This window comes from Anopheles funestus, chromosome 3RL, assembly GCF_943734845.2.
Source record: "Anopheles funestus chromosome 3RL, idAnoFuneDA-416_04, whole genome shotgun sequence".
Classification (NCBI taxonomy): domain Eukaryota; kingdom Metazoa; phylum Arthropoda; class Insecta; order Diptera; family Culicidae; genus Anopheles; species Anopheles funestus.
The window spans coordinates 16,401,577-16,537,984 of NC_064599.1; the positions used below are offsets into that span (position 1 = coordinate 16,401,577).

The 136,408-nt window shown below is 40.4% G+C and overlaps 20 protein-coding genes and 1 long non-coding RNA gene across 33 annotated transcripts in view; 11 read left to right on the forward strand and 10 right to left on the reverse strand.

Annotated features, from left to right (window-relative positions):
• LOC125769331 (peptidyl-alpha-hydroxyglycine alpha-amidating lyase 2) overlaps nucleotides 1-16,125 on the reverse strand; it is a 21,140-nt gene extending 5,015 nt beyond the window's left edge. The window contains exons 1-2 of one of the 3 annotated variants that reach the window (XM_049438006.1): nucleotides 16,047-16,125; nucleotides 12,998-13,357 (exon numbers count right to left, since the gene is read on the reverse strand). In XM_049438006.1, coding sequence (XP_049293963.1) covers nucleotides 12,998-13,231 — 234 coding nt within the window. In that variant the 5' untranslated portion in view covers nucleotides 13,232-13,357; nucleotides 16,047-16,125. Of the gene's footprint in view, nucleotides 1-12,997; nucleotides 13,358-13,679; nucleotides 14,216-15,785; nucleotides 16,011-16,046 lie in introns of those variants that run through there. The other 2 variants (XM_049438005.1, XM_049438004.1) reach the window with 2 other exon arrangements.
• A 175-nt stretch (nucleotides 16,126-16,300) lies between these two features.
• LOC125769349 (uncharacterized) lies at nucleotides 16,301-29,385 on the reverse strand. 4 transcript variants are annotated; one of them, XM_049438026.1, is made up of 5 exons: nucleotides 29,107-29,385; nucleotides 27,651-28,682; nucleotides 25,589-25,699; nucleotides 18,488-18,570; nucleotides 16,301-18,280 (listed from the first exon to the last, which is right to left on the reverse strand). In XM_049438026.1, exons 2-5 carry the CDS (start codon nucleotides 27,696-27,698, stop codon nucleotides 18,190-18,192), a joined length of 333 nt encoding a protein of 110 aa, XP_049293983.1. In that variant the 5' UTR covers nucleotides 27,699-28,682; nucleotides 29,107-29,385; the 3' UTR covers nucleotides 16,301-18,189. The 4 variants fall into 4 exon arrangements, with proteins under 4 accessions (XP_049293983.1, XP_049293982.1, XP_049293984.1 ...); XM_049438025.1 differs by having other exon boundaries at nucleotides 28,875-29,385; XM_049438027.1 differs by having other exon boundaries at nucleotides 27,651-28,385; nucleotides 28,824-29,385.
• A 2,472-nt stretch (nucleotides 29,386-31,857) lies between these two features.
• On the reverse strand, nucleotides 31,858-34,872 carry LOC125772414 (nematocyst expressed protein 3-like). Its single transcript, XM_049444117.1, has 2 exons — nucleotides 34,858-34,872; nucleotides 31,858-32,987 (listed from the first exon to the last, which is right to left on the reverse strand). Exons 1-2 carry the CDS (start codon nucleotides 34,870-34,872, stop codon nucleotides 31,971-31,973), a joined length of 1,032 nt encoding a protein of 343 aa, XP_049300074.1. The 3' UTR covers nucleotides 31,858-31,970.
• Nucleotides 34,873-58,660: 23,788 nt separating this feature from the next.
• LOC125769353 (uncharacterized) lies at nucleotides 58,661-68,442 on the forward strand. Of its 4 annotated transcripts, none has more exons than XR_007419051.1 (4): nucleotides 58,661-59,255; nucleotides 61,397-62,816; nucleotides 63,342-63,790; nucleotides 65,970-68,442. It is a non-coding gene; the product is annotated as an uncharacterized LOC125769353 (long non-coding RNA). The 4 variants fall into 4 exon arrangements; XR_007419049.1 differs by lacking the exon at nucleotides 58,661-59,255 and having other exon boundaries at nucleotides 60,662-62,816; nucleotides 65,970-66,045; nucleotides 66,951-68,442; XR_007419050.1 differs by lacking the exon at nucleotides 58,661-59,255 and adding an exon at nucleotides 60,662-60,872.
• Nucleotides 68,443-68,832: 390 nt separating this feature from the next.
• Nucleotides 68,833-70,970, reverse strand: LOC125769339 (uncharacterized). Its single transcript, XM_049438014.1, has one exon. It carries the CDS (start codon nucleotides 70,584-70,586, stop codon nucleotides 69,732-69,734), a length of 855 nt encoding a protein of 284 aa, XP_049293971.1. The 5' UTR covers nucleotides 70,587-70,970; the 3' UTR covers nucleotides 68,833-69,731.
• Nucleotides 70,971-78,604: 7,634 nt separating this feature from the next.
• On the forward strand, nucleotides 78,605-79,928 carry LOC125769337 (uncharacterized). The gene is made up of 2 exons (XM_049438012.1): nucleotides 78,605-78,950; nucleotides 79,014-79,928. Exons 1-2 carry the CDS (start codon nucleotides 78,917-78,919, stop codon nucleotides 79,814-79,816), a joined length of 837 nt encoding a protein of 278 aa, XP_049293969.1. The 5' UTR covers nucleotides 78,605-78,916; the 3' UTR covers nucleotides 79,817-79,928.
• A 7-nt stretch (nucleotides 79,929-79,935) lies between these two features.
• LOC125769346 (translocon-associated protein subunit beta) lies at nucleotides 79,936-81,268 on the reverse strand. Its single transcript, XM_049438021.1, has 3 exons — nucleotides 81,114-81,268; nucleotides 80,825-81,022; nucleotides 79,936-80,754 (listed from the first exon to the last, which is right to left on the reverse strand). The coding sequence occupies exons 2-3, from the start codon at nucleotides 81,015-81,017 to the stop codon at nucleotides 80,369-80,371; spliced, it is 579 nt and encodes a 192-aa protein (XP_049293978.1). The 5' UTR covers nucleotides 81,018-81,022; nucleotides 81,114-81,268; the 3' UTR covers nucleotides 79,936-80,368.
• Nucleotides 81,269-81,711: 443 nt separating this feature from the next.
• On the forward strand, nucleotides 81,712-83,914 carry LOC125769324 (phosphoglucomutase). The gene is made up of 2 exons (XM_049437996.1): nucleotides 81,712-82,039; nucleotides 82,112-83,914. Exons 1-2 carry the CDS (start codon nucleotides 81,962-81,964, stop codon nucleotides 83,717-83,719), a joined length of 1,686 nt encoding a protein of 561 aa, XP_049293953.1. The 5' UTR covers nucleotides 81,712-81,961; the 3' UTR covers nucleotides 83,720-83,914.
• A 979-nt stretch (nucleotides 83,915-84,893) lies between these two features.
• On the forward strand, nucleotides 84,894-86,078 carry LOC125769344 (optineurin-like). 2 transcript variants are annotated; one of them, XM_049438018.1, is made up of 3 exons: nucleotides 84,894-85,135; nucleotides 85,224-85,555; nucleotides 85,631-86,078. In XM_049438018.1, exons 1-3 carry the CDS (start codon nucleotides 85,031-85,033, stop codon nucleotides 85,815-85,817), a joined length of 624 nt encoding a protein of 207 aa, XP_049293975.1. In that variant the 5' UTR covers nucleotides 84,894-85,030; the 3' UTR covers nucleotides 85,818-86,078. The 2 variants fall into 2 exon arrangements, with proteins under 2 accessions (XP_049293975.1, XP_049293976.1); XM_049438019.1 differs by having other exon boundaries at nucleotides 85,634-86,078.
• Nucleotides 86,079-86,424: 346 nt separating this feature from the next.
• On the forward strand, nucleotides 86,425-88,077 carry LOC125769345 (protein lin-7 homolog C). The gene is made up of 2 exons (XM_049438020.1): nucleotides 86,425-86,751; nucleotides 86,841-88,077. The coding sequence occupies exons 1-2, from the start codon at nucleotides 86,715-86,717 to the stop codon at nucleotides 87,395-87,397; spliced, it is 594 nt and encodes a 197-aa protein (XP_049293977.1). The 5' UTR covers nucleotides 86,425-86,714; the 3' UTR covers nucleotides 87,398-88,077.
• A 34-nt stretch (nucleotides 88,078-88,111) lies between these two features.
• On the reverse strand, nucleotides 88,112-89,570 carry LOC125769329 (actin-related protein 6). Its single transcript, XM_049438002.1, has 3 exons — nucleotides 89,376-89,570; nucleotides 88,304-89,308; nucleotides 88,112-88,241 (listed from the first exon to the last, which is right to left on the reverse strand). Exons 1-3 carry the CDS (start codon nucleotides 89,453-89,455, stop codon nucleotides 88,112-88,114), a joined length of 1,215 nt encoding a protein of 404 aa, XP_049293959.1. The 5' UTR covers nucleotides 89,456-89,570.
• A 225-nt stretch (nucleotides 89,571-89,795) lies between these two features.
• LOC125769320 (nodal modulator 1) lies at nucleotides 89,796-93,883 on the forward strand. Its single transcript, XM_049437992.1, has 3 exons — nucleotides 89,796-90,052; nucleotides 90,162-90,717; nucleotides 90,779-93,883. Exons 1-3 carry the CDS (start codon nucleotides 89,916-89,918, stop codon nucleotides 93,701-93,703), a joined length of 3,618 nt encoding a protein of 1,205 aa, XP_049293949.1. The 5' UTR covers nucleotides 89,796-89,915; the 3' UTR covers nucleotides 93,704-93,883.
• Nucleotides 93,884-93,983: 100 nt separating this feature from the next.
• On the reverse strand, nucleotides 93,984-95,514 carry LOC125769336 (uncharacterized). The gene is made up of 4 exons (XM_049438011.1): nucleotides 95,104-95,514; nucleotides 94,595-95,036; nucleotides 94,388-94,531; nucleotides 93,984-94,316 (listed from the first exon to the last, which is right to left on the reverse strand). The coding sequence occupies exons 1-4, from the start codon at nucleotides 95,243-95,245 to the stop codon at nucleotides 94,004-94,006; spliced, it is 1,041 nt and encodes a 346-aa protein (XP_049293968.1). The 5' UTR covers nucleotides 95,246-95,514; the 3' UTR covers nucleotides 93,984-94,003.
• A 194-nt stretch (nucleotides 95,515-95,708) lies between these two features.
• Nucleotides 95,709-97,726, forward strand: LOC125769343 (uncharacterized). Its single transcript, XM_049438017.1, has 2 exons — nucleotides 95,709-96,878; nucleotides 96,942-97,726. The coding sequence occupies exons 1-2, from the start codon at nucleotides 96,731-96,733 to the stop codon at nucleotides 97,460-97,462; spliced, it is 669 nt and encodes a 222-aa protein (XP_049293974.1). The 5' UTR covers nucleotides 95,709-96,730; the 3' UTR covers nucleotides 97,463-97,726.
• A 362-nt stretch (nucleotides 97,727-98,088) lies between these two features.
• On the reverse strand, nucleotides 98,089-106,536 carry LOC125769323 (conserved oligomeric Golgi complex subunit 5). Of its 4 annotated transcripts, XR_007419045.1 has the most exons (7): nucleotides 106,391-106,536; nucleotides 104,982-106,325; nucleotides 104,720-104,908; nucleotides 103,961-104,652; nucleotides 103,813-103,887; nucleotides 98,462-98,519; nucleotides 98,089-98,389 (listed from the first exon to the last, which is right to left on the reverse strand). XR_007419045.1 is itself a non-coding variant. In XM_049437995.1 (5 exons), the coding sequence occupies exons 1-4, from the start codon at nucleotides 106,425-106,427 to the stop codon at nucleotides 103,961-103,963; spliced, it is 2,262 nt and encodes a 753-aa protein (XP_049293952.1). In that variant the 5' UTR covers nucleotides 106,428-106,536; the 3' UTR covers nucleotides 103,513-103,887. The 4 variants fall into 4 exon arrangements, 2 of the variants coding, with proteins under 2 accessions (XP_049293952.1, XP_049293951.1); XR_007419046.1 differs by lacking the exons at nucleotides 98,089-98,389; nucleotides 98,462-98,519 and adding an exon at nucleotides 101,113-101,258; XM_049437995.1 differs by lacking the exons at nucleotides 98,089-98,389; nucleotides 98,462-98,519 and having other exon boundaries at nucleotides 103,513-103,887.
• LOC125769348 (uncharacterized) lies at nucleotides 99,374-100,201 on the forward strand. The gene is made up of 3 exons (XM_049438023.1): nucleotides 99,374-99,738; nucleotides 99,802-99,949; nucleotides 100,027-100,201. The coding sequence occupies exons 1-3, from the start codon at nucleotides 99,510-99,512 to the stop codon at nucleotides 100,142-100,144; spliced, it is 495 nt and encodes a 164-aa protein (XP_049293980.1). The 5' UTR covers nucleotides 99,374-99,509; the 3' UTR covers nucleotides 100,145-100,201.
• On the reverse strand, nucleotides 101,562-102,454 carry LOC125769340 (uncharacterized). Its single transcript, XM_049438015.1, has 2 exons — nucleotides 102,310-102,454; nucleotides 101,562-102,242 (listed from the first exon to the last, which is right to left on the reverse strand). Exons 1-2 carry the CDS (start codon nucleotides 102,452-102,454, stop codon nucleotides 101,653-101,655), a joined length of 735 nt encoding a protein of 244 aa, XP_049293972.1. The 3' UTR covers nucleotides 101,562-101,652.
• On the forward strand, nucleotides 102,737-103,498 carry LOC125769351 (uncharacterized). Its single transcript, XM_049438028.1, has 3 exons — nucleotides 102,737-102,866; nucleotides 102,933-103,098; nucleotides 103,154-103,498. Exons 1-3 carry the CDS (start codon nucleotides 102,743-102,745, stop codon nucleotides 103,179-103,181), a joined length of 318 nt encoding a protein of 105 aa, XP_049293985.1. The 5' UTR covers nucleotides 102,737-102,742; the 3' UTR covers nucleotides 103,182-103,498.
• Nucleotides 106,537-106,570: 34 nt separating the features above from the next.
• LOC125769347 (39S ribosomal protein L42, mitochondrial) lies at nucleotides 106,571-107,103 on the forward strand. The gene has a single exon (XM_049438022.1). It carries the CDS (start codon nucleotides 106,623-106,625, stop codon nucleotides 107,010-107,012), a length of 390 nt encoding a protein of 129 aa, XP_049293979.1. The 5' UTR covers nucleotides 106,571-106,622; the 3' UTR covers nucleotides 107,013-107,103.
• LOC125769330 (cyclin-dependent kinase 10) lies at nucleotides 107,074-108,694 on the reverse strand. The gene is made up of 5 exons (XM_049438003.1): nucleotides 108,566-108,694; nucleotides 108,394-108,494; nucleotides 108,254-108,326; nucleotides 107,356-108,186; nucleotides 107,074-107,285 (listed from the first exon to the last, which is right to left on the reverse strand). The coding sequence occupies exons 1-5, from the start codon at nucleotides 108,573-108,575 to the stop codon at nucleotides 107,095-107,097; spliced, it is 1,206 nt and encodes a 401-aa protein (XP_049293960.1). The 5' UTR covers nucleotides 108,576-108,694; the 3' UTR covers nucleotides 107,074-107,094.
• Nucleotides 108,695-121,234: 12,540 nt separating this feature from the next.
• Nucleotides 121,235-123,865, forward strand: LOC125769326 (dynein regulatory complex subunit 4). Its single transcript, XM_049437999.1, has 4 exons — nucleotides 121,235-121,817; nucleotides 121,947-122,149; nucleotides 122,262-122,286; nucleotides 122,356-123,865. Exons 2-4 carry the CDS (start codon nucleotides 122,147-122,149, stop codon nucleotides 123,684-123,686), a joined length of 1,359 nt encoding a protein of 452 aa, XP_049293956.1. The 5' UTR covers nucleotides 121,235-121,817; nucleotides 121,947-122,146; the 3' UTR covers nucleotides 123,687-123,865.
• Nucleotides 123,866-136,408: the final 12,543 nt, after the last annotated feature.

Consider the following 136,408-nt stretch of genomic DNA (forward strand, 5'->3'; position numbering starts at 1 on the left):
TGCGTATCGACTAACAAAAGCTCATAAAACGTAGCCCCAAAAACACACACGAGCTCATTAAGATGAGGTGCAAGGGATGGTAACAGACGGATGGCTTGTTGTGTCCCGAAGTACTCGGTTCGAGCTTAAAGATGCTTTTCCGGGCTTGTTGAACACATCGGAAAAGCCTTCCTGGTACGTCGGTACATAAATGGGGCCCCAAAAGTCATGATTAATTCAAACACCACTCCCCCGACCCCATGGTTTCTTCTATCGGGTGACTTACCGAGGTCAAATAGTGGGTATCAAGATAGGGCACAATTTACATGATGAATGCCCTCCGAAGATTGCTCTTCATGTACCACAATGAGGCATATGGAACTTCTTTGACGCCTCCCTCCCCCGGACAGAACCCAGACCTGTAAAACAAACCAACCGAAGGTAGAGGTACACATCGTACCCATCAAGCACACATACCCTCATTATTGTCTTCCTTCCAATCCGGTCTTTGTCTTCCACCGTATTGGGGCATTGGGAGATGGAAATACAATTTCCAATTCGTCCTTTCTCGACCGGGTCGGGTAGGACCGAAAAGGAGGTGTACGGGACAAAAGCATGCCGGTACCATTACTTGAAGTAAGCTTACAACGGCGGGGACCATTAACTCGAAAGCTGCCTCTTCGGGGAGGTTGCAGAAAATCATAATCCGGCTGCTGCTCCGCAAACAGTCATACGACATCGTACACATATTTTTGTGGCCTCTTTTACGTACCACATTCATATCCGATTGAATGGCTTTTTCTGTGCGTCTGTATGGAAAGGAAACAGATCATCCAAAATGACGTCCGAGAGTGGCCCGGGGAATGGTGCTTTTTTTTGGCCCTTCTCCTCTCGTTGTTACTATACTTGAAAGCATTCTTTATATCGCTCGCGAATGTCAAAATTGTGGCCAGTAATTCAAGCACTTTTTTTTCTTCCCTCTTATTTGGTGTTTTGGATTCGAATCGGACCAACCCGGTTCCATACGCACACCGGTCACCGGATGCCGGTTGTGTATGGAGTTTAGAATCTCATTTTTACACCTGCCATTTTTTGGACATCCATTCACATATAAGAGCATAACTCGCGCGTCCGCATCTACTGCGGGGAAGACCGGCCGGCCACCGTTTGAAAAAGGGGTTTTGAAGGTGTTTCGGGCATCTAAAAAGCATGAACCTACCGAAATGAATCATGGAAACTTAATCTCCTCTAGATGGGTGCGCGGATGCGAAACGGCAGCGGAAACCGGACGGACGATGGACAATTTATGCGCTACCGGGACATTGCACCCGCGTTTGCCGGTGGAACGTGGTATCAACGTTTGTTTATTACCGATGGGGGCACATTTTTCGGCTGGCATTATGAAGCTATTAATCATGGCAATGTGTTGTGAGGTTTTGTTACCGTTCGTTGTTGCAGTGATAAAAAAGTGGATCCCCTTGGAGCGTTACTGATAACAAAGGTGGGTAGGTGGGAACGATGCTACGGTATTGTACGTTTCAATCGTAATCATTTGTAGGCTTTGTCACTGTGTGAGTTATAGTAGCAATATTTTTTCCTAATGCACAATTTGTTTTATAGTTTGTACAGACATTTTTTTTTGTGAACAATTAAAAATTATTTTTAACAACTTTTTACGCTCCGAGGGTTTGTTAGAGTTTTAGTTATATTTTTTTAGGTTTTACAGATATTTTGTCACAGATCCAGCTACTGCTCCTAACCGAAAAGATAAGTCTTTTATGTTAAAAAATGCCGAGTATGTCTGGGATATGGTAAAATAAGAAGGAGGAAAAGCCTTTTGACTATTGTAACTATCATCACAAGCGATGATGATAAAACGACAAATTGTAATGTACACTAAGGAGATAAATGTAAACATAAAAAAAACTTTTTGCGCATGTACCTACAATGAAATAATTTTTGCTGACTCGTGTAGAGATGAGAATAACAACTCTTTTTAGTGAGTCAACTCAGAATGAATGAATCGTTATTAGGAGTCAGCTCGTTTAACGACTCATTTCGGAATCATAAAAAACCCGGCATAAGGGAATAAGTTAAGGTTCGGTCATTTTACTCACTCAAGATTGATGCGACTTTGTTGAAATAAATGTCTTTTCACTTAAATAATGCTTTAAACAAAAAAAGAATACAAAATTATAAAAAATAAAACAATTGTAAAAATTTGAAATTGCATAGGGCCATATATTTTTTTTTGGGAAATTTTGCAAAAAAATTTAAATTGATTTATTGTAATGCCAATTGGTTGAAATAAGTTCCTTTTCACTCAAATAATGCTTTAAACAAAAAAAAAAGAATAAAAATAAAAAGAATAATAAAAAAATTAAAATAAACTAAAAATTTAAAAATTTTCCTCATTTTTGCATCAAGTTTTGCCTATAACTCGGTCGGTATCCAACGGATCGCCAATCTTTAACCTGTGGTCGATAGATGGCACCAATGGCTACATTTTCTTCTTAGACGGCCATGCTCTCAGGTGTCCGTGCCGGAAGTTATTAGAGGAACCAAGTTCCTTACCCTGTTTGAGAAAATGTTAAATTTTCCTCATTTTTGTACCAAATTTTGCCTATAACTCGGTCGGTATCCAACGGATCGCCAATCTTTAAACTGTGGCCGGTAGATGGCACCCATGGCTACATTTTCTTCTTAGACGGCCATGCTCTCAGGTGTCAGTGCCGGAAGTTATTAGAGGAACCAAGATCCTTACCCTGTTTGAGAAAAGGTAAAATTTTCCTCATTTTTGCACCAAGTTTTGCCTATAATTCGGTCGGTATCCAACGGATTGCCAATCTTTAAACTGTGGCCGATAGATGGCACCAATGGCTACATTTTCTTCTTGGACGGCCATGCTCTCAGGTGTCCGTGCCGGAAGTTATTCGAGGAACCAACTTCCTTACCCTGTTTGAGAAAACGTAAAATTTTCCTCATTTTTGACCAAATTAGCAAAATTTATAAATGTGATATATTTTCATGCAAATTTGTTACAATGTGTTTCTTTTCACTCAAATAATGCTTTAAATTAAAAAAATAATAAAAAATCAAAAAAAAAAATTTTTTAAATTTTCAACTCGAAAATTTCATAAGGCTTACCCCTTACGTTTTTTTTGGGAAATTTTGCAAAAAAAATTAAATTGATTTATTGTAATGCCAATTGGTTGCAATGTGTTTCTTTTCACTCAAGTAATGCTTTAAATAAAAAAAAGAGTGAAAAATAATAAAAAAATCAAAAAATTCAAAAAAATGAAAATTTACTAAGGCTCATTTTTGCACCAAGTTTTGCCTATAACTCGATCGGTATCCAACGGATCGCCAATCTTTAACCTGTGGTCGATAGATGGCACCAATGGCTACATTTTCTTCTTAGACGGCCATGCTCTCAGGTGTCCGTGCCGGAAGTTATTAGAGGAACCAAGTTCCTTACCCTGTTTGAGAAAATGTTAAATTTTCCTCATTTTTGTACCAAATTTTGCCTATAACTCGGTCGGTATCCAACGGATCGCCAATCTTTAAACTGTGGCCGGTAGATGGCACCCATGGCTACATTTTCTTCTTAGACGGCCATGCTCTCAGGTGTCAGTGCCGGAAGTTATTAGAGGAACCAAGATCCTTACCCTGTTTGAGAAAAGGTAAAATTTTCCTCATTTTTGCACCAAATTTTGCCTATAACTCGATCGGTATCCAACGGATCGCCAATCTTTAACCTGTGGTCGATAGATGGCACCAATGGCTACATTTTCTTCTTAGACGGCCATGCTCTCAGGTGTCCGTGCCGGAAGTTATTAGAGGAACCAAGTTCCTTACCCTGTTTGAGAAAATGTTAAATTTTCCTCATTTTTGACCAAATTAGCAAAATTTATAAATGTGATATATTTTCATGCAAATTTGTTACAATGTGTTTCTTTTCACTCAAATAATGCTTTAAATTAAAAAAATAATAAAAAATCAAAAAAAAAAATTTTTTAAATTTTCAACTCGAAAATTTCATAAGGCTTACCCCTTACGTTTTTTTTGGGAAATTTTGCAAAAAAAATTAAATTGATTTATTGTAATGCCAATTGGTTGCAATGTGTTTCTTTTCACTCAAGTAATGCTTTAAATAAAAAAAAGAGTGAAAAATAATAAAAAAATCAAAAAATTCAAAAAAATGAAAATTTACTAAGGCTCATTTTTGCACCAAGTTTTGCCTATAACTCGATCGGTATCCAACGGATCGCCAATCTTTAACCTGTGGTCGATAGATGGCACCAATGGCTACATTTTCTTCTTAGACGGCCATGCTCTCAGGTGTCCGTGCCGGAAGTTATTAGAGGAACCAAGATCCTTACCCTGTTTGAGAAAATGTTAAATTTTCCTCATTTTTGTACCAAATTTTGCCTATAACTCGGTCGGTATCCAACGGATCGCCAATCTTTAAACTGTGGCCGGTAGATGGCACCCATGGCTACATTTTCTTCTTAGACGGCCATGCTCTCAGGTGTCAGTGCCGGAAGTTATTAGAGGAACCAAGATCCTTACCCTGTTTGAGAAAAGGTAAAATTTTCCTCATTTTTGCACCAAATTTTGCCTATAACTCGATCGGTATCCAACGGATCGCCAATCTTTAACCTGTGGTCGATAGATGGCACCAATGGCTACATTTTCTTCTTAGACGGCCATGCTCTCAGGTGTCCGTGCCGGAAGTTATTAGAGGAACCAAGTTCCTTACCCTGTTTGAGAAAATGTTAAATTTTCCTCATTTTTGTACCAAATTTTGCCTATAACTCGGTCGGTATCCAACGGATCGCCAATCTTTAAACTGTGGCCGGTAGATGGCACCCATGGCTACATTTTCTTCTTAGACGGCCATGCCCTCAGATGTCAGTGCCGGAAGTTATTAGAGGAACCAAGTTCCTTACCCTGTTTGAGAAAAGGTAAAATTTTCCTCATTTTTGCACCAAGTTTTGCCTATAATTCAGTCGGTATCCAACGGATTGCCAATCTTTAAACTGTGGCCGATAGATGGCATCAATGGCTACATTTTCTTCTTAGACGGCCATGCTCTCAGGTGTCCGTGCCGGAAGTTATTCGAGGAACCAACTTCCTTACCCTGTTTGAGAAAACGTAAAATTTTCCTCATTTTTGACCAAATTAGCAAAATTTATAAATGTGATATATTTTCATGCAAATTTGTTACAATGTGTTTCTTTTCACTCAAATAATGCTTTAAATTAAAAAAATAATAAAAAATCAAAAAAAAAATTTTAAAAAATTTTCAACTCGAAAATTTCATAAGGTTTACCCCTTACGTTTTTTTTGGGAAATTTTGCAAAAAAAATTAAATTGATTTATTTTAATGCCAATTGGTTGCAATGAGTTTCTTTTCACTCAAGTAATGCTTTAAATAAAAAAAGAGTGAAAAATATTAAAAAAATACTATAAATTTGCGAATCTCCTAAGCAGAGGCGGATCCCGTTTCATGTCCATGCCGATCGGACTTGCCGGCTTGTTCGCTTATGTAGGTTTGATGGTTAGGCAGAGCGAGCAATTTATTCATTTGGCTAGTTTGGGTACCCATGTATTCCGTTTCAATTCATGTGTATGAAACGTTTCATTCCAACTCATTTTGGTTTCAACTCACTGGCACATTTTCGTTTCAACTCACGTATTTACTCTTTTTGCAACTCGACTCACCACGACTACATGCTTACACTCATGAGTAAGTAAGTTAAAAAAAAATGTCGCTAAAACTCCTCGTGGCGAGTGAACGAAACTCGTTCAATACAACGTTTCAACTCACTATCTCACTCTTACTCACTTTGCTCATCTCTAATCGACTCACCACGGCTACATGCTTACACTCATGAGTGAGTAAATGAGAAAAAGAAAAAAGAGTCTTATTAACTTTGCACATCTCTAAATTCGTGCCATTAAATCTTATTATTATTTGATCATATAAATGTAACTCAATATTAATCAGCGAATTTCACTTAGACTTCGGTGGGCTTGTCATGTCAAAGAAATAACACCATACAACACAATTCGTCGAGTCTTTTTGGCCCGTTCAATAGGTCATCAGATACGTGGTAGGAACAAATTGAAATCGAGTGAAAGAGCTTCCTGTCAGAAAGCAAGGAATAATGTATTAGAAAACGACACACCTAGACAATGACCGTGAATATACTTAGGACTCCTTCAGAAGCTCAAGCCCGGGTTGAGTGCCTGATAATTAAGTAACAATGTAGAAAATGTCTAGAAATACGTGGTCAAAGGATTCTTTTTGAGTCCTTTTAATTTACCAACACTATCGATCGTCCGATCGTATGTTTGAGAATAGCGTGATACTATTTGTTCATTGGCAGAAGATACCCCGAATATGATCAACGAATCTCTATGAAATACTAAAATATCGTGTAGTTGATCTGTTAGTATCAGCAATGCTGAAATTGATAGCTTTAGGGAAGAATTTTGCCAATTTTGTCGGGTATTGGAAGACGAGAAATGGAAATAGATCATATAATTACCCCATCTATACTAAGTCAACCAACCAAAAGTTTGAGTCGACGACAAAGAACTTTCAAATGAAGCACTACACTTATGTCGCACAGTAGAGTTCCTGAAACCAAAGCAAATGATAGAAAGGACAATTAAAGTTCCGAACAATCTTACTGAACGATCTACAATATCGCCGAAGATATGACAAAACTTGCGCTAGATTTTCAAACCAAATTGTATATTCTCCTCCAGGAAAAGGTCTAGATAATTGATTGACATCCGACGGCACTCAACCGTGAGCAGTTTTAGGCAGAACACAGAAAGTTGTACCGGCTGACATTTAAACAATGAAATATTAATGAAATACATGAACCTATGCCAGCTTCTGATGATTTCGCTATACATAGTTCCCATCACCGGTGAACTTTTGCACATCGTTCTATGGTTTTATGGTTCATCATGCTTCAAAGCTTTCAGTACGTCCGGCATCGTCTAAATTGTGTTAGTTTTAGTTTGGTGGCAATTAGTTTTTATTTGCCACCGTACCACCGTACCACTGCAACAACTCCGTGCAAGATAATGGTCTTTAATCATAACCAAAATAGCGAGACCGAAACCGGAACGCCACCATCACCAAAATGTGCAATCGTGTCAGCACACGCACGTGTTACCCTGAAGGACCCGAATGTGTGAAAAACTGGGCAACCGCACCACATGGCACCCATGGTGAAGATAACGTAATAACCACTTAGACACGTTTCGGTTTTCGATGAGAGAGTGAGAGGGAAGGGAGGCTTGCGTTTTTCGGGGGGTGATGGAGAAGAGTTATCGCCTGGAGACGTGCACGTACCGGAACGGGTACCATCCGTCCCAGGGTACCGATCTTTGAATCGTGCCAATGTTTTCATCCGTTGCCTTTTAACCTTAACGTTCGTACGCTGTGAGCTACAAAGCATGATGGCCCCGTTTGGTAAGGTTTTGGAGCATCGAAATATTGGTAAAGTTGTATGTTAAAGATTTATCTTTTGCGTTGTTTATTGTGTGAAGCTGTACTATATCATCGTTTAAACACATTTATTAATTTTGAAACAAATTGTGAATAATTGTTTCTCTCCTCCACTTAAAAAGGGGCCAACGTGATCTCCAGTGGGACATTAATAACATAACGAAATTGCAAAAGTATGTGACAAACGTTGTCGAACAATGTTCAAATTAATTTGTTTTTCCTTTTCGGGTGTTTGCTTTCCCCACTCGTACCATATATTCATACTCGAGGGTGATATATGATGCCTTGTCCCTTGACGGTTGACATTGAATTCATCCATCATGGTGTGAAGGAGTTACGATTTGCCGTTTTGGCCGAAACCCAACAAGGTAGACGAACTTTTACGGCAATCAAAATCAAAAACTCGTACCAAGGGCTTCATCAATCTCGGTGACATAAGGCAACCGTAGATGACGTACACCCGTCCCAAGACCGTCGAGACCTGTTTCTTGAAGTAAGGAGCAAACGAAAAAAAAAGATGGTGAAAATGGGCAACTCCAAACTAACAAAAAAAAAAAGGAGCGTGCCGTCGTTGTCATCTTGAGAACCTTCGTCCAACCGATCACGGGATCAGAGGGATGAAGCTGATGAGTTTACGAAAACCAACAACACATCATGGTGTGTACACACCATCACTTCCTACATTCGGTTTGTTGTCCCCATGCGCACCACCAGTCCACCAGTTGGGTAATGAGGAAAGTTTATCGCGGTCACGAAACTTCACGATTCGTCTTTTCCAATTTTGGAGCTTTCCAATTTTTTTTTTAGTTTCGTTTTCTGTTTTCCGCTAGTATTCTTCACCAAAGTTCGGAAGTTTGAGAAGGAAGAAGAGTGAGAAAAAGAGAACAAAACTTCAAGCTCTAAAATTTCTTCCTTCAGAATGAACACTGTAAACGGGTGCTGGTGTAGAAGGGAAGGGTCAAATGTGTCAAATTTCACTCGGTTTTATGACACTCGCTGGTAGTGACTCGCTGTGTCAGAGATTTGCTGGCAAATCTTTTCCCGATGCAGATATCCCGTAAGGTGAAGAAGTATCATCGTATTCTTGAGTGCCTTTTGAACCATCCACGCCCCCTTGGCTTGTTTGGAGGTCAGGACTTTGTTGTCACACTATGGAGTCTGTCTTTTTATTCCACTTTTTGTATCTCACTCGCATCTCTTGGGGGAATATGTGCCTTTAGAGGTTTGGTTCTGCCACCAAGGAGCCGGATGTGCTTCTTTAGGGATGAGGTTTGTGGTTAAGAAGTTTTCCCAGTTCACCGCTTAGATGGATGAGTGTGTGTGTGTGTATATACGCCGGTGGTTACTTGCTAAAAGTTGCATCGTCCCAACAGAGACATTATATGGGCGCTTTGTATTCAAGAGCAGTGGTAGAGAAAAGAATTTCTGTGCCTTTTTAAAGCTATACAAAATGGATCTAGGCGTAGTTTCTTTTTTATTGTGCTCTCCCGTAACTCTCGTTTTTCTTTTTGGTATACAACTAAAGCAAGCAGCAAAGTAAAGTAACCAAAAAAAAAGAAAGAGAGAAAACCCTCTATAATGAAACAGAAAACCTTCAACAGTACCTGTGTAGAGCCTGTGTTAGTTTACCATCGCTACCATGCAAAACCCTATTAAGTTGTACAGAAAATAAACCCACAAAAGGAATAGTAAAAAGGAATCAGACCAAAAAGCATTCACCAACTAGCTGCTTGGGAGCAAACAGGAAGAAAAATAAAACAAATCATGAATCACAAAAACTTGAATAAAAAGAGTAAGCTCGGTCGCACATAAAACAACTACTAAATCTTCTGAACCGAGTACCAAAGGAACTGAGAATGCTCTCCAAAAACTCACGACAACCCCCCAAAACACCTTTGCCGGGGGTTGGCGAACTCTTTCCTTACTCCTTTTTGGGGTCTTCACTGCTTGTACGGGCGCCACCGCGGTTAGCCTTCCGGCAAACCAATGTTGCCTCTTGAATTCAACCGATTGACGTTTGAATAAAGGCTTTGTTAAGAAAAGGAAAAAAATAACAAACTTTTCACACAACAGTACAAACAAAGCAACAAAAACATCGTTTGAAAATGCATGCTCAAACGCGGAGAAGGGAAAGAAGGTTTGAAGAGAACGCCCGACTTTACAAGATCGTAAGGATTTGCGCTTCAAAGAAGTTAGTTGGATGGTAAAGAGAAGAAAACAAAAATACCTTCCAATATGTAGCACAACAATAAATCGTTGTTCTCGATAGGTCGGATAGGATTAGATTGATATTTTTTTTTAGAAAAAAATAGTTGCAAAGTTCGACATTTTGCAAGCTTGCCAAAAAATTCTTTCGAACCCAAATTTTGTGTTTTCCGCTTTCACGAAGGAGACGCTTGAAAGAGAACAATGTTTTGCATCAGCAACAATTAGACTAACTTTTTGCTTCTACCATCTAAAGTCGAAAGTTTAGTCGGAACTTTACTTATTTAGTTACTTTACTTATAATTCATAACCAACCTCCAGTGCTTCCTTCTTCACCACAAACACACTGCTGGTGCTGCTGCTGCTGCTTCCACATTTGCTGTTTAAGATTAATTTGCTAATGATGATTATGCGGATGGTTGACTTTTCGTGTGTAGGTTGACGCTTCAGCGAAGCCATGTCAGACATGTGTCGCAATGACGCAGGAATAAACCGTTTTTCAATTGCGCAAAGTGATGTGAAGCCACAATGCTGAAGTTGCTCCGTCGCCACTACACGGTGTATTCAGATTGGAATTGCAAATCATCCAACGGTCACACAAAGCACAGCGGTCAAACTTTAGGCCACGTTATGGGATATTGTGAATGCACAATAGATGAGATGTCAGTTATGATTTAACGCTTTCTAGATGCTTCGATTTTTTACGTACCGATGTATCGATCGGATTCAGCTTCCATCTTTTTGCTTTTTTTTTGGTGGTTTACTCAGAAAGTAAACATTAATTAATGAGATTATTATTATAATTTATATTTGCAGCATTTTAGTGGCTTTTAATTGTTGGGTTGACTTAACAATGATAAAGCGTTGCGGTTAGTAATGCAAATTAACCTTCGAAATGAAATAATTTAAAATGCTAACGTTATGCAACCTACGTGACACTGGTGTCTAATAGGGATCATGTCTATCTTTTGTGGTTTCTTTTTTTTTAATTCTTTTCTAAAGTCCGTCAAAATACATCAAACTTATGCTTGTGTTTGTTACAAGCGGCGCTGTGTAAGCAACAAAATATTTCTTTACGACATCAGATAACCCCTTGTTTGTTACGAAGGACCCCCAATAAAAAAGGGCCAACAATTAGACATCATTTAGTATTATGTTACGCAAAAGTAACCATACGTTCACGCTACTACGCGATACTGGCCACTGGTTCTCCTTTTTTCTAACCTTACATTCTGGTGGCTAGACTGGTGGTGTACCAAAACATCACACCACACATAACTTCACCTAACATAATTAGTGGCATTAGCGAATCCATCGTGATGGTTTGCACCGAAAATAGTATCTCGAAAGAAAAAAATTCACTTCACCATAAGCCCCAAAAATGTTTTTTTTGCCTATTACAAACATAAACAAATTTCCTTCAGCCAAGGAATAGTAAAGCCTCGGTGCCTGTAGGCTAACGCTCGGTGGAATCTAATTTGTTGTTCCCCAGAGTTTGCTGTTGGAATATCTGAGCAATTGGAGTGACTTTACCAAAACACTGGCCACCATATGGTTGTTGGTTGTGTTTCAAGATGCGCCCAGGAAGATATGCCAAGAGGTAGTAGTAGTAGTAGCGGTGGGCTATATCTACAATGCAACATTAATTATGCCAAGATGCTGGCGATAGTGGTTTCCGGTTAGAGCCGTGAAATCATTCAACCAACGCTTAGCACCCCTGAACTATCGTCCGACCATGACCGGCCAAACCTTTGGACCGTGTGGTATGGAATGAAATTGACCTGAATTATGCAGGTCTTAAGATGGATGCCAAGAATGACTGGCTGGCTGGCTGAGTGTCGGGTTTTGCTTGAACGCACGCAAGTGCCGGCCCAAAGAAATAATGGCCTAAAACGGGTAAGTGAGGAAGTGAGCAGAATTCTAATGGTGCATAAGTTTCGTACGAAGTTCGTTGCTTTGAACTTACGGGGGTAACAAGGATTAGGAGCAAAATCAAACATACTAGCAGCAGGTTGGAATTTCTAATTTGTGAAACATGCAGTGCCAGAGTTCGAGGATGTTTTTGAGCGGGCATTCCATTCTACTGGCAGAACCCGGTACACTTTAATGTCTCATCTACGTAGCAAAAGGGGGTTTTGTCTTAAATGTATAAATGTATAATCAATTTACGATTCGTAAAGAAACGACGATCATTCTATCACCAAAAACAGTCCTCCCCCGGGGAGGGTTGGAAGAGCTTTCAACGGCTTAAAGGATTAAATAAAACGGTTTGTTGATATACACCGGAGTTACGGACGTTGTTTTGTGGACGAACCAAACACTCGTTGGGCAAATGGATTTTCCGAATCATTTCCAATTCCCTTCATCCCGAGTTCCCTCTTTGTATACGGATGGGGTGGACGAGCTGGTTGTTAAGCTTCCGTTTTTTTTTTGCACATCAAATCCTCTAAGCCCCTTCAATGTACATTAATCGGGTAGTAGCAGTAGGTGGGGCCAACATTTAAAGCCACTGGTCATGCCATGGACCTCGGTTTTGGGTTCCATGCATATGAACCAACTTCAACCATCATCATCTTTCTCATCGTCGTCATCATCTTCCTCCATTCACCAGGAAGTCAATATCGATAATGGTCCGGACGGAAGCTCGCTCGTACGTTGATGCTCTTTGCGCCAACCTCTGTTCGTTTTGCACGCCGTTTTCGGTAGCTCATTTCCCAAAACGTTCGAAACGATCACGACGCCCGTAAGGACCTTCCTGTATCATAAGGGCCCCGTTGAATACTTGAAGCACCAAACAAAAAAAATCCCGTACCAAAATGAGTCATTAGAAGGCGAAGCACCCGATGATGAAATGATAAAACTACCGCCGGGTACTACCATTTCTTTGCAGCAAGCAGGCAGAAAGTAGAAATTGAAGTACCGCACTCTGGTACTTGCTCGTTAACAAACCGTATCAAAGCCCTTGTTTAATGCGCTCTCGCTCGATTCTTTTGAGTCTTTTTTTTTTGTTTTTCAATTTGCCATATTGCGCTATATTCTGCTGTGTACATCGGTATTGCTTTGTTTCGATCCAGTTTTACCGAATGTTTCGAGAGTGGCTGATTTCCTTTGGCTAACGGGCAAACAGGCAACAAAATGAGGCAAAAGGTCTGCTTTTCGAAAAAGCTCCATTTCCGTTTAATAATAACGAATAATCGAACGACCGGTCGAGAGTTCGTTTTTCTTTCGGGATAATGGAGTTGTGTAGGAGAAGTGTATGGGGCAGGCCACCGTACTTACCGCTTCATCTGCCATCTCGGAACCGCCGGTACCGAGCGCATCTTCGTACGCTCGCTCAGCAAACAGGTCCCGCATACGCTTGAAGAATCCATCCGCCAGCAGGATGTCGGTATCGCGTGGTACGGTATAGGAGTCGGCACTACCGACCACCGTTAGTATCACAACCAGCAGTACCACCACCGGCAGCCGTTGGTCCATCACTTCATTCACCCGTTTGCCCTTCATTCCTACCATCGTTGGTGCAGGATCTTGACTGTGGAAGGGCGCTCGGTTTATAAGACACGGCCAAGTAAAGCCAACCCGGTGTTGGTTGGAAGCGAAACGGATGAAGGATGTTGCGTTGTCCGTCGGTTCGATTTGCTGTGACAGCCGTAAGCGCGTCGTGAAGAGAGGAAAGAAAACAATCGAACGAAATTAGAACAACAGATGACGGAAGCTTACGAACACTTCCGCTCAGTGCACAAGCTGGATAAAGTTGGACACTTTACACTAATGACACCGTTCCCTCAAATCGGTACCATATGTTTTTAAACACTGGCTGAAGTCTGGACTCATGACGCACTGTGCTTATTGGAGTGGGAAAATGTTTAACCATCTCCCATTGTTTCCGTCCCTACATGAAGTTCGTTCATTGTGCTGCGGTTGGGTTTGGACAGAAAGAACATCCTTGGAGTATACTTACGCCTTTACCGCAACCGACCAACCAAAACGGAAATGGATGGAACGGACCGAAATTGCAGCAAAATCAGTCCATTTCCGGCACCAGACCATGGCGTTGATCCATGGTGCTGTTGTTCACTGTAGTTCCACACACGTCTTTACAATTTTTTAATCACCACACACACACACACTTAAGCACCCGTGTACTTGTGAATTCTAGTGGAAAACAAAATTGCTGTTCGCAAAAGGAAAGGCGCACCTTTGGCGCGATCTACCGTAAACGTTTCCCACCGGACCAGACCAACCGATCGGACTGGTTCGTACGAGACACGGTTGATGTCTGACCGTGGCTCACTCGGCAAACGATACGACAGCCTTTTTGCCCGTTCAGACTGCTTTGTTTCTCCCTTCCCAATTCCGTGTACGTGCCCGTAGAGACACGGGCTCACTTGTTTGGACAAACAGCAAACTACGGAACACAGAGGACAGTTTGACTGATAGCACCAAGTGACAGTCTTTCGCCAGATGCAAAATTCAGTACTTACCAGTGTGTGTGATATTTTAGTCGAAAAATCACTCACACACATTAACAAAGAAAAGAGGAAGGTAAATATTGCTATACTTTGAACTTCCGCTGGAAAATAAGCAATTTTCCCGTTGCGCAAGAAAGAGAACTTTCAATGCGTGTGAAAGAGTACAACCGTGGACGGCACAGTTTTCATTGTGTTCAAGTTCAAATCCATGTTTGTGTTGGTGAAGTCTATCCTAAACGCGTGCTCGTATAGTAATGTAGTGAGCATGGAAATGGAAAACTCTCGGAAAATTCCATCACGAGCGAGAAAGAGAATACCGTGAGCTTTCGCTACGGAGCTTTCACAAAGCTTTTTACACCATTTGCTAGTTACACTTTGTGTTTTTTTTATTTTAACTCTATAATACACAATATTTGCTAGTATTTGTGTTTATTTTTCATTGCTAAGCATACGTTTTGATGCTGGATGCGCTTAAAAAATTTAATCATATTTTTATGCAAAAAAAATACTTTAAGGCTTTTTTTATAATTTTAAGAAATTTTCTTTTTTTTTGGTAATGAACTGCCTTGCCTAACAGTAAATTAAAGTAATTTCAAAATCATATTAGCTAATGGTGGTTGTCTTCGCTTACAGATTCCCTGAAAGCTCCGGAAGCTTTCAGGACGAAAACGGTTGAAAGCTTTGCATCCCCGGAAGTGAATTATTTTAATTCATAATAATTCGTTAACATTTTCAGTGAGGAGTATTTCTACACTTTGATCGCTTTATTAGTAGCAAGTTTAATTTCAATTCAAAGCTTGTTAAATAAATAAAAAAGTTCTTTAAATTCAAGTCTTTTTTTTAAAGGTTCACACGTCCTGCAGCTTAATGAATGCTGAACCTTACAATAAAACAGAATGCAATCAATCATTATGATTCCAAGAAATTACTTCTACCATTCAGTTTGGTAATAAAAATACAAATTAATGGTTGAATGAAGCGCAGGGGGAAAAAACACCATGTAATGCAAACATTATTCCGCCTAAAGGATACATTATGATTACCGGTTCGTTACATGGTGTGCACAATGCGAAAGAAAAGAGAAGGAAAAAACGGAAATAACAGATCAAATAACCAAATTTACATAATATCATGATGCTACGTGGCTCGCAACACACACGTGCGTCCATTACACAAAGGGTAATCTTTACCCCAAAAAACGCTTATCGCTCCGTTACAACCACCACCACGAACGTGTATTTGTCTGTATGTGGCAGCAATCGATCCATATGGATTTTGGGGGAAAGAGAACCGAGTGGATGAAAATGAGGAAGTTATGGATTGAATTTCACTTGAACCTTTTTGCACGAGCAAAAAGTAACAATATACGATGATACGTTCCGTTGATCTGATGTGCTTAAAGCTTGCAAGCTTCATTTATTCAACTAACGAACTGGAGTTTTTTTGTTTGGTCGTAAGTTTAATATGGTACCGGGTACTGATCTCGTTTCAATGCATCGACCAATCGAATCATATGGATCAGAGCACTCGGGAGGTTGAAAAAAATGAACTCTTTACACACGATTAATCATTACAATTCGATTGATTTCACTTACAGGTTAAGCGCAATTGATCAATTAGTGCATATTACGGTCACCGTTTAAATGCAGCCAGTGTGAAACACTTGGAAACCATATTTGCTTGCTTGAAACACGCGTGTTTGCTTATCGTAAACTTGATTACACTATCGCTTTGTGGTGAGATTCGTCAAAACTGAAACAAGCCATTTTATGTATGTAATTCACTTTTCATATCCAACGAACACGAACATTCACAATCACAGAAAACCACCTGATTATTGTTTCCCAATATCAAACCTGTTGCTGAGAATGGAGAACCGTACCGTACCGGAACACCGGAAACACTCACCCACTGAACCAACAATTCCGTGCACTGTGTGGCAAATGATTTGAATTTTTCCTTCATGCGCCTCCATCGTACCAAAGTGGAGCTGGGGTGTTTTTCTTTCGATGTGTTTTTTTTTTGCTACACCCTTCGTCATTCCTCGCCATTCGTCTTTTCCTCACCTAGCGCGTTGTTCGACAACGTACGTACGTACCCGTCATACGCACTTTAACAACCACATTACCCTGGACTACGATTTCAGCGTGTGGTGGTGCTGTTGCTGCTGCTGCCGCTGTACGTGGTTTGCGTCACTGTTGTTGACATGGATGACAAAAAAGGGGGAATGGAGGCCAATTTTTCTACACCGTACCAGTGCGGTGGTGTGTTTTTCCTTTTGGGGGAGGTATGTCTTTGGCATGTAACGAAGTTTTTTTTGCTGTTGCTGTTACCATACGGACTTGGACTACGAAAGGCATGGAATTTACCCTACGTTTACCTATTTTTATCGTGCATGGTGTACCCCCCTAAGTGTCACGCTGCCATGAAATGCTTGTATTATAAAGCTTACCGCTGTTGCTACCGGGGGTTTTAAATGTTTTGCTAGGATTAAGGTGTAGAGATTGAACAGAAAAAAACGGAGTGAAATGAAATGGAATGGAAAGTTTCAATCTTGTTATTGGCATCGGAGGAAAAAGAGCTTTACAGTTACATGAAAATAAAATGTGACATAATTGAATTGTTACTCTTTGATTTGTCTTTGTATGTTTCTTTTTAAAATCTCATTTTGTGGAATTATTTTAAAAGAAAACCCTATAAAAACTTTTTTGTTTTTTGTATTTTTCTCAAAAAATTTAAAACATTTTCCTTTCTTTCCAGTTGCATTTTTATTCAATGGCGTTCAACATTAAAACACACTATACAACTAATCACTTGAGCAACATGAACTTTTGTTTCATTTTGTTTTTCCACTTAAATTTTTTCATGCTTGTATTTCCCTCTAGTTTTAGATTTGTTTTCAAAAAAAAAATGCATCTAGTCAAACTAAAAAACCAAAAAAAAACTTTTGCAATCACTATGCTTCTATCACTATAGCTAAACCATAAAAGGAGGAAAAAACTTGGCCATTGGCCAACTGAACTATCATTCATACTAAAAGTTTGTTTTAAATGAAACACCTGCAACTATGTACTGATAGAATACAATGATTCTTTTCCTTCTAAAAATGGCTATCACTACACACAACCAACTACGGAGGCAATAAAATGCACTACATCTTTTTGTATACTATTATAATACATTTTGCACGCATGTTTTTGCTTTTTAATTAAGCGATCGAAATTCGCTTTAACGTTTGATTTGTTGTTCCTTTACAATCGTTTCATTTTTTGGTTTGCTTTGGTTGTTTTATGTGTATATAATGTAAGTCTATAAAACGTTTTGGTCTCCTATAGTGCATTTGATAATACTTTTGGTTCGACGTTGTATTTTGGATTTTTGTTACTTTTTTAAACGGGTTCGATGATCGTTTGATACGTTCGCGCTTGTATAAAACAAGATGTAAGAAATCAATCACATCTATTGCAAAAAAAAGAAAGTCGATAAGTTTCATATTTGTCATGTTTTAACGATGGAGGCGCCCAGCTTCCAATATATGATCAAAAATAGTGAAAATAAATCAAGATTGCATACTTATAGGCGTTTTGAACTCAAACCACACAAGCAATTATTAGCGACGAAGACGACAATAAACTTTTAAAGCATATTATTTAGATGCTAAAAAAAAGGAAACAATAAGAAACAAACAAAATGGTTGCTTAAAAATGGTGGTGAGATAATTAATAAACAGCCCTATTAAATAGAGCAACCACTAATTGCATTACCGCTAAGAAACAACTTACGCAACGTAACGTTGTTCGCAATGTTTTAATGAACGGATTAATTAGCGTAATTCGCAACCCTAATCCGGGATTAACAACAATATGCCTCTCTGCATTTTACTCTACTTTTTACTGTAAAACTTCATCGTTATGATGTAAGCCGGGCCGGTGTGCATAGTTCCACCATCGCGAAATGGACACTGCTTTCACACCGAGTGACACTCGTCCAGTTTGAAGGTTAGGCCGTCTCCCAATCCCACGTAGGTTGCGTCCAGATGTAGCCCGTGTTCGTCATTGAGCAGTATGCGTTGTAGTACCGTCCAGGTGATCTAGCGTAGAATGAAGTAAAACGAAACAAAAGGGAAGAACGCGGTGAATAGTTAGCAAAAAACAGGGGGTGGATTGCAAATTTTAACAAGCAAAAAACCTTCTCCACAAACAAGCAGCAGACGGGCCACGTGTTGTGCTGCATTGCGATAAAAGTTGGCCGGTTGAGCACTATGTGTGTGTATTTGTGTACCGTCAGTAACACTCACCTGCAGTACGACCATTGAGGACAACGGCATCGGAACAGCTGCTGAAATTCTTCTTTGCACACCTCATTCCACCAGCAGGTACGCTACAGAAAAAGAGGGGGAAAAATAAGGAATGAAAGGAATATGCAGCAAAAAAAAAATCAACGCGCAACATTAAAACACTTGGCTCCTGAAGGTATGCAAACATCCGTTAGATGTTCACTTTTAAGAAAAACTTCCCCCATCGGAAGCAACGAACCGTTGAATGGTGATGGTACATAATGTAGTGGTGAGAGGGGGAGGGAGATAGGGGGAGAAAAAGGTAATAAATTTTCCGGATAGTTAAGCTAACCGGATTGAAAGTTTCGCCAAACAGCGAACGGTACCGTAAATGGGAAGTGTGGTAGAAGTTTATTGACACGTCGTAACGGAAAGTTTTCCACTTGGCCAAAAAGGTTTCCTCGTGTACAAGTGCTCCAAAAACCGAAACGGCACCATTGGAAGAACAGAACCCATCAACTGTCGCGTGAATCATGTCGGGTTAATTAAGTCCAATAAATGATTCATTCGCGCTCATGGGCACCGACACTTGGGCGGGTTTTACCGTGTTGCTCTAGATTTTAAGTATGGAAGGAAAACGGGTTTCCTTTCGGGAACTGATCCTTCGTAACGGTTTGCGAAAACGGACCATTCCTTGGAGCTTGCAAAGGTTTTGGGAGTGTAAAAGTTTTCCCGTCGCTAGCCTTGGCGAAGAAGTGCCGGCAGAAGCTGTTGTTTCGTACACTTCACTGAACCGTTGTCATAACTTTGTGATGACATGATGTTCACCTTAGAATGTTGGGGTCAAAAGTTTTCGAGGGTGACATTTCTGTTCTGCTGTCTGCTGTTTTTGTTGGTAAGGAAGGGAGAACAGTTTTATAATGAGATGAAATTGTTGTATGTTCGTTTTCTTGGGTTGTGCAGCAAACATGGGAACAAATTGAATTTGTCACCGGGAGCGGTTAGTTGAAAAGTGTAGTAAATTTGTTGTCCATTAAAAAGTTGTGCAATTGAAAAACAAATCGAATTTTTCAGTACAGCTAGAAGCTGTGATTCGTTATTATGAAATCAATCATATTTAGTGCAAAAAAAAGAAAGCACGTTTCATATTTGTCATATTTTAACGATGGAGGCGCCCAGCTTCCCTTAGATGATCAAAAATAGTGAACATAAATCCAGATTGCATACTTTTAGGGGATTTGAACTCAAACTACACAAGCAATTAGTTCTGGTTTATGGACGATGGTACAACATCTTTTGTTTTATTCTTATTTTAGATACTTAAGACTCTTATCTGAAGCTGTGGAGCTGAACCATAGCAATTAGAAAAGTATTTGAAGATATTAAAAAAGTTAGAAGAACTCCAATTGAGATTTGAACCTCTGTATGACGGTGTTGTTACCTACTCCACTGTTTGATTGACCGAGAAAGTGAATTAACAGCTCTCTCTCTCTTCTTGTTTTTTTTACATGGAGAAAATCTGCAAGAAATGCCACAAGGACCGCACCTATGGTACTGCCAGGCTTCTACTGACTACACGCTTACTCCCGGTATATAGGGATATTACCTCAAAAATGCCAGGTATAGACGTTTTTCAGGCGAAAAAACGTCTCCACTTCATATTATGACTGCCTGCTTGAACTACCGCTAATGAGACGGTTCTCTTGGCTGCTAACAGATTGAGCACCTGCACCGGATCCAGTGCGAACTGAGACCTCGTCTATTTCTATGGGAATTCTTCTTTGTAGCAGGCGGGAAAGGATATTTCGAATCACCTTAGCTTGGTCCAGTTCCCGCGATTAGAACACATCAAAGCGGTGATGTTTTCCACGGTGACCTCCGTACCAACTTGGTTGCTCATCTGGCGATCCTTGCTACGGGCGGTCCGATTGGGATTTGATTCCCGGACCTGTCGTGTGGAACCGGCGACGTTTGTCACATATACCATCGGGCCATCCCGATCGCAGGAAGCCACACAAGTGATTTAAACAAAACAACCCTCACATTTTTTTTATATTATTGTTTTATTTTTATTTAAAATTAATCAACCTATTTAATTGCTCTCAGTCGCAAAAAAATATCTTCTCAATAAATTATTATAATCCATCGTATTAAGCTGCGGAACCGTCATTCAAATACAGTTAAAGCCACGTAACCACCATAAACGAGCAGCTTGCTCAACTGAACAATTTTCATAATGAGACAGCAGTCAACTGCTTTACAGAAGAGTACTCAAAACTATCCCAAAAACTAACGACCAGTCATCGCACAAGTACCACGTAAAATGTCTAACAAAAAGTATAACGTCCACTGCATAACCAGTGAAGTGTGGCTTAAGTGGATAACTTTGTTCACCGTTCATCCACAGCGCTATTGCCGCTGTTTAATGTTCCAAAGTTTTCGTACAAAGCCACGGTTATGTATACTGTTTGTAATCAGATTCCCACACACCCATCGGTGTGCGGCTGGTACCGATCCATAATCAACGCCTAATTTATCATCGTAATTAATGGTGCAATGTTTTTGCCTTTTTATTTATCTTCACTATCATTCACTGCTCGTGATATACAGTTGCAAGGAGAGTAGAACACAAGCTTCAGAGCAGTTTGGTAAAATTACTCTACCAACTTTCCCCACCCTTATCGCTTGTTCTCCTTCCCTTTGTATGTGTGTACGTGTGTTTGAAAAATATGTTGATGGATTGAGACAAAATTTTCCTCTTAACAGCCATTAATCTCCCGTTTTTCTTCCACGGAAGGGAGGGAAAAAGCGTCAACATCATGGTTTTTGAAATTTATTTATTTATTTTATCTTCGCCTAAGGACGATACAGCCAACCCATGGTGCCCTTACTACTCCGGTACCGGTCGACGATTGCTCCGGATATTGGTGGGTAAACGGTTTCTCGTCATTCCATTCCCCGATGGTGGTGGGACCTGTTTCGGATATTGGTGCTACGCGTACGAGCAAAAATCATGACCCCGCAACGATGTGGCGGCGTGATTCTAGCGAATCGTTTCAATTGCCTGGTAGAAGCGATTCGATCTAGACTGAGAGAAAATCGTGCGGAAAAAGGTTTTCCCCGTACGGAAAAGGCGAAGGAACGTCTTGGTACAAGCGAATAATTGGATATTTTATTGAGGTTTTCAAACCAGCGTTAGAGAAGATCGTTATCTTACGCTTTCGCTACATCACCATCGGTGGTAGAGACAAGCCACAAGTGTTTTTGCTACCACCGAATGCCGATGGTTTCTTCGTAAAGAAAGCAGCTTCAGGCAAGCGCCAACATTGATAAAATCATTGTTTCTTGTCTGTAGATTGTTGGATGTATGTGTGTGTATGTGTATGTGTACATATTAGAGTGTGTGTGTGAGAAAATGTGTGTTAAAATCCTTAAATCCGGTTGCGATCTTCCAACCAAAAACATTACCATTACTTCCAACAGCTTTACTTTCTTTCAACACACGCATACACACGTGGTAATGTTCTTTAAAAGAAGGAAATTGAACGTGTTTTCTTTGGTAAAGCATTTTAAAACACAGTTCCACCATTGGGTGCCATGGGACATTCGTTGCCGTTGATAAGCTTAGCGAGGTAGAGTGACGAATAAAAATGATTCTGCTGTCAAGTGCCATCAAAGGGATTGTTTAGGAGGGGGCGTGTGGCATTTTTGGCGTTATTGGATTTTTGGTTTGGCATTTGTGAGAAAATATCCATTTTTAACCGAAAGCTGAAGCTAAAAATTTCATTTCTGCTGCGTTGTTGTTTTTACTACCGCTATGGGTGTGTATATTATCTTTTCTTCTTATGGTTAAGGTAAGCTACAATCTGCTTTGAAAGGATTCCTGAAAATGGAACCGAATATAGAAGAAGGCGACACACACAATTTGGTTTGCCGTACGCCCCCCGGAAGAAAAAGAGCAAAAAATTCCATTTGGGGCACAATTAATGGAAAGGGGAAATTGATTTTCTTTTGCTCACACATTGGAATGCCGCATGGGTTGGCAAACCCTTTTCTTTGGTTTTGTTTGCGGGATGTTTTTTTTTGTTCGTTCTCATTAACTTAAAAGAAAAAATGCAAAGCTTTCAAAATAGAAAGTGAAAGTGTATTTGGAACGAAAGGCACACCACCATTCGGTAGATGGGAAAAGCATAAAAGGGATGAAAATACAATTATTTTCCATCCAAATTCTGCCGGTATCCTTTGCTAGGCTAGGGAAGGAGTATGGAGAAGGTTGGGCGAAGGAGGTCAACAGACGAGGAAATATTTTCGGCATCAAAGCAAAACGGAAACGTTCAACCATGGGGAAATGAATGGGTTGTCTGGTTGGTGCTAATTTAATAACACTCAAAAATCTCCCAAAAGTTAACTTCCTTCCATCCAGTTTGTCAATATTCGCAAGTTTCTCAGGCTTCAAATTGTGACGCTTCAGTTAAGGTGCAATTAGATTAAGCACCGCTTGAAACACCAAGGGACGGTGGAACGTTTCTGCTAGAAAGTGTAATGATAAATTGATTTGTTTGTTGATAGCTATATTGTTAAGATGAAGGTATTTGAACTTTAAATTTGAAAAAAGTTGAATTTCTTTCTTTCGTCTTTCGTCTAGATTTTGATGCAAATACAAATTTTGTATATGTGATGTTATACATCATATTGTCAGATTATCTGGTGGCATTTTCAATATGTGACCAAGCTCATCAGAGCCTAGTGAGTTTAATGTGTGGAAATCATGGGGTTTCACCATTGCCCTTCCGCTCGAAATGAACCAAAAATCCTTTTGAGCATTTTTTTATTAAATATTTTTTATAAAAAGAAAAGAGAGAGAAATAAATTTATATACTAGCTTACATAAGAAACAGATAAAACAAAAAGAAGAGGAAAAAAAGCTCGGCTTATAATGAACATTTAAGGACTTCTTCACTTATCACAGGATTGTTATTTCCAACAATGTGAAGGATACAAACGTAGAATTTGGATCCGCTTACTTTTACTAATACCCGTTAGTATAGGGAAGCGGAAGGACAGGAATGAAGAAGTAAGGGTGGGATCGATGTTGTGGATTGCTTGTAGCAGAATACTCCAGGCCGATGACACTCTGGAGCACAATGTAAATTTGTGTTCCAGTGTATCCACCTGGGAGCACTCTGTTCGAGGTGATGATCCTCGGTTCATTTTCACCATTAGCTCTCGATGAGCTTTCTTGTTGTGGACCAGCAGGTACAGAACGGATCTCTGTATGGATGAAAGCCGCCGAGAGCTAGTCGCCAGCTAATTTTTGGGAATTCCAGCTCTATCTTGGAGTCAGAAAGCCTCTCAAGTAATATCCGACGAACTGCTTGGGCGATAATATTGGGAATTGTGTGCGGGATGTATGCTGGTTGCATGACAACCTTTCTAAGACATGGAGATGTCGATACGGATGTTGTGTTGGGAGGGTTTCTAGCGCCCGACATATGTTAGGCTCCGACGGCCAGACACTCCTTTTCAGCGACATAACTGCTGGTTGGTAGTGCCTGCGTAGCGATAGCCGGAATATGCAAGTTTAGTCCTTCACGGTTTCGAAGCAATGTTAGGTGATTCAGCGGCACACGCATGCCTCCGAATCGTTGCCGCAGGAATGAACCAATAGTCAGCGACATCTTGGCTATGTCTATGACCCTGGTACCACATACAGAAGCCACATACCATAGCTTGGGCAGTTGGAAAACCATTCAGGAGGTTATCTTCTGCATGAGGTTTAGATCCCTCATGCGATGAAGCCAGACCTGACGTCGGAATTGGTTGATCACAATGTCCCAATTGTGCCCCACCGCTTCACGAGCATTGCTGGTAAAAAGATACCAAGCAATTGTAACCTTTCTACTGTCTTCAACCAAGAAATAGTGATGATGTTGTGTACCTTCACATGTCCAACGTCAAGTGCTTCTGTTTTTCCAACGTTAAGTGAAGCACCGGAGCATAAACCGAAAGCATCAATAGCCGCTCTGATCCGTTCGAATTTTTCGGGAGAAGTAGTCTCCACGAAGATGTCCTCAGCCAAGTCGTCTTGGTCACTACATATGCTTTCTAGTCTCGTGATTAGAGATTGCAGGTAAAGGATAAAAAGATCCATTGAAAGAGGATCACGCTGCCATACAGATCGCCGAATATGGATAGCATCATTATCTCGCATGTATAAAAATTATTCAAACATATTAAAGCACATTTTTATGTTGATATGTGATGGAAATATCACTGGATCACCAATTTGTTAAATAAAAAAAGATATCTTTTTATAAAATTACAGGCCGTTTGTTGTATTTTTTTTGTGTAGTTAAATTTACGTTCAAAGATTCCATAAAGTATTCAAGCTATTGCTGAAAGCTATGTAATGTTATTACAACACGTTTGTCACATGGTTTCTTTTTTAATGTGACTTGTTGTGTTTAATTTATTTAGTTAACTTTGTAACATAAACATTTCAAATCAATCATCGATTTTTTTGCTGTCTTATTCCCCATGTCCCTTTTTACCTTTTTGTTACTCCTTTTGCCCGGCTCAATAACACAGACAATGTATCGTTTTCTCGGAAACGCTATCATGACGTACGTAATCGCTGAAAGAAGCAATCATACCACACGGGTATAAGTCATGTTCCGTCCCTAAGAAGAAGAGAAAAAACACTCCCATACCAAGATAGGTATGAATAGCAAAAGGGGCTAAAGAAAGCGCCACAGATTGCTTTCATTGAATTGAGTTCAATTTTATCGGCTTGTAACATAAACCTTCTCACCCAACGTAGCATCGGCTTTTGCCGGCGAACCATGTTACCTTAATGCCCCGACCCGACCCCGATCCTACATTCCAACACGGACCAAAGAACCCAGAAGCCGGGTCACACACAAATACGCGCGAGCGCACAGGAATGCTTCCGTGGCTGGATGGGCACTGTTTAGCGCACACACAAAGCACAAACCGCGTCATCACGTACGAGGCGCGATAACGCAGCAACCGGAGCGGAATGAAAGCATATTAACTGCGCGCACATTCGCCACGAGAGGATGAGGTGGAAATAGAAAAAAACGGTAATGAAACTATGCTCACCTCTGTCAGATAGCCTCGCACACTTTGATCGGAGTAGCTGCGCTTAACGATGCGGCCCGACGCAGCCGGCAGGATGGATATTGCACCGAACACGGCGAAAGCAACCCACACCTGGAGGGAAAAGAAAATAACTACCATTAGCAGAAGAAGGTAAGAAAAAAAAGGTAAAGACAACGTGGGGGAAACTGTAGCCATCTCAATCGGGGGATTGCTACGAAACAGAACGACATTAAAGTAAAACGGATAATAAAGAAAAAGTGCTGAAGATGAACAGAAACATTTTGCAATAAAGCGTACGACAACGCGACTAACTGGGACTAGGTTCACCGTAAATCGGTGGTAAATCCGGGATACTGGCAGAAATACCATGGGGACATTGATTAAGGTTTTTTTTTGCCGAACAAAAGGGGGAAAATGAAAACAGCACTCCTTGGAACGTGCCGAACACAAGTCGAAAGAGAAATGGCCAAGGTATTTTTAAGTAAAAGCAACAACAACAACAACAACTCAAACAAACACCTAAAGAAACCAAGAAAGAGTGAAAAGTGATGGGAATATGTGAAAGAAAAACATAACAATGTAAGGAATCTACAACGGCTTGCTCTGGAGGCACAATTCACCGTTGCTACATCCTGTTTTGCTGCGTTGTATTTTTCTTACAAAAAACCACAGGATGTGTGCCAAGGGACTAGACCGGTTGGGTATTGAGATTGTGGTGAGAAAAAAGGGTTGAAAAGTTATTCTTTTATTCGCTCGCTAGTAAAAACCCTCAGCTGTGTGTGAGGGATATAAAAGAATGGTCCGCTTTACACACGGAACACGGTGATGTGCAAACGAATGGCAGCAGTGATTAAAGAGGAATATTTTCTTTATTTGCTTTGCCTGGTAAAATGATAACATGTACATAGTTTAATGTTCGAACTTTGGGACACTTGTAATGTAAGAATTACATTCTTTTCCCGAGTTACGCGAATTCGTGAAACGCAAATTTTAAAATTTGATAATTTTTGGGGTTTTAAACGTTTTTGTTTTAATTTTTATTCTGTGAATTTTTTAAAATATATTCTCGTTATATTTTATTTAAATTAGTTTAGGTCTAATTTGGAGTTATTTAATTCGTTAATTCGGAGTATAAATGAATCGTTAAACGATGCTCAAGTAACGCGGATTTTTCCGGAAATATTATTCGCGTAACTCGGAAAATTTTGTATTTTGGCTGTATTTATTTAATTTTTAATATTCGTACTAGTAAGTTAATCGGTCAAGTTATTCTGACACGGTAAAGTTAATAGTAAAATTGAAAAAGGGATGAACAGATACGTTGTACTTTTAATTACATTTTAATATATTTTAAATATTGATCGACAATTGATATTGGAACAAAACTAAAGAAAAAAATAAAACAAAATCTGTAAAATCAGATTACAATAACACATTAAGTACAAAAGCTAAAACCAAAGCTAATGGTTTGTTTATTTTAACAAAATTAAATAAAAATTTAAAGTGTAACCTAACGCTGCCTAAAATTTGCACCACACTGTAACCGTACAAGCAAGGGGCATCAATAATACGAAACCGTACCCCCATTGCGGCTCGTTTGCTGATCGATAGCGGCATAGTTTGAGCACACTCTACCACCGTACATAATCGGGCATCCTTATTCTACTGGACTCAACGGTCCTTATCGATCTGGGCTTGCATTGGGGTTTTTTTTTCATTGCGGGAACCACGCGCAACTTTCAGGGAAAATGCTTTTGCGTTTGCCTTATTATAACTTCAAGTATGCCGGTCGTTATGAACGGCAGTCCAAGTGCGTCATAATACGCTTACAGAAAATGTACAAAATGAGAAGAATTCAAAAAAAAAACAGTTGACGAGGAATTTAATGCAAAAAGCAGTAAGGTGATAGTATTGGCATCATTATGAGGAAGTTTTTATTTGAGAGTTAGAAATGTTTTAAATAGTTTAACGTTATAGTAGGAAGCGTTATAATAATTTAAAAAATGATTAAAAACATTAAATATAGCAAAATTAAATACAAAATCGACAGTTACAAACTTACCTTATTCATTTTACTCCTTCGATTTACTTTCTTTCCGATTGATACCATTCTGTTCACAAGCACCAATAGTCGATGGCACTCTCGGTCGTTTGCTTTTTCTTCACACAACTCAAATCTCGGCTTTTACTGTCTCAACCTGCCGTCAAAACAGAATTGCAATTGTCGTCCAATTGCTACCACTTTGCGGCTGATGCTGCCCGCTAGCTAGGGTGGCAAGAATGCTGGAAGTATACTCGATGCCGGGTTCGGTTGGGACGACCGAAAATTCACTCACCGAGAAACACTTTTGGCCGGCAATCAGTTGGTGGCAGCCACGCTTGTGAAGATGTTATCCAATCTCACGCTTCCACGTTTAATCCGAGCGTGGTAAAATCAATTCCAACACTTGTGAGATACGTTGAAGTGTGGCGATGTTCTCACGATGTTCACACAATTATCACCAACATACTTTTTTGTGGCCAGTAATCCAGTGTTGATGTTTATCATTCAAACTAATAGACACATCGAAAGCTGTGGCGAGAAGCCGACAATAACATACCGTAACCCCAGCACCAGGACGAAAGGAGTATCTAACGTAAACTGATGAACCACCCGCAAAAAAACACACACAACTTTCCAACTTGTTGATAACGATGACAGGCAGAACGGTCGTAGTAAACGAAGCGAACTGGGTTCGGTTGATAAATTGATGTTTCTACCGTGCGCCTGCTGCTCCGAGCACGTTCGTCGCGCTTGCTGAGGATTAAAGGTTATGTGAGGTTGGTTTTTGCTGTTTTGCTACACTCGTCTGCTGTTGCTCTCCCGGCTGTTTTGTCGGTTGTAGTAGAGCAGTAGGCTACGATTTATTCATGAGCTTCACTTTCTATTTCTTTGCCATATTCACTGACCTTCCACTATGGTTTTATTTTGTTTCGGTTTTGCGCCTCATCTACCGTTCTAATCTTGTTTGTAGTAGATATGTTGCATCCAATACGCAATTCTTCACCGCATTTGATGTTACATTCCCCCCTCAGAAACGATAAAACAAACTCCCTTTACAAGAGAGCTTACATCAATAAAACGAAATAAAACCACGCACACAGACACACACATAAAATAATGAATGAATTTGGTTTGCTGCCGCAAAAATGCAGCAAAACAAAAACGAATAAAAACTTAATGTTTTTGTTATACCACAAATACGCCACTCGTAGCTATGTAGTGGAACTCTCGTTGATGTCGTACCGGAGACAAAACAAATACACAAACACACAGAAACACAATTACACGTGAGCGCAATCGGAAACACAACAATCGTTGCTGCGTGGCAGTGATTGAATGGGCTAAGCGCTGAAGGAGAGACGGGTGAGAAACAATGGATGAGACAGGGAGGCTGGCTGTTCCTTCAGCCTGGCGTAGTGTGCGGTGTTAATACGGTGTAAATGGATAGATGTCAAAACACTCTCTAGTGCCGTACGGGTGAAAGGAAGATCATCAACTGAACTGCGACGACCGCGCCGTGGTTTGCCGTGTTGGACTGCCGCCGGTTTTGCGCTTTACCGGAGCGCAGAACATTCTATCGGTGCGTGTGCAGTGTGAGATGCGATGCTGATGCTGGTTGAGAGAGTGAAACAGCTAGTGGTTTCCCCCGTTGGTGGTGCTTTTTTATTTAAAAAGCGAAAGCTTTCGGAACGGATTAGCTTGAGTTCAATGGAGACGCCTGGTGGTGCGTAGAAAAGCTTTCCAGCAAAAGCTTGTCATGAAATGATTAGAAAGATTCGAATATTTGCTAAAAGTTTTGGTGCTGATATTATCCATGTTCCTAACAACTCTTGTTCGTTTGATGCAACAAAAGTATAAAAAAACAAGGAATCGTTCTTCTTTATTTATCTTTTTTATTCTTCATTTTCTTCTACTTAATATGAAAATTAGGTCACGTAAGAAAGCTTAATTTTGTCATTTAAAATGTGTTTTTGCGTCTTCATAAAAACGAAATAATTGGTTTCGGTTACTGTAAATTGATAACAATCGGTTTGGAACAGAATGCTTATTCTTTTCTCTAGCCAAAGGTTAGCATTTCCACGCTTGCTAGCCTTTTCCAGTCAAATTACTGCCCATCAATTGTTTTAAGACATTTAATTCATCTATTGCTGTATTGCCTTCTTTCGCTAATATTTATGTCTTAATTTGACAAACACATTTTGTAAAATGATACTAGAAATAATGTATAAAGTAAATAACCCACTATTACACAACAACAGACATACTTCAAGATTAATTTTGTCATACAAAAAATACTTTTTTTTAAATAAAAAAATAAATAAAAAGTTAGTTAGCAATGATTTTCACAAATTGTTTAAAATAACAAATAAACTTTCTATTTCCAGCCTATATTCGATTAATGTTAAATAATTTTTATAGTTTACCGAACTGTTGAGTAAGGTCACGGTCCTGGACACAAAACTGGACCAATATTCGATTTGTGCTGCTATACGAATAATATCCATCACGTCACGTCTCCAGACTGTACAAAATGCTGGAGGCACAGACAAACTCACATTTGTTGGTGGTGCCAGTCATGTGCCGAAATTGCGTTACCCACATTTGGTTATCTTCGTCACGCCCGGATTAGTTCGAGGATAGATGTGTGGTACAATTTCGAACGCATGTACAAAGCAAATGGAGTGTTTGTAATTCGTGCGGTTAATAGCGACAAAGGGGGTAAAACATTGGCCCGTTGTTCACCTTGCTCTGGATTACGGTGTCACGCATGGAATGCTAATTTGCAGCTCGTCTGCACGACGAACAACCGTTTGCAATGGGATTTAAACAAACGCTGGCTGATGTGTGTTCATGCATTTAGAATTCCATTTCACGTATCGTGTAGTAATGTTTTTTTTTTTAATTTCATACGTTTATCGTCGATTATAAACCAATTAATTATGGCATGTATAAGGCACTCAATATTGTTTGCTAGTAGCTTATGTTTTGGTTTTTTTTTCCTTGGTTTCATATCACTCTCCCGAGATATGGAATTCGATAAAGCTGGCGTAAGCTCTCCCGAGCTTATCGTATCGTACGGTGTGTGGTTGGTTTCTCGTGGTGCCCTAGATTTTGACGTATTGCGTCATACTTTGCTCACTCATCCCTCATGATCGGCTAGGGGCGGGAATGTTGACGCATACACAGTACATTTCCGTCAATCTCAATGCACATTTATGCATCACCGAGTGCACCCGATCGGCGAGATCGGAGGTCAATGCACCTTTGAAATGAGCCTATAAAGGTTTTTCTTCTCAATTTGCTTCAAAAGATAACAAAAGAAGTTGTAATCCAATTCTTGAGTAAATACAAAAAAAATGGAAAACCAATACTAATGTGTTCTAAATGTATTGCTTAAATTGTCCCACGAACCATTTAACTGGTTGTTCTCTCTTTCTCTTCTTGTTTTTCCAACAGCTTCACGTCGTTGAAAGATTAATATCTCAAATTAAACATCTCCAGTGACATGCTTGAAATGGCATGGTTAAACGAAGTTGGTATTTACTTTCTGGTAAGAATGTTTTGAGACGTATTTTTAGATTCATCACCTTCGTAAGAAATGTGTGTAAAATATTCAGTTCAGCTCACACCACCTGAACCACGTACGCTCGTAGGCGGTAACCTAAACCGGGGACAAAAGAGAACGAAAAGACGACAAATGTTCGGAGTTCTTTGAAATAAAACACACCACACTCACTGGTTCTGCATTAGGGCGGCCAAAAGCACACACTCGCACGATTTTCCGCTGAATGCGATGGAAGCTCAACCGCTCAACACTTGGTGCTAAAGTGTGGAAAATTAATAAAGTGGCTTAACACAGCTCATGATAGCAATTGACGTTCTTTCGGGTTTTCGGGTTCTTTGGTTTCATTAGGCGTATATTGTGGTGCTATTTTTGGCAAGCATGAGATGTAGAAAAATATCTTACCGATCGAAAGCTTGCTTGGGTGTTAATGATGGCGTGGGAGAAGATTTATCCATTTTTGTTTTTTGTATTAAAAAAGGATTTTTAAGGAAAAGGGTTTAAACTTAAGAAATTTAGCGTCGATTAAAAGAAAAAGAGTTCAGCACAACATAAATTATACATAAATGCTTAAAATTCGATAACAATAATGTTCGTAAAACGATACTAAAAAAAGCATAAGAAAAGTATACAAAATTGCCATCAATTGTTTCATCTAGTGGAAAACTAAATACAAAACAAAACGGCACAATATTTGAAAATAAATGCATTGAATTTATTCTAGCTATTTCAGGTATTAATGTATCCAATTCTGAACTAAATGGTTAGGAAGTGTTTTAAGGAGTAGCAGGTGCACCAGCCGGAACCGGCAGGCCATACTCGTTGAAAGGAGTCTGCTGTTGGACGCCGAAATTTTCCGGTGTAGCAGGAGCGGGACTGGCCGATCGTCCTTGCTGTGCCGCATCGTCCTGTCCACCGGGAGCAGCACGTGCTATCTCAACGTTTGTTGGCGCACCTTCGAAGGCAGAACCTCCCGCTCCAACGAGTCGAATGCCTTCCTGTGATCCAAATGCCGTCACGAAGGCTCTTTGTATCGTGGCAGGTGTTCCTGAAGGAGTTGGATTAGCAGTGCGAGCATCGATCACTCCTGGCAGTGAAGCTGCTGGGGTTGAAGCCAGTGCTGGGTTGAGTGCTGGAGCTACACCGACGGCTGGCAGTGGAGCAAGACGCGTTGAAAGGACGGATGGAGAGAAGACAGGAGCAGGAACTGCAGCAGCAGTGCGGACAACTGGTGCAACGGCAGCAACCGCGGGAGCTGCATAGGTAAGAGGAGTTTCCACTGCATAAGGACGAACCGTTTTCAGCACTGGTCCAGCAACAAGCTGTGGAGGTGCGGCATAAACCGTTGGGACAGATTTTACGACGGGAGCAAGTAGAGGAGAGGTTGCTGCATATGCTAGGGAAGAAGCCACCGGAACGAAGGAAGGTGCATAGCTACGTCCAACTAGCTGACTGTATGCTGTTCTGAGAACACCCTGAGAAGGAACGGTGTAGGTGGCTGCTACTGGAATTGCTAGTGGTGCGGCTAGGTAAGGTCCTGCCGCTAGTCCTGCCTCCGTTATGTTGGACAACGAAAAAGTCACTGCCAGCAGGAAAAACTTCAAAAAGTCAGAAAGAAAAGGGAACGAATTAGAGTAAGTACTTTCTCTTTTTAGCAGCAAATGTTTACCGAACGAAGCAACGATGTTACTGCCATGATGTTTGGAGGTATTAGATGAAGACGTACGCCACACAACTGATGCATTTTCAGGTGACAAGGTGTGACTTTTATAATCGTAACCACCGATCACTCCCTACCCAAAAAACAGACGATCATGCAGAAATTGGTTCGTCTTCTTTTGATTATGTGTCGAAAAAAGGTGGACATCAAATGGAAAAGCGGCCAACGTAACGTAGAGGGCGATAGGATTATTCACAATGCATGGTGCAACGCTGCGTTTGTGTCAGCTAATACAGTAACGCAACGCATTAAAGCTGCAAATTTGAATTTAAATTGTTTCATTTGTGTCGTTCCAGAGGAGCAACCGAAACGAGTAAAGCTAAGAAAAAAATATACTTTCGGCTCACCTTTTGTTACGAACGGTGACATGAATTATGCAGAACACTTCTTCTGTGAGTGCGTTTGGATGTGGTTTGAAAGAGAGAGAGAGAAAAAAAACCATAGCACCGCATTAAAACCAATCAAACCCCTGGTGAGAAAACAAAAAACACTTTTCCACTTCCTTCGTTTTTGTTGGTTTTTTTGCGGTTTCAGTTCAACGGTGATTTTCATCATACGCCAAAAGGGCTCACCTTATGTGGTATTATATTCACAAAGCTTTTCTTTCCCCCCTTTCAACGCCAAACCATTCTTGCAGTAACAAAATCCAATCCGGGTGAAGGTTTTTTTTGTGTTGTGAAAAATTAATTTTCTTGTTCGAAAACTTTTCCACTGCAAGCCTTGCCTTTTCCCAATACAAACTTTTTCTAAGGCTTCCACGGATGAGGTGAATGGAAAGCTCGTTCTACTTGGAAAGAAAAACGACAAAAAACACCGAATACAGGTTCGAAAAACAAAAGGTATACATGACTGTCTGGATAAGTGTTGTGAGCAAGAAGCAATATTCATATTTCTTGCATGGCTTCAGTGAGTGTTTTTTTATTTATTAACCAAAAAACTCAATCTCGTAGCTGAACTAATCGCACATGATTACGGGTGAACCGGTACGAATCCCTAACCGGAAACACCGGTGAGATTGGTTGTTGGTTATTTACAGTTTCGGGTAGTGATGGGATGTGCGCTGGTGAATATTTCAGCAGATTCCTACTTCACCTGTTCGTTCGAGCGAATCCAATCATATCGTAACAAAAATGCGATAGTACAATAACCAAATATTTCAACTAATAATTTAATCTTCTTTATCAGTGCTTCGCATGATTGTCGAACAATCAATCGAAAGCGCTGGGCTAAATTATTATTTCAATAAATTATATTAAGCAAATAGTTATAAAAACTGTAATTAAGTTTAAAACAAGTAGACATTCTTCAACAGACACCCTTATGTTCTTGAAGATTAGATCATCAACCGAGTCACGCATATCAAAGACTTGGGAATCTGGTTGGATAAAGATCTCTCTTTTAATCTCCAAACTGATTGAAAGACTCTTGGCTTGATCAAACGTATTGAGTACATAAACGTACTCGTGACTTCTCGGACCCTATTTTCTTGAAGGCTTGAAGGCTCACTGATCAGATCGATGCTGGAATATTATTCTGTAATCTGGTCACCTCTAGCGAAAATTCATATTGAACGTATTGAACGGGTGCGGTGATCATTCACCAGGTTTGCAGCACGCAAATAATTTGGTGGGCTTTTCTCCCCTCCACCCTTCCTCTCTCTACCGGGAGGACTTTCGGATGAGTCCAGATCAGTGCGGTTGGGTCCATATGAGTCCGATCTACTCGAGTTGACTTCTCCAAATGCGTTGTGCGAACCAAAATTGGATTCACATAAAAAAAAATCATTCCTTAAAGTGGTCTGAAAATTTACACAGCAAAACCAAACGTAAATGAAATTAAAAAAAAAAAAACATAAACATCTTAAATAGTATTGTAAACATACGCATGGACGAAACACACTTGACGCACATTTCCTACCTTCCAAAAACATCGAACCATCTCACCTTTCGAACACTCATCGTTGATGTTTCGGTTGTCTCCCTTAATTACTTTCACACATGTAACCGACGCGATCTTTATTAGTGGCGTCACCAACGTCACACAGCCATGTGTAGCGTTCTTGTGGACACTATTAAAAGATTTTCCCTTTTCATAGGTAAACGTGTGAGTGTGTGTGTGAATAGGATAAAGCTAAATATAGTCCACAACCTATAAGCAATAAGACAAAGTAACACTACTAACACCACCCAAAAGCCTTCATCATGAAATTAGCCTATTTATAGGCGAACGATAAACAGCACATATCGCTTCGTTCGCAAATGTTTGCCGTGCGGAAAAGCTTGCGTGCGGTGGAAACTTCGCTGCGGATGGACAGATTGTTTGAATAGAGGTAGGCTTAATTAAAAAATACGCATTTCTCAGCTATTTTACCGGAGTTTAATTACTTTCACAGCCGGCAGCTATTCTTATAAACACTTCTAAACATTTCATTCTACACTAAATATGTATATCTTTTAATTCAATCAGTTCCAATAAGCGCTACCAAATTATCAACTCTCTGACAATCAAAAACGGGAAGGGAGAGATTTTCCACCAACTACAGCATATCGATCTCAAAAGTCGATATCACACTATTTTAGCAGCGACATAATGAGGAAACTTTTGCTAAGCGTTTTGACGCCATTCGATGCCGTCATTACTAGTGCGTTGGTGAAACTGATGGGGAAAAATAGTTTTATCATCGCTTCATCTTTCCCTTCACGCTTTGCTTTGCATCGATTATGAGTGTTTGTGTTTGTATGATAAAATGTGTTATGCTCTCTTATTTTTGTACTTGAGTTTATGAATATATTTTGTGATATTTTTAAAACAAGATTATTTTGCTGCTTTATTTTAAACTATTCAAACCTCAAAGTAGTATTTGAAAGTTGTTTGAAGTTTTTTTCGATTAATAACACCACCTAGAACATCATGTCTGTCCTATTTGGTTGGTAGATTCGTTTGAAGTACCTGAAGTCCTTTATAAAAAGCTTCTTCTCCTTATCGTTTAATGTGCGATTGTTTCCATCCTATCGAACAAAACCTTTCAGCAATATCCTTCCTCCTGCTGTACTTTCCAGCTCTATTTGCTCCCATTCCCAGTGAAGATGAACTTTCCGTTGCTAACCTAAACCATTCGCTTCATTTGTGTGCCTCCTCAGAAGCATCGCTTCAGTGTACAGGAAAAGCTCATATAAAGTTCAAAGGTGAACTGTGCGAGTGTGCAAGCGTAAACGCACAAACCGACGCTCTTAGTCCTGGTCCTGGAAGTGCATCGAAGAAAACCGAAGAACTGAGGCGGATGCCATCCTTCCTATCCCGTTTCGACGTGTTTGTCGACGATCCACCGTTGATACCGTAGATTCCCTCGCCCCAAAAGTGTTCAATCGAACGTATGTCCACCGTAGATTACACTCTCCACAATGTGTTCGATCGAACGTGTGACCTTTTCGGTGCCTGTTTCACGTGCACTCACGCTTGGATGTGTCCATTTTCGGTGCAAAATCTGTGTCGCTAGCAAAATCTGTATGTCCTGCAATGATCCGACCGGTGGTGTGCAGGTTGCACTTAATCGAAGGCTTTAACGTCACGGGATAAGAGCAGGATGGGGCGTGTCTTTCACTGGGGACCGCAAAAACGAAACCCCCCACCGGAGTGGAGACCGTCAGCACAGCAGCGTACAGAGCCTTTTGTGCTGCTAGACTGCGATGATACTCCTGTACAGGATTCAGGATTCACGTGAGGCTAACATTAACGTAAAACCGATGGTGTGGTTCAGTGGTATTGGTGGTTGTTGGTACCGTTTGTGATAATGGCAAACTTTGTTTTGCCTCGTTTAATGGTAATTGTCGTTTACAGTAAAGGTCGAGCTTTACGGATGTAAAACGAATTTTCTAGAATAATGTTTATCTAGTTGATGGTGTAGATACACTGTTATTGTAAACTTTAATAAAACATTAATGTCCAGAATTGAATTAGGGAACCAATTTTAAAGATATTTCCTAACCTTGACAAAAAGAAATAATTTGTCCGAACTAAACACATGACAACTATTATCTTCAATATTTGAGCAAGTATTTCCTTAAACAAGTATTGTTTCAGATGTAAATATACTCATCGATGTCTTCTCGCTTATCTATTTTTGATGGCTTGGAGGTGCCTAAAAATATGCAATTGTAAAATGTTTCTTCCTTTTTGTAGCGCGTATTGCTTGTTTACATTATTCTTTTTTTTTTGCTCATTAAGAACGGCCAGGCCGTATTGAGGCTTATTTTATCACGTTGCAGGATAGTCAGTTCTTGCTACAGAGGGACGGTCCGGATGGGATTTGACACCCGGTACTGCCGTGTGGAACCGGCGCCATTTATTACATACTCCCCCAATGTCACATTATTCATCCGAATGTAAAAAAAATGTCCAAAAATACACCATGGAACGTGACCAGATAAAAAAAACGAAAAACACTTCTTCGGCAAGATACAGGCTTTCGGATGCTTTAAAAAAACAAAAGTATGGCAGCTTAGTCATCAGTAAATCATACCGTACGTGCCCTAAATATTTATAATCAGCAACACTAGCAAAAGGCGCAAAAATAATTCAACATACAAAAGCCTTCCGTGTGAGATGTTCTCATCGTTTCAATTCACTTCTGAATTAATCCTCATCACCCGCTACCTGCTCGGAACACTCTAAAAACCTCCCCTAAATGAACTAATTCACTCCCCAGTGCAACATACAGTGCACAGCATAATAACTACACCACACATTACGGAGGCTTAATTTGATTCGCATTCGTACGAGATGGCTATCCGTGTGCTTACAGTTCGTGCTAAAGCTTAATAAATAGTAGCATCACCTCTGGTCCACGATCACACCAGTGTGTCTATTCTTGTATGCCGTGTCCTAATGCAGGACGAACCACTACCCGGGACATAAACACAGATTCAGGTTATGAGGGGATTTATTTTAAAATTTATTAACAGCTGCACACGACGGCACTACGGCCATTCAAGTTGCTCTAATCGATTTCCCTCGAACACAATGGTTTGTTGTGCTAAAGCGAACGATTGCACATTCGTATCCTTTCGGGAAGCGGCTAACCAACAGCAGAAGCGTTCCCAGAATAGGTCAAATTGTTGCACATCTACTGAACTGTGCGTTTTATGTTTTTTTTTTGTTTGCTGTTGCTGTTGTGCATCCTTTACACTCGGAAGATGGGAAAAATAACAACAACCCCATTTCGTTTGATACTTCCACGCAAGCACTTGTGGGATTAAGTTTCTTGATAGTGTTGCTGCTTTATGTTTCAATGCTTCCCATCCCTCTTCGTTTTCAAGTTTCTATGTTGCATTTAGTGTTCCGATAAAAGACCTTGCCCGTGGCGGGATGAGAAACGTTGTTTATCGTCCTTCCAAGCAGGAAGTGTTCCTTGTGGTATCTGCCGCTCGATGGAGCTATTTATAGAACGGATACAAAAGAGCGAGGCTAAGCAAAACTCTTTTATGCACACGTACGAGAAAGCTTTTTTTTTGTTACAATTATAGTGTACGTGAGGAAAAATTTACATTTGTAGCTGTTTAAAGAAATATTTCCTCTGTGAAGTATCTTTTATTGCTGTGCACACCTTTGCTTTTGTCTTTTATCTTCTGCGTTAATGCTTTCCTCCTTTAGTATTTCATCTTTCTCTTGCACACATTTGCATGCGCCTTAAGGATGCATTCGTCCTTGTATGGTGCTGGGCATTTGCATCTCGTACGAACGTTTCGCCCGTTCGTGTTCGCTGCAACAGGTGACGCTGGGGTGGCGCTAGTCAACACTAGGTCATCGCTCGGGTGTCAAAAGACGCAACCTCTACCTAGCTGCGGCTATTGACCCTTTTCAGCGAGCGAGGACAACGAGGCCCTGCGCGAACACTGGCGCCAAAAACCGACCCGTGGCAATCTACCAAAACCCCACCACCCCACATGCCATGTAGATTTGCCATGGGCAAGCCTCCGCCCGGGAAAAAAGGCCCCCAACCCCACCGGGTTTGTGCAAAAGCGTCATCCTTCAATTTCTGCGTCCCTGTTAGCGATGGAACTCGTGCGCATTCCGAAACGATGCCGGCAAAACTCGTACTCGTGTTGCGGCCGTGTGCTGTGAATGTGTTCGACGACGGCGCATTCGGTACGCCGGCAGGTTGCCACCATGCGGATGCAACGTACAGCGCGCACCTACATGCCGGGCCCCGACAAAACCATTTCTGGCGCGGGACTGCACACAGGCGCACACGCAAACACCGACGACGGGCATGCTCGGGAAAGGGGAAAGAGCGAGAGAGAAAGAGAGAGAGAGAGAGCGAGAGATGCTTTGGACGATGTTAGAGGTGCTTTTTTTTGTTATGTATTTTATTCACTTCCCATCGTTTCGTATGTGGTGCGCGTTTTATTATTTCGTGTATGTTTTTTTTATGCGCCTGCGAACGATGACGCAATGGCAACACACCAGTGGGGCCGCCATTATGCTGTGGCGTACTGGTATACATGTTGAGGTTGGCTTTGAGGGAGGATGGGAGTCTTCGTCTAGTACGGAGCTATCGATGATTCCTGCTCGCCTGGTACTAGCGCGTTCCCACCATTTTCGTAAACTCACCGTTGCCAAGGTGTCGTTCGCAAATGGTGCTAGTTACAACAGTGTGCCATAACGAAGATGCGCACTGTCCGTAGCCGGTAGGGTAATACACCTCGTGGTAATAAAAAAAAAAACATAGTCAATATGTCTAGCAAACAAATTCATTCCGGATAGCGGACAAAACGGTTTAATTAAGAGGCTTATATGGAACCGATTTTTCTGTAGCTTTATTTCAGGAGAGCAAAATTATTTTAGGAAGAGAAAAGGAGAGAAGGAGATTTTTTTATCTTTAAATAAAATCTAATATCATGAATATCATGATATTTTTAAAAACAAACAAAATTATAAGAAATGTTCTAACCTCCACATTTGTATTTGAAATCTATCTTTCTGAAACTATTTTTTTAAAATAATTCACTTTACTATATTACAAAAATTAAATCTAGTACCACTAGTAATCATTGTGGTAATCAATTTTTTTTATTTTTGAAAATAAAATAAGAACATTCTCGTACGATTTGCCACACACACACACACACACCACACCATTATTGCTGGAGGCTTGATTCGAAACGTACCGCAGGAATTGACGCAATGGGTTTATCCCGGTACCATACATTACCATCTGCACCGGTAGCGAACGTTCTCGTGCAGAAATGCATCCAACGACGTCATTGTAATAACCACCTGATGATGATAGCGATACAGTACATGCAACATGCTGCTCCATGACGACAGTGCTGACCTCGAAAAAAGCGGGATATAACTTTTACCTTGCCGCGTCCGGGCACGATTTCTGTTGGATTGTAACCAATCTAATGATAACATGTGACTGAACAGATACAGCAATCGATGGGCAATTCTTGCTTTCTGCTTTCGTTCTCATTAAGCATCTCGTGGGCAGTCGAATGGAGTGTTCAATTTATGGTGCTATTTTTGGCAGTTGAATACAATTCGGAAGAAGCTTGGTACTGTTAGGAATGTAATGTACGTATATTTTTGGTGGGTAGAATATATCACTTTATTTGAAAAGGTTGCGCGGTTAGGGAAAATGCGCCTGAAGGTATGCAATATATTAATAGACAAAGCTTTCGACATTTATGGCATCTAAATTAAATTGATATTCACTCATTTGATGTAATGAATGTTTTTGTACCAAGAGTAGAGACATTGAACCATCAAGCACGAAATTGCATTATAATTTTGCATAAGAAGCAATAATTTAAATAAAAAATAATTCCTAAAAACACACATTGCATACTGTTAGGCGTTTTGATGTAAGCCATGCAATATATTATATCGTGAGGAGTAAACACACTTTATCTAAACAATTCTACCCAACACATGTATCTATCTATACGATGTAATTTATATCGAGACACCTTATCGCATGAGAGCACATTTAATCCATACGGATAGATGGTTTAATCATCAACACCGCATGATGCAACACATTATGTGATGCAATAATGTAAACCTTCTACGAACGAACCATTCTCTCAAAATAGAAACCTATCCCAACGCTCCCGACACTACCGGTATTACGCTCTAAACTTGCAAGCTTATGGGTCAGTTTGTGATTTTAATCGTTTCAAACCATCGTAAAACCACAAACCACTGTCCTTTAATCCGGGTGCGGTGCTAGGTGTTGATGAGTAGTTCTAACGTTATCTAAACTGGCTACAACCATATAGCTTGGGTGTGACATAATATCCGGCACCAACCGGAGAACCAAACCATCATCGGTTTATCAATTTTCCATCAGTCGATCAAACCGCACCGGCAAGCATCACAAAATGGCCACCATGGTTAGGAACTCGTACAACAAAAGGCTGCCCGCATTGAAAAACAACGGTTCACCAAACTCTCTAAACGGCTTTTTTCGTTCCTTCGTGCCGCTCGTTTGACCCTTCTTCAAGAGCGCATAAAAACGTGCCCATAGCTTTGGTGTGGTGTGTTTTTTTGTTGTTGTTCCGTACAATAGACAAAACGCGCGTTTCTGATTCCACGATTTTCTTTAAAAATAGTGCCACGACTTCGACGCATTTGGAACTCGCTGGCTCTGTACGTGGTGGAATGATTTTTCACGCTGCACGTGGCACGTGACTCACGCAGCCAGCTAGACGAACGACCGCGGTAAAACCGTAGCGCGAGGCAACTCATCATACCGAAGCTTATGGTGGTTAACGTGCCGAACGGTTGGGAAAAGCGTGACGTTTCCCGTTTCCCGTGTGATTTCATTAAATGGTATGCTAAATTTGTTTGAAGTATGGAAGTGAATGCCCACGCGATCGTTTACCGGTGATTTCGCATTTGCTAGGGCAGTTGTTTGAGTTTGAGTCGGCCATTGATTGGGGCTCGCAAGATAAAGTTAATAACCGTGGGTGCAGGAAGTTAAACTTTTGGACAAAGGAAGAATCTGTTTTTAAAAACCTCAAGACGGGATATCATTTTTCAAATCTAAAGAAATATAAATAGCTCCTTTTCAAATGAACTTTTTTTTTATTTAAACCAATTAGGTTATAGGTTAAGTATAACGGCACGTTTCTGAAGTCCATACAAAAAAACACTCGAAGAAAATAAATGTATCTTTAATTAAAGCACTTAAAGCACTTCAATTAAGCACTTAAAGCAGTAATGTCAAACAAGTTTCACACAACGCCTAAAGGTATGCTACATTCATACAAGAGAGTTTAAACAAGACGTAATGATATGTTACTACACGCTTAGCAATTGTCGCGTATGCGAACGCGATTAACAATTTTTTTTTGCAAGACTCCATATAAAAAAAATTGCGAAAAGTCGCGATACGTCTATTTTCAGCGAAAAATTCGCTACTCGAAGCGTGACTTGACGCCATGACCATTTTCTGTAATGGCGGCCAGAATAGCCGTTTATTTTTTAATGTACGGAAGTGATTTATATGATTGTTGTGAATGTAAGCACTATTTTTAAAACAGAAAAAAAGCTGTTAATTCGAAAAAAAATCACATTTTCCAAAAAGAAAAATTCTATAAATTTGAAAATCTCTTAAGGCTGCAGCCTTAGCTTTTTTTTTGTTAGCTTTATTGCCTTAGCTTTTTTAATGCAAATTTTTTGAAATAAGTTTCTTTTCACTCAAGTAATGCTTTAAATAAAAAAAGAATTAAAAATAAAAAAAATCTATAAATTTGATAATCTCCTATGGCTATAGCCTTAGCTTTTTTAGGGAAACTTAGCAAAATTTATAAATTGTTGTTTTTTAATTCGAATTTGTTGAAATAAGTTTCTTTTCACTCAAATAATGCTTTAAATTAAAAAATGAATAAAGAATAATATAAAAATGAAAAAAATCTATAAATTTGAAAATTTTCTAAGGCTATAGCCCTAGCTTTTTTTGAGAAGTCTAAAGTGAGGTTTTTTTTAATTCTTATAATAGGTAACAACCGTGGCACTAAGATCCAATATTTTTGGTCTGCGCTCGATTACGAACACTGCTGCATGAGAATAAGATCGTAAAGCGACCGTAGCGCCTGATAAGCAAATAATTAAACAGGTCAAAGCACAGTATGAAACCTAAAAGGCCTTTTAATTGAATACACCAACATCGGCCATTCGTCAAAATATTTTTATCACTTTTTCAAAAAGTTCAAACGATTATACGATCAGCCATCTTTGAAGAAGCTCTACCTTTCTGTCTTATAAATCTTTCTTCTCTCGACCCGAAAAAGTGTCGCCCACGAATGAACAAATGTTGACCCACTAACCTGCGAACTGCACCGGGAAAGCAGGACCCAGTGTCTATTTGTGGATTGGTATATTTGCCGACACCGATGCAAGTAAACACTAATCTACCCACTGACAGTCAAGGATAACAACATCCGCACTGCCCACCAGTTTATCTGTCTGTTTCTGTGGTCCGTTTGCCAGGATTGTTCTCAAGGTAATGCCGTTTTACTGATGCCCGGCATGCTCTAATAACGACAGCATTGACCTAACCTGCGATATCGCCAGGCGATAAACAATGTCAAGCGTCTCGACCGGTAACAAGAACAGATTGGCCTTTGGGACCAAAGCATGTGTTCGCGACACTGTTTGATTTAATAAATTACACCCATAAACACCCATAAACACCACGCCAAAAAATGTTGCTTGCGAAGTTTTTCTCCCTTTTGATTTCATCGCATTCAGCTGACCACACGGTGGAAATTTTCGCTGGCAAATTGAGCCGACCTTCTGTAAATTTCTTACGCAACACCACACCTGACCGGTTGATGAGCAGCATGGCCGTGAAGTCCGTTACCAATCAGGCAAACAAATGAGCGTGCAATCTGTCCAACGAAACAGCGCCAAGCCGACCCATGGCACATACATACTACACACACACATCCAATGCCAACCGTGACTGTGGTGCTGGGCGAGTATTTCCGGAAATGACGCGTATTTTTCTTCGTGCCACAGCATCCAGCATCCAGGAGCAAAGGAATGGTCCACTAGCACGTGACCTTCGACCTCTTGCGGTGAGCCACGGAAATGAGCATAATGAAGCGAAGATGGTCTTGTGGCACTTATCGTGCCTGAGCAGCATCTACCAGCGGTGCACGATGCACAATGGTGGCCGATGTCAGGCACCGGGCTGCAAGACAACCAAATACCGGCAAGTGCGTTCGTGTTGTGCCATTGCATGCCATCCCCACGTCCAACGTGCCCTTGATCTAATTCGTTCGTTGAATGTGACCTTCGCATCAGAGTTGATTGTGGATTCACGACCCTTTCACTATCACTGTGGATTGTACCAATGCCCATTTAGGTAATGAGCATTTGATGCAGTTGCTATTAGGCAAAATTACACAGAAATAGCACCTCAAATACAGTAAATGTTGGTGGAACAGAGAATAGAAGGAAGCATACTACTGCTCCAAATAATTTTATGTTAAATTTTGAAACCCATCTTAAGATTTTTCCGTTGTTTTTTAATTTATATTTCAAAATTTTTGACTATGCCTGAACCTATGCAAATATTGTTTTTAGATCGCTTTTAATGCTGTTATTAACGTTAGAATATCGATTTAGCTTCGTTAATCGTTCAGTCATAATGTTTCTGTCAATAGATGTGAAGAAAAGTGCATTAAAAAAATATTTAATAAAAATTATTACTATTAAAGCGGACCGAAGGTATATGTGATAAACGGCGACGGTTCTACACGACAGGACTGGGTATCTAATCTCATCCGGACCGTGGTAAAATACGTCTAGTAATCGTAATCGGTCGTTAAGCATAGAGGAAAGAAAATTATTAATTTAATAATTATTTAATTTTTACATACAAAGTTATGCGTAAGAACTTAGTGCAACAATGTTTACAACATAACTTCCAAACTTGTTTTACTAAATTTCTTTCCATTTGACTACTATTTTTGCTCACATCCTTAAAACAAAACCCCAAAAAAAACAATTTTCCCGGAAATTCCACCCACCCGTCAACAGCTCATTTGCAGGTATCATCATACCAACAATGCACAACATCTTTCTACGAAACCATCGTATGCGGCCGGAATACGCTTTCGTAGCGTTAATTCCGAGAAGTGTTAATTCGCTATACCAAGCACAAAAATACGTCCACGATGTTTACCCGAAGGAGTGTTTTCTTAAGATCTTATTCAATAAAATATTCAAACCTTATCCTTAGCACAGCGGTGTAATTATGCTGCGTAATGGAAGCTAATTAAAAGTGTGCTGAGCGTGGTGCTGATTTATTATACAGCACAAAGCCCCACGTGGCCGTAAGAACGGATTTAGCAGGCGCTAACCCTTAATGTTCGCCCAAAAACCAAACGGAGGAAATGAATATGAAGGTTTTTTGTTTTGTTTTGCTAACCTAATTTTTTGGGTGCAGCAGTTGATGAAGGTAAATCGGTACCAGAGTGACCAGAATTTATGTGTCCCACCCGTCCTTGAGAATGTAGGTTAGGTCTTGCCGAATACGCTTCGAATCTTGCTCAAGGATAAACTATGCATACAAACCAATACACGCAGACACACACACACACGAGTTAAATCCTTGAGAGTTTTTGAGAGATATATGACGGTCGGCCTAGAACGACAAAGACGTGCAAAAGTTCCAGATTTCGGATTAGACCTTCATCCTCGGTCCGCTTGGTGTACGTGCAGCGGGAAACGTTGTGCCAGCGAAGGAACAATAAACACGCGAAGCAGAACAATGTGACCGGAAGCGTGTCGGTAGTGAAGCCAACAAACAAACAATCAGTCATCGAGGGGTTGACAATCTGGCCACCGAAAACCATCTGGAAACGATGTATGTAATGAGCGTAAACCACTCAAACTGGATCCAGGGTTTTGTACCTAATACAAACTATCGTCAAAACCCGTTTGTAAAAGATAGATGACCCTTCCATTGGAGAGGATTGGTTCGCCAACGAGCGAAAGCGAAAGGAGTTGGGCGAGGAACAAAAGGCACTTTGATGCAGTCAACGATTGACCTAGATTTTTGTCCCGGTTCCGGTGTATCACCCGCCGTTCCTCCCTTGCATCCAGCTTTTCCAACGCTACACCGAGCCTACGGCTCCTGGGTAAGCATCGTGGGAAAGTTCCGGGTTTTTATCGTTATCCAGAACGTCGACCGAGACGAGCCACACCCAACGAGTGCGGGATTCCCGAATGCAACCACTGGAGGCTTGCTGCTCCAGAAACGTAGTCCTGCGAAACGTTTCGTCTACGTCAGCACTATGACGTCATTCGGTCGACCTACTTTCGCTCGAGTGCCCTTGAACGACCGAATACCGCGCCAGACTACCTTGTGGATGGGAATTTGGGGGACGTGCTTTTACTGCAGAATCAACCGTAACAACAGCTTCCGTATTGCGGTTTTCTATTATTTTTTATTCGATTTTAGAAAGCCCCTCGAATGGAGACGCCTGGTTGTTTTTGTTTTGGTGAACGTGACCGAAAAAAAAGCTACCCAATTTGCGGACCTGCCTTTTCATTCTTATCTAACAGCTAATTTTAACGCACGTTTTTAAGGATTCGTTATTGACGGATAGGAGACGTTTTAGTGCGATGTAAAACACCCCCGAACGACACATTCGCATCCGGTTCAAAGCTCGTGCTACTGTGTGTCGCGGGTCTTCCATCCGATGTAAGGTTCAATGTAAATTCCGATGAATTGAATCCACGTGTACGTGTGCAGTATGCGATGAGGTCGAACGTTATGATTGGATGGCCTTGTACGCTACCATCATGGCCGGGGGATACATCATATTTATCGCAAAGAAGCTGCCTTCCTGCCAGCGTAAGCTTGCACTGCAATTGTAGACCATCAATTAGGAAAACACGTTATTGCAAGTTGACGACGTCGTGCACGTTTTGCCGCAACATAAGTCATACCGTCCTTGAGATTTGTTTTGCGCAAAAGTTCAAACGGATGACCTTTTGCATCATGGATGAGAAAGGCTAATTGTTGGAACGATTGTTTTGTTATGGCAAGGGCAAGATAAAACTGTGTTTATTTTTATTTCTTTCAAACAAAGTGACATTCTTCTGGGTAAAAAAACCTGTGAGCAAAGACACAAGAAACAATTAAAACATGCTCAGTTGTATGGTGTTTTTTGTGAAAAATTCTCCTAAACGCACGCAATAAGAAATGCTTCTTTAAGATTAAGTTTGGTAAGCAAAGTTGGTGGTTTCTTTTTTTTTTGGTTTAGAGCTCAAGCCGGCCATTTTTTGGCTTACTAGACTTATTTTTACCACGTGCCCGGATAGTCAGTCCTTCAGTCAGTCTAGTCCCGGGGAGACGGTCCGGATGGGATTTGATCCCCGGTCCTGTCGTCTGGAATAAGCGCTGTTTATCACATACAACACCGGGCCTCTCGGTGGGGACGGGGAACTCAAATTGGGATTAGACCAAATTATTTATAACGTATTTTGGATAGCACACATTTAATAAAGCTTGATTAAAATGTTAACCTCCATTCGTCATTCTATCACTGTATCAGAGCGAAATTTATGTTGATCACGTCCGCATAAGAGAGTCACAAAGAAGAAGACTGAATGTTTCTTCGAACCAATGCGCTTGATCGTACACTCTTTCGGGTATAGGCCCATTCAAGAATCTCTTCCTTATAAAGATCGTTTGTTTATGGGACATTGACTAAACTACAATTATTACGCATCGCTCTGATACATTTCGTTTTGCATGCATACAGCTATAGATCACCAAGTTCCGATGCATGATAGAAACTACTTCACATAATGATCGAATCATGTGTAATTAATTGCTATTCATAGATGCTTGTTAAGAGATTATCGCATTCCTCAGACATTTACAGAAAAGATTAAAAATAAGATAGGCTATGTAATGATCAAGCTACGTAACGATCGCACTTTAGTGACAGTTATGATAAATCTTCATCTAAGGACAATATCAATATAGTTTACATATAATCTGCCATCTGCTGGGAAAATAATCGTGGCAAGTATCTCATTTTGAGACAGTTTCACGGTAAACGGCGAAACCGTTCGAAATGTTCACAATATTCACAAGCCAACATTTCCAAAAAGCAAACAAACCATATTGGTCGCTTTCACAGCATATGTGAAGAAAATGCAAATCTTCTACCAAACCCATTTGGTTGCTGCTCCTTCAACGGACATGGACGAAAACTGCAAAACACGGCGTCGTAAAATAAACGATCACCTAGAGAGTTAGGATTTTAATTATGTATACACATTGACAGTTCGTGCCCTCGTTCGTTTTTAGTACAATGTTCCACTCAAAAAGGGAAAACTGTTCCTTGTTTGCTTGGGGACACTCTGCCACGCAAAGAAACAGCAGAACCAGCGAGAAATGTACACAATTTTACGACCAACTATCACACGTCTCGACCATCAAAGAAACGTTTGCGGGTCTTTGTCGTTTTTTCAAAATCTTGTGCGGATGTGGATGTTCTAAAGTTTTGTGCTTCACACCGCACACAAAGCCTTGCCAAGGTGTTGCGAAATCGCTGACGAACCTTGATGGACGTAACCAAGATCTTGACGTCACCACCATCGTCAACTGTTTCCCTTTGAGCATATTCCCTTTTGGGAGGGAAACAATTTTACACAACCCTTGCACGGGTGATGGCACTTGGAGTTTGGAAGAATTTAACTGCTGGCTGTTTATTGTCACGTCCAATCGTCGCATCGGCTAGATATAGTTTATCTTTGTGAAGTTTGTTCACCATTCGAACACTTCGTGGAAGTTTGCTCGTGCATAAAATGAAAGCTAAACAGAAAAGGAAAAAACAAAATACAAGCTCCCTTTTTCCACGAACGGAATGGCGATGAAAGCGAACATGATCTTAATCAAGCAGCGACACGTCGACAATGAGATACAATCTTCTCAGTTTTTAGCTGTCATTTCTGTGTTTTTTGTACTGCAAAATAAGGAAGGATGGTAAAAGATTGCACTTCACAGAATTGTTTGGATGCTGGGGCTCGTGTATCATCCCGAGCTGGAGGTAAGTCCGAATCCGACATGCTAGCAACAGTACTTTCCCGAACTAATCCTCCCCCTTCCTTAGGGAGAGACTTCCGACAACTCATCGATAGACGCTTTATTTCTCCGTAGTTCGTTAAGCGTTTCTTCCACTGAAAAGGAACCCATTAACATCGCACCAAACACGCGGTGTCATCTTTGTTTTTCTTTCTTTCGTTTTTTTTGTGTGTGTTACACGGATTAAAGTGATAACCCAAACCCACCCTCTGGAAAGGGGGGGGGGGGGGGGTTAATTGCGATGTCTTGGCGTACGTGGCGACTCGGTCGGCAAACAATTCTCAGCAAAACCCGGGAATCTTTTATTCCGACACAAATGAAGAACGAGCCAACACCGGGTTATACTACTTAAACAAAGTACAACGTGGCACTGTTGCTCGGAAAGCCATAATGGTGACCTTTTTCGCAAAACTCATCTGCTGAGTGAAGCGAATCCGAATCCGTCCAATCAGTGATAAAGTATCGTGGAACGGTGAGCTAATTTATTGACACCCTGATTAGGGCAATGCGTTTCGGTGAAGTTGTGCAAAAGATTTACTACCTTAGACAATGCACGATTCTTTAACGGTGGACAATGAAGTCGAATACACGCCAGCGAATTATGGTCGAATTGCTGGAAATGTGTTGATAAGTATGAATTTCAACACTCGCTCATCTTAGGGAGTCTGTTTGGAACAGGCACAAGAATTTTAACGATCTGGGTTTGTGGAGTTTCCTAAAACACTAAGGCGAAACCTTGAAAGTCAAGATGTTCAAACTAAAAATTGAAAAGCGAACAATAAATTCTGGAGCAAAGTTTAAAGCATCATTTGAAATTTAATACCTTCTTTTAAAATCTACAGATTTGTTGTGACGCGAGCTTTGGCTGACGTTGTTTGTCTATTATACACTCAAATGTAAACTAAGTATTATTTTCCCTCGTTAGTGCGACATCATTGCCGTGCTAGTGGCTCGAATATCAACGGTCCTGTTACATTTTTTTCCACGAAGATGGAGTCGTTTGTTGGAAAATGTTCAACTTGTGCGTGTCTGCATGTTCTGGAGCTAGCCGGAACATATCAAGAATGTCGGCTTTTAACGATTGCTGTTGCCAGCTAAGAACTGCTGCTGGGTTTTTTGATTAATGATAATATCGTACTTCCTTAGTGTGCCATTAGTATTGTTTCCCGCTGTGGTAATGCTTGTAGAATTATATTCATAGAAAAGATAAACTTGAACTTTTTCCAGGAATGTATTTCATAGATTGTAAAGGAACATGGTCATCATTGCGATACAAAAAACGAAGGAAGGAAAGAAACAATTTTCCATTTGAGCAGGAATATTTAGTGTAACTTCATTGCAACAACATCACATCCACAAACACCAGCTTTGGTCTATAGCTTATTGTTTGATTTGTTTACTTTCGCAACAGAATCGAAGCACCTACGGGAAGGGCAGACACGTACGGATCGTAGGTAGAGTAGGCAACATATGAGGCAGGTGCCAGATTACCGTGGAACGTTTGCTCGTAGAATGTCGCATAACTAGCGACGGCTGGAGCGGCGGCCACGACCGGTACACCGGCCACATTGTACGCCAGAATGTCCGGTTTCGGCTGAGGTTTAGCACTAGCAAAAGCTACGATAGCAACCACAACAAACAGGGTGATCTAAAATTTAAAGAGCGAGTAAAACAATTTGAATTGCATTTTCGTACTAAAATTACTACCAAAATACTTACAATCTTATTCATGATGAAATAATTTAAATGTTTGCTTTCTGCTTTGTTAGAACTGTCTCGAATGTTTGCTAGGCTGAGGAGTAGCACCGACTGATATCTATTGCTTGCAGTCGTTAATTATTTATAGCATCTTAAAACAAGCGTTCCCTTCGATCGATTGATCCCATGTTAATAATTGAATGTGCCGCCCATTGCCCCTCCTCGGTGACAAGCGCCGCTGCCACCTAAGCGGATTTGATTTCGATTAACCAAACTCAATGATTTGTATGCCGCTCACGTATCCAACGCGATGGCCTAAACCGACCCGCCCAAAAACTACAACACCGGGAAGCAAAGTCGATAATAATTGCCCCGATTATTCGCTTAACATTCGAACGGGGTTGCCCTGCACAATTCGTTTTCGTTTCGCTTTCGACCTTAGCTGTCCACAAAGTTAGATCGTCAAGGGTAGTGTTTTTGAAGGTGATTGATACGGTGCGTTTTGGACACCACGACCATGAAAATGTGCACATTCAATGGGTCAATCCACACACCATCATCATCATCATCATCATCATCGGTTGTTTCGGTTAGCAAAAGATTGTCCAACTTAACCACATCCACCTACGGAAGTTCGAAATTGTAGGCAACTCCAGGCAACTGAAAAGATGAGTTTATCACCTACACAATTTCTTCCGATTTGTCGTAGGACGTGCTGTATACAAACTCCAGGTATGGAAGGCGAGGTTAATAACACGATACGAATGATGGTCAGCGATATAAGTGATATGGTGTTGTGTAAGGACAGTTATGTGATCTATGACTCTGTATGAGCTCTTACAACATTACGGGGCATACAAGAACGTATCTTTACGAATATGATTTTATAACTGACACAAATTGATTGCATTATCATAAACTATAGTTTGCCAGTTACATGTTAGTTTATCACTATGAAGAGATCAGTCAACGACACTCGAAATAATCGTGTATATGTGCCTATTCAATGTGATCCATCTACATTTGTAAGTTACGTTAAAGATTGGGGACAAATCTGCTTGAAACCGTAATGGGATAATGATTTTGATGCCAAGTAACAGAACGTTGTTCTATTTCAGCCCGAATGACCTTTACAAATTGCCCCTAAATTATACCCCTTCTAAGTTAACATCATCAAGATGATGAGTTTTTAGAAAAAAGTTGAAAGCCTTTTTTGTAAGCTTTTTAATTTTTTTTTCGATATTTAAATTTTGTTTAGCGTCATAGAACAACTTCATTCTGTGCGAATTTAACATAAAACGCCTGAATTTTTGCATTATCATTTAATAGTCGATCATTTGATGATCACACGATTCCACACTGTTAAGCTACAAGTGTCTACTTAAAAAAATAAATAGCGTACATTTAAATGTTAATTGCATACTTTTAGGCGCCTCGAAAAGGTAACACTAACCGTTTGCAATAGTTTCGCGTAGTGTAACGCTCTTAAGGTAAACAAATTTCGCGAGTAATTTAACAAAATAACGCTTGTTCGGTGAAGAGTATAATAACCCAAAATGCCCGACCTAGACCAACCTGGGAGGTAACGAATAGCAGAGATCCTTCCATCCAAATAACAACTTTATAAGCATCATTAGACACTCCACCTCCGTAAAAAAAGACACTTGAATGTAACGGAATATGGTGTTCTGCTTTTGCTTCTTACCATGGTGACCGCCAAACAGTTTCCGATTACAACCCTCAATTTTCCGAAAAAGAAAACTCACTCGAAAATAGGCGCGTCACCACGCTACGGTGTAGGTACCATCATCATCACCTGCAGTCATCGACCCTGACGGGCGCAGCGTGAAATTATCCACCCGGCACGGTATCTATTGATGACTTTTTGGTACGCGTTGCTGTGTGGAATTTAGTTTTTTTTTTCTTTTTTGCCAACGTATTTTGAGGATTTTTTTCACACAGTTGCACTTAAATGCTGGAATAGGGTGTAGGGAGTATCACTAAAGAAGGAATGGTAACTATTAGTTGCTTAGTGGTGAAAGTGGTAATTTGAATTGTAATTGTAATAAATATGTGAGATGATCATCAAAAAGAATATATTTATAACCAGACATTCCCGGAATTGTATTACGAGAATGAAGTACTTCAAACAAAGAGATTTTGTTTTAAACACAAAATAGCGTATAACGACATTTAAACTTTTGGTACAGTACGGGATCATTATTTTCCAAAACAAATGTATCCCAACGCAACACACATCTTCGTAATGTGGATGGTCACGTTGTTTAGACGGAAAATGTCTAACTCCACAACCATCATTACCTGCAGCATCAGCGTGGAATGGCTGGGTTGGCAAAGAAATGCCGCTAACCCAACGATTCCCGGTTTACGTTTGTGTTTCCTCACGAGAAAAGGGGGAAGATGCTTAAGGAAACGTTTTGAAGGGAAACCGCATGAAGGGACATTGTAGAGAGCGTGATGATCACGATGCTTAATATTAGCTCTGTCTTTCCGCTCAAGACGTTCCCGGTAACAGCCCATTCCCCGGGTCTCACCCCATTGTATTGCTTTTTCTTTTCAATTTTCCAATCACAACAGTAGTGTGTTGCCAGCTAGTATTTTACTCTCTCTGTCTCTCCAGTTTTTTTCCCCCACTGCTCAATGCCCATGTTGTCCCGTCACATGTTTTCGCAGATGCTTAACGACGGCACTGCACATAGGCTTTTGCACAACGGCCGCCGTTACCGATGGTAACAGTGTCTAACAGTGTGGCAGGCGTAACCGCACCAGCAAATGCACGTTGAGGAAGTCTTGAAACTTCGGTTTCGGTGCTGTCCTGAAGAATACATGTCCGGTGCACGGGTTTTTAGCACAGTGAACCGATTGTGCAACGTGTTATGTGTATGTGCATGAACCAAACCATGGATATCTTCAATACTGAGCTTTCTTGCGTTCGCTGAGCGCGATCGAACGTAAAGTGATCACGCAACTTACTGGGTTGTAATTGATGGTCCTAATAATAACCGTCTGAGGGATACATTCATTGTCTATAGTTAACCGCAACTAAATTCAATTTCAAACCCTTATTTTACCATCGTATTCCAACCGAAACATAAATACAGACATTCGGAAGACGTATCCGGTAATCGCAATTAAAAGATTCGCCCATCCGCGACGTCCTCGCTCTCTGTCTCGAAGCTTGTCAATGGAATAGTATTATCAATAGGGATCTTCGCTATCTTCCAGGCACGAGGCACCCGCAAAAACCGCGTGTTGTGCCACGAACTGTATAACATCGACTAAAACGTGGTCAATGGAAAATCGTGCCCCTCCACACGCTCTACTATACTGTACGGTTCACGGTCCGTACAACCGTGTGGCAAGTCGCGTGGGCGTTGTCATTGAAAAACACGGCACTGTTCCACCCGATCGGGCTATCGAACTAAGAACTGCTGGAGATGGGTTTGTTATGCGAATTTTTTATTTTTATTTTAGGTTTGCTTTTGCTTCACTAGCTGCTGGGGAGCTCTCGGTTGTCTTAAGGCGGCTAGCCTTCGATACTAATGATGAGGCGGCTCCATCATCCTTCCCGCAACGTTGTTGTTTTAAGATGTTGTTTATCCGGCGTATCTTGTGGCGCTGTTAGACGAAAACAAAAATCCACCTCCGACTCGCCGCCCCCCGAAAAAAAAAGAAAGAAAGTAAGTATACAAACATATCAGTCAATTTGATGCGCCCGAGAAGGCTAAAAATAGCTGCCACAATCAGTCGACACACTGATGGTGTAGAGCTTCTATCGACGTTTTTTTTTGCGATTTTATCCGCAAGACTTATTTATCCACAGGACGATGATACACAACAGTGCCAACAGCGCAGAAAAGCTTCAATTTGGAGGGAAACTAATAACACCATTACCGTTTTTTGGCGTTGCATCGCGTACTTGGGGAGTTTCCATGAAAAGAAACAACAGGAAAAAATGGATGAAATACGTTGGATTTAAAAGGATATTTGCACTACAGGGTCTGTCATACAAATCAAACCGACAACGAGTGGTGAGTTCCCTAAAACTATTTTCCACCAAAAAAAGCTTTACTTTTGATTTTTTTTCCTCACATAAAAACCTCTCATGACTTGCCTTTATATTATTTACCCAGCCCAGTATCATGCACGTTTGCAGCAAAGATAATTGAATTGTAATATTTTATAGAAAAGGTTCACTTTTTACCTTGACACTAGGACACGTAAAAGTTCCTGCTGGTGCTGTGAAGCTTTTTGTGATGGTTTTTTTTTTATTTTCGTTTGTTTGCATTTCGGTTGGCCTTACGTGTTGGCCCCCGAAAATGCCTCTAATGGGACCAAACCGTGTGCAAAAGGGTATTCATACAATATTTACCATAACGATGGACTTTTTTTCTTAATATTGTTTTGTTTTTTGTTTCGTTCCGGTTTGTGAACCAGTCGCTTTACTACTATATTTTTGCTCCTGCAACACACATCAAACGGATGGGTTATTTTTCATCCTATAGAAGAATGTATTGGGGAAACGCACATTTTGTCCAAACAACTTAATATTGTTTACCCAGAATGTTCCACTGCTCCGGATTCAAAGGTTTCCTTAACAACGTTTGTGGGAAAGTTTGTGCTTCGTTGCTTCAAACGTACCGAAAAGGTCAGCTGTTGAAGCATCCTGCTATCGCATCTATTACCGCTGCTAATGGGGTATTTTGGTAACCTTCTAGAGGCACTCAAAATTACTACCAAATCGATTCTAGACTAAATCATTAAATTTGTGATCACCGTTGTTCGCCAATAGCCGTTTCCACCACGCAAACGATCGCTAAACTTTCGCCTTCTGTGTAAAGCAATCTTACCATTGATTGTAAAGCGGCCTTATACCAGGGGAGAAAATGTTTCTACTGATATGATTTATTGATGAAGAGCAGCTTAATCTTAGCGATGTTACTGTTGCTCGGGCGTGCCTTGGCTAAAAATAAAACAGTGATGATTATTAGATTTCACTGTAGAATGTTGGGTTGGTGCAAGAGTTTTTCTCACAACATCCCGTTAACGATTAAAAGGATAATAAAATTTTTGATTGCATACTTTTAGGCGGTTTTCAATCTGACCCATCGCTAGTTGGTTTAGTATTTAGTTTTGTGAAAAGGGGTTCAGATACTTCGAAGGTGCTTCTCACGTTGCAACTTGTTTGATGAGTCTCAGGGCTTTCTTGGGCTTTACATTTCACATATACTTATGTAAAAATGGCTTTACGAGGAATGAGTTGGAATGTTTTACTAATTATTAGTATTAGTACAAGCTAGAATCTCTCCCATGTTTTACTCAAAACTGAACCCACTTTTGCTCGTACCTAAAACCTTACCCTTAACTTAAAATACATCTCAACTTTCTCAATGGATGGATCGCTTCACATTTTAGAAAAAATGCCCTTTTTGCGAACGGAAAACCTCCATCATCACAGGTGCGCCATCTTCCGCGATCGACAAAATCCACTCTCAAGCACAGCAAACATCCCGTCTGTCATGTTAATTTAATTACACGCCACGGTGTTTCGTTCTTTCGCGCAACACGACGCCATTACCCTGGCATTTGAAAGGGGTTTTCTCACCCTCTTTGTGTGTGTGTGGGTGTTCTTTCCCTCTTGAGTCTTTGAAGATGTTTTCAATCTAAACAAATCGGAACTCTGGTCTGGCATGTAGAGCTTTGTTGGTGACGGTGGCTTCCGATATTTTTTTTTCTTCTAAAAAAAGCGAACATTTACCCTTTGCTTTACACTCACTGACCATACGACGTCACACGGCGAATGGGAGAGATATTTTTAAACAGCTCCTTTGCCACATTTTCCACATTTGACAAGGGTTTTTTTGGGTTTGTTTTTGCCGATCGCACAATCTTCCCTTTGCAATCTTACTCGAGTGAACGTAAAAAGCTCGTCGGCGTACCTCGACGTACCGTAAATTCTAAAACCATTCCCCCCCCCCATTCCCATAGTACTTCCTGGTTCTTTTCCAAGGCCGCACACTCACGCTTGGTTGAAGTATGTTTACCATTCCAACTTGAGACGCAAAAGAACAAGGAAGGATATTTCGTTACGGTCGGTCATATTTTCGGATCAAAATATTGAAATTGGGTGGTCTATTTTTAGGTATGGTATGAAATTTCGACACACGCCTCGTTCTTTCGTCCTGCAAGCTCAACTTGGCTAACCACTTTGAAACCCACTGCCCGGTACGGGGATGACGGATGAATGAAACGAACTAGAATGACAGACAGACTTTATTCTTTTCTGCTTCATTTCCCTTTTTACACGTTATTGTTTATCGTCCGTTTCGATATTACATTTTCACTTTCTTTAGGGCATTCTGTTTGAGCGGAAATTGAAAAAGATGCAATATCAAAAAAAAAAAAAGCGAAACAACATTTGTTATCGATCGTCTACAACCGATAGCTTCAGCTTCAGTTATCAATTTCATTTTCGCAAACATTTCCAATTAGAGGTTTAATTCGCCTTAAAAAATGTTTGCACTCTTACACGTGGTTGGGTTTTGTTTTGTTTTTTTTCTATTCTAACTTTTCGACGTACTAAAAGGTCAACATTTCTCTTGATATGCGCCATTTTTTGCGTTTTTCCGCGTTTTTTTTCTATCTTCCCTAATGCGATTCGTCAACGTTCATTTGCGTCGTCATTTGCATTTGTTATCTGTTTTTTTTTTGCTCACTCACTCGCTTGCTCTTACTTTGCTCCACAGGATACGTCGTCATCAATGTTTCCTTCCCGGATGAAGTGCGTATTTTTTCGCGGAAAATACGAAAAGTTTTGGGTGGACATCGTTGATATTTTGTTGTTGTCTTCGTTGACTCCTCATTTGTTGATACAACGAAAATGACGACAAAGTCATCTCCTGGTTCTCTTTTTTTCGGAAGTACCAAGTACCGACTTCCCAGGTACTAGATAAGCAAATTTTTGTTTTGTCACTGTAATTGTTTTCTTGTACTTTACCTCTCTCACTACTTCTAGTACTTCTGTGTATTTTTTTTTCGTTTTTATGTTTCTCATCTCTCCTTCAGTGAAGAGAGAACACTTCACAGAATAGAGGTTAACCGTTTGGCATTAGAGGAATGCGAACGGATGTCGCACATTTTGCGTCGTCATATCGAGTACTACGGATTTGCGTCACTAACAACCGTTAAATCGTGACCGTGGCGCGTAATGTTAGGATAAACATTTTATCTAGCCGGTCTGATCACTAGCTGATCGTACTAACTAAGGACGAGAGCTAAGGTACGAGAGCTTATCAACGTCGCCGTGTTTTCAGGTGGTACTGGAGAACTTGGGGAAAGAGATTGCCCATCATCCTATTGCGCGTCGTGCACTCAGGGTCACTTCAACAATTAGGCTCGTTAGAAAGCAATGCTAAGTCTATTTTCATTCTACCCGGTATCTTGCTGGAAGGGAAAAGAAGGTAGTTATGAAACTCTATTCAATAACTCATCTTTGTGTGTATGTGGCTGTATAAGCGTCGTGCCATTTCTTTACGTTATTCAATTTAAAGTTTAAGTACGGGAATTTCTTTTCGGTTAACCCAAATTAGGGATACTGAAGGTAACTTCATTTGGAAGTTTTTTGAGAAAAGTTGCCACGATGGATATGGTCTTCAATAGCGTCACCAAACGAGAAAGTGGTCTTGTTAATGTGTTCCATTAATAGGTTTAGATTGAACTATATAGCTAAGTAAATAATTTCTTAAACACATGACGATAGGCAAAAATTAACTTATATTCACTTTTGTTTGCTGTAATCTTCTACCTTTAGTGGCACTAGTGCAAAACAAAAGTAAATGTTGAACGACACTTTGCAACAAATTATCAAAAATTATTGAAAAATATGGTTAAATTAGTGGAAATGAATTTGTTGACTAATGTTAATCAAAGTTGAACCTTACTATCAGTTTATTGAAAATATCTTATAAACTTAAACTAAAATATATTACAAGTACCAACGCAATGATTTACAATTAATCACTCCTCCTCCTGGCTTAATGACCTTAGAGGTCATAACGGCCAATTCAGGCTTACTAGACTTATCTTAACCACGTAGCTGGATAGTCAGTGAATTGCTACAGGGAGACGGTCGGGATGGGATTTGAAACCCGATCCTGTCGTGTGAAACTGGCGACGTTTAACACATACACCACTGGGTCGCCCTTTAATCTATCATTAATAACTACTAATAACAATTAATTTTAAAATAAATTCTATTCAATTTCTTCAATCTACTCAATCTACGATTGACTAAGCCATAAGAAGTTGTGTTCGAGTAGTGGACTTATTTATTTTCTGTATAATTAATGGCGTAATTGGCACAGACATCTGAGGGCATGTCCGTCCAAGAAGAAAATGTAGCCATTAGTGCCATCTATCGACCACAGGTTAAAGATTGGCGATCCGTTGGATACCGACCGAGTTATAGGCAAAACTTGGTGCAAAAATGAGCCTAGGAGATAGGTAATTTTATAGAGTTTTTAGTTATTTTATTATAATTTTTCAATATTTTTCAATTTAAAGCATTATTTGAGTGAAACAAACTTTTTTGAACCAATTGGCATTAAAATAAATCAATTTTATTTTTTTTGCAAAATTTCTCAAAAAAATGGCAAGGGGTACCCCTTATGAAATTTTCGAGTGCAAATTTTTTTTTAATTTTTTTTCTGATTTTTTATTCTTTTTTTAATTTAAAGCATTATTTGAGTGAAAAGAAACTTATTGCAACAAATTCGCATTAAAATATATCACATTTAAAAATTTTGCTAAATGGTGCAAAAATGAAGAAAATTTTACATTTTCTCAAACAGGGTAAGGAACTTGGTTCCTCAAATATCTTCTAGCACAGACATCTGAGGGCATGGCCGTCCAAGAAGAAAATGTAGCCATTGGTGCCATCTATCAGCCTCAGGTTAAAGATTGGCGATCCGTTGGATATCGACCGAGTTATAGGCAAAATTTGGTGCAAAAATGAGCCTAGGAGATAGGTAATTTTATAGATTTTTTTGTTATTTTATTACAATTTTTCAATATTTTTCAATTTAAAGCATTATTTGAGTGAAAAGAAACTTATTTGAACCAATTGGCATTAAAAAAAATCAATTTAATTTTTTTTGGAAAATTTCTCAAAAAAATGGCAAGGGGTACCCCTTATGAAATTTTCGAGTGCAAATTTTTTTTAAATTTTTTTCTGATTGTTTATTCTTTTTTTAATTTAAAGCATTATTTGAGTGAAAAGAAACTTATTGCAACAAATTCGCATTAAAATATATCACATTTAAAAATTTTGCGAAATGGTGCAAAAATGAGGAAAATTTTACATTTTCTCAAACAGGGTAAGGAACTTGGTTCCTCGAATAACTTCTGACATAGACATCTGAGGGCATGCCGTCCAAGAAGAAAATGTAGCCATTGGTGCCATCTATCGACCACAGGTTAAAGATTGGCGATCCGTTGGATATCGACCGAGTTATAGGCAAAATTTGGTGTAAAAATGAAGAAAATTTTACATTTTCTCAAACAGGGTATGGAACTTGGTTCCTCGAATAACTTCTGACATAGACATCTGAGGGCATGGCCGTCCAAGAAGAAAATGTAGCCATTGGTGCCATCTATCGACCACAGGTTAAAAATTGGCGATCCGTTGGATATCGACCGAGTTATAGGCAAAATTTGGTGCAAAAATGAAGAAAATTTTACATTTCCTCAAACAGGGTATGGAACTTGGTTCCTCGAATAACTTCTGACATAGACATCTGAGGGCATGGCCGTCCAAGAAGAAAATGTAGCCATTGGTGCCATCTATCGACCACAGGTTAAAGATTGGCGATCTGTTGGATATCGACCGAGTTATAGGTAAAACTTGGTGAAAAAATGAAGAAAATTTTACATTTTCTCAAACAGGGTATGGAACTTGGTTCCTCGAATAACTTCTGACATAGACATCTGAGGGCATGGCCGTCCAAGAAGAAAATGTAGCCATTGGTGCCATCTATCGACCACAGGTTAAAGATTGGCGATCCGTTGGATACCGACCGAGTTATAGGCAAAACTTGGTGCAAAAATGAGCCTAGGAGATAGGTAATTTTATAGATTTTTTTGTTATTTTATTATAATTTTTCAATATTTTTCAATTTAAAGCATTATTTGAGTGAAAAGAAACTTATTTGAACCAATTGGCATTAAAAAACATCAATTTAATTTTTTTTGCAAAATTTCTCAAAAAAATGGCAAGGGGTACCCCTTATGAAATTTTCGAGTGCAAATTTTTTTTAAATTTTTTTCTGATTGTTTATTCTTTTTTTAATTTAAAGCATTATTTGAGTGAAAAGAAACTTATTGCAACAAATTCGCATTAAAATATATCACATTTAAAAATTTTGCTAAATGGTGCAAAAATGAGGAAAATTTTACATTTTCTCAAACGGGGTAAGGAACTTGGTTCCTCGAATAACTTCTGACATAGACATCTGAGGGCATGGCCGTCCAAGAAGAAAATGTAGACATTGGTGCCATCTATCGACCACAGGTTAAAGATTGGCGATCCGTTGGATATCGACCGAGTTATAGGCAAAATTTGGTGCAAAAATGAGCCTAGGAGATAGGTAATTTTATAGATTTTTTTGTTATTTTATTACAATTTTTCAATATTTTTCAATTTAAAGCATTATTTGAGTGAAAAGAAACTTATTTGAACCAATTGGCATTAAAAAAAATCAATTTAATTTTTTTTGCAAAATTTCTTAAAAAAATGGCAAGGGGTACCCCTTATGAAATTTTCGAGTGCAAATTTTTTTTTAAATTTTTTTCTGATTGTTTATTCTTTTTTTAATTTAAAGCATTATTTGAGTGAAAAGAAACTTATTGCAACAAATTCGCATTAAAATATATCACATTTAAAAATGGTGCAAAAATGAGGGAAATTTTACATTTTCTCAAACAGGGTAAGGAACTTGGTTCCTCGAATAACTTCTGACATAGACATCTGAGGGCATGGCCGTCCAAGAAGAAAATGTAGCCATTGGTGTCATCTATCGACCACAGGTTAAAGATTGGCGATCCGTTGGATATCGACCGAGTTATAGGCAAAATTTGGTGCAAAAATGAAGAAAATTTTACATTTTCTCAAACAGGGCAAGGAACTTGGTTCCTCGAATAACTTTTGGCACAGACATCTGAGGGCATGGCCGCCCAAGAAGAAAATGTAGCCATTGGTGCCATCTATCGACCACAGGTTAAAGATTGGCGATCCGTTGGATATCGACCGAGTTATAGGCAAAATTTGGTGCAAAAATGAAGAAAATTTTACATTTTCTCAAACAGGGTAAGGAACTTGGTTCCTCGAATAACTTCTGACATAGACATCTGAGGGCATGGCCGTCCAAGAAGAAAATGTAGCCATTGGTGCCATCTATCGACCACAGGTTAAAGATTGGCGATCCGTTGGATATCGACCGAGTTATAGGCAAAATTTGGTGCAAAAATGAGCCTAGGAGATAGGTAATTTTATAGATTTTTTTGTTATTTTATTACAATTTTTCAATATTTTTCAATTTAAAGCATTATTTGAGTGAAAAGAAACTTATTTGAACCAATTGGCATTAAAAAAAATCAATTTAATTTTTTTTGCAAAATTTCTCAAAAAAATGGCAAGGGGTACCCCTTATGAAATTTTCGAGTGCAAATTTTTTTTTAAATTTTTTTCTGATTTTTTATTCTTTTTTTAATTTAAAGCATTATTTGAGTGAAAAGAAACTTATTGCAACAAATTCGCATTAAAATATATCACATTTAAAAATTTTGCTAAATGGTGCAAAAATGAGGAAAATTTTACATTTTCTCAAACAGGGTAAGAAACTTGGTTCCTCGAATAACTTCTGACATAGACATCTGAGGGCATGGCCGTCCAAGAAGAAAATGTAGCCATTGGTGCCATCTATCGACCACAGGTTAAAGATTGGCGATCCGTTGGATACCGACCGAGTTATAGGCAAAACTTGGTGCAAAAATGAGCCTAGGAGATAGGTAATTTTATAGATTTTTTTGTTATTTTATTGCAATTTTTCAATATTTTTCAATTTAAAGCATTACTTGAGTGAAAAGAAACTTATTTGAACCAATTGGCATTAAAAACAATCAATTTAATTTTTTTTGCAAAATTTCTCAAAAAAATGGCAAGGGGTACCCCTTATGAAATTTTCGATTGCAAATTTTTTTTTAAATTTTTTTCTGATTGTTTATTCTTTTTTTAATTTAAAGCATTATTTGAGTGAAAAGAAACTTATTGCAACAAATTCGCATTAAAATATATCACATTTAAAAATTTTGCTAAATGGTGCAAAAATGAGGAAAATTTTACATTTTCTCAAACAGGGTAAGGAACTTGGTTCCTCGAATAACTTCTGACATAGACATCTGAGGGCATGGCCGTCCAAGAAGAAAATGTAGCCATTGGTGCCATCTATCGACCACAGGTTAAAGATTGGCGATCCGTTGGATATCGACCGAGTTATAGGCAAAATTTGGTGCAAAAATGAGCCTAGGAGATAGGTAATTTTATAGATTTTTTTGTTATTTTATTACAATTTTTCAATATTTTTCAATTTAAAGCATTATTTGAGTGAAAAGAAACTTATTTGAACCAATTGGCATTAAAAAAAATCAATTTAATTTTTTTTGCAAAATTTCTCAAAAAAATGGCAAGGGGTACCCCTTATGAAATTTTCGAGTGCAAATTTTTTTTTAAATTTTTTTCTGATTTTTTATTCTTTTTTTAATTTAAAGCATTATTTGAGTGAAAAGAAACTTATTGCAACAAATTCGCATTAAACTATATCACATTTAAAAATTTTGCTAAATGGTGCAAAAATGAGGGAAATTTTACATTTTCTCAAACAGGGTAAGGAACTTGGTTCCTCGAATAACTTCTGACATAGACATCTGAGGGCATGGCCGTCCAAGAAGAAAATGTAGCCATTGGTGTCATCTATCGACCACAGGTTAAAGATTGGCGATCCGTTGGATATCGACCGAGTTATAGGCAAAATTTGGTGCAAAAATGAAGAAAATTTTACATTTTCTCAAACAGGGTAAGGAACTTGGTTCCTCGAATAACTTCTGACATAGACATCTGAGGGCATGGCCGTCCAAGAAGAAAATGTAGCCATTGGTGCCATCTATCGACCACAGGTTAAAGATTGGCGATCCGTTGGATATCGACCGAGTTATAGGCAAAATTTGGTGCAAAAATGAGCCTAGGAGATAGGTAATTTTATAGATTTTTTGTTATTTTATTACAATTTTTCAATATTTTTCAATTTAAAGCATTATTTGAGTGAAAAGAAACTTATTTGAACCAATTGGCATTAAAAAAAATCAATTTAATTTTTTTTGCAAAATTTCTTAAAAAAATGGCAAGGGGTACCCCTTATGAAATTTTCGAGTGCAAATTTTTTTTTAAATTTTTTTCTGATTGTATATTCTTTTTTTAATTTAAAGCATTATTTGAGTGAAAAGAAACTTATTGCAACAAATTCGCATTAAAATATATCACATTTAAAAATGGTGCAAAAATGAGGGAAATTTTACATTTTCTCAAACAGGGTAAGGAACTTGGTTCCTCGAATAACTTCTGACATAGACATCTGAGGGCATGGCCGTCCAAGAAGAAAATGTAGCCATTGGTGTCATCTATCGACCACAGGTTAAAGATTGGCGATCCGTTGGATATCGACCGAGTTATAGGCAAAATTTGGTGCAAAAATGAAGAAAATTTTACATTTTCTCAAACAGGGCAAGGAACTTGGTTCCTCGAATAACTTTTGGCACAGACATCTGAGGGCATGGCCGTCCAAGAAGAAAATGTAGCCATTGGTGCCATCTATCGACCACAGGTTAAAGATTGGCGATCCGTTGGATATCGACCGAGTTATAGGCAAAATTTGGTGCAAAAATGAAGAAAATTTTACATTTTCTCAAACAGGGTAAGGAACTTGGTTCCTCGAATAACTTCTGACATAGACATCTGAGGGCATGGCCGTCCAAGAAGAAAATGTAGCCATTGGTGTCATCTATCGACCACAGGTTAAAGATTGGCGATCCGTTGGATATCGACCGAGTTATAGGCAAAATTTGGTGCAAAAATGAAGAAAATTTTACATTTTCTCAAACAGGGTAAGGAACTTGGTTCCTCGAATAACTTCTGACATAGACATCTGAGGGCATGGCCGTCCAAGAAGAAAATGTAGCCATTGGTGCCATCTATCGACCACAGGTTAAAGATTGGCGATCCGTTGGATATCGACCGAGTTATAGGCAAAATTTGGTGCAAAAATGAGCCTAGGAGATAGGTAATTTTATAGATTTATTTGTTATTTTATTACAATTTTTCAATATTTTTCAATTTAAAGCATTATTTGAGTGAATAGAAACTTATTTGAACCAATTGGCATTAAAAAAAATCAATTTAATTTTTTTTGCAAAATTTCTCAAAAAAATGGCAAGGGGTACCCCTTATGAAATTTTCGAGTGCAAATTTTTTTTTTAATTTTTTTCTGATTTTTTATTCTTTTTTTAATTTAAAGCATTATTTGAGTGAAAAGAAACTTATTGCAACAAATTCGCATTAAAATATATCACATTTAAAAATTTTGCTAAATGGTGCAAAAATGAGGGAAATTTTACATTTTCTCAAACAGGGTAAGGAACTTGGTTCCTCGAATAACTTCTGACATAGACATCTGAGGGCATGGCCGTCCAAGAAGAAAATGTAGCCATTGGTGTCATCTATCGACCACAGGTTAAAGATTGGCGATCCGTTGGATATCGACCGAGTTATAGGCAAAATTTGGTGCAAAAATGAAGAAAATTTTACATTTTCTCAAACAGGGCAAGGAACTTGGTTCCTCGAATAACTTTTGGCACAGACATCTGAGGGCATGGCCGCCCAAGAAGAAAATGTAGCCATTGGTGCCATCTATCGACCACAGGTTAAAGATTGGCGATCCGTTGGATATCGACCGAGTTATAGGCAAAATTTGGTGCAAAAATGAAGAAAATTTTACATTTTCTCAAACAGGGTAAGGAACTTGGTTCCTCGAATAACTTCTGACATAGACATCTGAGGGCATGGCCGTCCAAGAAGAAAATGTAGCCATTGGTGCCATCTATCGACCACAGGTTAAAGATTAGCGATCCGTTGGATACCGACCGAGTTATAGGCAAAACTTGGTGCAAAAATGAGCCTAGGAGATAGGTAATTTTATAGATTTTTTTGTTATTTTATTGCAATTTTTCAATATTTTTCAATTTAAAGCATTACTTGAGTGAAAAGAAACTTATTTGAACCAATTGGCATTAAAAAAAATCAATTTAATTTTTTTTGCAAAATTTCTCAAAAAAATGGCAAGGGGTACCCCTTATGAAATTTTCGAGTGCAAATTTTTTTTAAAATTTTTTTCTGATTTTTTATTCTTTTTTTAATTTAAAGCATTATTTGAGTGAAAAGAAACTTATTGCAACAAATTCGCATTAAAATATATCACATTTAAAAATTTTGCTAAATGGTGCAAAAATGAGGGAAATTTTACATTTTCTCAAACAGGGTAAGGAACTTGGTTCCTCGAATAACTTCTGACATAGACATCTGAGGGCATGGCCGTCCAAGAAGAAAATGTAGCCATTGGTGTCATCTATCGACCACAGGTTAAAGATTGGCGATCCGTTGGATATCGACCGAGTTATAGGCAAAATTTGGTGCAAAAATGAAGAAAATTTTACATTTTCTCAAACAGGGTAAGGAACTTGGTTCCTCGAATAACTTCTGACATAGACATCTGAGGGCATGGCCGTCCAAGAAGAAAATGTAGCCATTGGTGCCATCTATCGACCACAGGTTAAAGATTGGCGATCCGTTGGATATCGACCGAGTTATAGGCAAAATTTGGTGCAAAAATGAAGAAAATTTTACATTTTCTCAAACAGGGTAAGGAACTTGGTTCCTCGAATAACTTCTGACATAGACATCTGAGGGCATGGCCGTCCAAGAAGAAAATGTAGCCATTGGTGCCATCTATCGACCACAGGTTAAAGATTGGCGATCCGTTGGATATCGACCGAGTTATAGGCAAAATTTGGTGCAAAAATGAGCCTAGGAGATAGGTAATTTTATAGATTTTTTTGTTATTTTATTACAATTTTTCAATATTTTTCAATTTAAAGCATTATTTGAGTGAAAAGAAACTTATTTGAACCAATTGGCATTAAAAAAAATCAATTTAATTTTTTTTGCAAAATTTCTCAAAAAAATGGCAAGGGGTACCCCTTATGAAATTTTCGAGTGCAAATTTTTTTTTAAATTTTTTTCTGATTTTTTATTCTTTTTTTAATTTAAAGCATTATTTGAGTGAAAAGAAACTTATTGCAACAAATTCGCATTAAAATATATCACATTTAAAAATTTTGCTAAATGGTGCAAAAATGAGGGAAATTTTACATTTTCTCAAACAGGGTAAGGAACTTGGTTCCTCGAATAACTTCTGACATAGACATCTGAGGGCATGGCCGTCCAAGAAGAAAATGTAGCCATTGGTGTCATCTATCGACCACAGGTTAAAGATTGGCGATCCGTTGGATATCGACCGAGTTATAGGCAAAATTTGGTGCAAAAATGAAGAAAATTTTACATTTTCTCAAACAGGGCAAGGAACTTGGTTCCTCGAATAACTTTTGGCACAGACATCTGAGGGCATGGCCGTCCAAGAAGAAAATGTAGCCATTGGTGCCATCTATCGACCACAGGTTAAAGATTGGCGATCCGTTGGATATCGACCGAGTTATAGGCAAAATTTGGTGCAAAAATGAAGAAAATTTTACATTTTCTCAAACAGGGTAAGGAACTTGGTTCCTCGAATAACTTCTGACATAGACATCTGAGGGCATGGCCGTCCAAGAAGAAAATGTAGCCATTGGTGCCATCTATCGACCACAGGTTAAAGATTGGCGATCCGTTGGATACCGACCGAGTTATAGGCAAAACTTGGTGCAAAAATGAGCCTAGGAGATAGGTAATTTTATAGATTTTTTTGTTATTTTATTGCAATTTTTCAATATTTTTCAATTTAAAGCATTACTTGAGTGAAAAGAAACTTATTTGAACCAATTGGCATTAAAAAAAATCAATTTAATTTTTTTTGCAAAATTTCTCAAAAAAATGGCAAGGGGTACCCCTTATGAAATTTTCGAGTGCAAATTTTTTTTAAAATTTTTTTCTGATTTTTTATTCTTTTTTTAATTTAAAGCATTATTTGAGTGAAAAGAAACTTATTGCAACAAATTCGCATTAAAATATATCACATTTAAAAATTTTGCTAAATGGTGCAAAAATGAGGAAAATTTTACATTTTCTCAAACAGGGTAAGGAACTTGGTTCCTCGAATAACTACTGACACAGACATCTGAGGGCATGGCCGTCCAAGAAGAAAATGTAGCCATTGGTGCCATCTATCGACCACAGGTTAAAGATTGGCGATCCGTTGGATATCGACCGAGTTATAGGCAAAATTTGGTGCAAAAATGAAGAAAATTTTACATTTTCTCAAACAGGGTAAGGAACTTGGTTCCTCGAATAACTTCTGACATAGACATCTGAGGGCATGGCCGTCCAACAAGATAATGTAGCCATTGGTGCCATCTATCGACCACAGGTTGAAGATTGGCGATCCGATGGGTACAGGCCGAATTATGTTAAGTTTAGAGAGATTAAAAGTTTCCTGTTGGCTTATAATTTTCGATCACGATGTCTACGGGAACTCGCATTTCTTATTGCATTAGTCCGCCGGGATAATGAATATAAGGTTGGATATTTACTATATTATGTAGATTACTAAATAATAATTATCTTGATACGGCCTGACTAATCTTAAGAAGCAAGAAAAAAAGATGCTATTAACTCTCATTGGTAATCTTAAGTTAAGAAAGAAACAAAAACGAAATTTCGGATATAATCATTTTGACTTTTTTGAAAATTACAGCCAAAATAGCATTTAGTTTGTTTGAATTAATATTTTAATATTTATTTACAAAAGCGGACGCCCTCCTCCGTTCAACCATAATTTCTAGAGGCAAATATGAGTGGTTTCCTTCGCTACTAAACTACTAAACTCTTAAAGTTGCGATAGTTCTTCGACTTGTAAGATAACGTATCTCTACATCGGCTGCACTTGTTGGCATTTGGCTTTTTTTTTGGCTATTCTTCCATTAAGTGTCGTGTTCTTTTGTCTATTGTAACGCGAAGCTTCTACGATCATCATCATCAGCCATCATCAATGGCATTAACCATCATCATAAGAGAGTTTGTCACACTAGATTAGCTTCTTCCTCAATCGTCACGATGTATCTCAATCGATCGAGTAGAATAATTGCACTTTTGATCGCAAATAGTAAATTAGTTCGGTTCGGTTAGTGTCCCAAGAGCATTTCCTTTTTTGGGGGGTGTGCAAAACAGATGCCAGGCAGTTTGTAGTACATGTGTCAGAGAACATTCGTGTCCTTCGTGTCCCGTTTACCCTTTCCGAATCTATCACCTACTACCAACTCTACTACTAATATTCGATTTCTTACATTGCTAAGGTACGTCTTTTTTTCGCATCACGGCATACTAAGCGATAACTTCCGTTTCCTGTTTTTGTTGCAGAAGAAGAAAACGCTATACGTCTACTAATTTAGAAAACTTATGTATCTGTTCCCAATTGTTGCGTTTGTGAGATTTGGCTCATCCCTTAGTATGCGTTTTCAGTTCTTTTTTTTGCACTTTCTTGTACAAAATGGTAGTAGTACCTTCCGTCTTCCACCACCACTAACTCCGTTGGCTTAGTAGACGAAATAGTAATGATATGGTGTTGGTTTTTTTTCAGTTTTCTCCACATGGCTACACCGTCCTTCCTAGCGTCCATAGTAGCTACAGCAGATAGACGATCGTGGTACTCGCTGCGTCGGCAAACCGGATATTCCTCGCAGATAGGTGTACGAGACGGGTCGTCGCAATATTTTCTTCGGTGGTGGTTTACTCGACTCTTTGCTTATCCGTTCACCACCATTACCGGACGTTCCATTGTTGGCACTGTTTGTGCTGAAGAGTGAACACTTGGACTCTGCCCGGGATTCGCGTCCCTTCATGTGAAGCAGATTGTTCACTGAGCTGTTACTGCACGATAGGGACCGCGAACGCATCGGTGCATTGATGGCGAGACTTTCCAACAGTCTCAGCACCGACGATCGTCTTGATTTGCGACGATTTTCCTTAGCACCTTCAGCATTCCCACCCCGAACGTCACCTTCCTCCCCATCATCATCACCACGTTTCGGGGCGCCACTAACGCCCGAATCACTGGACGCACTGGATAGTGCTGGGTTGGAAAGCTGTAGTTGTAGCTTCCTGCTGGCCGCTTTCTCAGCTGGCTGGTCCCGATGGTCACTGATCGACGAACAGGAATCGACGGACGAGCTGCGCGAATCCTCATCGCCCTGTACACCCAACTGGTCCAGCTCGTCATCGTTCGATTTGAGACTTATCTTGCGATAGACACTCTTGAAGAAGCTGAACGATTTCTCCTTGCCCGGTGATACGGACGCCGACAGTGGCGAGACACTGCGCGTCGAAGGCGTCGGTATGTCGATGTAGAAACCGTCCATCGGTTCGGGCGTGCTGCTTTCCGCATGACGCCTGTGTCGTCCCGTGCCCGACACCGACAATCCACCGTTGCTGCCCGTGTCCAGCTTGTCCAACGCCATCATCATCACGTTCGAGTTTTTTTTTGTTTTAGATTTTCACTCTGCACTAAGCTGATCAATCGAACAAACTTCCACTTCCAGTGTCCACTTCTATTCTACTGATTCTTTCCTAGTGTGGTGTAAGTCCTTCAGGAAAGCTTGTCTCTCATTAACTGCACATACACGCTTTGTCACAATTCGTATTGTATAGCACACCAGAATATTCCACTTTGCAATTTTTTTCAATGTATCGTATCAGTTCGATATTGTATGTCTTGTTGCAATAGAAACGGTTTTCCCCCACACAAAACACTCAATCGGTACGCTCACAAAAGCTTGCACTGCTCTCGGTAAGCTCGGGTACAACTGTTTGGAAACAACTGATGAAAAGTGTACGGTAACATGGTCGTCTTATATAGAGTTTTCCACCGGCCGATCCGAAACAACCGAACCGAACAGGATCCGAACGGATCCCGACGGTTGGATGCTGGATGCTGTGTTACCGAGCGTACCGAAGTGAGAGTGAAAGCATATGGCTTCGCGGGAAAACTTTCTCCCATTTTCCCATTGGGGTAGATGCTGACGTTCGGTGCTAGCTGATCACGCGGACAGTCGAAGGAGTTTTGCATCCATGAAGTAAAGCAAAGTAAGAAGGTTAACAAACAACACAATGATGGACGTACGGCTTCACAAAGGAGAAACGAAAAGCCGAAGTTTAACCGAGTAAAGGGAAAATCCGTTTGGAGCTTTATGACACAGCACAATGAATTGTGGTTGTATGGGCGGGTTAAATGCGCCATCTGATGCAATTGGTAGGAGAATGCATTTGATTCGTTTTGATGTGTTAAAATACTAATTAAAGTAATTATCCTTTAAATGCTACCAATGGATATAAATTTTGGGTCCCGCTAAAAGTATGCAAATTGTACACTTTTAATGCTTTACTGATTTCATAGGAATAGAAGCAACAAATATAGCATACATTTAGGCGCAGATCAGTGTCACGTAAGATTTAAACTGCTTGTTTGGAAAACAACACGCCACAAAACCGGTAAGTGGTAATATTTTTTTCCACTTGGAGGGCCGTATGACTACACCGGAACCGGTAACCTATATTTCTTACAAATATAGCTACAGCATCAGTTCCTGCGGCTTTCAAACTAGTAGTGACTATCCTGCTGTTTTAAAGTAAAGTCGACAAACAACATCACATCACGATAATCACATTCCATGGTAGCTTTACCAGGCCTATTCTCAGCGGGCCTTCCATCACATCGTATAGAAATAGCTTGCCGTGATTATTGTACAAGCTTTTTACCCATCCCCCATTTCGGCGGTGTCGTACCAGGCACCAGTCAGAAGGATAATCAGTAAGCCTTCTTTTAAGCAAATTATAATTCAATTCAACTGTTACGAAGAACGCGAAAACGCATCAATCATCCCCACTGCGTAATGAGTGCGTTTGACCTAATTTCAATTGCGCAAAATAGTGATAAATGGCAGCAAATAAACAGTAAGCTCGGTGGGCAAATGGTGTGATATGGAGGGAGTAAAGGCATACATACGTACATACAAAAGTACAGTTACCTTTCACGTCTTAAAATACTAAACAATTATTCATCAGCCCCCCGGATGAAATTTTATATGCCAAAAAAGCAGGTCAATCGTTTGCTAAAAATGGTTTACAGTGAAGAAACTGTCATTATTGCAATTTGTTATCTGTTTTCTTCTATACACTTTACTATGGAAACTTTTAAATGATTTATGAAATTGCTGCCTTAACCAACTAAAAATAACCAGCTAATAATTGATCGTTATGACTACTTTTGATTCGCATTTACGACGCTTGTCTTTAAGAAGGTCAACCATGAAAACCAAATTCAACAATTGCTAAGATTTTGCTAAGAGAACTTATTTAAGAAATTCTTATAAAAAAGATTAAAAATGAACAACGAAATATGCATTTGGAAATTCAACTATTCCCATACAATATAGAGTGGTGGTCCATTATCATTATTTTTTTTGGTTTTTGGATTTGTTTTGGAAGGTTTTTGGTTTAAGTTTTTATGTTTTTGCCATGTTTTTATGTTAAGGAAAATGCTTTGATTCGCAGCCCCTAAATGTATGCAATATGGTTTTGTAATTAAATAACTGAAATGATCAATTGTGGTGGTTTTTCATGTTTTTAATTGAAGTTTTTATATTATTTCCCTGTTTTTATATTACGGAAAATGCTTTGATTCGCAGCCCCTAAATGTATGCAATAGGATGTTGTAATTAAATAATTGAAATGATCTATATAATTGAAATATCTCAAAGCGAAACCTGATCAAATAAGCTAAAACTTTTGCTTGTCCATCATATATCACATGTTGCTATTTTTTATCCTAACAAAACATGTGTTTAAAATCCTTCAACGTGACTAACTATGACGCTTATCGATACGAACTGGTAGGTGTTGTAATAACAATGTGCAAATAGGCGTGGACTATCCCCTTAACTTACAGCAACAAAACCAAAACAACAAACAGCAAAAAGTTTTCACTGTAGAACCCTTTTTTTTGTTTCTGTTTAATGTTTGTTCATTGACAAAAACTTATCCACAAACAAAACCACGTCAAACGGGCAAAAGCGTTCACACGTACAATCAAAAGGCGCACAAAATAAATTCCTGCTTCCCGGGAAAACGTTTGCCCTTTGAATGGGCCATGTGATTCCATTATATAATTAAAATTGTCGTGCAAGTACGTCAAACACTACTATGCTCCATCGAAAGCCTGCTCTTTGGCTCACAGCGCAACCTTCCCTCCCCCAAAAAAACGTTGAGCGCATGAAAGCAGAGTAACGGTCTGTCTGCGCGGCAGTAGTTCCCACCCCCATTCTGGGGTGATAAACTGAGGCTGGGAAAAACTTTTCAAATCACACCAACGGCGTTCGTTTCCTATTTTACAGCCAAATGTACCGGTGGTTGTACCAAAGGGAACGTTCTCACGTGCACAACCGGCTCACGTGGACACTCTCGAAACGGAAGCCCATTTGATGATAAAGTGACGGCACTCGGCAGCAAAATGGGCCCTCCCCCCAGGACAGGACGCTATGGTATGGAAAAACATTGACTTTTCCTCCACTAGTGGGGAAATATGAAAATTAGCACCTCACGCGGTCAAAAGTGGCAAGTCAAGACTTTCGTGTGATCCAGAAATCGCGCTGCACACGTTCAAGTCGGTGGACTTCGAGGAGAAAACCCCTTATCCCGGAACAGGGAACCGTGATGTGGTTCCACATGGCATCGATGGGAAACCATAACTAGCGTGCATGATTATATTGATTTGGGTCGGGTTTTTTTGTGGCAAGAGTAAATTTACCTTCCCTCAGATTATCATTTCTTCCCAAATGCCATTTTATTAATACACGAAATTTGATACAACTGCAACTGGGTTCTGATAATACGGGATGGCTTGATATTCGGTTACCGTATTAATCCCGGGTGATTGTGCCATAATCGTTTGGTATGGAAGAACAGGTGCAACATCCGACGGGACAGCAAAAGCGACTCCCGGTGAAGGAGCGACACCGAACGGTACTGCATACGTTACGGAAGGTGCAAAAATGGTTGCCGGCTTACACCAGGCTACGGTCAGCAAGCATAGCAAAAGGAACTAGAAAGAACAAAGAGAAAAGTGTTGAATTAGCTTAGTACATCCGGTGTACTGGTCAAATACTAGCGTTGTACTTACACTTCTCATCCTTGCTAATTGATCTTTGCGATCTTGGGATAGCGAAATACAAACAGAAAATATTTTTAACCCACCGAAAGGGATATCCACAGGACCAATGACACGGTGACAGTGTTGCAAGCGTTATGCCGTTGGCCCCAACGAGCGAATGCACTTTTTATAGCTTTTCGCGTGGCGTTCGGTAAACATTGTCCAGGCAGAATGCCTGGAACGTGAAAAGTGCCTACACCACCACCACCATCGTCGCCATTGCCACGAATCAACCGATGATAAATCATTGAACCAGATTGTTGCCGACGTTGTCTTCGATCCTGTCCATGCAGATCAAACAGCTCCCGTATAAGATGGCGCCCATTGCGCCATGGTACTTTTGGTTCTTTTCGTCTTCGCTTTGTTACTCACTTTATCGGGTTATTTCGAACGTTCGCTCTCGTCGTCGTCGTCGTCCTCCATCACAGCTGGTGTCAGTTAATTGCCGATTATCATATCCCGATGGTCGCTGTGCCTTCATCTTCCAGCGCAATGGAGAACCGTTGTTTACGCAACAATAATCACACCCAACCTGGTGCAATCGGACGAGTTGCCCTTGCCGTATAGGTTGACATTGAACTGGCCGCTCCAGTACGCTCCATTGAAGCAACGATGCCACATTCAATCAGATCATATGATAGGTAGTGGCGCTCTATAATGAACAGCACAGGAGGGATATGGTTGTGGACGATTGGGAGGATAAGACAATGTTGATGCAATGGCCGGATGTTTCTGCAGCATGGGTATGCATCGGGAGGCTCGTTGCCGTACATTGACCCGAAATCGATGAGCTCTTTCGCGGTGTCGAATGTACAGCTCTACGTAACGCGTAATACCGTGCATTAAATGCATCATGTGCGTGTGTGTGTGTGTGTGTGCAGGGTAAGTCCGTTGCACTTAGGATTAAATGAAATAGTGTGCCGCTGTAATCGTTGTTACGACGCAGCGTATTAAGTCGGCATTTAAAGTGAGGGAATAGAAGTGCGTACCTAATGGTTTGTTTTATGACTATTCTAGTCGCGTGTTACATTAATCTATTATTATCGCTCAGCTTTCACTCGTTTTGACACCTTTTTTTCTTATGGTGATATTTGTTTTCTACTTTTTGTTCTATTTTTTTAGGAACTTTTTGTTGATATATGCAATATTCCTACCCCTTGCATTTTGACAGTTGTCAAAATACAGTTCAGTGTTGTACTGTCCTACCTAGAACGGAAGCGTTCTATCGCAAACCAAGAAGGCTCAATAAATTCACGGTTCTGTTTGAAAGCTAAAATCAACTTGACCATTTCCATTTCAAAACCAACAGGTTATGGGCCCAGGATCACGAGTGATATAAAGGTTTTTGGAAACAGACAGAAACATCGTGTGAATTTTGCGATTGAGTGTTTGCTGTACGCGTGGCTGCGAGAGACATCACAAGAGTCCAAAACAAAATGGAGGACATGAAATTTACCCTGCAGAAGCTGAATGATTTCAATTACGAAATCTGGCGTTTTCGGCTTGACCTGCTGCTTACAAAGGAAGGATTGAAAGACGTCGTCAAGAATGAGAAACCGGAGCAGCCTGATATTACCTGGATCACTAAAGATGGTAAGGCGCGTGCTATCATTGGGTTATCCATCGAAGATAACCAAACTTGTCACGTCATCCGTTCCACAACTGCTCGTGAAATGTGGGAAGCGTTAAGAAAATATCATGCGCGCTCGACACTTTCGACAAAAGTACATGTCCTGCGAAAGCTAACTCGGCTGCAACTGACGGAGAACGGCAACATGGCTGAACATCTCGCCGAAATAGCGCAGCTTTCGAATCGTCTCTCGAGCATGGGGGACCCACTCAAGGACTATTGGCTGGTGGCTATTATTTTGTCCAGTCTGCATGAGTCCTATGACAGCCTTATCACCGCTCTTGAAAGCCGACCCGAAGAAGATTTGAACCTACAATTCGTCAAAGGAAAGCTTCTTGACGAGTGGCGGAAGAAGGTGGATCTTGTTCTGACAAAGTAGCAGCTTCGAAGGAAGTGATTGTTTCGTTGAATCTGACACACACATCAGACGAAACAACGGTGGATTCAGCAACAGTTGATGAATTGCACGAAGAAAGGGAAGAAGATTCGGATGTATCAGCGCAGTTTGATAGCGCTTCTGAAGGTGATAGTTCCGCAGATTCTTCAGGCGCAGAAATTGTTCGTCGTTCAACAAGGTCAACAAAGGGTATAGCGCCGAAGCGACTGTTGGAAGAAGTCAACATTGTTTATGCTGAACCTGATGAACCACGAAACTTGAAAGAAGCAATGTCTAGCTCGGTGAAATCGGAATGGTCCCATGCAATACTGGATGAGCTGAAATCCCACGACAAAAACGGCACTTGGGATCTAGTAAAGTTGCCAGAAGGAAAGAAGCCAATCGGGAGCAAATGGGTATTCAAGTTGAAACGCGATGCCAGCGGAAATGTGGTAAAGTACAAAGCGCGGCTTGTTGCACAGGGCTTTACACAACAGTACGGCGAGGACTACAATGAAATATTTGCACCTGTTACAAGCTACACCACATTTCGAGTTTTGCTAGCCCTGGCTTCTCAGAGAAAAATGAAGTTGAAACACTTTGACGTAAAAACAGCGTATTTGTATGGCGAAATTGATGAGACGTTATACATGAAGCAACCTCCTGGGTATGAAGAAAAAGGAAAAGAAAATTATGTCTGTCAATTGAAACGAAGCATATATGGTCTACGACAGTCTGCACGTTGTTGGAATCGTAAGCTCAACGAGGTAATGCTGCAGATGGGTTTCAATCAAAGTAAGGCTGACCAATGCCTTTACATGAAAGAAGAAAATGGTAAAAGAATATACCTGTTGATTTATGTCGATGACATAATGGTCGCTTGTGAAGAGCAAAGATTGATCGAGAAAGTATATGCTGAACTAAAACAACGATTTGAAATCACCAACTTAGGAGACCTAACATACTTCTTGGGTATGGAGATTAAATGCGATAATGGAAACTACAGCATTTGTCTAAATGGATATATCAACCGCATTGCGGAGAAGTTTGGGCTTCAGGATGCAAAAGGAGCTAAATCTCCAATGGAGATTGGATTCACTAAGTTGGAAGATAAAGAAACGGTTATGCCTGATGGAACAAAGTATAGGAGTCTCGTTGGTGCTCTTCTGTATATAGCTGTATGTGCTAGACCAGATATTGCTTTCAGTGCTACGATATTGGGCCGAAAGGTGGAAGCTCCTACTCAGGCGGATTACGTGGCTGCTAAACGTGTTGTACGCTATCTCAAGGCGACACAGGACTGGAAGCTAACCTACAACGAAAACGACGGAATTCTATTCGGGTACACCGACGCTGATTGGGCTAATGACGTCAAAACTAGAAAGTCTACTTCCGGATTCGTTTTCTGTTATGGAGGAGGAGCTGTATCGTGGGCAAGTCGCAAGCAAACATGTGTTGCATTGTCATCGATGGAGTCGGAATATGTGGCTCTGAGTGAAGCGAGTCAAGAGCTAATATGGCTTCGAGGTTTACTGGAAGAAATAGGCGGCCATCAGGAGCAACCTACTGTGATGAAAGAGGACAACCAGAGTTGCATCAAGTTCGTAGGTTCTGAGCGTACAAGTCGTCGTTCGAAGCATATTGAAACGCGCGAGTTCTTCGTCAAGGAATTGTGCGATCGGGGACTTCTTCAGCTGGAGTATTGTCCGACTGATGACATGGCTGCCGACGTGTTAACTAAACCATTGGGTGCCATCAAACATAAGAGGTTCTCATGCATGCTGGGATTAAGCATTGGTAGTATGAGGGTGGAACATTGAGGAGGAGTGTTGATATATGCAATATTCCTACCCCTTGCATTTTGACAGTTGTCAAAATACAGTTCAGTGTTGTACTGTCCTACCTAGAACGGAAGCGTTCTATCGCAAACCAAGAAGGCTCAATAAATTCACGGTTCTGTTTGAAAGCTAAAATCAACTTGACCATTTCCATTTCAAAACCAACACTTTTGGGGGAATTTTTTTTTTTGTCAAAAGTAATTATTGTATTATGGAACTTTGGGGCGGCTCGGGGGTGTATGTGATAAACGGCGCCATTTGTACACGGCAGGAACGGGTATCAAATCCCATCCGGACCGTCCCCCCCGTAGCAAGGGCTGACTAACTAACCTTCCACGAGGTAAAACACGAGGTTTCTCATTCTTTGATTATTGAACTTTGCGGTTGTCGTTTTTGTTCTGCTAATTCTTGCTGGCAGAATGAACGCTTTACACTACAATTAATGCCCTTTTCCTCTCCTATTGTAATCCTACTTAAAATTACATCGAATGCACAAGTTTAAATTATAACGTAATTTCATAAATGATGATAAATTCAAAAACAAAACATACCTGAAATGTTGACCAAAATACAGAACCATGCTACTTACTCACTGTGCGATCGAAAGTTGTGTACTAAAGTTAGTACAAACCCATTTTAGTACACCGTTTGTTTTCGATTCAAATCGTGGCATTATAACGGCAAAGGAAGAAACATCTAGGCGTCGTCGGTTTGCGTTGGTTGTTTTACAGTAGATACACGGAAACATGGAAATTCAAGAATTAAACACATCTGATTCAGGTAAAGATAAACAGGTTGTATTTTCCTTGTGTAGTAACGATGCAGATTTAATTCCATTTCCAGAGGAACCACCGCATACACTAGCCCACCAGATGGTGCTGTTCGTCTACAACCGGCAAGCCATCGCGAAAGATACATTGGATATTTCCTTCTGGAACATGTTCCGCTTGGACGTTCCCGAAGTGGAGCTAGAAGCAAAAGCATTGCGTTACTACTTCTTTCAAGTAGTAATGCGCAAAGTGCACGAACTAGAAGGTCTGCAGTATGCGGTAGTCCAGTACATCAATCCACTGTTTAACCAGATCCGCGAGGAAGTGCTAGAGTCTCGGGATGTTGTCGAAGGTACCGATTATGTGTACGAGCAAGACACGCCCGATGTACCGTCCGTCAATAATGAAGAGCTGCCACCTTTACGTTTACAAGAACGTTCTGCGAGGAGTCTCGCTTCATCATCGCTCGGCACCAAACGCTACATAGCACCGAGTGTCGAACGCATTCGGAACTTCGTTGCCGCGGAACTTAGCGAAATTCTCTGGACGAAAGATGAGCAGGAGACAAAACCTACCCTGGAAATGGACGAATGTTTGTTGCGGGTGGCTTTACTAACGAAACAAAACATCCCGTTGCTAAGCTGCGTCGAACCCGGCATGGCATGTTACGTTCGTTTGAAACAGACGGGTTTGATAGAAGTTTTACCGCAGGATGGTGATGAGCAGCAGAATAATTCGCAAGATTCTACGCCACGATTGGAGCTGCCTGTCGCTTCTTCGACACCCATTGCAACGAACTCGAGAAATTACGATTCCATTCTTAAATACGTACGTAGCAAACCGCGTAAAGGTGTTGTGAAGAAAAGCGAAAAGTAACTGTAACAACTCTTGCTCTACGTTGGAGCATAATTACATAAGTTCTTTAGTTCCTATTAGTCTTAAAGTGAAATCCAACCTCCACAAGAATGTAATAAATAAAACGAATTACCGAATGATTTGTTTCACATTTTCACGAACACAGTTCGTTGAGTTTTATTCACAAACCGAATGAAAAGGTACCAGTTTTTAATCTCTTTTCACTGTCTCTGTTTGTCTTTGCCTTTCCTCGCGACCACGGAGCACTGTGAAGTGATGCAATGTGGATGTTTTAGAACGATGAAAACTATTTCAATTGTGTTTCATGGGTATCCTTGACGGGATAAAAAAAAAGCTCGATGTTGCACTCCGGATAAAAGCAGCCGTGAGATAAGGGCACACTGCTAGGAATTCCTTACAAATTAAATTAGTCTTCAAGATGAATGGGTGAGTCGGCGATCCACTACCAGCAACAGGAAAATCGGTTGCTAAAGCACATCTCCAGCTTCCATTGTATTGCTGCTGCCTGCTGCTTCGAAAGATGGTGACCAATGGACTTTTGTGCTGAGTGGTTTAGTTCGCCTTCTTCGCCGACTTGCCCATCGATTCGTACTTTGACTTTGAGCTGTACCACATCGCGTACGGGATGGCGAGCGAGGGCAGCGTCAGCAAAGCGAACGCTAGCCAGTCCAGGTAGTGCGAGCTGAACTGCTTGTTGAACTGTGCTTCGGCAACAATGGCTCCCTCACCCGGTTCGGAGCTGATGGTGAACTGAGGCTCAGCAGCATCTTCCGTCGCCATGTAGTTGACCTCGGCAGCGGTGAAGTTAAGATATCCGTATGTTTTCGGCCGCACCACAACGATGTGCGTTACATTGGTCTGTGGCGCAATGCGATCAATCGACGCGGACAGTTGGCCACCGACCACTTCGAAAACTTCCGGATGGAAACCATTGTCCACTGTAAAGAAGATCGAGTTGGTTAGCCTCGTGCTTACCGGCCGGGTTCGTGTGTGCCTTCTGTAACTTACCCAAGCGAACATTTACAGCAGGACCGGATCCAACGTTGTACAGCGTGTACTTTACAACAATATCACGAGCTTCTACCAGATATTTGTTGAGAATGTGTTTCGAAACCAGCAGACGGGCCGTATTTTCTTCATTGGCCAATCCAAGTTGGCTCACGGCGAGTAGCGCAAGCAGAGCGTACAGAAAGCTTTTCATCTTTGCTGTTGAGTGCAAATAACGTTTGCGATTTTTAGCCTGCACAGTCACGATTGTATCTACACCACCAAACTAGTTACTGTTCACTTTACTTACAAACTTGACGGTACTATGCCGAAAATCGGACGAATGTAAATACTTTCTACGGCGGTCCGAACGTACACGTTGGTAAGAAATAATGTTATGTTGGCATACCAATTTCACTGGCCAAGTTCCAACACATCGAACTACGCGCACAGTGGTCGCCGCAATCCGATTTGACGTTTTGTCGTGTTTGACACTAGCGAACCGCGGTCCTGATGTCATGGTAAATTTGATTATTTTTAATACTTTAGGAATTAGCATGATTGAATATTACTAAAAAGGGCAGGTTAAAAGATGTTAAAAGAATATTTTATTTTACAAATTGTTATTTCCAAAGCATGCAACGCCATTATTTTTTGAAAATTCAATGGTTGTCGACCATTGTGAACGGGCCATGAAAATGATTTTTGTGCCTCTTCAAATTATGTTTTTTTTTATTAACAATAAGGTATTAACATTTATTATGCCTCACTACTTTTACTAGGATCTTATTGAACAATTTACAATTTTCTTCCATCAATATGTTTCATAAAAAAACATTGACCAAATTGTCTAACTACCTTGGGTCGGCGTTTGTTATCATTCTGTCAAGAACAAACGCAAAGTTGATAAATTGTCTTCTTTCGACCTTGACTCAAGGTGATTTCAAATAGAAAGGAGTTTTTCGGATCTTCGGAGCAGTTGTGTTGCTTCGCTTATCTCCTCATCACAGCTGGACGGAAGGTTATCGTTTCTGTCGTCTGATACTGTCCGTTTATTTCCTTGGAACGTGCGTTGCGAAACAGGTTGGCAGGGCAGCTTTACAACCGCGGCATTTGAAACAAACTCACCGAGCAGCAGTCGCTTCAATCACGATCAGAATGAGCGTTACGATCGAAACTGTTGCAACCACTCCGTTCGAGGGTCAAAAACCTGGCACCAGTGGTCTACGGAAGAAGGTAAGTTTCGTTTAAAATTACACTCCGCACACTTAACATAGAAACGCCTCACCACAAGTTTTACCTTTGCAGGTAAAAGTATTCACCCAGAAAAATTACACCGAAAACTTCGTACAGTGCATCTTGGACGCTAATGGCCCGGCTCTGGCCGGTTCCACACTCGTTCTTGGTGGCGATGGTCGCTATTTCTGCAAGGAAGCTAGCGAACTGATCGTGCGTCTCTGTGCCGCCAACGGTGTACGCAAGATTCTGCTCGGCCAGAATGGTATCCTTTCGACGCCAGCCGTTTCGAGCCTGATTCGCCGCCACAAGGCACTCGGTGGCATTGTGCTAACGGCTTCACACAATCCCGGTGGTCCAGAGAATGATTTCGGTATTAAATTTAACTGCGAAAATGGTGGCCCAGCACCGGACGCCTTCACGAACAAGATCTACGCTCTGTCGGGTGAAATTAAGCAGTACAAAATTGCGTCCGTCGCGGTGGATGTTGGCAAGGTTGGGGTGACCAATGCCGAGGTGAATGGAAAGCCATTCACGGTGGAAGTGATTGATTCCGTAGCCGACTACGTGCTGCTGATGAAGGAAATCTTTGATTTTGAAAAGTTACGCGACTTTGTGAGTGGAAAATCACGTCCCGGTGGAGCAGCGCTCAAGATGCGCATCGATTCGATGAATGGTGTAACGGGTAGTTACGTGAACGAGATCTTCGTCAACTGTCTTGGCGCACCAAAGGATGGCGTTGTCCATACGACACCACTGCCCGACTTTGGCGGATTACATCCGGATCCAAATCTGACGTACGCGAAGGATCTGGTCGATACGGTGCGTGCAGGCGATTATGATATTGGAGCAGCATTCGATGGAGATGGTGATCGTAACATGATCATCGGTCGCAAAGCGTTCTTTGTCACACCGAACGATTCGTTAGCCGTGATCGCACACTATCTGGAGTGCATTCCGTACTTCAAGCGTAATGGAGTGCAGGGGCTCGCCCGAAGCATGCCGACCGCTTCCGCCGTTGATCGTGTAGCAGAAGCACTTGGAAAGGAGATGTTCGAAGTACCGACCGGCTGGAAGTATTTCGGCAATCTAATGGACGCTGGCCGGCTGTGTTTGTGCGGTGAGGAAAGCTTCGGCACGGGCTCTAATCATATTCGTGAGAAGGATGGCGTGTGGGCAGTGCTGGCCTGGCTCTCGATCATGTCCCACACGGGCAAGAGCATTGAGGAGATTTGCGTGGAGCACTGGAGGCGCTATGGACGGAATTACTTCACACGATATGACTATGAAGAGTGCGATTTGGCACCGTGCAACGAGATGATGGACACGCTCGAGAAAACCATCACCGATCCGGCGTTTGTTGGTAAAGAATTCAGCGCCGGAGGTAAGTCGTACAAGGTGAAGCTGGGCGATAATTTCAGCTACAACGATCCGATCGATAAGTCGGTATCGACCAAGCAGGGACTACGGATTGTGTTCAGCGATGGTAGCCGTATCGTAATGCGCCTCAGTGGTACGGGCAGCTCCGGTGCTACTGTGCGGCTGTACATCGACTCGTACGAAAAGGAAAACGTACTGGGAAGTGCATCGGAAATGTTGAAACCCTTGATTGACATTGCGCTCGAAGTATCCAAACTGCCATCCTTCACCGGTCGTAATGCACCGACCGTTATCACGTAAATACGAGCACAAGGTGTGCTGAAACAGTGCAATAATAGCTTGATAGTTCATCAGCCACTAGTGTTGTGTGCATTTTGAGTTAGAAAAAAGCCTTCCCGGGCAATCGATGGTTATGTCGTTAACTGCAATTGTGTTTTTTATTCGAATAATTTTTAGGAAAACCATGCAAATAAAGTTGTTTTTGTTTTAAAGTAACATTAAAATGGAAAATGTATAAGGAACGTTCGAAGGAAACATTCAAAAAGAGCAATAAATGGCGCTAAAAGATTATTATCATCGCACTAGCGTGTTGATAGTGCAAACAAGGAAACGTGGAAACATAAAGCAGATAGTAAACATCATCCTGTTCGACACGACGCTAATCTAACGATGCAATACCGGGGTGATAGCGATTGTTTGATGAACATCTGCGCTGATTGCAGTAAAACAAAACAAAGAGGACAAATCAAGCACTTAACCGCGATTTGCTATTCTCACGTGTTGATCTTTGCTGCCGTTCTTTAGCGCAGTGGTCCCCAACCTATGGTCCGCGGACCACTTGTGGTCCGTGGCTTAAGTAGAAGTGGTCCGCGAAAGAAATTTTCGGTCGTTGGACCGATCATTTTAATACGTATTGTTTACCATTTCAAGCGTTTTTACGTGACGAAATCGTTCTACACCCCTCGATGTGTCAGATTGCGGACAATTACATTTTTTGCTAATGTTTTATTTAAAAAAATCCGTTCTTAGATGTCTCATGTGGGCCGCGATATACTTATGTCGAACAAAAAGTGGTCCGCGGTACTAAAAAGGTTGGGGAGCACTGCTTTAGCGAATATAAACGATTTGGCTTAGTTTCGCCATAATTCTTGTTTGCCACATTAAATGATAATTTTCCAATTTCACTCTTTGTGAAATACATTTGTGAATAACATACAGCAAAACAATGTATGTTCTCCTTCAAGACTAAATTACAACTGCCACAACGGCTTTTTCGACTTGGCTTGCTTTACGTCAATAATCGAACCAAATCACAGCTTATCGAACCCGATAGGCGCTAGCCCTTTTGACCCCTTCGGGGCATCATTATTGTATATCGACGCTTATCGGTGGTTTTGCAAACTACACTGGCATTGGTGGGAGGGTGCCAAAAATGATAAGTTTGATCTTGGATTAACGCAACACCCATGTTTTAGCTGCTCGTTTCATGGCGCTTCCAATGCAGAAGCTTCGAAACATTTGAAGGAAACGAATCGTACGTTAGTGGGAAGCATTGTGGGAATGTAGTAGCGGGTTTCGTCGAGAGCAGCTTGTTTGAACGGCATAATAATCATGGACGAGCTTAAGGACATTCTTCGCGAGTATGTGAAGCGCAACCAGATGCTCGAGAGTTCCAATGAGCAGTTGCGTGAAAAGCTGCTGGAACAAGAAAAGTTGGTAAGCGTTGTGTGAAATGAGTGCAATTTTAAAAATAGAAACAAAACTTGAACGCCCTTTCTTTGTTACTTCTTTTTGCTTCCACAAGCACAAGGTTTACATCGATGATTTGAGCAATATGAAAACGTGCTTGGGAGGTCTGCAGGATGCGCTCATGAAGTGTCGTGCAAACATTCTAAGCCACGAGATGTTGGAAAAATCGAAGATCTTTGTTGGAACTCAAATTAAAAACGATCAAACAAATGGCAACGTAATAGAGTTGGTGTCCGTACAAGCACAGCTGGAAGTTTGTAAAAATGATTTAGCCGAACAACGGAACGCCTATCAGGAGCTTTTGATCGAGAAAAACCGCATTACAGCCGAGATGCAAACGCTGTTGCAGAAGAATCATCAACTCTCGATGGACCACGCACAAAATAGGTACCAAGTTTATCTTTTTATATTTTTGTACGACAATTTTGGTGCTAACTTGAGGTGTTATATCTTCCTTTTTAGCAGAGTAAACCCATCCTCACCTCGCCAAACAATCCGTGCGACGAAAACGGATGGAATGAAATTCTACGGTACATCGCCCGGTGTCTTCGAGCGGCAGATCGAACCTTGCCCTCACTGTAACAACGTGTTCGGAGATTTTCTTACACTGGAAACCCACATCAAAGATTGTCCAGGGCTCGACTACTAATCGATATCGCGCTAGGTTAATTTGATAACGCGACTGATTTTTGTTGTTGCTGTTTTGTTTCGCTTTGTGTTCCTTGTTGTATATCGCCTTATCATCGCTTTACCAATAAACCGCTTTTGGGTAAAAGAAACATATGTTTCTATCTTAAGCGGTGGATTTATATTGGTGGAAAGAAATGTAGGATCTCCAATCAATCAATCGCATTAGCAATAGACTTGCACATGCATGTGTTTTTAGATATTATTTTATTACCCGCCGTTATCACGGGGATGGAGATATTTTTAATTCCCGCTGAAGCAAGCTTTTTTCATTACTATGGTGCTGTTATTTTATTAGACGATAATTACCGATTGTTCATGGTAATATTCAGTTGATAAACTTTAACTTTAATTATCCAATGGATGTAAAATTTGAAATTATTTGCTTCCTACAGCATTTTGCATACATTTAGGCGTGTTGATCAATTCACCTTGTGCACTTGTTGATGCACAGTGGAAATGACAACGGGTATCATAAAGTATCATAAAGAGAATAAATTACTCAAGAGAAATGTACAATTCACAATAATTTTCGTTGGCAAAATGTCACAACAAATGGCCATCAATCCACACCCTTCACCTGCGTTAGTGTTGGTGTGCTTTCTTTCACTGTTGGTCCTGGGTGCGGAACTGGGGAAAAATATTAACCCTGTATGCTATTCATAGAGTGCGCCCCCCAAAAAAGTAAAAAGAGCTGCTTAAAATAATAATAAACACTACCAGCAAAGCGTGTACGTGCGATTGCCTCTGCAAATAAAGGTCTCATACAAGATATTGCGTGATTTATCGAACACCATCCGCTCGCGTATCGTGTGTAGTGTGTCGTCGTCTGGAACGTATAGATAAACAAATCAATAAAATGGCAAACGTATGCGAGCCCCTAACGCTGGCGAAAGGTAATGTGGAAGGTCAATATGTTGACCAGCCTCCCCGTCGATTTAGGGGCTATCTATAATGCATGGTTGTTCCCTTGTTTTTTTTGCAGATGTGAAACGCTCGATCGAATTGTTGGAAAAGTTGCAAATGAGCGGCGAAGTGCCCGCTACCAAACTTGCGGCCCTGCAGAAGGTACTGCAGAGTGATTTCCTGAACGCTGTACGGGAAGTGTACGAGCACGTTTATGAAACGGTCGACATCCAGGGTTCGCTCGATGTGCGTGCGTCTGCAACGGCCAAGGCCACGATTGCAGCATTCGCTGCCAGCGAAGGACACGCCCATCCGCGTGTCGTCGAGCTGCCCAAAACGGACGAAGGGCTCGGGTTCAATGTGATGGGTGGCAAGGAGCAAAATTCTCCCATCTACATCTCGCGCATCATTCCCGGTGGTGTGGCCGATCGGCACGGAGGATTGAAGCGTGGCGATCAGCTGCTCTCCGTGAACGGTGTGTCCGTCGAGGGCGAAAACCACGAAAAGGCCGTCGAGCTGCTGAAGCAAGCGGTCGGTTCGGTTAAGCTTGTCGTTCGCTACACGCCCAAGGTGCTGGAAGAGATGGAACTACGCTTCGACAAGCAGCGTGCCGCTCGAAGGCGCCAACAGTATTAAGTTCGCCATATGTGCAGTTCATCCGAAGGATCCGTGCAATGCTCTGTACGTACGCATATATAGTTAGCAGTACGTCTCCCATTACACCGCTCCGGAACGTGTTGTGTGCGTGTTCATGTTATATGTGTTATTTGTGTTCGGAACTGATTCTCATATTCTCCATCCTAATGTTCATTGTAAGCGACACGGTTAATTGATAGAGAGTCTTGTATATCTGGTACATCCGTTATGGACATTTCCACATCGGCAGATGCTTGTTTAGACAAAGTGTATGTGTGCATTTTAATTTGTCTCTAAACGCCGTACCCACTGGTACCCGTTAGCGTGTAATGGGTACCACCTATAGTTACATCTGCATCGTATTATTCATCCCCGTCTTTATCGTCGATGTTGGAATACACTGAAGACAAAACACGGGTTCGTCTTCCCCGATCGTAGGCGGGACGAATGTGCAGACGAATCGAGTGCGCTAGCCTTATTCCACCCCGTTGACGAATTGCATGATTGTTAGAGCATAAAACAAAAAAACCAGAGATTAGAAACAGTTCACATTACTATAATAATTGCACACCGTTTTTTCTAGCATGTTACTTTCTGTTTTCATGATGTAGAGAAGATGATGTTTTTTTTTTAAAGTGTATCGGTAGGAATGTAATAAAGTAACTTCAGTTTACCTGATATATCTTCCTGCTTGCGGTTAGTTTTCTTGCGCCGTTAGCTTTCGTACTTCTCCACCAGATGCCTTGTGCCGTACTCCTCGTACTGGTTGCGGCTCATACAAGACTTCATAAAGCTAAGCGACTGTGAATACTTCTTTCCACCATGCCAGGCGTATGTGATAGGACTGCGAGAGGGGAAACCATAAGTCACGCGCTGGGAAACACATCGACAATCGAATCAACTTACTTTTCCGGTACTGTAACATGAACTTCATACTCGTCCGGCGCTAAAGCACGGACGTCTCTTTCTACGCGCGATTGCATGCCCGGAAATAGTGCACATCCTCCACAAACGACAATGTTAGCAAAAAGATGCGGACGTGTCTCTTCCGGGCAGAGGTTGATTGCTTCCACTATCGCTTCTGGTACACCCATCTGTTGTATTCCCACGTCCGATGGGTGGAATAGCATCTCCGGTATAACGAACCGCTCGTTGCCTAGTTTAACCGTTTGCAGCTCATCCCCAACATCCATACCAGAAGCATCGTTTGGTTTGCGAAGAAAACCACGCCGGATCTGTGTATAGTCCGGGAGCACATATTCTCGCACGATCGTATTATCCGGAAAGCGCTTACGCGCTATTCGCATGTCTTCGTTAAAATTCTGCGACACAAAGCAGCTGTCTTCCTTTACCTGATTGATAACGTACGATTCATCCATCACGTTCAGCTGCCGATAGGAGATGATTTCCTTCAGATGGTTCGTTAACACCTTTCCACCAATATCGATGCGCCGTATCGCTTCCTTCACTTTGTTACCCTTCACAAACGGGACGACGTGTGTAAAGCTGAAACCCATCTCTACCACCACACACGCCAGTGGCCTTTGGTGTTCCTCGGTAGCTGCGGTGTGCGTGAAATTGAAGGCCGCTAAATCAATCGCAGTTGATTTGCAAACGGCATCACAGTCGTACTCTTCGTACAGGATTTCCAGCATCGCCTCCTGGATTGATCCGAAATTAAACAGCGGTTCCGTGATGAGCAACGGTGTCTCGGAAAATTGAACCGGACAGCAATCGGGACTGAACAAATAATCCCAAACCGTTTTCTGCACATCCCAGTTCACTAGATAACCACGCTGAAAGCACAAAATATAAAACAGCCCAGAAGCGTCTCGGCACTCTTCTATCTGATTGCCAATGAACGGTCGTCTTCTTTCCGATTTGGCTTTTGTGATGCAGTTGAGAATGGTTCTACAACAGAATGAAACGATAAAACAACAGGGAAATATAACCACGTTTGATGAGTAATTTGACTTACTTAGGTTCCGCTGCATCGGATAGACCAAGCTTTGCATAAAATGCACCGTTATCCAACACAAATGCGTTATTATCACCCATTTTTTGTTAAACTTTCCACTTTCGTTTGCGTTTTGCTAGATACAACAAGCCTAGCCGGCATCTGTTTGTTGTTTTTAACATACAGTAGCGAACAAAAAGTGTGTACATGTGCATTTTACAACTTTATGGAGAAACATTGAAAATGCACATGGAACTTTAATTAATGGAACCTAAACAATTTCTTGCTTTTAGAGCACAATACTGCTATTTAACTCAACTGTTTCACAAACATAAATTTAGGATATTTGTAGAAAAAAAAATACAATTTTACAACAGATCATTTGGCAACACTTCGCCGCAGGCGAATTTGACAAACAGATGACAACCACATCACACCTGTTCTGTCAGTCCAATTTTTGTAATTCTCTTCATTCCGCCGTGGAAAAAAGGTTCGATTTCGTGTGGCACCGGGTTTGCGATAATTTTCATCCCAATTTATCACACAAAACATCCGCAGAAAATGGTGCATTCTGCGGTGTTGGGATTGGCGTTCGTGCTGCTGTTTGGCTACAGCTCGGCCGACGAAGTTTTCGGCTGCGGTGGCTTTGTGAAAAATGTTAACTCCGAGCTCGATCTGAGCAAAGTGGAGGTCGGACTGTAAGTCTTCCTATTTCTGTTAATTTAATTAACGTGCGACATGATTCCCAACGGGGGAAATTACTAAGTGGACAGCATGGTTGAATTGTACAACTTTTTTTCACCCTAGATTCACACCACAAGGCAGCTTGAAAATCAAAACCGAATGCTCACCTTCGAATGGGTATTACTTCATCCCGGTGTATGATAAGGGCAGCTATGTGTTGAAGGTGATACCACCACCCGGTTGGAGCTTCGAACCGGAACAGGTGGAGATCAAATTCGACGGCCAAACGGACGTGTGCAGCCAGGGAAAGGATGTGAATTTTCTCTTCAAAGGCTTCGGCATAACGGGGCGCGTTGAGTTTCGCGGTATGGCGGATACCGGGGCACGGAACGTACGCGTAGACCTGGTGGCGGAAGATGGCAGCAAAATCGGTCAAACGATCACGAACGGGAATGGTGTGTTTTCGTTCACTCCGATCAAACCAGGCCGCTATGTAGTGAAGGTACAGCATCAAAAGTGGCACTTTGAACATCCGGAGTACAAGGTAACGGTCGCTTCGGGTAATACCGAAATACCGACAGGATCACTCGTAGTTTCCGGTTTCGACGTAGAAGGTAGCGTGTTCAGCGATGGTCAACCGTTTGCAAACGTTGGCTTCTTGCTGTACAGTGCCAAGGATGTAAGTAAGGAACGTTAAGCTATCGTGAACAATTAACAAGCAAACATTTATTTTGTTGCAGCAAAAATCACTCGTCAAATGTTCTTCCGACAGTGTTCCATCGGTGGCAAACACGGGCAACAAAGCTTACGACTCGGCTCCACTGTGTTTTACAACTCCCAACAAAAACACTGGCAACTATCTGTTTCCCGGTGTCTCGCGGGGCAAATATCTTATTCGACCACACTTTAGCGATAGCAAAATCAAGTTCCACATTCGTCCCGAAGCGGTTGAGCTTGTGGTTGGGAATGATGGTATTCGGGTGAAGGAAAACTTCGAGGTGACGGGATTCAGTGTATCGGGTCGAGTATTGCGCTCACCGAACGGTGCAAGTGTTGCCAATGCGCGGGTAAAATTGAACGGTCGTGAAATCGCAGTCACCGGTAAGGATGGCAGTTACACGCTAGAGAACATTCAACCAGCCACATACACGATCCAAGTCCAAGCGGACGATCTACAGTTTAAGGATCACATCGTAAAAGTATCGCTCGCCAATCCTTCCCTGCCGGACGTACTCGTGTCCGGCTTTAAGGTGTGCGGACAGGTCATCTCGAAAAAGGCACATCGTGTTGCGATCACGAAGAAAGCCTCCACTATGATGGTGGAGGTAACCAGTCGCGAAGGAACTGGGGAGTGGTGTACATTCCTGGAAAATGGACAATATACGGTGCAGGTGCTAACGAGCGATGAGGAGCACGCGAGCGGAATCCAGTTCTTCCCCGTAACGCAAACGATCGAGGTCAATTACTCACCCGTGGAAGGGATCGTGTTTTCGCAGCTACGAGCAACGGTAATGGGCGAAGTGCGTTGTCTCACCAAAAGGGAATCGTGTGGCGATCTGGCAGTCACATTACAAGCCCTGGATGGAAACGGAAATGGGGTTGGCCAATCAGTACAGGCGCCGGTATCGGATGCGGGAGGATACACCTTCCAGAATGTGCTGCCCGGAAGCTACGAAGTAAGCGTTCCAAGCTCTAAACTTTGCTGGCAGTCGAATACGGTCAAAATCAATATCAAAACCGCCAAGGAAACGGTGCCGGTCTTTGTGCAGACGGGATACATTGTTTCAATTCTATCGAGCCACGGTGCTACCATGGCTTACCGCTGGAAGGATGATTCTGCGAAGGAGGAAAACGCTCCCAGGAAGGAGGAAGAGATCGTACTAACCGCTGGCATGAATATGTTCTGCGTGAAGCGTGCCGGATCGTACGAAATGCGCTTGAGTGGATGCCATCGATTTGAGGAAACAACTCCGACGGAATTTGATACCGCCAGCACAGCCCCTATCTCGGTCAATGCCAAGAGTCATCGTAATTTGGTAAAGCTAGTAGCGGAAGAAAAGGAGCGTTACCGTGTGAAGGTTCTGCGGGACGGTGAAACAACTGGAGAGTTAATAGATTTCGAACTGACCGATACGCGCACCGATGGTGGGCTCGTGTATCGGAAGGAGTTTTATCTCGAGCACGGCGAACGTATTACGCTGGTGCCGCAAAGTGAAATAATGCTGTTCAATCCCACCCAGCTGGTTGTGACGGGTGGAAGTGACTGTGCGGATGTGTCCAGCAAGCTGAAAGCAACAAAAGGTCTGCTCATTAACGGACGTACCGATCCGCCGGTAAAGGATGCCACCATTACACTGACGTTCCCGAAGAACGCAGATCTGGCATCACAGGTAACGCTGACGAATGAGCGTGGCGAGTTTCGGTTTGGTCCGATTGATCCATCGCTAACCGTGGAACTGTCTGCCGAGAAGGAATCGTACGTGTTTTCTGCATTCGACCGATCGAGCAACTCATTCAGCGGACACAAGCTGTGTGAAATTATTGTCACGGTGAAGGATGATGCCGGTGATCGGCTGTCGGGTGTGCTGTTGTCTTTGTCGGGTGCGGAAAGCTATCGTAAAAATATGGTCACCGGCGACGATGGTACGATTAAGTTCCATTCGCTGTCGCCCAGCGAATACTACCTGCGAGCGATGATGAAGGAGTACGAGTTCCGACCTAACTCGAAGCTGATTAAGGTACAGGAGGGAGCCACCGTGCAGGAGGAGCTTGTTGGCAAGCGGACTCAGTTTTCAATCTTCGGTTCGATAACTTCACTTAACGGAGAACCCTTCCCGAATGTAGCCGTCGAAGCGGTAACCGATGAGACGTGCGGTAATGTGCTCGAGGAGGCAACGAGCGAATTCAATGGTCAGTATCGCATTCGTGGTTTAACACCCGGTTGTCAGTATCGCGTACGTGTGCGCACTGGTACGGGACCAACGGCAGCTATCGATCGTTCCATTCCACGTGAACGTATCGTATCGATCGAGAAGGCGGACACGCGTGATGTAAATCTGATCGCGATCAGTCCTCTGGCATTTGTCGATGTGACCGTGCGCATTGTCGCGTCTCAGAACGATCACTACAAAACGCTCAAAATTGCACTGTACAAGAAGGGTAGCGATTCTCCCGTTCACACACAGCGCATTGAATCGCCACTTAATCCAAAGTCGAAGATTAACCCGGGCATTATGGTGTTCTTCCCGCGCATTCCCTTCGATGGGAAGAGCTACCACATCGAGCTGACATCCTCGCTGTCGGAGAAGAACTATCGGTACAGCTTATCGTCTGTGTCGTTCGTGGCTAACACTAGCAGCTTTTACGCGGAATTGCCGTTTGTACCGGAGTTAAGAACGGCCGAGGGTGACCTAAATCAAAGCTCGCTGTCAGCGATCGTACTGATAGCGCTCATTGGGTTTGTGTTCTTTAAGCAGGAGCTTGCCTTCGAGCTGTTAGGAATGGCATGGGCGAAGGTTGGTAACCTTGCTGGCGGTGCTATGAATCGTCGAACGACGGGTAAGGAGCTTAAGAATGATGCCGGATATATCGATACGCGCGATATCGATGCACTGGCATCAACCATTGATGGGATGAAGAAAAAGAAAACCAAAAAAGTGTCCTAGAAATAATTTCCACTAAGGTAGGGAGGGATTTGTGTGGGACGAAACACGGATACAACGATCGGTAGAAGTATTCGTAAAACAAAAGACTCATCCTAATGAAATTGTAGAAGAGAGTTGTAGTTCGAACCAGTACTTTCGGGAAATAAATGACTTCGTCGTGGTGCGTGGTAGTAAAACAAACTTTATGTTTATATTTATTTCGTTACTCCATTCCTCTGTGCAATAAATAAATAAATAGTTTAGCTTATGTACAACCTAATCACTTCTTTTCCCGGCCTAAAATGGGAGAACTACTGAAGGTTAATTTCTTCGGAAGCGATTATTACTGTTCTTAGGAAGCAGTATCAATTTGCTTCGGCTAGCACTAATGGAAGGCTGGTTCGTTGTGGTTTCCAGCTGGGATCCGGTTGAATCAATTTCATTTTCCTGCATATCATCGTACCCGTTCGAATTTGTCGCAGGGAATTGCTGCTGGCCCATCATAGGACGAACAGGTCGACGGACGAACTTTTTCCTTTTCGGAACTTTACAATCCTCGTAGATGCGGCCACAATCTTTGTAGCTTAATGCTTTTTCATCACCAGCATCACGGTAGTTGTGGAATACATCCCGGCTTGAATGAGTAGGATGTAGGATGGATTAAGCCTTCAATGCTGCCATTTTTTTTGCGTCCGCTAAACTTACCCAATGGCACGTGTGACGAAAAGAAGAATCGGGTTCCTTCTTGCCTGGAAGTCAAACTCGCACACAAATCGCTTTCGACAGACACGTCGATTAACTCCCAGGAAGCGGAACGTCATATCGGTTAGCGTATCGGTCCAGTACATTCTGTAAGTAAGTTTTTGTAATTTAAGTTAGAATCTTCACTAGAATAATATCTCTTAATCATACTCATTCTCTTCTAGATCATCCTCATTAGGATTATTTCCGGCTGTTGTTTGTCGACCTTCCACATCACGCTTGCGCCGAGTGCCAGAATACTTCGAGTACGATGAGTATGACGAAGAATCTCCTGTTGGTGGTAGATAAGCGTTCGAAGGTGGTCCGTAAGTAGGCGAAGGAGAACCGTAACTGCTGGACGGTGGTTCAAAGCTGGAGAATGGTTCCGGTCCGGGGTAGCTGGAGATGATCTCATGTCCTGCCGCATGATAACCGGTGTAGGGGCTCGACTCGAGGAACGGTGGCGGTGTTTCACTAATGAACGATGAACCGAAAAATCCACCCGGAAATATTTTGTGCCCAAAGAAATAGATTCCAGCAAAAAAAAGGGCCACCAGTACAATTTTCGCCTTCACCAGCACCACCGTGGTGAGTGTAGACAGAATAGGACCGACTGGTTACGATGGAAAGCATCGTTAGTAAATAGCACAGTTTGATGATTGGTAGCTAAACACACTTACGAGCTTTAAAGAAGAATTTAGAGAACCGCTTTCTTCGCCGCCCTTCATCGACCAGCGATTTGGTGTTTGACTCTGCGAGATCTTGAGCAGCAACCAGCACTAACATTGCTGTCACTAGTAGCAATTGCTTCAGGAAAGCCATTATTGTCTCTACACTTCACTAAGCTTCGTAGCCGAACACAATGGCAAACGATACGAATGGCTGATCCTTTTGAAAAACACTCACGATCCACTTCACTGCTTTTTTTTTGTGTTCGCAATATCACACACAGAAGATGTCCCCGAAGGTCCCCGAAACCGACCTAAGTACACTGGATGGGTTGTTACACTTCCTTTCTAGCACACGGATGTAACACGAATGCGAACACTAGACCAAGGGTGGGCTACATTTTATACGCGGGTCGAAATTTCTATTCCTCCACCCAGTCTCGTTTGCGGCTGTCCAAAATATCGCGCGTCCCGCAAAAGACGACCATAATAATTGAAGCTAATTCAACATGGATGCTGTTCCGGTTGGACGGAGCGGTACGTGCGCAAGGGAAGCAGGAACGCAACGTAAGCTCACTTTCTTTCTTGCTTCCGTGGGGTGGAAATGAGCGGAACACGATCCAAATCTAAACCATATTGGAACGAGTTCTCAAGATGGATCTGCCGCTTTTGATGGCGGTTTAGTGGTTAAGGGTAGGGGTGGTACGGTGTGTTAAAAGTGTTGTTTGTGTCGCTAAATATGGATCAGCTGAGAGTTCCCAAACATAGCTCCGGTGTAGCGAAGTGCATCGAAGGGACACATTAGTAGTCAAAGGAATTGATTGTTTTATGATACTGATCATGTTGTAAGGCGTAGAGTTCTTAATCGAATTCATCTAAAAACATACCGGATTTGATTTACCACATTGGTTGTAACCTGTCTGGCCGGTGTGTAGATTTGAATTCTCCATCGTTGGATTTTTTTTTGTTATTTAGGAAGAGACAGGTAGTATCAAGATTTATTTTCTCAAAACGTAGCCGGATAGTCTGTCCTTACTACGGAGACCCGGTCCTAATGGGTGGAAGCAGTGCCGCTATAATTACAACGAAGCAACCTCACACAATACTTTGAAGACCTGTCCATTGAAATAGTTTTGATCACGAACAATCAGAGAATAGGAACATTTTACTAAGAACGATTTTACGCAATCAGTTACGCAAGATATGCGTTCCATTCTCTGCTCGAGAGTTCCGGTAACCGTTTTCTACATTACATAAAGTGCTAAACATGAGGATGCACATGTTCGGACGTGATCTTACAAAGTGTTAGAAAGAAGAATTCCTAACACGATCCTCGATTAGAAAACATCAATCCGAAAGTGTCAACAGGGCTGAAATGAAAGTGAATGTGCACCACTTTCGCACAGATGCACTCGGTGCTAATCATGCCCTAACGTTTTGTTGTTACCGTACAGACCCCCCGGTTGGGAAAAGGATGCCTTGAGGAAGCAGTTGTTACTTTCATTCAACTTGCGACATTTAGCACATAGAGCGATGACGAATAGTTTACTTCTGAACACGAAGAAGATTGTGGCAGATGATCGATCGGAAGTGAAGCAACAGACATCGGTATCATTTCCAAACCATCTACGGTACGGAAATGGAGCTGTTTGTTTCAGCTGTTGTCTGTCTGCTTATACTATTGGTGACTTTGGTGGCTGGAGAGTCAACTACTGTGCGTTCTAATCTATCCAGTAATGCCCTCATGGAGGCCCGGTACGATCATTACGAAGACATTTTTCGATACTGTAAGTAGTACTCGAGGGAGTAAGAAGAATCTGAGTAACAGCGGTAACAATTTCATCCCCCAGGGTGGCCATGGTTCAGCGATCTAGCAACGGTTGTCGCCATAAAGCTAAAGATATGGATTGTTTTAGTCGCGATGCACGTCTTCGGTGATGGTTACTATTGGTCCAAATGGACCGGTTCGAGTGTTTTCGACAAAGGACAATTTGTGCAACAATCTCCTGGGTTTGGTTGGGGTCGTCGTCGGAAGCGTAGATCCGTACGGATGGGTGAAGAAGGAAAGGACGCGAATATGGCAGAACTGATATTTGACAAACTGGACATCAATGATGATACATGTCGAAGGCGTGTCGTGTGCGAACTTTATCTCGAAGGCAAACGTGTACCAGAAGTTTGGAGAGTTTTGAACGAATCGGGCTATGAAGTGTTTCGTGCGTATCGTCCAAAAAGTACTGTGTTAAGTTCATCAGAATGTAGCAAACTATACAAATGTGAACTGCACAAGGCACAAGATGGTTTAGTACAGCTGAAACAAAGAAACTCCCCAAGTGCAAACAACGAAGATGACTGGAGATGGCCACGTTAGGAACTTGAACACAAGTTGTGCATAGTTTTTAAGATATTTATTTGATCGACTTAAGTGTATGGAGTAGTATTGAAGTAGTGTTTTGTTAGGCTAGGGCTCAGGATAGCAGCGAACAGGACCACTTTGAAAAACACCCATATTTGTGTGATGTATACAAACACGAACAAGTATCGAAGAGCGGTGACTACATCTGTAAATAAAAAGATACATTAATGCTCTTCTGGAAGATTTATTTATTCTTTATATACCATACCAAATGGCTTAGTTTTTTGTTTTACTGGTCGACAATGTATCGATGTTTGAATGTTACTCGTTGTGTTCGTAGCTGTACTGTTGGTAATATTATTGCCGTTTATTAAAACTATATTAAACACAACAAAAACTGTAATGAAATATATTTGTAAGTGCATTTTAAAGCAAACCACTTCTGACTGAGGTAAAAGTCTAAGTGAAGAAAATTCGGCTGGAACGCAAATGCAAACAAAGCGATCTGCGTTGCTTACTAGTGCAATTGCGTGACCCTAACAAAGAGGAATTGTGTTTGAGAAAATGAAATTACACTTTTTCGACTATTGTGTTCGACACGCGTTTATTCGACCCTGTAATCACCAGTTCTTCTTTTACCAGTTTAAGAGTAATCGCCTGAATTACCTTTATTTATTTTTTCCCCTCTTTCAAGTCTATCTTTCCAATAAAGTTGCCAGTCTGGCAGTGACTTCCAGAGATTGATTTGACGTCCCCAACCGGTTGAAGAATGATGATGATCAAATACTGGAGGCTCTTCTAATATGATGGGTGAACTGCAGCCATGTTTGGCTGGGAATGCTTTAAACAGTACCACAATTATAAACAACGAGATCCAAAATCCTCCTTTAATGATCAACAGTATGCTGTGGGCTATCCACCAGCGCCAAGCATACGGATAAGCTGTAATACAAATATTCGATCGTTCAGTTTGAAGCTTTTACTATTGTTTTCCTTTCTCTTTGTTCTACTTACGGCTTGAGTGTCTTCTTGGCTCAATGGAAGTGTTATCCAATGCGTTAGTAAAACTTGTCTGAAATAGTAAGACAAGAGTTAATAATCTACTACTGCTGCACATAGTAAAGCTTGTGTAGGTGATATCAGGAAAAGGATCGAAAGGAAACTGCTTCAAACATACAAAACGCTGAAGCTCGTCGGGATTTTGTACACTCTAATTGGTTCCCTTTTTGGAGGGGAGTTATGGAGAGAATCACTTTCGCTGTCGTATTGAAGGAGACAGCTTCGCAGGTGACAACTACCTCTACAACTACCCTTATCAGTGAACGATCAGCAACGGAGGGTGCAACAAGTCCATCATGTTTTTCATCTCCCTACTTGTTGGCTGTCTAACGGTCATGTGTAGTGTCAATGTCGACGCATCAAAAGACTTCAATGCCACGAGTTTAGCTGTTTCTAGTCGGGGTCATCACGACTTTAATGAATATGGTAAGTGTTTTAATTTTATCAAAAAATAAAGCAATTACTATTTCGAGCTTCTTGTTACAGGATTTCCGGAGCTTGTTTTCGGTTCGCATGCGGCAGCGACTGCAGCTTTTGTGTATTATATAGTGATATTCTTTAAAACGTATCTTCTTATCCACTTTGCACTGGTACGACAGCGGGAAGCCGAGAATCAATGGAGTGCCAGAACTTATGAAAATGACGTGAGCTATTTGTTAGATCGGAAATATTAAGTAGTTTTTAGAATATTTATCAATATTGTATGAATATTTATGTATAATAAAAAAAGTGATTTATCTACGTAAGAATAAGGGAAACCATTTTTTCCTTTACACAAAAATACTGTTGAAATAAAATGAATTATTTATTGTTAAAAAAGCTGTTGTGTTGTTGCCTCATTTTTTCATTTATTTCGCTACAGTCGGATTGTGATACAGTAAAAGGATATAAATTTCCAATATTTCATCCTTATCATACGCACCACACCTCATAGTACTTTTCTTTTCTACATTGTTGGTACACTCAAACTAATTAGCATATATATTCTAAACATGCTCCTTCCATGGCTTTTCACGAGAGGAAAGAAAGTTTGATGTGTTTTGGGGCAAATGTAAGGATCTCGCATCGTTTTGAACAGCATCAGTCATCGATGGGCTGTTTCACCGGTAACAAGATGATGGTACGGATTATACTATTGGCCAGTTTGCTATTTTGCCTTTGTTGTACTACATACGCACGTACCCATCATCACCATCACCGTTTGAAACCGCTCAAGTATAGCTATGGCATATGTAAGTACTACTAACGCAAATGTAATTAGTTTGTTCTAATAAGCATATTTTCTTTTTGAACAGATGCTCCCACTGGATGGACGGTGGCACTATACATTTGGTACATCGTAAAGCTTGGCTTTATTTTAGGTGCTCTTCTATTGTTACTTTTCTCCAAAAAATGGAACACTCAAAGGCAATCTGTTATTTTTGAAAGTGGACCGGAATATTTGTGAGTAAAGCAGTGTAGCAGTAAGTTGTGCTTTTGTGGTGAATAATTCTTAATTTCCATTTCATTTCACACAAAAGCCATCATCGTTCGTTGGACGCTTTGGAATTTAATCTATTCCGACAGAGAGGCAGAAGAGACGTAAACCTTTACTGGAACGATCGGCTAGATGCGATGGGTACAATGTTAAGACGCTGAATTAAGGATAGCTTTAGTATTAGGATTAGATTGTCTTTTGAACTAGTAATTTATTTTTCGCTATATTAATAAAAAGAAAATAATTTAAGTTAAAACTCTTCGCTATTCTTTACGGTATACTTATGAGTGGTATTTTTCTTATAATTTATTTTAAAATAAATGAACGATTGTCTCCACTGTGACTTGATCCTTGATCGGTGTATTGCCTATCGTGCTATTTAACCGGCTTACAAACTCATTTTATTATATGGATACTTAGCTAAATAAAGATCCTTATTTCATCTACTACAATGTACGTTTTTATGACTCAACGGCTCTAAATATAAATTCCAACTTTCACTCAATAAATCATCATTAAACTATCAAGTTCACAGAACGGTGCGTGACGAATTGACGATAACGAAAGCGAAAACAAATCTCAATTTGATGCCAAACTTCCGGTCAACAGCCGGAAGCAATCATCACTTCACTTTCTTCGTTTGTTCGAGCGTTGGCGTGAATTGATCACGATCGTTTATCACCATGTGCATCGAAAAGTGGCTCGTGGGCATGAAATCGGTGTGGTTTTCGCTATCCAAAGTCATAAATAATCCTTCCGTTTGTGTTGATAGGACTGTTTCCAATTTTTTCCTCTCTAAGTAATAATATCCTACTATCAACAAGATGCCCACAAATGTGATATCGTTAAAATGGTGGCGATTGTTGTCTATCATTCTGGTTGTGTTTCTATTAATGGAGCTCGGAACTGCACAGCGTGTGCGGCGTCGTCATCCACATTATCCTAAGTTTGAAATACGTAAGTATACTTAAATTATACTCGTCTTTATAGAATGATCGCTGTTTAATCTCTGTCGTATCCATTTTAGTATGGCCACTACACTGGGTTAGTGCGGCATACGTTTGGGGCTTCCTGAAGCTGGGTGCCATTTTCGCAGGACTAATGCTGCTTTTTGTCGTTAGCAATTTATCGTGGGGTAACAGTAAATCTTACTACTCCGATCACGATACTCCTGTCTAGTGAGTTTGTTTTACTCCACTGTTTTATCACTTGTTTGTTTTATTTTAGTAATATCTTCTTTTTTTCTTTAGTCACTTTAGGGGTTTTAATACCGAACTCTGGAATAAAAAGGACGGAGAAATTAGGAACGATGAGCTACTTTACTGGACTGACAAAATTGAAAAAGCGATAGAAAAGTTTGGAGAACTTTAAGCACTTATCGAACGAATTTATATTGGAATAAAATACAAATAATACAATCGAATTTGAAGTCTTTTCTTTTACTGTTGGGTTTTTGATTTATGTGAAAAAAGAAGTCATTATTGGAACGATAATATACGAACATAAAAATAAAAACAATTCAACATATTAATATAAAGAGTGAATATCATAAAGAGAGTAAGTAAAAAAATAGTTCACAAAATATAATTTAAAACATGTTTATTTCGTAATCCTATAATAAATAAATCTTATTAAATATCCTTCAACAACCCTTCGTTTCGTTTCCCTATCACTTTTGTTCCTGATCGGCCACAGCCTCATCGTAATCATCGATCGACCCTTGCATTTGACCGTCGAAAACGTTCATCGTAATTGAACTCCCTTGTGCTTTACACTTCCCGTACAGCGCAGCACACTGTTCGATACTTTCGGCCGAAACATCATCCGCTGATCGATACTTCCGGAAGATATCCACGCCAAGCATACGCGTACCAAGCTTTAGCAGATAATCACTCTTTGCTCTTACGTCCACCTCACACACGAACCGCTTACGACAATCCGTCGTATGGACTCCGAGAAAACTGAATGCCAGATCCGTTATCATGTCGGTTAGAAGAAGGTCTGATTCTTCCCCCGGCTGGGTCGCTTGCCGGATCGAACGTCTGTGCGGTGGTTTGTCCCAAATGATTTCCTCGTGATGATCGTGATGATGGTCGTGATAGTACGGTGCGGACTCACGCAGTATAATCGGTGCACATCCATGTTTAGCTGGGAAACCTTTGAAGAACGCCCAAATCATGATGATACCGAGCCAAAATGCACCTTTCACGATCGCTATCACAAATGCAGCAATACCCCAGCCCCATCCGAATGGATAAACTGAAAAATAAGGAAGATTCTTTTTAAAATCATGCTGTTTGTAATGTACTTCCACAAAATTACCAACCTCCAAAATGGAACGGACCTCGCTGTCTTCCCGTTTCAACGTCTGTACCGGCACTGGAATGGTTTTCTAACAACGGAGAACTTTGTACTTCTGCTATTACCACCAATCCAAATGCCAACAGTACTATGAACCGTTCTGTAGCCATTTCTTTCTGCTGTTATCACAACCGACACGCAACATCAATCAAACGTCCACCGTAATATCGTTGGGTCTTTTATAAGTACTCCGCTGTGGTGGAAAATGGGTAACTTCTACTGCACGACAACATATACCTTCCTAATTGAAAGTGCTAATTGAACGGGACACTTTCAGTTTCTTTGATGCTTCTGAAATCGCATAACGTGGCGCAGTATATATGAGACGATCCGGCAGCTGGCTCGGGTTTGTTCCGTGGTGTGATTGGTGCGGGCAATAGGATAGGTTGGGTAAAACGATGAAACTATCACTTTTGATGCTGGCCACTTTGCTAGGTTCGTGTGTTGTATCGGTACGCGGTGGTGAGGACGAAAGTGATACGGCACTTACAGCACGGCAGTCTAACTACTACGATAATATGTGTAATGTCTGGCATGATCATGTTTTGAATCCGAGTGTATTTATGTGACTTTGTTCCCAACCACCAGGGTACCGTTTTTGGACGTTTCCGGTTACGATGGCCATAAAGGCAAAGGTGGTTGCGTGGCTTTTATTCATTACATACTTCAGCACCATCATGCAAGCGATCGTTTATCAGCGATCGGAACCACAGCTGCCCGAGATCTATTCCGTCCCGGCACACACCGATTGGGGGTAAGTTACCGTAGCGCGGAGTTGGCAAAGTAACAAAATGTTTTCTTTTTTTTAGGCATTCATCTTACACAAGCTGGGGTTAAAAAAGTGGAAGACGAAACACCTAAACCACAATATGGCAAGACTGAACCATCTGTAATTTATATTTATTGAAACGAAATAAAATTATATTTATTTATTTGTCTCATGATGCTACTGTGGTGTTCTTTTTGTACTTTTCTGTTGCGTACTTTAACATATATGTAATATTACAATGCAGCTATTTATTTGGCACCTTTCCCTGAATGCGAAACAATTAGCATGCAGGCGTTGCACATTACTCGGAAGGAAAAGTTCCACTTGTAGCTTTCTTGCTATGGATGGATCCGAAGAAATCCTCAGTTTACTTATACTCGTACGTCGTACGGTAGTGTCCCGAAATAAGACTAAGATGCTGTTAGAACTATTTTTACTACTAGTTTTTAGCGATCGTTATTATGCCAGGATACAAGACGGAGATAATACTACTACCGCATTATCAACGGTACGATCGTCCGTCCGATCCGAAGATTATTTTAACGACGTTGGTAAGAAATAATATATTCTGAGGTCAATGAAAGATGTGGTTACAAATGTTTGGTTACATTTGCAGGCTTTTTTGCACACATTACCTCCTTCGAGGCGTTCGTAATACTAGCGATAATAGCTAAGATATGGATATTTCTAAAGACGTACCTGATCTATGCACTTGCCGTGACCCGCACAAAATCTTCTGCCAGACAGCTTTCGGATGATGTTCAGCCTGAAATACTGTATGCATTGGTTCGCACATAACGTGATTCTTTAATGGAATAAAATACAACATTTGAAGCGTACATCTTACCTAATTCAAGTGTTTGGCCACATTCTCCAAGTAGCTCGTTACGATCGGATAAACAGGATCGTATTGCGTAATGTTCTTTTGACGAATTACTGATCGGTACTTCTGGAGCGCACCCGTTATCAGCTCCAAGCGTTCCCTTTCCGCGGAATGACTTTCTAACCATTGCAGCAGCTTCTCATTGCCCCAGCCGGCTGTTACGTGCGGACTTGCCATATCGTTACCAGCGTGTCCAAACAGCATAAACAGTACGATGTACGGCGGTACAACTCCACCCTCCTCGACGGTCTGCTCAACCAGCTCCTGCGGTGTGGCGGTAAACAGTGACGCGATCGCACGAAGCAAACGGAAACTTTTCCCCAACGAGGAAAGATCCGCAACGATCGGTTTTAGTGCACCTTCGAGATGGTGACAGTCGGCTTTGAGCCGTTGCCGACCTGCGAATGAAATCGGTCGAATTGTTGCCAAATTTTGTACGAACAGTTCAATACACCGGATGGCTAGGTTGCGACCAGCTTCCTCGATCACTGCACGATCGTTGAACGGTAGAATGTGTGTGTTCCAGGAGCGAACGATAAAATCTTGCAATTCTTTCATGTACAGCGACGGACCAGTGGTGGAAATGTTGCTCGAATTCAAGCCAGGTTCACGGTGCATGGAGAGAAGGATTACGTTGACCGCCGAATTGATGGAAGCTGATATGGGAGGATACAAAGTTCTAATTGCAGTTGAATGATATAAAACAATTCGTAACATGCTTACCGATCAGTGGTTGTAAGATAGCCATCGTGATAGTCTTGCCTTCAACGAGACTTGACGTCAATCGTTTCGATGCGTCCAGTGCAGAAAACTTGGTTCCTAAATGTGACACCAACCGGTTGATAGCTTCATGGTGATAGTGGATCACATTAGCGAGTGTAATGTTTTGTGATTGCGATACATTCGGGTTGTCTGAAAAGAAACGACAGAAAATTCGTCTACATATAGGAAAAAGCTACAGATTGCAATTATTTTTTTATCTCACCAAGGACTTGCTGTGTTTCGGACCCAAGCTTTACATTGCGTTCGATTTTATTCCACAGATCCTTGTTCGACACACACAGCACACCCGTCACAAGTCCGATTAGGCGTGGATCAACAATGGCCGCATTTAGCTCGGTTGATGCAACACGGACCAGTGAATCGATTACTTCTTGGTTCGGAAAATCGATATCTGCCAGCGCGACCTTAAAGTTGTTGGCACACTTTTCCAGATAGCCAGCCTCAAGCGAACCGAACACTTTCTCGCTGAATGTAAAATGTTGATCGATTTTGGTTTCCAAACCACGGGCAAGCGATAGCAGTTTCGGAAGGCCCTGCTGAAGCGTCTGTGTCACGTGGGATTGGGCCGCTTTGAACGAACTCACCAGCTGTTTTTCTAGATTGTTCCAAAATTTGCGATCAAACTCTTTCGCTAGCATGTATTCATCGCCCAGTGGTAATTCGAGAAGACACTTTTGCAAAAACAGCACCTGTGTACAGTGACCGTACATTTCATCAAGGAACAACCATTCCAGCGCTTGCCAAAGTTTTGTGCGGAAGTTGGAGGAGTTGGTAAGCGCCGGTGCTTTTCCGGGTGCTTTCAGTTGGCGTGATTCGTGCCGTTCCTTTGCCGGAGACGAAGCACCCGTTTTACGGAGCTTGGCAACATCTGTCCCGGCGAAGGATTCTTTTACCGCATCCTTTAGATAGTTACTGAACGTTTCCAGCACGTTGTTAAGGCATTTGGGTAAAATTTTTAGATTGTGAAAAATGCGTACACATACACCGACCTGATCGGGTTTGCTTTTCAGTATGCCCTCGAAAAGATCCCGGTTCGCGACCTTTAGAAGCCGCTGTTTCGCTTTCTTGACGGTGCTTATCTCTTCACGGAGAAAATCTATCTTGGTGAGATCCACATCTTCCATCAATCCTTCCAGCTCGTTCACGATACTAGCCTGCTCCGCGAGGTCTGTCGTGTTGTTTAGCTCCTTGTGTACCTGCAGGAACCGGGCACACTGGCGCAGGACGTGTGATGCCTCATGCAATCGTCCCAGTACCTTGGTTTGTGTTTCAAGCACATCGTACGGAACGGTTATCTGCCGGCGTAACCGTTCGGCACCGAAGCGAAGCGTTTCGATGTGACTCGAGATGGATTCAATCGATGCGTTTAGTGTTCCGGCGTGTTTGGCTTGCGATAAAAGTGCACCGTATTGTTCTCGAACTTGCTTTTGAAGTGAACTGGACAGTTGCTCGATACCTTCCGATAGTTTGGCGATTTGATCGCTGATAGCCACGGTAAGCTGCAGCTCGGGACTGGGTTTTTCGCCGAGGAAGTTTTTGTAAAACTCTGTAACGAGAAAGGCCACGAATCGTACAGATCTGGTCTTAGGTCAACTAGGGCGATGGAATTACCATCATTTTCGATCTTGTCGCACAATTCGTCGGTCATTCTGGGAATCTTTTTGTGATGAAAATGTTGCCACAAAACTGGATGACGTGAACTATTATTCTATTTGTTTACAGAAAAGCAATGCAACAAACGTCAAAAACATCTGACCCGTTTATTTTGTACTTGTTTGTCTGGCAACCCGGCGGTTGCGCGTTGACGTCTCTGGAAAATACACTTTTGTCAACAAACCGCACCATGGCGTTCCTGGGCCGCATTTTTCGCCGGGGAAATCATTTTGTTACCCTTAAACAGTACGAAAACGTGCAAGTGGCCCGCGGAAATCCTCAAGATCTTGTACAGAAGGTAGCGGTAGCCGAAGGAGGCAATTGTTTTGTAGCCTGGCATCCGAAGCCGGAGTTTCCGTACGAGTTCAGCAAACCGATTGATGTAGCTGTGCCGGAAGCGAATGTGAACTTGGTGCGAGATGACATAATCAACAGCAGCCGAGGAGCGTTGAAAGCTAAGCATCCCGAATTTGTGCGCCAGGAATTGAGCAAACTTACGTTCACAACGAAACACCGGTGGTTCCCGAGAGCACGTGATAAGCGAGCCAAAAAGACACCCATGGATCGTACTTACCTATAGTTGGTGTTGGCGGACAATTGTTAACTCCATCGTTTGTACAATAAAAGTAACACAAGTAAAGTAGAGTGTATTCTCATCTGCGCTAATCAAAGCGTCGTTTCTTGATAAATGAACCGAGTAAATCCGAAATCGTTGGAGGCTGGCTTGTATCGAACGGTGCCTTGCTGCTGGAAAGCATACTGGTGCGTTTGCGTGGATCATCCGTTTTGCTTGGAGGTGTTTTCTTCATATCCCGATGATGGGGAAACGTTGGCATCAATTTCGAATCGCATGCTGGAAAGGTGATTAAGAATGAAAACTTATTCTGATTTTGTGAAAGCACATTTTGCCAGTTAATACTTACGGAGCGGCGGTTCCACTAGGTATGTGCTTTTAAGGCATTGTTGTGCCGAAGCGCGACACTGCGGGTTGTACATGAACAAACTGTTCAGCAGATCGTACCCATTCGACGATAGGAAAGGGAACTTGCTCTTCAGATTGTTGTAGGGTTGTTCTTTGAGCGTAAAGTTTTGTACCATGGGTAAGCTATCGAAATCTGGCCAAATAGCCGTCGTTGGTGTGCCAAGCAGATTGATGATGTGCTCGATCTGTGAAATTTCACTCGTACCCGGCATAAGCGGCTTGTGAATCAACAGCTCACCAAGAATACAACCAGTTGCCCACATGTCTACGGCAGTACTTTGCGTTTTGGCACCGAACAGTAATTCTGGTGGTCGGTACCAGAGCGTTACAAGCCCTGGTGTCATTGGTTTGGTGGAGTCACTCATGTAGCGTGCCAAACCGAAATCGGCTATCTTCAGGCAGCCCGTGTCTGTGAGCAGCAGATTCGAAACCTTGAGATCTCTGTGTATGATGTACTTCGAGTGCAGGTACTTTAAACCTTTCAGCAGCTGTAATATGATACACTTGACCTGCGATTCCGTAAATGGTGTTTCCATGTTATCGAGCAGCGATGCAAGATCCTGCTCACAGAACTCCATTACGAGAAAAATACTTTCCAGACTGTTGCCAACTACCACCTCCTTTAACCGGACGATGTTTTCGTGGTTACAATTTTTGAGAATCTGAATCTCACGCAACCCGCTTATGGGGAATCCATCTTTGAAGATGTCTTGATCGATCCGAACCTTCTTAAGAGCTACAATTTCGTTGGAAACAGTATCGCGCGCACGAACTAGAATGCAGAAGGAAAAAAAATCAGCTTACGTTATCGATCGGAGTGTACATAGGTAACAACTTACAAACAATTCCGTACGTTCCTTCACCGACCCGGTTCAATTTTTGAAATGACGATACGTAACGACATTTTCCATACTAAAATGTTAAGCAGTTTGATTTTTACTCGGCTTGCAATCGTGTAATGAACATTTGCTTTACTTACCACATCTTGGGGACGTATTTCCATGTACTCTTTGGTGAGGAAATTCATTAGCATCCCTTTGCGCTGGACGGGTCGATTCGGGTCCCGGTAATCGGCATAGTCTGGAGATGGGAAAACATGCTACCTTTAGCAAATGCAAACACAAATAGTAAATTTTAACACAAGCACAAACCTGAAGCCATGATAAATGGGAAATATTAATTGTTTTCCGCCTTTTTGGCAGTATGTCTCACTGCCCAAGCCGGTTATCCAGAACAAAACAAACGAGTAAACAAAACATTTGCATCTAGCTTGACATTTCTGCGAAAACACATAGGGCAAAATCGTAGACAATTTAATGAACACCTTTGACTATTTTTTATCCATTTATAAACATTTAAATGAAATATATTTTTATTTTATAAACAAAGAAAAATAGGAAACTAATTTTAAATTCATGAATAAGGGAAAACAGAAAGAAACTTTGTTTTCTTTTGCATAAAGATGTCCGTAATTTGGAGCGATTAAAACCACTGTGAAGTGGCTGCGTACGTGACCAATTGCTTCAAAGCGTTCTAATTTAAACCAGAATCTAGGAAAAGGGAAAAATATCTTAAGCTGGCAAAGGAGTTACACACCATCAATCCTGTAAGCACGATTTTACAAAGGTTTAAAAGAGCTTATTTTCAGAGAGAAGAGTAGAATGAATTCAATAAAAGGATCCCATGCAGAGATGATGAACGTTTTCATGGCCCCGCAACGCATATGGTTTTCGTGGCAAAACCCAGCTGTGAATAGTTATTACAGCAAAAGGGAGAGCGGTTTTGGAGAAGTGTTGAAAGAAATTAAACATTAAATTTACCAAACATCCAAACGGCCGTCGGGTTAGCAAAAGGTTCGACCTAAGCAAACTGAATTAGCTTGCAATGAATTCTTTGTTGCGAAAATGTTGTTCCACAGCCGATTGAAACACTTCTGGAGAATGAAACCATAGCTTACAAAGTAAAGCAGGGATGGCTGATATGAGCTTTTTTTTAAAGGCCTAGTTCTGTAGAGATCCCATGAAACTGGTGTATACCTTTCAAGCGAACTGATTTTCTACACTAATCCCCGGATCATTGAATGTTGTTTGTTTGTCTACGCCAACTGAGCGAGCGACACGCAGCACGTGACAACCCGTGTCTCCAAGTGATGGGTTTCGTTTCATCGAAGGGATAGGTAGCGTTTTTTTTCTTTCGATATCCCAGCTACAAATGTTTATCAAACAGCTCGTCCCGGTAACCGAAACACCAAAAAAAAAAGAGGATCCATGTTCTTTCTATTACCATGAAGATTTGGATCCATTTTTTTCCTTCTCCTGTTTGGCATGGAAAATGGACCAAAAAGTCCCAAAAACGTAACTGAGTATATTGAAAAGTGCAAAAAAAAACACACACACACACAACATGCCGTACTAAAAGTTGAATCATTTCGCCCCGGGATTTTACAGTGATTCGTTTAGTGTTCGATGTCATACCAGGATCTATTGTCTGTTTTTGGGGCGGATCATCGAAAATTGGACCTCACGTGGTATTTGAAATGTTTGTTCGTTTTCGAGGAAATCGAGAAAAAAAAGGGACGGATGTGTTTTTGTTGATTTGCTGATTCGGTGAGTTTGGGGAACGCATTAGTGAAATGAAATGATAGCTTAAGTCAATATTTATTATGCGCGAGGAAAAATATCACATTATGATGCAATTTCCTATAATCGAATTGATGATTGCCCTTTAGTGGATATCATTAAATGTTGGTTTGACTGACAATTTAAGTGATTCTTTCTGCTTCAGTGATTTACCACCTTTCAATCTTACTCAAATGAAGTGAAAAGAGTGACTAATAATTGATTGATTCATATTTCTAATTGATTTTAAATCGTTAATGTTTAAATCATGCAGCAATCAGGTAATTTTTCCTTTTTTTGTGTGCATTTTGTTCTTAGCTTTTTTTTGAAATATTTCATTCTATCAAATTACTGCTGGAGGCGCCCAGTACTTTACTACGGTGTACAATAATAATTAGTAAAAATGGTCTGAAGAATAAAATAAATAAATAACATAAGGGTCATCTTCTGGTTATGCAACCAGCTTTTAATGCAGTATTTACTTTTCCCTTCTATTGGAAGGATTAACCTTCCAATACGTTTAAACCTCCAGCATAAGAAAGCTAATGGTAAATTTTCTTAATGTACATTTCATTCAAATGAGCTCCGCATGATCCAGGAATTGCGAGAACATTTTACGCCAATAGTTAAACGATTTCCTGTCCATTAAGGGCGTGCGGTTTGAAACAGTGAGCCCCATAACTTCATTCCCGATCGGGATACCGGAATCGAACCATTAACTCGTATGCGTACACCATGGCAAACGTTGAGCTTTCCATGCTGCTAATGTGGTTATTAATATGCTGATACATGGCATCTTTCCTACAACTTCTGGCACTTCCGGTACCGACGACACATTCGATCTTTTGCCAGTGGCGGTCTTTAGAAACGGAATCGAAATAGCTAGGACGTTCGAATATTCGAGCTTAGCGAACTCGTTTCATTCGGACATTTTGTACGGCGGGAATCGTTGGTTAGCTCTTTATAATGGAAAGCCACGATTACGATTATTCATAACACCGCTGGCGTATGACTCTGTGGTCACGTACACCGGGTGTGGAGGGTTTATTTGAATTAGGTCACCATCTAGCCGTTTCTGGTAGGGAAAGGCAAGTGAACCGTGAGAAGGAGTAGGCAAGAGAGAAGATTCCATTAACCGTCCATTCAAGTTAAATAGATCTGAATACTATTCACATCTTTTGTCGGAGTATATTTTCCCTGTATAAGCTGGTGCATTTTTGTTGAGAAAGCTTCTTGTAGTGATTGCTTTAAAGTGGTAAAACGTTGGGGTAAGAAAATTTAGCACACGACACGTTTAAAAGCGCACAATTTATGTATGCGACATTATGCACATTAGTGGTGGGCAGCCCCCGCCGGTGAGCCCTATTAGTAATACGCGCCTCCACTCCAAATTTCGAGGTACCATTTTGTGGTGCTAAATCCCGAAGACGGTAATTAAGAACGTGACCTCGAATGGTAAAAACCACATTATTTCAAACACTGGAATAGGAAAGGATGAAAATGGGGACGCATGACGACGTTTCACTAACATTGCATGCGAAAATTTCGTATCATTAGCGGCAAAATCGTAAGTGGAGCTGCAAAAACCATGGGTTGGTGGTTGTCGTTTTCGCGAGAAATGACACTCCACTAAGCAACAGTTTCCCTTTCGCCTTTCCCCCTTTTTTTTGAAGAGGGAAGGTAACAAACTAGCCCCAGCTAAGGGGGATGGATGGTCGTTGGCTACGGAAATGGTTTTGGGGAGGAAATAAATGGTTCGTACGCGTATGTAAATGTAGCCACCAAGAACTTACGAACACACGAAAGTTGGCCACAACACAAACGGGAAGTCCCGTAACGGTATGGTGTGATGTACTACGTACGAAAAGGAGTGGCAATGGCAAACATCCTCTGCATCAGGTGTTTGATTTTCCAGGGAAATTAAAGCTTTCCTTGGAAAGTTTTGTTCGGAGGAATAGAATATTTCCAACAGTTTCTAGTACACAAATACAGTCACACAGAGAGAAACATTAATCGTAACGCCGGAAGGTGAAGTTGTTCGATGCATAATCCTAAGATTACGATTTGTCATGGCAAACAGAAACCCTACTAAGCCTATATCGGGCCGGCATGAATTATGCACACCGTTCGTTACCTTCACAAGAACACAAATGGATGGCAAAACTGTGTGTAATCCTGGCACGGTGATCGGCATCGAAAGAGGTGTGATTTCTAATGAAGGAATTAATTAACATTTAATCCCGCTAAGGTCAAAAAGCGTGTCAAATATGTCGCTCTGATACGTTTGCGCATTAGAACGATTGGGCTATATTTTATGAGAAATGGTAGAAACAAAAGGGTTGTTTACCTGTTGTTGAAATTTTAATAAATATGTAGAATTATTACACATTTCCTAACACTCAGTTTTTCCACTATGCATTTAACGTGCCTTGAACGTAGAAATAAGTTCCCTGCAAAAGCTTCAAACTTGGTACTATCTTAACGACAACTTGGTCTTCTTGTGGGTTGCGGTTTTGTTGTCCAACATTGGGGGATTTGCATGTACATTAATGCACTTCTGGCTTGGGAAAAACTGTTGTCCTCCCCCGAAAAAAACCCAAGCATACTACACGCAATGTTGCGGTAATGTGGTTTACGGCGGTGCTGGCATTTGTTTTACGTAAAATCATGAGAGTTTTAGCAAACTTGCAATGTTTTGCAGTTTGGTTTTTTGTGGGACTCAGTATGATGGCTAAGATGTGGTTATAAAGGCTGAAGCACTGTTACGACTCTTAACATTGCATGTTGAGGTAGACACGCTAGAAAGAAGTAAGAGGGATTGTTCCATGTCACTTGAACTCTTGATAAGGAGTTTATATGAATATAACGTCCTCTGAGTTATTTTACAATATTTTAAGAGTCTTATTTATAATCGGATTACTATCAAAATATGTTTTTATTCAATTAAGTTTAATGTCATCTTGAACCTCCTTTAATAGGGGCGGACTTTTTATTGTCCATTTGCCCTTGGTCAGATGTAAGTTAAATTAATCTTCAATTTAATATTGCGTAAGGATTTTAAGCATTGCATAAGGATCCAGCAATGGAGAAAAAAATGAACAAATAGACCAAGTGTAAGACTATGTCCATTGACTCACTTGAATCGCCTTGTCTTATTAACAAAGATACAAGAAAACGACAAGACAAGACAAGAACAAGAACGACACGTCCGTCATGAGCGTTGGAGAATGATTGAATGTCGCTCGAGGGGCTAAAGTCTGAATAAGGACCATTGGCGCCATCTATCGACCACAGGTTAAAGATTGGCGTTCCGTTGGATACCGACCGAGTTATAGACAAATCTTGGTGCAAAAATGAGCCTTATGAAATTTATAGATTTTTAGAAATTTTTATTTTTTTTTTTATAATTTTTTATTCTGTTTTTTATTTAAAGCATTATTTGAGTGAAAACAAACTTTTTTGAACCAATTGGCATTAAAATAAATCAATTTTACTTTTTTTGCAAAATTTCTCAAAAAAAACGTAAGGGGTAAGCCTTATGAAATTTTCGAGTGGAATTTTTTTTTTAATTTATTTTCTGATTTTTTATTCTTTTTTTAATTTAAAGCATTTTTTGAGTGAAAAGAAACTTATTGCAACAAATTCGCAATAAAATATATCACATTTAAAAATTTTGCTGAATTGCAGAAAAATGAGGAAAATTTTATATTTTCTCAAACAGGGTAAGGAACTTGATTCCTCGCATAACTTCTGGCACAGACATCTGAGGGCATGGCCGTCCAAGAAGAAAATGTAGCCATTGGTGCCATCTATCGAACACAGGTTAAAGATTGGCGATCCGTTGGATACCGACCGAGTTATAGGCAAATCTTGGTACAAAAATGAGGAAAATTTTACATTTTCTCAAACAGGGTAAGGAACTTGGTTCCTCGAATAACTTCTGGCACAGACATCTGAGGGAATGGTCGTCCAAGAAGAAAAGGTAGCCATTGATGCCATCTATCGACCACAGGTTAAAGATTGGCGATCCGTTGGATTCCGACCGAGTTATAGCCAAAACTTGGCGCAAAAATGAGCCTTATGAAGTTTATAGATTTTTAAATTTTTTTATTTTTTTTATAATTTTTTATTCTGTTTTTTATTTAAAGCATTATTTGAGTGAAAACAAACTTTTTTGAACCAATTGGCATTAAAATAAATCAATTTTATTTTTTTTGCAAAATTTCTCAAAAAACACGTAAGGGGTAAGCCTTATGAAATTTTCGAGTGGAAATTTTTTTTGAAATTTTTTTCTGAATTTTTATTCTTTTTTTAATTTAAAGCATTATTTGAGTGAAAAGAAACTTATTGCAACAAATTCGCAATAAAATATATCACATTTAAAAATTTTGCTGAATTGCAGAAAAATGAGGAAAATTTTATATTTTCTCAAACAGGGTAAGGAACTTGATTCCTCGCATAACTTCTGGCACAGACATCTGAGGGCATGGCCGTCCAAGAAGAAAATGTAGCCATTGGTGCCATCTATCGACCACAGGTTAAAGATTGGCGATCCGTTAGATACCGACCGAGTTATAGGCAAATCTTGGTACAAAAATGAGGAAAATTATACATTTTCTCAAACAGGGTAAGGAACATGGTTCCTCGCATAACTTCTGACACAGACATCTGAGGGAATGGTCGTCCAAGAAGAAAATGTAGCCATTGATGCTATCTATCGACCACAGGTTAAAGATTGGCGATCCGTTGGATTCCGACCGAGTTATAGGCAAATCTTGGTGCAAAAATGAGGAAAATTTTACATTTTCTCAAACAGGGTAAGGAACTTGGTTCCTCGAATAACTTCTGGCACAGACATCTGAGGGAATGGTCGTCCAAGAAGAAAAGGTAGCCATTGATGCCATCTATCGACCACAGGTTAAAGATTGGCGATCCGTTGGATACCGACCGAGTTATAGACAAATCTTGGTGCAAAAATGAGCCTTATGAAGTTTTTAAATTTTTATAATTTTTTATTTTTTTTTTAATTTTTTATTCTGTTTTTTATTTAAAGCATTATTTGAGTGAAAACAAACTTTTTTGAACCAATTGGCATTAAAATAAATCAATTTTATTTTTTTTGCAAAATTTCTCAAAAAAACGTAAGGGGTAAGCCTTATGAAATTTTCGAGTGGAAATTTTTTTTGAAATTTTTTTCTGATTTTTTATTCTTGTTTTAATTTAAAGCATTATTTGACTGAAAAGAAACTTATTGCAACAAATTCGCAATAAAATATATCACATTTAAAAATTTTGCTGAATTGCAGAAAAATGAGGAAAATTTTATATTTTCTCAAACAGGGTAAGGAACTTGATTCCTCGCATAACTTCTGGCACAGACATCTGAGGGCATGGCCGTCCAAGAAGAAAATGTAGCCATTGGTGCCATCTATCGACCACAGGTTAAAGATTGGCGATCCGTTGGATACCGACCGAGTTATAGGCAAATCTTGGTACAAAAATGAGGAAAATTATACATTTGCTCAAACAGGGTAAGGAACATGGTTCCTCGCATAACTTCTGGCACAGACATCTGAGGGAATGCTCGTCCAAGAAGAAAATGTAGCCATTGATGCTATCTATCGACCACAGGTTAAAGATTGGCGATCCGTTGGATTCCGACCGAGTTATAGGCAAATCTTGGTGCAAAAATGAGGAAAATTTTACATTTTCTCAAACAGGGTAAGGAACTTGGTTCCTCGAATAACTTCTGGCACAGACATCTGAGGGAATGGTCGTCCAACAAGAAAAGGTAGCCATTGATGCCATCTATCGACCACAGGTTAAAGATTGGCGATCCGTTGGATACCGACCGAGTTATAGCCAAAACTTGGCGCAAAAATGAGCCTTATGAAATTTATAGATTTTTAAATTTTTTTTATTTTTTTTATAATTTTTTATTCTGTTTTTTATTTAAAGCATTATTTGAGTGAAAACAAACTTTTTTGAACCAATTGGCATTAAAATAAATCAATTTTATTTTTTTTGCAAAATTTCTCAAAAAAAACGTAAGGGGTAAGCCTTATGAAATTTTCGAGTGGAAAATTTTTTTGAAATTTTTTTCTGAATTTTTATTCTTTTTTTAATTTAAAGCATTATTTGAGTGAAAAGAAACTTATTGCAACAAATTCGCAATAAAATATATCACATTTAAAAATTTTGCTGAATTGCAGAAAAATGAGGAAAATTTTACATTTTCTCAAACAGGGTAAGGAACTTGATTCCTCGCATAACTTCTGGCACAGACATCTGAGGGCATGGCCGTCCAAGAAGAAAATGTAGTCATTGGTGCCATCTATCGACCACAGGTTAAAGATTGGCGATCTGTTGGATACCGACCGAGTTATAGGCAAATCTTGGTACAAAAATGAGGAAAATTATACATTTTCTCAAACAGGGTAAGGTACTTGGTTCCTCGCATAACTTGTGACACAGACATCTGAGGGAATGGTCGTCCAAGAAGAAAATGTAGCCATTGATGCCATCTATCGACCACAGGTTAAAGATTGGCGATCCGTTGGATACCGACCGAGTTATAGCCAAAACTTGGCGCAAAAATGAGCCTTATGAAATTTATAGATTTTTATTAGGTTTTTTTTTATAATTTTTTATTCTGTTTTTTATTTAAAGCATTATTTGAGTGAAAACAAACTTTTTTGAACCAATTGGCATTAAAATAAATCATTTTTATTTTTTTTTGCAAAATTTCTCAAAAAAAACGTAAGGGGTAAGCCTTATGAAATTTTCGAGTGGAATTTTTTTTTTAATTTATTTTCTGATTTTTTATTCTTTTTTTAATTTAAAGCATTATTTGAGTGAAAAGAAACTTATTGCAACAAATTCGCAATAAAATATATCACATTTATAAATTTTGCTAAATTGCAGAAAAATGAGGAAAATTATACATTTTCTCAAACAGGGTAAGGTACTTGGTTCCTCGCATAACTTGTGACACAGACATCTGAGGGAATGGTCGTCCAAGAAGAAAATGTAGCCATTGATGCCATCTATCGACCACAGGTTAAAGATTGGCGATCCGTTGGATACTGACCGAGTTATAGCCAAAACTTGGCGCAAAAATGAGCCTTATGAAATTTATAGATTTTTATAAGTTTTTATTTTTTTATAATTTTTTATTCTGTTTTTTATTTAAAGCATTATTTGAGTGAAAACAAACTTATTTGAACCAATTGGCATTAAAATAAATCAATTTTATTTTTTTTTGCAAAATTTCTCAAAAAAACGTAAAGGGTAAGCCTTATGAAATTTTCGAGTGGAATTTTTTTTATAATTTATTTTCTGATTTTTTATTCTTTTTTTAATTTAAAGCATTATTTGAGTGAAAAGAAACTTATTGCAACAAATTCGCAATAAAATATATCACATTTATAAATTTTGCTAAATTGCAGAAAAATGAGGAAAATTATACATTTTCTCAAACAGGGTAAGGTACTTGGTTCCTCGCATAACTTGTGACACAGACATCTGAGGGAATGGTCGTCCAACAAGAAAATGTAGCCATTGATGCCATCTATCGACCACAGGTTAAAGATTGGCGATCCGTTGGATACCGACCGAGTTATAGCCAAAACTTGGCGCAAAAATGAGCCTTATGAAATTTATAGATTTTTAGAATTTTTTATTTTTTTATAATTTTTTATTCTGTTTTTTATTTAAAGCATTATTTGAGTGAAAACAAACTTTTTTGAACCAATTGGCATTAAAATAAATCAATTTTATTTTTTTTGCAAAATTTCTCAAAAAAAACGTAAGGGGTAAGCCTTATGAAATTTTCGAGTGGAAATTTTTTTTTTTAAATTTTTCTGATTTTTTATTCTTTTTTTAATTTAAAGCATTGTTTGAGTGAAAAGAAACTTATTGCATCAAATTCGCATTAAAATATATCACATTTGTAAATTTTGCTGAATTGCTGAAAAATGAAGAAAATTTTTACATTTTCTCAAACAGGGTAAGGAATTTGGTTCCTCGAATGACTTCTGGCACAGACATCTGAGGGCATGGCCGTCCAAGAAGAAAATGTAGCCATTGGTGCCATCTATCGACCACAGGTTAAAGTTTGGCGATCCGTTGGATACCGACCGAGTTATAGGCAAAACTTGGTGCGAAAATATGGAAAATTTTACGGTTTCGCAAACAGGGTATGGAACTTGGTTCCTCGATTAACCAATCACTTTTTACTATGCAAAAACCCGCTTACAATGTATTTATAATTATAAAAAAAATTCTAATTCAGGCCACATTGCATAGCCTCCGAAGCACCCTGTATGAAAAATTGACACGCAGATGAGTGACTGTGAGAGGGGGGTCCTTATTTCAGACTTTAGCCGTTCGAGGTCCGTGCCACTCATCTACAGGATAACGCTGGATTATCGGTGAATGCCTCAGGGATCGACCTCGGATGCTGCAGGTGTCCACAACACAACATTATGTATTTATCTTCCTTTGCCAGCTTATGGTAGCTTCTCCAATTAATCTCCTACATTAATTTCATTAAATTTAGCATAGATTTATACGACATAATTCCACGGACCCTTTAAGGTAGACATGATTTTAGAAAAAAAATGTAAAACTTTGTCAAGTGTGATAAAACACTGGAAAGAGTCAATGTTCTATAAAGCTCAGACAATTTTATCTACTTAAGTCTACATGTTCTAATTAGAAGGCAACTCAGTTGAACAAATGAAAACCATGTTCAGATGGCCCTTTACCGATCGAATAGATGAGAAAGACGGGCCTACAGTGGGTCGTACATTTAGTGCTTTTCCAAACCACAGGATTAGGTATCAAATCCCAACCGGACCGTCCCCCAGTAGCAAGAATTGACTATCCGTAGCAGGATAAAATAAGTAAAAAAAGTCTAGTAACTCAAAAATGGCCAGCGAGACCTTAGAGGTCGTTAAACCAAAAGGAGAGTGTTTGATAACAATATTGAAACAGAAAGAATTTCATTCGCGATCATTTTTACATTTTGTATAACGGTTTAGGTTTGCATTTAGGTTTCATCCTAAATCCTATTTCTTCTTATTTTAGGTTTTAGTTAGGTTTCATTTAGTTTCATCCCTTTCCAGCACAAATTAATTGCTGATGGTCCGTATTGTAGTAATTTCATTTTAAGTAGTATCTGTAAGTAGCTAGCTAAATTAATGTTAATCTTCTTAAATATCCAACTCTTTGAAAGAAGATTTGCAGTATCTTTTCGTTTGTTTAATTTTTCCTTTTTCTTGTTTTTTCACAAAATTCCCATATTTCCTGGATGTGTCTTAAAGAAATTCCTACCAAAAACAAATCTTATCGTTGATCGATCGATGCGGTGAAAATTTCCATTTCACCAGAAACACCTGAAACAGCGAACGGAATGGAACCTTCGCTTGACGAAATTCCACTTAAGCAGCTGTTTCTAGAAAGGGTAGAGAAGAGAGAGAAAAAAAAACTTACTCAAAGTGCATTTCAAACTGAACTACAACAGAGAGATTCAAAAAGGAACTAGAAGCAAGGTGCCATTTTTCGGACAAACCATGTCTGGAAACTGTCGATAAAAATGGTGTGGCTAGTATCTGCCTCCATTTACCTGGGGTTCGGTTGGAGAGTTTTCGATTTTAATAGGAAATTGTTCGAACAAGTTCTCGGCATCAGCGCAAGGTGTGTGTCGAGATCGAATGAATACCTTGTTACCTTTCAACACCACTGCTTTTGGTTCCATTTGAAGAACTGACCGGTGAGTAGCGGACCTAACCTTCGTCAGTGTAAGTGCATTGATCCGTAAAACTCAAATTGAATGTAGAGCCAGACAGGGCACGACTTTCTTTCTCGCCATTACCCACACCTTCCTGTACGGGTTCAGGTGTGTCTAGCAAATGCACTACTTTGAGGGAGAGGCAGAACGGCCAGAACCTACACCCACGAGGAACAAACGATTCCCGATCACATTCGTCCGTGCAAGTATCGGTGGAAGCGCACTGATTGGAAGTGAATTTTTCGCACGGCCCGGTCTCTAATCTGTTGTGAAAGCTTTGGTCTACGTTGGAGACTGAGTAGTGTCGGGAACGTCGGCAGACGGCGCAACTTCCCGGAAACCACCGCCACCCTTCGGTACCTCAGCAAAATTTAATTTTCCCCATCTCGGGGTAATGTGGTTGGCCGGTAGGAAGATCCGGTTTTCCCAATTTCCCGTACAACCCTTGTCGGTGACCGTAAGCCGGAATGGAATCGAAACGTTCGATTCAATATTGTGTCGTGCATTCGAATTCAATCATGCATCGTCATGCATTAAACGGAACGCCATCGAGCGACCTAAATGGATATTGCCGGAAGTGGTACTTTTTAAATGAATTGGAACACATTGGTATGCTGGGGTTGGTTTGTAGTTTTGTTTTATCCTTCGTTAGAAAGTACTATTGTCTTTGCCATTGGCTAATATCTTTTTGATTTTGGCACGTTTTGTTAGTTTCTTTTAAATGTTTTTTTTTGAAGATGGTGTTTTTGTTGCTGTTGCAAATAGCATTAAGCATAACTCAAGGTAGGAAGGCTGGTCAATACAATTGCACCAATATCGCTCTAAACAATTTCTACAGATTTTCCAAAAGTAATGCACCACGTGGCTTCAACATTTTTTCTAAATTCTGTTAATTTTCAAAAACAGCAATTTTGAAATAATTTTTAAATCGTGTAACCTATTAGTTTTTATAGAGAACGAGTATTGATCGAAGTTAAAATAGCTGACCATTGATAAAAGAAAATAAATAACACTAAAGGGATATTTATGCGCTATAGTTTAGCGTTGTCCAGAAAAAAGTATTAACAGACACAAAAAGAGACAACTTTTAACGCCAAATGTCGAATACATGTTAAAAACCTTATAAAAATCAGGCTTAATTGGATAGCTAGGAATAAACAGAGAGAATAATTAAATAGAAAACGAAACATCTCTCTCCCTCTCTTTCTCTCTCTCTCTCTCTCTCTCTCTTTCTCTCTCTTATGGTCATTTCTTTCTTTCTTGATGCCGGCCATTTCTTGCTTAATCAATTTATTTTTAAGACGTAATCGAATGGTCAGCCCTCGCTAACGCTGACGGTTCAGATGAGCTTAGATATCCTTTCGTGTGGAACCCGCGCCGTTTAATACATACACCATTGGACTGCCCCGTAGAAAGTGGAACGTAAAGAAGTTTAATTTGATTCATAGCCTCGAAACCATAGCAATATTCTATCAATTATGCTTCTGCAAAATTAAAATCCTTATTAAGGTTGATAAGAAAAGTGCACAGAGCAATAAACCATCCACAAACCTCGTACAAATCGTACCCAATTTTGTAGTGTTCAATCTTCTGCATAAAACAACAATTTTCGTGCAATCGCAGCAACGTATTAAATTCAAAACACAGTTGAGTGTTTTTCAAACAAGCAGACTTCAAACCTTCTGGTGTGACTCCATGGTAACGACAAGGCGCGTTGCTGTCTGTAGGCACTGTTTGTACGATATAAACGTAGTCTCACAACACCGCTAGGGGCAATAGAAAGTGAAAAAGCGAACAACCGTGAACGTCCTTGGTTGCATTGCTGTGCGTTTGCTTTAGTTTCGTTACGTTTCCTTGTTTTTTTCCGGATACTGTTTTCCTTCCGTCTGCGGGCAGATTTGGAAAGATTTCGTTCCTGTTCCGGTTGAAGCTAGCGTCCGGATATAGAAGCACCGGAACTCGCGCCGAACGGATATTTGGATTCATATCTAGGTATAGTATTTGCGGAGCAAAAGGAAACGCCAGAAACCATGTTCTGAACATGATTCGTACACACATTGCCGGATGCCGGGTGTACCGTACTAACGGTTCGTTTGCGATTTTCTGCCATTGTTGATTTAGGTTTCTCGTCCGCTGGGCTACGCATATACACTGTGGCTTCCGTACTCCGGATAGAGTGTCTTGAGTGCATCAGCACGAAACGATTGTTTGACCGTAAATCTACTGTAATGAGGGGGAGTGTGGTATCCAGCGTTTAAATTGTGTCACAGTACAGTTATAGGTGGTGAAGCGTAAAAACAGCTTGGGCAAAGCTTAGGAAAATGGTACGTTTGGTGTAGCTATATTGTTTTAGTAGTAATCTTGAGTGGATCACATGTAGGAATCACTGTGCTAATTTATTTGACTAATTGTTTTTTCGGCTCTACAATTCCACAGGGTCCCAAAAAAGCAAAAGGAAGTAGTAAGTATCTCTAGTGTTTCTTCAGCTCTTCTCATAAAATTATACCATGTATCTCATTCCTTTTCCCAGCTGTCATCGATGGCGTTGATACGTCCAGCATGTCCCGGGAGCAGCTGGAGCAGTTCGCTCTCAAGCTCCGTAATGAGATGGAACGCGAGCGGGAGGAGCGTAACTTCTTCCAGCTCGAGCGCGACAAGCTGCGCACGTATTGGGAAATTACTCGCAAACAGCTTGAGGAAGCGAAGGCAGTCATCCGTGGCAAGGAGCGTGATGTCGAGGTGGCACAAGAGCTTGCCGATCAGGACACCAAGAATGTGATGCAGGAGATGAAGCACCTGCAGTACGAGCATCAGTCCCATATTGGTGAGCTGCGGGCCGAAATGATGACCCAGCTCAAGATGGCACAGGAAGATCATACGTTGCAGGAACGTGAACTGCTGAACGATAAGCGCGACCTGAAGCGATTACTTCGCGAGAAGGAAGAAAACACCGAGCTGGAGATCCAGCAGCTAAAGCTGAAGCATAGCGAGCTGCTGAGTGTGGAGCGTGCCAAGTTTCAGGAGGAAATCGAAGCGATGACCAAGTTGTTTGAGCAGCGCCTCGGTAGCTACAAGGAAGAGGCTGAGGTGCGTCACGAGATGGAGCTGTCGGAGGTGGAGGAGCGAAAGAATGGACAGATCGCGGAGTTGATAAGCACCAACGAGCAGGCGTATCGCGAAATGAAGAGCTACTACAACGCGATCACGCAGAACAATTTGGCGCTGATTAATAGCATGAAGGAGGAGATGGAGGAAATGCGCCTACAGTCGGACAAAGATCTCAAGAGCTTCAGTGAGGTGATGGCGGAGAATAAGCGGCTGACGGAGCCACTCAAGAGCTCCCAGGCAGAGCTGGTGGAGCTACGCAAGAAGCTGCAATACTACGACCGTGATAAGGCCACACTGAACCGTGTAAAGACACGCCTGAACAGTACCCAGAAGCAACTGTCCAGCCTGAAGCTTGAGCAAGACGTGCTGCAGATGCGCTGCGAGAAACTGGTAGAAGAGCGCGATCAGTTGAAGCGATTGTTTGAAAAATCGATGCTAGAGCTCCAGCAGAAATCTGGCCTGAAGAACTCGTTGCTCGAACGCAAGCTGGAGTATATCGAAAAGCAAACCGAACAACGGGAAGCTATTCTTGGTGAGGTACTATCGCTTGCCGGTATAGAACCACAATCGCTAAGCGTCCGCATTGAGAAGCTGTTGGTGCAGAAGAATGACAAAATTCAGGCGCTTCGATACGATCTGGCCCGGGTGAGCAAGATGTACGATGATCTACTGTCGCTCATTGAGGGCAAGCTGGTAAAGTACGGCATCACACTGAAGGATCTGGAACTAACGAACCTCCGGCAGGAGAAGTAGTGAGCACAAAATCGTCGTTCGTTGTTGAAATCAAGTTGATATTTTTTACGAAAGCCTTTTTTATATTTTTAAACACGCAGTACTTTAAACTGTAACGCTTTGCCACTCGTCTGCTAAGAGTTTCTAAGTAAATGGCACACGATATGCATACGACGCGATGGTGTGCAAAGCCTAACGGATCAGCTGAAGTTTAAAGCATTTATCTTGACGTTCAAACCACTAATTACGGAACGAGCGTGTAGCATCCGTGGTTGAGTGTGCACGAATGCAAATGATAATTATTACGGGCGCATCATTATGAATCATTCATGGGCGTCGTTTAATTTTATCCTCAGCAAAATGTGGAAATGTGCCGCGGATCCATGAGGTGGCTCATATTCCAGGAACACCGGTAATTCCATTTTCCTTTCTCACTTTGCTTTCGAGCGTACGGATCGGATTGCTTAGATAACCAACAGCTGTACCGTTACTGAGGAGAATGTTGGTAAAGAAGCATAATTCCTATCATCCAGCACCAAACAAGTGAGATGGAACGTTTCGCTAGAATACATTATTCAAACACTAGGAGAAGTGTAACAAGGAACAAGGAAAACGAGTTCCTCTTGAGCGGTTAGTTTCTGTGCGGGAATACTGGCTTGTGACCCGGGCTTGCTTAACCTTTTTTCTGTGTCACCTTTCAAACCCACTTACAGATGATGCATTTCAGTACTTTTTTTTGTTCTCTCTCGACCGTTGATGGTCGGTAACATCGCCATCATGTCTCATTAGGATGATTTAGTAATTAGTGGCTTTATGTCTTGTCTTGTATGTGCAGTAACCCTTAGCATGTTACTTATTTACTACAACACAAAAAAGGCTTCGCGTTGCAAAGGATACAATGGTGGAAGTTGCATCATAAAATTGAGTTGAAATTAATTAAAGGTCTTCTTGTACGTTAGTACTCATTCATTGACAGTGGCACACAATTTAAAGCGTACTTTCACCACAATAGTCAATGTAATGGCAACGAATATTACCGTTTTACCGTCTTACCTTCGAAGCAGAAGAGGCTCATTCCGAGCGACAGGCTCATTGCGCTCGTCACATTGCTTATCTATTTTGGAATCAATTATGCAAATGAAGCCGGGCCCATCTGACGGAAACAGCTTATTTATTCATCATCACAATGGTATCGCGAGTTTCACTAGTGACCGAGCTCCATTTCCACCGAGGGAAAATGCAATGTCTTCCGGCTCTCTGACACTGAATCCCGAAGGGTGACATCTGCGACAGCCTCAGTATCCAGCACTCATCAATGGTATGGTGGTGCTTGTTGTGGTTGTGGAGATTGTTTGTGATTAAATCAATCCTTGCCTTATGCTTGCGGTATGAACCGTAACCGATGAGTTCTCGTTGTGTTGCGTTGGGCAAGTAAACATCTTCGGCGATGGCCAATAGATGCAGGGGATCTTCTGGACGAATGTAATGATACTCAACATTGATTGTGGGATGAATGGATGGGTTGTGTATAAGAATGGATGGATGGATTGTCGATCGAGTGCGATGAAGATTATCGTATTATCCCTTCGATATGTCCCTAATGGTAAACATAGATTGAGGGTCTCGTAACGTAGGTGTTGCTGAATCAGTAATGGCGAGGAGATAAATGTGAACTAGCTTGATTAGATATTGGACATCGCTAAGAGGTTTTATCCGTTTTACGATGCGTTTCGGTAGCCGAGTTTTGGATGAATTCGAACTGTGCAAAACTATGACAAAGGAGAATATAATAAATATTTTTGTATCTTTTACATTATTAGAAGTTTTTGTTATATTTATCGACGTCTATGGCCAGGCCGTTCTTAAGAAGTAAAACAACAAATCAACGTCAAACTATAAGAATAATCACCAACCAATCTTGACGGTTATCTGTGGTGGGATTGAGAACAGGTCGACCATTGTGAGCCATTACACTTAAGTTAAACATCACTGAAATTATCTACCTATATTTTGAAGAATACCTTTAGAATAAGTTTATGTCTAAAACAAGGATCGTAATCCGAAATAAAATGGAAAAGCCATTTTCTTCAGCAAGTAAATTCCCCAATTCTTGCTGAAGACCCAACAAAACCCTTCACCCTTAAGGTGTTACACTATTTGTCTCCAGCGATCTTACGAGAAAACTTTCCATCCTTCCTTCTTATTGAAATTGAAAGACAAATAAAACGAGAAGCGATGTGCAATCGAAACGCTAATTTGAACTTGCCACCAACTATTATTGCACACCATGAAAAACGACAGTTGGCAGGATAGTTTCACTATCCGATTTCAGCCGGAAAATTGGGGATGCAAATTTCGTTACAAATTCGACTCGGCGTGAACGACCGAAAGCTATGTTTTTTAGTTTCTTTTTTGGTTCCAGAAAAAATACGATCCACCCGAGAAGAATATTGCAATGATGGTGCGCTTCACTTGAAGTAGCTGGATGGGGCATATTTAATTTAACTTTTCCATTTGAAGCACCATTTGATCAGTAGCGTGGGAAACAATCAGAAAATTTAAAAGCCCTGCTTGATCGAGAGGATTAGAGAGAAAAAAGAGAGTGAGCGAGCACAAGCGACAGAACGTTTGACTTGAAGAAAGTGGAGATGGGAAAAAACACAGCTTAGTGACAAATCTTTATCACGGTGATGAAAAACTTTCCATTCTGAAACAGAACCTTAAAGTTAAACCCGGAATGAGCGTTTATTTGTACGGCTGGGAAAGTTTTCAATCTCTTAACACCCACCCCGTAATGCAAGAGCAGTAAAATGGGAGCAGCAGATGCAGATGCTGGTGGGTGGTCGTCGTTCTCTGAAGTCGATATCATGCTTTCTTGCGTGAGTAATGCTTGCCGAGAAGCAATCCACTAAACAGTCCGTAACGCGCGGAAATGAAAGTCAGTAATGTTGGCGAGGAAAATGGACCGACCTGGGGTTAAAGTGTACAGCTCCGTGGAATGGTTTTGTGTGCACATTTCATAGCGACCGTCTTTTGCTGCTTTGCTTCGATACATTGGCTGGGTACATGGGTACGCAAGGTTCGGTGTAGAAACAACATAGCCCCGAACACGGCAGTAACCTGTGTGCTATTTCAACTGCATCTAGGTTGAAGATCGCTCACAGAACTCAGCTGGAGGGTGCTAAAATCAGTATGCTTGGAATGGCCTTTTGGAAGCATCCTTTCCCAGCTTGATGCACTTGCTTCAAGCTGGATCGGTGAGGAACGTAGAGTTCTCACCACCGACCGCCGAAGGTGCAATACAGTTGCAGAAATGAATAGCAGCTGGGTAAGTTTCGTGATCCTCCCCAGGAATGGTAGATGTAAAGTTTTGTTTCCGCTTTTTTCCCACAGTTAAACTCGTTTTCGGTTAGCAACACTTTCCAAGTACGATGGTTGTGTCGATCTGTGTATGATTATATGTATGTACTTTTTACAACTACAATTGCTTTTTTACATCTCTGATGCTCCTCTTTTGCTTTTTGCTCATCCCCCACAGCGCAATAATCTTTACGTACAGTGCTGTTTTTCATTTTCCACGTTTTCCTTTACATGGGAAAAAGAAAACCCAACACGCCACGTGCCATGTGTTGCACGCAACGAAACAACGACGAACGCTAACGTGTTGAAGAATGCACTTTTACTAACAGCATCAAATGTTAGCTTTGCTGCTGAGTGTGCATTTAATTTTGTTTGTATGTGCGGGTTATTTTTTTAAGCTTCCTTTTTTTTTTGATAGTGTTTTGGTGTTGGCGCATATTGGACGGTAGATGTTTGGCTTTGGATGGATTTAGCTTCTTTTTTTGCTGTTGGCTTTATTTCGTTCTTTATGTAAGCGATGTAATCGTGAATGATCGCTCGACTCGGGTCGGTCATGCCATGATTTACTCGGTAGTAGATTTACTTCTATAGTAGATTTACATGCATTTTAGTTCCACGCACGTGCAATGTAGTGTGCAATAGTGCAGTGATATATAGACGAGGACGAGGGAATGTTACTGTATTTGTTTCTGCAAAATTAAGCTAAAAACCGTGATGATTATTTTCGTTTATTTTCATTAAAATCGACATTTTGGCATTAGTACAATATTCCCTTAACGTGAATTGAAGTCATTTGAAAGTTTTAAAAAATTTTTAACGCTTGAAGGTATGCAATCATTACTCTTGCCCCGTCAGTACATGCTTAACAATTGTTGCGTTTGCGAACGCGACAAAAGTAGCTCAATTTTCCAAAATAATTTTGCGATTCTGGCGCGACTTGAAGGTTGTTTAACTTTTCTCGTGCAACCACTGTGATACAAACAACGGATGCTGCTAACAGTACCACAGATTTGTCGGTTTCCTTTTCTTGTGTGTTTCGCGCTGGAAAATCTTGTCAAAATTTTTCCGGTAGTCAGAAGAAATTGTAACAAGATAAATAGGTGAACGAAGATATTTTTGTCCACCCCGTCACCAGGCAAAATACAATCGGGATCGAATATTAGAAATCGGATAGCACCAATTAGAAGCAGCTTCGAGTAGCATAAAGATAAAAGCCTTTGTATACGGGTAATCGAACTTGTCGGGATTTTTTTCTCATTTTATGACCCTAACCGTACCATCAATACTCAGGAAATCATAACTACGATTCCGACATAGCTTCCGAAACAGATCGAACAGCTGTTTGTAGTGGGCTATATTTATCTAGCAAGATGACCAAACGTGGTATTTATACCGAAATTGTTTAAGCAAGTTCAACATACCAGTAATAAATTCATTAACAATGCAGCAATCATTTGAGTGAAAAGAAACTTATTTCAACAAATTCGCATTAAAATATATCAATTTATAATTTTTCCTAAATTTCACAAAAAAAAACTAAGGCTATAACCTAAGCAGATTTTCAAATTATAGAATATTTTAATTTTTTATTATTTTTTATTCTTTCTTTTATTTAAAGCATTATTTGAGTGAAAAAAAAAACTTATTTCAACAAATTCGCATTAAAATACATCAATTTATAAATTTTGCTAAATTTCCCAAAAAAAAGCTAAGGCTATAGCCTTGGAAGGTTTTCACTTTTATAGATTTTTTTTTAATTTTTTTTATTATTTTTTTCTTTTTTTATTCAAAGCATTATTTGAGTGAAAAGAAACTTATTTCAACAAATCGACAACAAAATCAACAAAATCGAGCTATCCTGGCCACCATTACAGAAAACTGTCATGGCGTCAAATCGCGCTTCGAATAGCGATTTTTCGCTGAAAATACACTTACAGCGACTTTTCGATTTTTTTTTAGATGGAGCTTTGCAAAATATTTCCGAATCGCGTTCGCAAACGCGACAATTGCTAAGCGCTTAGTGACGGGGCTACGATCACTACTGATGGTCAAGAATTACAGGGTATTAGCACACGAACATGGGAATTAAATGCATCAATGCATAAAATTTTCTAGCTTTACTTTTTGATAATACATGTAGGCGTAGAAACAAAATATTTATTATTTTAGTAGCATTGAAAGGGCTATTTGGGTATTCCATTCATATTGTTCTGGCATGCAGCATTGTTATTAAATTGAAATATAAGCGAATAAAAAACCTTTATACCTTAAATAACTTTTTTATACTTAAATCATATTATTTCATTTAATAATAACATCGGATCATGTGTATTTAAAAGATACAAAAATGATTAAAACTTAACTACCTTCCCGGGAACTAATTCAATGTCCATAATCGCGGCTCTTTATGAGCGACTGATTAATTTTCAATTTGTTTCTACAACTTTCTCCATGTGTGACGATTGAATCTGCATTCTGAGCGTGTGTGTGTGTGTGTTTCAGGACGAAGGGGGTCTTTTTGCTGCCAACCTATTTTCTCTCAGCGCATTTGGTGCATGACATTAATTATGCCAAATTGTTCCCGCAATCAAGTGCACTCGAATGTGCATGTGGCTTCACCTCGTCGCCTCGCTACGATGGGTGCCGTTGGTGCCTTTATTGAGTTTGCACTATCAACGCCCCCAAAAAACGCCAACGAAGGTTGCGTCGGTGAATGGTGCTGGTTGTGAGGCAACCTCATAATTCATGGAGCTCTCGAATGGTAAACGAATACAAATGACGAAAATGATGTGTCTGGGAATGAAACAGGGGGTGGAACAATTTATATGGTCGGGTCCGGGTAGCGGGTGGATGGTAGAAGACGGCGGATGGTCCATTTGCCGGTTCCCTGATTGTTCATCATATATTGAGTAGTGGCTATGCAACATACCGCCAACATGCGCTTTCGTATCGACCTATCTCCTGAAGCTCGTACATGAGAGCATAATAAAGTGTGTGTTTATTTATACCCATGATGATGATGATGCTGATGATGATGACCCGGAAATGCATTGAATGTTTTTCATGCAACATCGTACGTTAGTGTGCGTTTCAATACATTTTAACCACAATATATGGCTTCCCGCTCCCGGTGGGCGAGAAGGGTGTCATCGATGAAGCTTTTATCGGAGGGACACAATTTAATTGATTACCATCGCAATGCGCCATCTTCCCCGTCGTTATCGTCGCTCTAATTCGCTTTAATGAGGAAGGGTCGGGATCTGATGCTGACCTGGACGGATTTATCATGTTTTAAATAATGCACCCATAAATTGTTTGCTTTAGCATGATTGTTTTGCAAGCTTTTAAAGAGAAGTAGAAAGAAAGCACAATATCCTCCAAATGGGTTGAACAATAATAAGGAAGGGATCATCCAACTGTTACGTTACGCTGGTAGGGGATCGTGAGGAGGGTGGTTTATGTAACACAAAAATGTGTTTCCAACATACTTGATAATGATAAGACTTTTAAATTCATAATTTTTACCGGGTTTTGGTCTTCGAAAACTAAATACAAACAAGGAGTTCGGTGTAAGACAAAATGGACATCAAAATAGTTTGTGGAAAACCGTTTTATATTGTATTTATGTCTTCATTACCCTATCTAGTAAAGAAATTATATAAATTTCTTGTTCCTTAAATTTCAGGATTAACATCATCCTGTTAATTAACATCATCCTGTGGCTATACCACGACCTTGTGTTTCTGATTATCGACTTCTCTACACAGATGATCATTGGATCAGTTTTATGAAGAGAACACGTGGGTAAGTATGAGTACGTGACTCAACTTAAAAAAAAAGTGTTGCGTTACGTTATACTTAAACGATCCCTAAGATAAAAAAATCATCTTCTTTTAAAGGGGTGAGATTTTCCACTTAAAATCCAAAACCTATCTATAAACCAGTCCGGTATGAGGATGGTAAATTAATTTATTTTTCATCCGCATTGCAACCGGACGTGTTCGATTCGGTGTTCCACCGGTCATTCCCACAATCAACCCTTCTATCCACCCCTTTCTTACCCACCCCAAAAAGGAAGGTGCAGATTAAACGAAGCGGTGCTTATTTTTCTGATTGGGTCAAGAGAATGAAAACAGTTTAGCTTCGTTCGACCAGCATTGGACAATTATCCCGCTCGTACCGTGGCCGATGTATTTTTTTCTCTCTTCCATTTTGCTCCAACGCTTGCACACCTCTGGCACCAATGGTACGGAAAGCAATCGACCTTATCGGTCAGCAGAGATGGCTTTGGTACTTCATTATGGAAAAATTTATTGCTATAATTGAGACTTTTTGGCTTGGGACAGTACATTCGTGTTTCTTGGAATGTTGTTTGCTGTATTTGGTTTTCTTTTCTTTTTGTGTCTCTCTCGTCTTTGTGGCGTTTTGTGCAGAGTGTTATCTCGCCGTGCACCTTTGGTGCTTAGCAAATGGCAATTATTTATCTGTCGTGCTTACGTGCACGATGCGGGTGAACGAAATGAGAGAAAGCAAGGATAAATGGGAAAAAATAACAGCAATCAAATCTGTCGTCTTTTAAATTGAATGTGATAAAATGAAAATTTACAGTACAATTTAAAAGGGAAAAAAATGAAGTGTGATAAGATTCATTATTGTCTGTCTTGATTGTTTGAAGGTAAAAGAAAATAGTTACATGTAACGTATTTGATTAGAAGTGTTTTTTTAAATTCTTTTTACTCTATACATATTGCTTTTTCTGATCTATAAATTACTGCTTATAATAGTTATAGTATATTAAACTACTTCTATACAAATATCCATGCCTTTGTATAGTTTCTGTATATTTTCTTTTAAATTTACATGTATGAAACAATTATATTTTAACGACATTTTTACTGTAATTTATCTCTTGATGGTTGCAATTGAAACTCTCTTTTTCTCTCTTTTCTTGGTTTAATGGCCTTAGAGGTCACGGCGACCATTTTTGGCCTACTAGACTTGATTTACCACCTAACCGGATAGTCAGTTCTTACTACGGGGAGACGGGGTCCAAATGGGGTTTGATATCCCGTCCTGTCGTATAGAAATGGCGCCCTTTATCACATGCAGCAGCGGGCAGTCCATAATTGAATTATTGTAAAAAAAAAATAAAAAAAGTAATTGAAACAAAATTGAAGGTAATTGAAACAAACCTGAAAAGTAATTGAAACAAAACTTTCATAAAAATAATTAAACTAAAATAAATTATAGACAATCATTTCTATTCCTAAAACGAAAGCCTAATAGCAATCGCTTGAGAATCTTTTCCACCATTCTTTCCATCCAGAGATGCTCAGTTATTTCCCCTTTTTTGCCAAACATGACTAAATTTCACAGCATTGTCTACACTTTGGCCTAATTTAATTTACGTTAAATCATGTTTGAAATTAATTTGTGTTGTCTAGTGAAATTGTTTAGCAAACATTAAACCATGCAGTTCGTGGGAAAAAGTGTTCTCATATAGAGAAAAAACCCACCTCAGGGTAAAGCCCTTTCCATAATAACCGTGACGGGTAAACAGGGCAAGTGAGCAAATCAAATTAAACGAGTTATTGGCATAGCGCCCTCGGGTAGCGGTTGGCACCCATATCCGTACCTTCGCGCGACAAGTTGACGGGGTCATTTTCAATTTCACACATCACCGAAAACATTTCCTGGTAGAGGGAAAAAAGAGGAAAATCGCACACACACACACACACACACCCGGGGTATGTCAATCATGGTCAAGGTCGGCAAACCACTTGTTTGCATTTTCCACGCTTTTTTTTGGTAGTTCATCGTTCCGAGGGCAATGAATGCGCTCCCGGACCGTGTGCTTACGCTGTTTGCTACCTAATTCTGTAACTGGCAAACTGCAAAACCGGTTCGGAGCGATGAGTTTTTGGTTCGGTGTGCCGGTGAAATGTTTCAATTTGCATAAATTTCTGTTCACATCGTCGCGTTGGAACGAACACACCGGTTCAGGAAGCGAGCTGGAAAATAGGAACGATAAATAAGGCGTTCTCGGTCGTGCTGGTGTGCTTTTGGGAGCTTTGGAGGTACATTCTAAACCCGATCTCAAATGTGCTCACCGTGCAGGTGTGTAAAGTTCACAAAACTACCACCCAGCCTGCCCAAGCCCCCCGTCCCCCTCAGGCAGAGAGACGGGGAGAGAAAAATAATTTTCACACGATCCGAAAGTGCTGATAATGCGGGACGTGATATGCTGCAACCGGTATGCACCGGAGTCCGGATTGCACAACCCTTAACAAGATTAGAATGTTTTTTTCTCGTTCTTTTCGTTCTGGAGCAAAATTACGAGAGGTGTTGCGATGCAAACTATTTAGAGCACAGATCTGTGCATCGTGCAGAAATAGAGCTTTGCATGGGGAAAACTAGTAACATTTTCTCGGAATTGATATACTGATTAAGTTGTGGTTAGAAATTTTGTATTTAAAATTATACATTAATTTTATTACATATGATCAAAATAGTTTCAAAATAGCAATGAGCTTTGGATTGGTTTTGAACAACAATCAAATTTTGTAACTTTGCCTATGCTAATAATGAATATTTACTTTCAAAAGGAAATGAAATTCATGACAAATGAATTTTCGGTATAAAAACATTTTTCTTGCCTCTTTGTAACAGGGGGGTTTTCCATTGCAATCAACCACAATCATCCCAAAATTCCTAGTATTTCCATCGACACAAACAACATCTCCATTGGTATTGCCATCAGCCGATGAAATTGTGCACAGTCAGACAGTCTCGTATATTTTTGGGGCTTTCGATGAGTGCCAATTACGTTTCAAGCTTCAGATAATGATGCAGTTAAGCAGCTTTTACTGACAAAAAGCACAAACACACTCACTATAGCGAATTTAAAATAATGATGGTCCCTCGTTCTGTTGCGTTCTTGTGGCTGGTGTCCTTTTGCATGGTGTGAATCGCAACAAATTCACATTTGAGCATGTTCAATTTTCATTGACACGTACATGGTAAGGTGCCGAATTGCATGGAGTTGGCCAACTTGGGTAAAATGCAGTTGGGCAAACGTGCCTTTTGGAATGGTTAGTGTTTGGGATCGTTTGGATTTCGACAGAGATTCAATTATGATACTTTTCCCGCTAACAAGTTTGCTGGAAGTATTGAGTTTAGTTGTGTGATGTGAATGATAATTCCAGATACTATGTTGTTTGTTTTTGTGGGTAAAGGGTATGATGACTTTAAAACTTTTTTCAATACGGATAAGAAACGATCTTCATACTGTAGCGGTGAAAGATGAACGATCAACTAGACGATTTAAACTTCAGTCAATCCTGGTCACGGCACCACATTTATATTGTATTGGTCGATTACTTCCTGAGAGCTCAAAAGTTCTTCTAACTGGTGTAGAATGAAACAAAGAACTGTCTAGTTCTTACTGGTTAACGATGTATACGTCAAGGAGCCATTTTTTTTAAACTATTTCTTCCAAGTCCGATGAGACATTGGATCTAACATTTTAAACAAAAAAATAGTAATTAAAAAACATTTTTTTATATCGATTTTCTCGATCGATCCTGTAAATATTAATGGAACTGACCTTAACATTCTTAACAATATTTCAAGTACCCTTTAAACTACATCAAGCGTTACGAGAAAACATGAAATCAACATTTTTCCCATCTTTTCACCCACTAAAACAAGCGCATCCCCACCTTTGTTTCGTTGCAATGAAAAGTGTGAAGAACATGACTATCGTTCTGTGAAAGCACTTGAAAAATGTAGGTGAACAGAACAAAAAACCCCGAGAATGAAAAGAAAAACAGAAACAGCACAAATATTTTACCGTTTTTGGACAATTTTACCATAGCCTGTAGCAGACGGATCCCATGGCCATCAACTTTTGCTGAGGCAGATTGAGCTGGAAAGTCATTAGGAGAAGCAGAAAGTTTTCCCGGTTTTCAAGCCGGCCTGGGAAGAAATGGAATGAGCCCGCTAAAAGCTTGTAAACGCTTTATCTGCACATTTCGCGTTGAAAACAAGTTGAAAAGAAAAATAAGTGCCTTGCAAATGTTACGGGGAAAGATTTATGGGTAAGAGAAAAAAGAAAAGAAAAGAAACAGGAAGAAAAACACAACAGGATTAACCCAAAGGATGCGTTTTCGGAAGTGGAAAAACACTTGATGTTAAAACATTTTAACCAAACAACGATGGTGGTGAAAAATGAAAAGGTGTAAAGCTTTTTCACTGGTGCTGGGTTTATGGTTTATGGTGTTTTTTTTCTCTCTTTTTGGTGGCAAAAATAATCACCAGCTGTGAAGGTGTTCATAAACAGCTGCTTTTAATCTGCTTCCGGTGTTCAACTGCATTTCCATGGTGGTAAAGTGCATTTTAGGCGGAGACGAGTTGTTTCAGCACCGTTTGTGTCAGCGACATGGTGGTAAAGTATGAAATAAGGGAATTTAATTAAATCAAGACTAAATATAATTTCCGTTGTACTATACTATACATTGGTATGGTGGTTTAATAAACTTTGTTTTAAGAAACAAATTTTGATATAATAAAAAAAAATATTTTTCCCAGAATGTAATTTAAATGCAATATAAAATTAAAACAACAAAAAATTCGTAAAAATAAGTTAAAATATGATGAATCAATTTCATCCTATAATTGAAAGTAATTCGTTCATCACTTATCAAAAAAAGACCGAAAACGAAATTGATATATAATCTCGTTTTGGTACATTTCCTTCATTTAGCTTATACGCTTGACTCCTCTTTTACCTTGTTGAATATTTTGCAAATGGGGAAAAAACGTATATCTCAATAACCTCACACCCAACCGAAATACAAACGCCGGGAAACGCATCCCGGAAATGAAAATAATTATATTGCGGTACACACGGTGAAGTGGCTTTTTTGGGGGGTGGGTGGTCGTTGTGAACCAGCTTTCAATCATGCGGTCGTATCGATGATACCGGGGTAGTGTATTATTTTTGGATTTAATTTATTAATGGAAAATGGCAACCGTAACTAACGAAACCACAGTTGAGGGGATTGGGCAGCAAAAAGCCTTTTGCTATTGGATTGGAATTGGATGTATTTCGTTGAGTTTTTTTTTTGTTTCGCCTTTGGAAAATGTGTTAATATTATGTCAAGTCATGTTTGGTGGTTTTGGTTTTGAAGGGAAATCTTCTTAAAGTAAAGTAATGGAACTTCCATTTTGTTTGATCATTTCACTCTGATAATTCCTTTCCGCTTTATGGACAAAAAACAACTAAAAGCCATTCAGTCACAGTCTTAAAGACTAAAATCACTGTGATTAGATTTAACATTCGACATTTGTTTCTATTTTTAGCCTAAACGGTAGTCTTCTAA

Coding starts and splice junctions, on each gene's coding strand:
- LOC125769344 (XM_049438018.1), top strand. CDS start 85,031: ATGGACGAGCTTAAGGACATTCTTCGCGAGTATGTGAAGCGCAACCAG. Junction 85,136..85,223: donor TGCTGGAACAAGAAAAGTTG/GTAAGCGTTGTG, acceptor TGCTTCCACAAG/CACAAGGTTTACATCGATGA. Junction 85,556..85,630: donor ATGGACCACGCACAAAATAG/GTACCAAGTTTA, acceptor CTTCCTTTTTAG/CAGAGTAAACCCATCCTCAC.
- LOC125769349 (XM_049438026.1), bottom strand. CDS start 27,698: ATGGTATCAATCGGAAAGAAAGTAAATCGAAGGAGTAAAATGAATAAG. Junction 25,700..27,650: donor GAAGGAGTAAAATGAATAAG/GTAAGTTTGTAA, acceptor TTTTCCCTCCAG/GTGTGGGTTGCTTTCGCCGT. Junction 18,281..18,487: donor CCTCAATGGTCGTACTGCAG/GTGAGTGTTACT, acceptor ATTCTACGCTAG/ATCACCTGGACGGTACTACA.
- LOC125769339 (XM_049438014.1), bottom strand. CDS start 70,586: ATGATGATGGCGTTGGACAAGCTGGACACGGGCAGCAACGGTGGATTG.
- LOC125769320 (XM_049437992.1), top strand. CDS start 89,916: ATGGTGCATTCTGCGGTGTTGGGATTGGCGTTCGTGCTGCTGTTTGGC. Junction 90,053..90,161: donor AGCAAAGTGGAGGTCGGACT/GTAAGTCTTCCT, acceptor TTTTCACCCTAG/ATTCACACCACAAGGCAGCT. Junction 90,718..90,778: donor TGCTGTACAGTGCCAAGGAT/GTAAGTAAGGAA, acceptor ATTTTGTTGCAG/CAAAAATCACTCGTCAAATG.
- LOC125769348 (XM_049438023.1), top strand. CDS start 99,510: ATGGCTTTTCACGAGAGGAAAGAAAGTTTGATGTGTTTTGGGGCAAAT. Junction 99,739..99,801: donor CAAGTATAGCTATGGCATAT/GTAAGTACTACT, acceptor CTTTTTGAACAG/ATGCTCCCACTGGATGGACG. Junction 99,950..100,026: donor GAAAGTGGACCGGAATATTT/GTGAGTAAAGCA, acceptor TTCACACAAAAG/CCATCATCGTTCGTTGGACG.
- LOC125769324 (XM_049437996.1), top strand. CDS start 81,962: ATGAGCGTTACGATCGAAACTGTTGCAACCACTCCGTTCGAGGGTCAA. Junction 82,040..82,111: donor CCAGTGGTCTACGGAAGAAG/GTAAGTTTCGTT, acceptor TTACCTTTGCAG/GTAAAAGTATTCACCCAGAA.
- LOC125769337 (XM_049438012.1), top strand. CDS start 78,917: ATGGAAATTCAAGAATTAAACACATCTGATTCAG. Junction 78,951..79,013: donor ATTAAACACATCTGATTCAG/GTAAAGATAAAC, acceptor TTCCATTTCCAG/AGGAACCACCGCATACACTA.
- LOC125769336 (XM_049438011.1), bottom strand. CDS start 95,245: ATGGCTTTCCTGAAGCAATTGCTACTAGTGACAGCAATGTTAGTGCTG. Junction 94,532..94,594: donor GATGATCTAGAAGAGAATGA/GTATGATTAAGA, acceptor ACTTACTTACAG/AATGTACTGGACCGATACGC. Junction 94,317..94,387: donor TTCGTCACACGTGCCATTGG/GTAAGTTTAGCG, acceptor TACTCATTCAAG/CCGGGATGTATTCCACAACT.
- LOC125769330 (XM_049438003.1), bottom strand. Junction 108,327..108,393: donor AAATACGTCCCCAAGATGTG/GTAAGTAAAGCA, acceptor TTAACATTTTAG/TATGGAAAATGTCGTTACGT. Junction 107,286..107,355: donor CCTAGTGGAACCGCCGCTCC/GTAAGTATTAAC, acceptor TCACCTTTCCAG/CATGCGATTCGAAATTGATG.
- LOC125769346 (XM_049438021.1), bottom strand. CDS start 81,017: ATGAAAAGCTTTCTGTACGCTCTGCTTGCGCTACTCGCCGTGAGCCAA. Junction 80,755..80,824: donor TGCTGTAAATGTTCGCTTGG/GTAAGTTACAGA, acceptor TCTTCTTTACAG/TGGACAATGGTTTCCATCCG.
- LOC125769347 (XM_049438022.1), top strand. CDS start 106,623: ATGGCGTTCCTGGGCCGCATTTTTCGCCGGGGAAATCATTTTGTTACC.
- LOC125769351 (XM_049438028.1), top strand. CDS start 102,743: ATGAAACTATCACTTTTGATGCTGGCCACTTTGCTAGGTTCGTGTGTT. Junction 102,867..102,932: donor TAACTACTACGATAATATGT/GTAATGTCTGGC, acceptor CCCAACCACCAG/GGTACCGTTTTTGGACGTTT. Junction 103,099..103,153: donor CCGGCACACACCGATTGGGG/GTAAGTTACCGT, acceptor TCTTTTTTTTAG/GCATTCATCTTACACAAGCT.
- LOC125769329 (XM_049438002.1), bottom strand. CDS start 89,455: ATGGGTGATAATAACGCATTTGTGTTGGATAACGGTGCATTTTATGCA. Junction 89,309..89,375: donor TCCGATGCAGCGGAACCTAA/GTAAGTCAAATT, acceptor ATTCTGTTGTAG/AACCATTCTCAACTGCATCA. Junction 88,242..88,303: donor CATGTTACAGTACCGGAAAA/GTAAGTTGATTC, acceptor CCCCTCTCGCAG/TCCTATCACATACGCCTGGC.
- LOC125769345 (XM_049438020.1), top strand. CDS start 86,715: ATGGCAAACGTATGCGAGCCCCTAACGCTGGCGAAAG. Junction 86,752..86,840: donor GCCCCTAACGCTGGCGAAAG/GTAATGTGGAAG, acceptor TTTTTTTTGCAG/ATGTGAAACGCTCGATCGAA.
- LOC125769323 (XM_049437995.1), bottom strand. CDS start 106,427: ATGACCGACGAATTGTGCGACAAGATCGAAAATGATG. Junction 106,326..106,390: donor CGACAAGATCGAAAATGATG/GTAATTCCATCG, acceptor TTCTCGTTACAG/AGTTTTACAAAAACTTCCTC. Junction 104,909..104,981: donor CGAAACACAGCAAGTCCTTG/GTGAGATAAAAA, acceptor GTTTCTTTTCAG/ACAACCCGAATGTATCGCAA.
- LOC125769326 (XM_049437999.1), top strand. Junction 122,287..122,355: donor CAAAAAAGCAAAAGGAAGTA/GTAAGTATCTCT, acceptor TCCTTTTCCCAG/CTGTCATCGATGGCGTTGAT.
- LOC125769343 (XM_049438017.1), top strand. CDS start 96,731: ATGGAGCTGTTTGTTTCAGCTGTTGTCTGTCTGCTTATACTATTGGTG. Junction 96,879..96,941: donor CGAAGACATTTTTCGATACT/GTAAGTAGTACT, acceptor TTCATCCCCCAG/GGTGGCCATGGTTCAGCGAT.
- LOC125769340 (XM_049438015.1), bottom strand. CDS start 102,454: ATGGCTACAGAACGGTTCATAGTACTGTTGGCATTTGGATTGGTGGTA. Junction 102,243..102,309: donor AGGTCCGTTCCATTTTGGAG/GTTGGTAATTTT, acceptor CTTATTTTTCAG/TTTATCCATTCGGATGGGGC.